General features: G+C 37.8%; 1 protein-coding gene across 1 annotated transcript; it reads left to right on the top strand.

Annotated features, from left to right (window-relative positions):
* Positions 1–44,125: 44,125 nt before the first annotated feature.
* Positions 44,126–123,876, top strand: SV2C (synaptic vesicle glycoprotein 2C; the record flags this gene model as incomplete). The annotated part of the gene is made up of 12 exons (XM_082074722.1): positions 44,126–44,709; positions 68,293–68,469; positions 80,766–80,917; positions 100,788–100,921; positions 101,084–101,173; positions 105,577–105,687; positions 107,362–107,450; positions 107,810–107,974; positions 110,592–110,725; positions 112,000–112,203; positions 113,175–113,334; positions 123,693–123,876. The coding sequence occupies 12 exons, from the start codon at positions 44,126–44,128 to the stop codon at positions 123,874–123,876; spliced, it is 2,184 nt and encodes a 727-aa protein (XP_081930848.1).
* Positions 123,877–144,179: the final 20,303 nt, after the last annotated feature.

Genomic DNA, 144,179 nt, shown 5'->3' with positions numbered 1-144,179 from the left:
TATTGCAATGGATTTTTTCTACAACTATGTAAACATCATTGCAATCCCATTCAGCAATTAACCCTGCACTGTGGCATTAATGTTTGTTTTAAGAGTAGCTGTGGATGACACACTATAACTAATAAAACTGAGTAGAATTAGAAAAAGTCTGTTCACTATGCCAGCAAAAGTGTAAGCTGGGAGCTAGGTTCATTACTTTGCTGTAAACTGCACATGATCTTAAAAAAGAGGAAAAGTCAGAATGATCTATGACCTACATTTAGCTTTAATTTTTTCCCAAATTCTTCGTGATACTGTTTGTTGATAAATGCAAGACAAATCAGAATAGTAGTCTTCAGAATTACATAACAACAAATGCTCAAACTACAAATACTATAAAGACAAAGACTGAATTTTCACTTGATATGCATATAGCATGGAGTTTCTAAATGTTCTGAAGTTAAAACAGTGACCTTTCATAATCCATCAAACATGGTGGTGCTATATCATTAGCAATGTGTGACAACAGAATGTAGTAGTTATGTTCACAGCTAGTAGAGCATCTTTAGGACTTTGCAACACAATCAGAACTCGGCCTCAAATCCTCTCACTTACACAGCCCATTCTTTGTGGTGTCTGGATGCCTCAGTCACTACTGTACCTACACTTCCTTAACCCGCTCAAGCAGGGAAGTGCTATAGTCTCCATTTTGGAGATATAAAGCAGATGATGAAGCAGATGAAGACTTACTCTTCAGGTGAGACAGAGAAATTTGTGGGCAGGGTAATCAATAATGCACCTCTGTAACTGGATGGCAGACTTCAGTTCTGTAATCAAATCTCTTGCAGCTTGCCCCTCACAGAAAACATCAGCCTCTCTTGCACAGAAATACTGCTCAAAGAGATGTTATACCACCCCTGGTGTTTGGGATTCTCAGGATCTTGAGTGTAACCTTTCCGGAAACCTGTAATGGTCAGTTTAAGGGCTGCTAATATTAAAGCCTGAGTTAGTGGAAAGAAATCTCCCTTGGCTGTCATAGCCATTGTCCGTTTGGCAAGCAATAAGCAGCAGAGAGATAGCTGCCACTGAGGTTGGTGAAACTCAGTATAACAAGGCACCTAGAAACATCAGAGATTAATATGGTTTACACATGAGACCTCAGTGACAGCTATTTATGTAACTGGATGTGTTAGAAATCAGTGTTCTCTGTGGAAGTTCAGCTGGCTCTGATTTTTTCTAAATTCTTCAAGATACACTTAAAAAAAAATTGTCCAGAAAGCATACATAATGATCTTTGTTATGAAAAAGGTATTTCATGGTTGTTTCCAAGTCTTCCCCTTTGGCTCCTTTTCTTTGAATTCAACTTTACTCCAAAAAGTGTAGAAAATATGCAGCAAAAATTAGATTTTTAACAGGAAAGAATCTTTCAAATATGCTTATTCATTTTAATTACATGAGTTTCTGTTTGTTAAGCTTTTGAATTCTATGGTATTTTGAAAGCCATTAGTGATCCTTTTTTTCAGTTTTGTTTCTCCTCTCTAAATAGGTTCTAAATAGGGTATGTTTAGAAAAAAAACCCCATCACTTTCACAAAACAAACAGTTGAGTTATTTTTGTCATTATTGAGCTAATGTTGTACTTACAATTATACTATTCCCACTACTTTACAATGCCTTACTAATTACAGTTAAAGTATAGCTTTTGCCTTTTGTGTTGGTATATTGATGGTTTCTTCATAACTCTGTAGCCTTCTGCCAGTAGTCCCAGCTGCTCCTTTAAACTTTTACTGTGCAAAGAACTCAAATTTTCTGTGAAATGTCAAGAAATGCAATTAACCTTGCTTTGACCTTTTTCTGTCTTCAGTGTACTGCTTTGGATTCTATGTATAACAAAGGGTTGGCTTTCACATTGTACAAACAAATTGAAATACTGAGAATAAGCCTCAACATAAATAGTATACATGTCAGGTTATGCTTTGACACATGTGTTTTTGTACATATTTTTGTGTGTAAAATATATTAATATGTATATTTGTGCATTTGTATGCATGTGTACATAATATAATGAATACGAAGATGGTGTGTATCACATACCTTAAAACTGAAAATATGTCAATAGTATATGTTATCAGAGGGAAGCATGCTCTGGAAATTTCTCCCCAAATGCACTGTGTTTGTTACTGTGTAAATCTTTTTTCAGTCAAAGACATTTCCTAAAAAGATCATTCAGTAACTGTTGCATTACAAAAGATAAGGGTATGCATAGTATGCAGTAGGTCAGCAGAAACCTCACTTTCGTGGTAGGGGTGGGAACTGGGTGCTGGGGACCTGAATGCACCCTCCCTTCTGGGGAGCTAGCTGCTTGGGCTCAGGGCCAACCTTGGCAGAACATCTGCCCAGTCTTATACAAGGGAAACAAACCACTGTGTGAGTAAAAGCTGTGAGAAGTCACAGTCTGTCACTCTTTGCTTGGGAGCTGCTCTTAAACACAGGACCTTGCCCTTGGTCTCCACTGTAGCTACCCTGCTCATGCCTGCCTGTGTGCTCCCATGACTCCAGCCTGGACCTGCTGACCTGTCTTATCTCTGTGGACTTGTCTGGTTGTCACTGAACTGCAGCTGGTCTTGTTTACTGTCTCCAGACCTGATCCTGTCACTGACTTGCTGACTCAACTTCCTGGCTTGACCTTGGATCTGCCCCATGGCTGTGGACTTGTCCGTGGATCAGGATTCTAAGCTGAACCTTGTTACTCTCACTGGACCTGTCCTGCTTGCCTTGTTAGGGTGCTGTGAGCCTGTGCTCCCTGTCACTGCCCCCATGTGCCTTAGTGTCATGTTTAGCTCTCAGTTGCCCTTGCTGAGCTTCCTGCTTCTGCTACTCCCTGACATCAGACATTTTTTTATTTTAATCCAGATCTAATCACAGACATAATTTGCCTTCATTTGGATTTGTGGGTGTTCAACTTGATGATCAGGTTCTTAGGAGCATTTCAAATCGAGGATCCAAATATGGGAAGTCAAATTTAGACCAAGTTCTAGCCCTTAACATATGTGAAGCTCCTTATGCAACTAAACTTTCTAATAATGTCATAATAGCGCATAAATCAGGTAGCTAGAGGCAGAAGTTATCAGATTTACACCTATTTTGCAAGTACAAAAGATATACGTGAACATCATTTTACCTATCAGTGACTTCACCCCCTGAAGGTTCAGTGATCCTTATTTTCTTGCAGTGGTTATCTCTACGTTCTCAGGCAATGAGCTCTTGAATGTGTACTCATTCATCACATGCCTGCCAACTTATTCAATGTTGGTCAAATCTCCTCCATCTTAGAGCCAGATAATTTCATTTAGGAGCACAGAGGTGCTATTTTTAGTGTCCCAGGAAACAACCTTCAGCATTAACTGAATTCTGGTATTTTCTAAATCTCTCTTCTCTGACATCATCCCATTTCCAAACATGTTACTGGAACAGAACAACCATTTGGATGATTATCTCTGAGTGCTTTCTGGAAGAAATGGTTGACCTGGAAGATTGTAAGAATGGAATTAATAGTGAGGACATTACGTGTAGAAAATACATATGATAAGTAGATGGAGTTGTAATAACTGAGGCAACTGGAGAATACTAGGTATGGTGTTGCTCCTAGCAACAAAATTCTTTATTTGGATGTTGTCATTATATATATCCAGAAAAATATCATTAAATGAAGAAAACTGAATCTTCTCTTTTTGTCTTCTCCTTCCTTAGGTGTTACTATATTCTATGTATATGATCTAAGGCAAAAATGAAATTAGTTTCATAATTTGTAAGCTGATAAATAGGAGACGGGATCAACTGCAGCTGCATATCTCTATAAAAACAGTGATTAATTTAAATCAAATCTTTGAGTTCTTTGTGAAACAGTGTAAGTCAGAAATATTTCATGATAATATTTCCTACATTATTCTTTTTGGTTCAAATTGTTAATGTTTTGCATTAGCATTTCAATGTTCTTTTTAAAAGTAGAGATCTACGTAAAATCCCAATGTTCCATTACAACTTCATCAGTTTTTGTTACAAAAGCCATGCCAACCTAAAGGTAAAATAAATTTTACTTCAGGTGGGCTTTTTATACAAGTTTTCCTACTCTGGGAACCAAGTATTCTTAATATTAAACATAATATCAGAGAAAGAGAACTAACTGAAGAGCTGCAAAGGACAACTGGAAATATTACTCAAGGCAAACATTAAATAAACTATATTGCCCAGAAATTGAACAATGTTAATACATTTGTTTTGAATATTATCACAGTATCACAGTATGTTTGGGATTGGAAGGGACCTCAAAAGATCATCTAGTCCAATCCCCCTGCTGGAGCAGGAACACCTAGGTGAGGTCGCACAGGAACATGTCCAGGCGGGTTTTGAATGTCTCCAGAGAAGGAGACTCCACAACTTCCCTGAACAGCCTGTTCCAGTGTGTGTCACCCTCACTGAGAAGAAGTTTCTTCTCAAATTTAAGTGGAACCTCTTGTGTTCCAGCTTGATCCCATTACCCCTTGTCGTATCATTGTTTGCCACCGAGAAGAGCCTGGCTCCATCCTCATGGCACTCACCCTTTATATGTTTATAAACATTAATAAGGTCCCCCCTTAGTCTCCTCTTCTCCAAACTAAAGAGACCCAGCTCCCTCAGCCTTTCTTCATAAGGGAGGTGCTCCACTCCCTTAATCATCTTCGTTGCCCTACGCTGGACCCTCTCCAGCAGTTCCCTGTCTTTCTTGAACTGAGGGGCCCAGAACTGGACACAATATTCCAGATGTGGTCTCACCAGGGTGGAGTAGAGGGGAAGGAGGACCTCTCTCGATCTACTAACCACCCCCCTTCTAATACACGCCAGGATGCCATTGGCCTTCCTGGCCACAAGGGCACAGTGCTGGCTCATGGTCATCCTGTTGTCCACCAGGACCCCCAGGTCCCTTTCCCCTACACTGCTCTCTAATATGTAATCTCCCAACCTATACTGGAACCTGGGGTTGTTCCTGCCCAGATGCAGGACTCTACACTTGCCCTTGTTAAATTTCATTAGGTTATTCCCCGCCCAACTCTCCAGCCTGTCCAGGTCCCGCTGGATGGCAGCACAGCCCTCCGGTGTGTCAGCCACTCCTCCCAGCTTAGTGTCATCAGCAAACTTGCTGATAGTACACTCAATTCCATCGTCCAAGTCATTAATGAATATATTGAATAATATTGGCCCCAGCACTGACCCCTGGGGCACTCCACTAGATACTGGCCTCCAACTAGACTCCGCACCATTGACTACCACTCTCTGGCTTCTCTCCCTAAGCCAGTTTGCAACCCACCTCACTACTCTATTGTCCAGACCACACCTCCTCAACTTAGCTGTGAGGATGCTGTGGGAGACTGTGTCAAAGGCTTTACTGAAGTCAAGGTAGACCACATCCACCGCTCTGCCATCATCCATCCACCTTGTTACATTCTCATAAAAGGCTATGAGGTTGGTCAAGCATGACCTACCCTTGGTAAAGCCATGCTGACTGCCCCTAATAACCCTCTTATCCTTGATATGCCTTGAGATGGCACCAAGGACAAGCTGTTCCATTACTTTCCCAGGGACAGAGGTGAGGCTGACCGGTCTATAATTACCCAGGTCCTCCTTCTTGCCCTTTTTGAAGACTGGAGTGACATTTGCTTTCCTCCAATCCTCGGGCACCTCTCCCGTTTCCCAAGACTTGGCAAAGATGATATTATAATAAAGTTTATTATCTGACACTGGAAAAGTCTTATTGAGAATTTTTAGATTTGTTTTGCAAATTATTTGATGGGGAATAGTTTCATAATTCAGATATGACAGGACATCATTACAGGAGGAAGAGTGAAAAATTAACATCCTTCAGAAACCTCAGTGTGAAGTATCTAGTTGTCTTCATGAGTTGTCAGTCACATGAATACTTACTTAGATCCTCATTTATGTGAATAACAGATCACTGGGAGAAATGGGTGTTTCAAGTCTGACTTCCAAAGATTACATCATAATTATAGGCTTGTGAATGTTTATGAATCTCCAGAATGGTATCTCTTTGTGTGTAGATGTTTGATATAGCTGACTCAGATAATTCTAGGATGGGGGGAAAAAAACTCAGAGTTCACACTTAGCTCTTGTTCAGCTGTGGCAAAATTTGCTTCATACCAGAGGACAGGGACATGGTTTAGTGACAGTGCTAGGTTAACATTTGGACTCAATGATCTTGAGGCTCTCTTCCAACTAAATTGATTTTATGATTCTCTGATATCTGAGTGTTTTGGATTTATGCTGATGACTCAGCTACTATTTTAGATAAACCATTAGAAGCCTCCTTATTCTTTGAATCAGAAGTAGCTTAATGGATGGACTCTACAGGAGCTCCTAACTTCACTCTATTTTTGAAATGTTTAATAAGATTATATTTGAAATGAGACAGTCTCTTGGAAGATGTTATTTGCACATAGCCACACGTACTCTTTAGCAGATTAGCAGCTTAATTCTTCTCCTGCCAAAATGCAAAATCTCTGCTAGTTTAAGTGACGTCAAGATTTGGCTCGCAATCCTTAAGCAGCTCAATAGTTGCCCTCCATCACACCACTCAGAGCCTGCTCATAACTCACTGCAAACTGATGTGCCCTTCTTCTGGCATATTGTAAAGTAATTAGACCCAGGGCTTACAACTGCATTTAGGATGTCTGCAAACTGGAGGTAACTTACAAAGCAAGGAGGATAGCATGATATCTCCTACTAGGAAGGACAAAATAGGATGTGATGATCCTTATTTACAATTTCACTGTAATTTCAGCTTTTGCTTATATGCATGAACATCAAATGCTCGTTTGACCACTAGAATTGATGTATGAATTGCACTATTGTGTACATTATTTACTGGATCTTCCAGCATCATGTGGAAACCAGTCATCTCTGAGCATCTGGGTGTTGTGCAAGAATATAAAAAGACAGCACCAATAACATAGGGATTTTGTATCTTGCTGCAAAATTTAGTACTGATTTTCACCCATTTGCTCCAGGTGTGTGTTTTTACTTCCCTTTGTATATAAATAACTGTATATAAATACTGTTAGTTGCAACATGTGGTAAAAGGCTTGTTTCAATGATTCACTTTACTCTTACGGATGCAAGTCCTAAACCAAATCTCATGTTCTTTTCTGTATCTTTTGACTACTGCAGTTTATTGGAGTACTTCCCTTATTTATTAATAGCCATAAAGTCTTTGCCTTTACTCTGGAGAATTTTCCTCCAATTCCAGGTGATGAGTACTCTTAAAATAACAAAATTTGGCCCATATGTTTTATTCCTTTGAAACGAATTGCCTTTTATAAAAGCAGCATTTAACAAATTTATATGCCACAGTAGATACACTAATCCTAGTTGTCCTTTTGTGCATCAGTGTGAGTCAGCTATTCCACTGGTGTCAAAGGTGATACTCCAGCTTAAAACAATAGCAAGAGGTAATTTTGCCTTTACTTTTTGGAGCAAATTAAGTTATGTGGTCCTTGGGGTGGCTCGAGAGCCCAATTGCAATGTGATTGTGGTACTCACTACCTTTGTGAACTCTTTTGCTTGTTTCACAAAGAGCTTTTTATTTTAAGTGGTAAAGTTTTTAACCTTATAAGCAAGTAGAATGTATTATTTTTCTAAATACTGTTTTTGACATCTTAAATCACTGCAATCCAATATATTCTTTCTTGATGATTTAGCACTGTTAGTGTTTGGTAAGAGGGGAGGGGAGGGGAGGGGAGGGGAGAGGGGAGGGGAGGAGAGAGGGGAGGGGAGGGGAGGGGAGGGGAGGGGAGGGGAGGGGAGGGGAGGGGAGGGGAGGGGAGGGGAGGGGAGGGGAGGGGAGGGGAGGGGAGGGGAGGGGAGGGGAGGGGAGTCCTATTTAACATCTTTATTGACGATTTAGATGAGGGGATTGAGACCATCATCAGCAAATTTGCTGATGACACCAAGTTGGGAGGGAGTGTCGACCTGCTGGAAGGCAGGAGGGCTCTGCAGAGGGATCTGGACAGACTGGAAAAATGGGCTGATTCCAATGGGATGAAGTTCAATAAGACCAAGTGCTGGGTGCTGCACTTTGGTCACAACAACCCCCTGCAGCGCTACAGGCTGGGCACAGAGTGGTTGGAGAGCAGTCAGACAGAAAGGGACCTGGGGGTACTAATTGACAGGAAGCTCAACATGAGCCATCAGTGTGCCCAGGTGGCCAAGAAGGCCAATGGTATCCTGTCCTGTATCAAAAATAGCGTGGTCAGCAGGACAAGGGAAGGGACCCTTCCCCTGTACTCTGCATTGGTGAGGCCACACCTGGAGTATTGTGTTCAGTTCCGGGCCCCTCTGTTCAGGAAAGACATTGAAGTGCTGGAGCAAGTCCAGAGAAGAGCAACAAGACTGGTGAAGGGACTTGAGCATAAGACCTATGGGGAGAGGCTGAGGGAGCTGGGGTTGTTTAGTCTAGAGAAGAGAAGGCTTAGAGGTGACCTCATCACTCTCTATAACTACCTGAAGGGAAGTTATAGCCAGGTGGGGATTGGTCTCTTCTCCCAGGCAGTTAGCAATAGGACAAGGGGCCATGGGCTTAAACTCTGCCAGGGGAAATTTAGGCTGGATATTAGAAAGAAATTCTTTACAGAGAGAGTGGTCAGGCATTGGAATGGCCTGCCCAGGGAGGTGGTGGACTCGCCGTCCCTGGAGGTTTTTAAACTCAGGTTGGACATGGCACTTAGTGCCATGATCTAATAAATGGACTAGAGTTGGACCAAGGGTTGGACTCGATGATCTCTAAGGTCTTTTCCAACCCAGTCGATTCTGTGATTCTGTGATTCTGTGAGGGGAGGGGAGGGGGGAGGGGAGGGGAGGGGAGGGGAGGGGAGGGGAGGGGAGGGGAGAGGAGAGGAGAGGAGAGGAGAGGAGAGGAGAGGAGAGGAGAGGAGAGGAGAGGAGAGGAGAGGAGAGGAGAGGAGAGGAGAGGAGAGGAGAGGAGAGGAGAGGAGAGGAGAGGAGAGGAGAGGAGAGGAGAGGAGAGGAGAGGAGAGGAGAGGAGAGGAGAGGAGAGGAGAGGAGAGGAGAGGAGAGGAGAGGAGAGGAGAGGAGAGGAGAGGAGAGGAGAGGAGAGGAGAGGAGAGGGGACGAAGAACTGATGAGTTCATGAAGCACTAAATAATCATCAAATAATTTGCCTTTTGAAACCGATAAGGCTGCCCAAATGAAAATATTTGCAGAAATGTGATCCCCAAAGAGCCTATTAGATATAGGTTTATTAAAGCTTCAAAATCTGTCAAGATGGCTCAGAAGATACAATAGAAAATAAGCTGGTCCAGGTTCTGAAGTCCTTCATGCTCAGTGTGTTGAAAAAATATGAAAAGACTTGTAGAGTTGCTGAGCTAATTAGAACGAGTCCAGGAAAATCAGATTCTTTCCATTACCTTATTCCAGAATGAGCAATGTCTGTGCAAACCACACTTGATGTATTTGGTAGTTTATTTTCTTCCACTTATAAAATATTTATTGTAGTCCACAGAGAATCATGCAATTTCACTCCTGTGTATTTTGTATAGACCTACTTCTTAACTCCTGTTATTGTTTTATCTTCAGAATGTGAGTTTCTTATGGCTTGATTCTGGTCTGTGATTGGATTATAAATGTCTTCAAAGAATGGAGCAATATATGTAATGAGAAGAATCCCAAGATCTTCTGTGGAATTTCTATTGATCTCAGGATTAATGTGTTTTCTCTTAGAAATTCAGTAGGAAAAATCACTTGCTTCACTTGCTTATTTGGGGGGAAAAAAAAAGAAATACTGAATAAATAACATGGTTCTAATGTAGCCCATTAAACTCCTATTTTTTTTCCCACATTATTTGTGAAACTAGCATAGCAACTCATATTTTGTGCATGTGATATATTCCAGCTTTATATTATAAACAATGCCTGCAAGCCCCTCCGGATGCTCATACAGGCCATAGGAAAGCTTCAGTCGAGTTGTGATTTACATTGCTTTTCATTATTCCTTAAATACATATGCAACATTCAACACTCTGGGGCATCATATGCATGATGGAAATACCCACAGGAAGACTGTGGATTCATGATTGAATGATCAGATTATTTACATGATTCGTTTACACATTTTAAAATATAAAAGATACTCTTGAGGATATTCTTGATTTAAAAGGTACTCCTGGCATAATTTCATTGTATCTTCATGCTGTTTATCTAGTCTCAGAGAATATACCTCAGAGAATGCAAGTGCAAGTACATAGCTATGAAAATATGGGTTCATTGCACAGGCTCTGGATATCTTAGCATGAGTTGTCAGGAGTATGAAAAGGCATGTTACAATTTTTATTTAAATGGAAACATGGCATAATCTATATGCCATATTATAGGTGAAAGAACTTTAAAACTGGCTTGCAACAGTCCGTTATGCCACAATGTAAATAGTGATTTGATTGTTTGTTTTTTAAAAAGCAGGTGTGTTGAAGACACTCGGTATGAAATTCTTCATGTAACACACTAACAAGGCAAGTTACATTACAGTCAGTTTGCTATTCTGCATCATACCACTGTGCACACAGAAGACATTGTTTTCACACTACACATGGAATTGTAGTTACCAAGTTCTAATTTCATCTGCCATTTTATTACTCAATAACTGACAATCACGACATATTTTGTATTTGTTGCAGCCCTCTTTCCCTTTTATGTCTTCGAATAACTCACCTTTCTCTGGGTTAAGTTCATATTTGAGTTCTTTGGTCAGTAGGTTTTCTTCCTAGTATCTGCATGCCATCCCCAGTATTGAGGACACTACAGACCAGTATAGACTGCTGTAGAATTATATATCCACTAGCACTGTGTAAACCTAAAAGAATAAGCCTCTCCATGTGACACATGACAGTATCAGAAATCACTTTAACAAGAGTGATCGATCACAGAAACAACATGATGTTTGAAAGAGAAGCAAATTTTAAATTACCTACTTAATATGCATGTATTAAGTCATCTCAAGTCCAATGCACTAGTACACGTACATTTATATATACACAAACAAATCTAAACAGTTGATAAAAATGGCTTCAGATAAGCTTTCATTGCCATGAAGGAGAACAGGATTTATCTTGTTGCAAATTTAGACCTTGATGCAGCAAAGATTTACAGCACTGAATAGGACTGTTTTATACAAAGAGTGTTCTCCAGGAGTTCAGCTGAACTTCGTGCTTAGTTAAGGTCATGCAGTGGTCCTTCCAGAAATAACACCTAAGTCCTTTATTACACTTAGAGATGGTGATATATGAATTACAAACAAATTACTGTACTAATTATGAGAACAGTTTTAGACACAGCACAACCATATTATTCCTTATGTCTAAAGATACAACATCTTAAATAAACAAGACTAGCAAAGAATAAGAAGGGAAGCAGTGGTCTGAGGAGATCATGTGTTCCAGATCAGTGCACCAGGTCAGCAGAAGACCTAAACTAGGATTTAGGAGATATGTGTTTAATGTTCTTTCCTGTTCAGGAAGCCACTCATTCCTCCTAATCAGATTTTGAAATCCAGACAGCATGGAGACAAAAGAAAAAAATGCTATGTTAAGAAGGAGATTTTTTTTTTTATTATCATGACCAAAAGTGTTCAGGTATTAATAGTCTTCCTGTTGGTAGAGTACTTAGATGATCATGTTGCTCCTGCTTACATTACGTGAAGATTTATTTAGTGATCCTTCACTTTTAATATTAGAAAAGGTAGAGGATCTTTTCATCAATGTCAACATTTACCTGTCATGGTTTTTTGTTCATTTATTTTTTGAGGCCACAAGAAAACACTGTCTGATACATATTATGTGTGTGAATCAGTACCACACAGGCTGATTCAAAAAGTGATTTACATTTGACAGCAAAGCAGTATCAGATTTTTTCCTTTCACTGTAGTAGTCTTTATATTTGTCTAATATTTCCGATTAGATGTGGCTAAACATCATGATACACAATCTTTTGGGTCAAATATCTCATGTATAACTAAAGAAAACTTTAAGAGAAACTGAAGAAAACGTATTTCTTCTTTTTATTTTAGACAAATTGTAGCTTTTTTTTAACAAAAGGAACATATCGTATGGTGTAAGACCCTGGTTCTATGAAGACTTTAACATTGGTTTCAAGGGAAATGCTATAAATCTTTTCTGGTTGTTATTTTCAGTCACGGTTCTATAGCCAGATATTACTGTATTTGTGTCCTGCAAAGGAAATATTGGAGAAACAAAGCTAATGTCTCACAGACAAACATTTAAGGTGCAAGTTAAAATAAATAATAACAACACCTAGACACAATCCTATGATATTTTATCACAGACATTGGTTTTGCCATGTACTTTTAAAAATAGTATGGAATAAACAATTTGGAAGGGTTGCAGGGTCTGCATTTTTCATTCCTTTACAAAGTAATGATACTAAGTCTTTTTCCACCTAGAAACAATGTCTTTGGTTTTTCCTGTTGGTGGAGGAATGCAATGTGTGTGTGGTCATGTTTCAAGATCATTTGCTAGCAAAAACACCTTGTGTTATTTCGTCTGTGATATCTGTAAATGAATATGTCCAGATGTGTCTTGTCTCTACAGAAAACTGACAGAGCAGCAGATGTCATGAGCTTAATTGAATGCATATAAAGATTAAATTTTGTGTCTGATACAAAAGAGTACTCTTGAGGGCAAATTTCAGGAAGGTCTAAGCCATCAGACCCAGGATCAGGGAAAACAGAGCTAGTATGTGTAAAACTCTTAAACCCGAGAGATATTATTTCCCTTTGAGTTGCCTGTATGCAGGCAATCAGCCTCAGGATGTATTACCTGGTGAGAGGAATGAGATCTGCTTCCTGCCAACCTGTGGTGGCGATGTTTTGTGGGAAAGAATTTTATCCTATGATACAAACACTCCTGGATGGAAAACAGAGCAAGGAGACACTATGCAGTTTTACTTAAATGATGCTCCAACATTCCTACAACAACCTCTCTGAGATGGTGCAATCTGTCCTATTTGCATGCTGCAGGTTCAGGATCGGCTTAACTCAGCCTGAGACAAGCGAGTTAGTCGCTGGTCTAACTGTAAACCCATCAATCTTTGGCATGCTTTCCTTTGTTTTCCAGGCTCATTCTGCAGTCAGATCTACCCACTAAACCATTTCACTGCAAAACCACACAAAGAATAAGGCTGATGCTAAGAAAGAGGCAGGGCATGCAGACAAGTGGAAGAACCATTCTCTGCAGTAGCAACACAGAGTTACTTCAGTTTAACCTGACCATGAAACTGTACAGTTTTTACTTCTGTGGATAAAATTCTTGCCTTTTTTCTCTTAGTCTGTCTGCCTTTTCTTCTACAAAATGTCTAAAAACCTATCCTGTGAACCTCCTTCTCTCTAATGGTGTAGGTGAGGAGGAAGGTGGCTGCTGTAGTGGCCATTTCTCTGTGGAATCTTAAGGTAAGGTTCAGAAAAGTCTTGAGTCCGTCTGCTGTACTTTCATCACACTGATTTATTTTTCTTAGCATTTCTTGTTCTATATATTCAAAACTTTATTGTGGTGTTGTTTTTTCTTTCAGAGTTAGTTGCTATGTTTGCTCAAGAACTCAGAAGTATGTCTTCTGTCCTAATCAACTGATTTCTGTAAAACACAGTGGGTTTGTTTTAAGATGCATTTTATATACAGAAATGTTCCTATTAGATAGTCAACAGTAAATGGGTGGAAAAAACACTTTGCCATCATTCTTGTTTCTGTAGCACAAATAGCCTTTTCTTTTGTTGCTGTAGGAAAATTCTGGGATCTTTGTTTTTCTTGTATATTGTATGTGGCAAGTTTAGTTTATTAACAAGGAGGTGCTGTTTTATCACACCAGGTGCAATTTTCTAATGCTAGGATTACTGAAAGGGACAGAAAAGTAATAGGTATTTCGTTTCTGCTTCTCTGCTTGTGTTTCACACTTGACAGCACTCCATGCATAGTTCATTCAGCTTTTCCCCTGGGTTGCAAATCAATACACCCGTTTCCTTTGCTGTTTGAGACTTTTGCTCAACAACAAAAGAAAAGAAAAGCATTTCAGAGTGTAGGAAAACATGCATATAAGCTCACAAATATTGACAGGAAGACTCAAAGGTACACAAGCTATCAGATATTACAACTCTCGTAGAAGCCACGCACTAGGCATGTGCAGAGTACAAGGCAGGAGTGGTAGTGGCATCTGCTCATTATCCAGTCTTCCTACTACAGGTATAATTCATTGTTTAACACATTTTTAAGAGGTGAATCCAAGCCTCATGTTTGTCAATAAATCTGGTGGAATATTTGCTGTTTTTTAAAAAAAGTTTTAATATGGGATCCTACCTACTCTCTTCACTTTCTCTCATATCTTCACTTTGGTGATACCACTGTGTTTGTCACATTACACACTTTGCCAGTGTAATTGCAGGTAAATGTATATAATCATAAAGGAGGAACTGTCTTAATGTTCTTTGTTTTACAGTGGCTAATAACACCTAGTGTAACAACAGTATCATATCACTTTCCAGCCTTGATGCCACTGCATTAAAAATCCTGTTGATAATGATAACAAACATAAGATCCTCCTACTGAAAAGACTTCACAAGATAATCTAGTTTATCTGTTTGTCCCAAAAGAAATCAATCATCTTTAAACACAGGTTTTTCTGATGGTTTCTTAAAAGCCATGGGTGATGGGGATTCCACCATCACTCAAGGCAACCTGTTCTAATGCTTCACTCTTCTCCTAAGTCAGGAGACTTTCCACTCAGGAAAGTCAATATCATTTGTGGGACTCCCTACACTACCTTCACTTCTTCTCACCCTGATCTTTACTTGCAGTCTTTGCGTGTGGAGTACAGGCAGCTTTTCACTGTTGCTGCAAAGCGCCCATGGCCCACACTCAGAGGGAAAAATTAAGGAGGAAGGATGCGATCTTCGGTGGTCATACGGCCTGTTGCAACCGGTTCTGGAAAAAGGTATTTCATAAGCTCTCCCGTCTTCGCCTCATAAACCACTGTCTTCTGAAATAAAGTGTCTTGCGTAGGTATCACTATTTTTATTTTTCCCTTCTACCGGGAAAAAGGGGCTTGTTTTCGCAGAGACTTCTCAGCCTTGCAGGCGGGGCGAGGGGTCTGAGGCGGGGGGGGGGGCAGTTCTGTGCTTCCTCCTCTCCGTCTCTGGCCGCTGCCTGCAGCGGGCATCGCCCTCGCCGCACTCCCAAACCTCAATTACTGCCGGTGGCGGCCGCCGCCCGTGCTGTGCCGTGCCGTGCCGTGCCTCCCGCCGCGCCTCGCCCGCCCGCCCGCTCCCCCTCTCTCTCCCGGCACTGCAGCAGAGGCTTCGCCGCAACGCGAAGCCCACACAGCCACTCGGGTCCGCCCCTCCTCTGGTCTGTCACGCTTGGCGGCTCCTCCGGGAGGCTCCTCGCTCCCTCCCGCAGCCCGACGCTGCGAGCAGGCGGCAGCGGAGGAAACCGGGAACGCCCCGCAGCCCAGCCGCGCCGAGGCTTCTCCGCCACCTGCCCCGCCGGTAAGTGATGCTCCGGGCAGTCGGGCAGCTGCTGCTGCTTCAGGGCAACTTTTCCTCCCGCTTTTTATTTTTTTCATGCTTTTGGCGGAGGACGCCTTCAACTTTTCCACGGGACTTATAGAGGGTTTGCTTGCCGGGGAAGACGGCGAGGAGAGCTCTCTTCGGGGTAGGTCGAGCGTTAGAGGAATCAGGGGGTTCCCTCGCATCTCGGCAGTGAGCGGGAGCCTGCTCGGCAGCTGCTCGTTTCCAGCTCTATCTGAAGCTCGCTCGCTCTTTTTCTCAGAGACCAGGTTCTATATATCTGAGGCGGTGTGAATGTGTAATCTTTGCTTTTGAAGTTGACTGGCATATGAAGGCTGGCAGAACTTTTGCACGCTAGGGGAGCAAAAACCAGGGGTGTTGAAGTTCGCAGAGACTCCAGATGTTTGAAGAAAACAAGCTTCCAAGATGTTCTAGGCATAAGGATGGCAAGGAAAATCAAAGCTGTGGGAAGAGTGTCAAGATTAGGGAATCGACCTCTTCTAAACTGCGTGTAGAAGGAACAGGCAGGGTTTCAGACCCTGCAACAGAAAAGAAAAAAAAAAAAGAAAAAAAAAAGAGAGAGAAAGAAAAAAAGAAAGAAAACGAACAATATAAGTGCTTTTGAAAACTATATTGTTTTTCTCACTGTAGGTTGCCTTCAAGGATCATAACTCACATTGATTACGTGGGGAGAATAGTTTAGCATTCATGATCCGTAAGGGGGAGGGGCAACCCTCTTTCTCAACAGCCTCAGGAAAGGACTTTTCCAAAACACGCTAAATTACAGCTTTCCTGGTGCTTTGGGGATTTTAATCCCGAGGTGCCTCCAGCAGTATATGGGACGGGAGTGTGGAGAAGTCACAGTGGGGAAAATTATGGTCCAAGTCCCATTGTCAGGAAGAGCCATGGGATGATGAGTTTTTCTGAGGAGACCCCAGCCTAATTTAAAGAGGTCAGAAGAGCCTGAGGGATGTAAAGAGGCAGAGGAGCTGGTATGGCAGTCCCGAGTGGAGGCAGGACACCCAAGGGACCTGAAGGCTGGGTGGCAATGAGGGGTAATTGAGCATGGAGGTCACTGACGAGTCTGGGGAGCCTAACCCTGTAAAGCACGGTGGGCAATGAGAGTGAGGGGTGAGGGTGGGAGCTGCATCATGCTGGCTGGGGCCACCATAGCACATCTGTGCAGAAAGGCCAAGGAGAAAAGGAAGAAATGAGGAAGAAGCACATAAAGATAGGCTGGGAGGAGGGAGATCGTCTCATTGAAAGATGCTGAGATCATCCAGAGGATCCTCTGTGATTGATAGTATCCTGCTCTCCTTCCCGTAAAGGGTTAGGAGGCTGATGAATGTATCTCTTCTGGAAGGGGGGTGGGGGGATGGATTGCAGAGGTTAGTACAACACAAGGGAAACCTACCCAGACAAACACAATTGGTACTGCTGGTACTTGGGCTGCATTGCACTGCAGTGCAGGGAGCTCACAGCAACTTCTGCCTTAGGAGAGAAAGGGAGATGCTGGATTGATCTGTAGAGGTGGCACAAACTGTGCCAAAAAATAATGCTTTGTGAGGCAACTGGAAGGAGAGAAGTATGGAGATTTGGAAGGAACTTCCTCATTAATTTGCAATTAACAATAAAGGATTTTAGGGGGAAAAAAACACAAAAACCAAAAAACCAATACTCAAACCAAATAAAGTTCTCCAATTAGAATAATTTTAAGTGGTATACTTCAGTTGGAAGTGGTTTTCTTCTGAGTTTTCAACGGGAAAGAACCTTATTTTTACTGTGCCATATGTCCTCCTGAATTACTCAAGTTTTACATGGATTTTCTTTTCATGAGTTGAGATTCTTATGGGAATGAAAACTACCATTGCACTGTTTCATGCAGTATTCATAGTTTTCCCTGTAATCAATTCAGTATTTTCTTAGAGAATAAGGCACCGTGGTAAACCGGAGATCCCATTCTTTCCTCCTCAGCCAGCCATTTTCTGCAATTTTATTGAATTTTACCTGCATTAAATCTTACAATTTCAGTGCCTATTTTGTATTACATTGTTTTATCTGTTTCCATAATGTGAGAATGGGAAGTATTGCTTTTCTGGATTGCCAAAAAAAAAAAAAAGGCAGAATCCACTAAAATATAGTCACTGTAAGTTCCAAGTGGACTTTTTTATATATTTGGGGAAAATCTTTGCATAAGCCAAATATTGACAAAAAATCTGTCAATTAAAAATATTGACACACATTGTGCCTCCAGACATCTTCAAAGGATACTCAAAGAAAAAGAAGAAACAATCTTTTAATGTCTGTATTCTTGAAGCTGTATTCTTATTGTTAATTCAATAAAGATGACCCTGAATATCAGTGGTACGGACTAGATATAGACTTTCTGTTATGGCAACTTCATGTAAAATCCCATGTCATTACATTGTGGAAAAACAGATTTGTATTTGGCCGAATGAGATCAAGCCAAGTGTTTTCTGATGATATACTTGAGAAATCAAATTCATTTTTAGTAATAGTAAACCAAAGGAGTTAGATTTTTTTTCTCAGAGCAACATGTGAGAAAGAGGTTTTCAATAAAGAAAGATCACATGAAGTCTTCAGTTATGTTTGCAATATATAGTGCTAGCGCAGATGACAATGTGAAATCTGTAATTGAGTTTATATATAACCGAGTGTATAAGCTTGTATAAGTTGCTTGCTGAAATGGCAGATTTCAAATTAATTTTTTAAATTATGTGTTCTAAAGCACAGAGGACAAATGTTTATCCACAGTGGTCCTTATAATCCCATTAAAATCAGTGTGAATTGTATTGTACATTTCAGTGAGAACCAGAATGAATCCAGCCATATAATGATTTGTATATTTTTAATGACAATGGTATTAATGAAGATATTTCACATTCTTGGTCATATAGAAGTTGGTTCATCCTCACAGGCAGATCGCTTGGGCTGTATGTTGCTGTGAATATTTGCAACCCATATGCATCACAGGATGCATATCAATGCTTGTTTAAACAAAAGCTCATCAATTAAATTAAATGTGTTTGCAAACCTGCGATAGGGAATGAACAGCTGCTGCCACCGCCTTCGTATTATGTAGTGCATAACGTTTTCCTCTTAAAACAGAATGGAATCCTTTTAAAAATTATTCTGAGGACTGGGTGTAGAGCTTGTTTTGTTTTAAGTGTTAGTAAGCAGTTAAATGGGAAAATTAATTGAAAGTGTGCTCAAAGTATGGACTCTGGGAAGAAAAGGGTAGTTAAATTTTTATTTTAAATTAGCAAACTGTTTCAGTTTTAAGTTAAATATGTAGTAAATATGTCACAAAACATGGTGGGCCTTTTTTCCGTAAAATGCTGGTTGATAGCTACAAAAATGAGCCTCACAGGCTTTTAATTTATCTGTGCTTTTGTGTATGGCTATGGGGTACTTCTAAAGACATTCTAAACATGCATAGCATCTATTGTCCGGTAAATATAAATGTTGCCAGTCTCCAATATGTTAATCAGGTTTGGTTTCAAATTACCATTTTTATGTCAGCAGGAGGTACATATGTGTGCATTCAATATAATCAAATGTAGATTTCTTTAACATGAATATTATTGACACTGTTGTCCTCTTATCAAAAAAAACAAACAGAGCAGGTAAAGCAACATTGAGTTAATCCTTTCCTTTTCTGTGGTTTGAATTCTCAGTCACTTTCCCACCCAGAGAGGCTAATAAAGGTTTAAATGCTGCAGACACAACAAACACATTGCTTAAAGTGTAATATAGTTTATTGATTAGGGTATTGTAATGTCCTTTCATTTTTAAGACTGAATACTTACCTCCGCTTGTCCGACTGCTAACAGTAAATACTTGCCGTGCATCAACGAAACATGAGAGACTTTCATGATGAGGTGGGCATTCCATCCAAATATTTCTAATTCAACTAAAAATACACCAAAAATATGAACAGCACATACTGTGTTATGTAGCTGTTTCAGCACACAAGGCATAGATCTATATTGATCTGAGACTCATAAAAACACAATGTTGCTGCAGCTTCGTGTTTCTTTGCCAGCAACAAGAATATTTTCAAGATAAAGCAGCATGCCTGTAGCTGGCGCTCTTCTCAGCGGGTCATTTTTGTGATCATGGCTGTGTGAGCCTTGTTTTAGGATTATAGTCCGTATCTCTCAATCACATCTAGATTTTTGACGGAAAATACAAGTTAGAGTGGATGCAGTTTGTAGCAGCATTAAAGCATCCTGCAGGATTTTTTTTCCTTCAATGATCATATGAGTTTTTGTATAGGAAAAAGCATTGGGAAATACATAATGGAAATTAATTATTTAGAAATACAGGTAACCATGGAACTGAGATGTGACTTTGCCCGTAGCATCTCATAGGGCCTCTGGGTCTTTAGGTGACACCATTTTCATAGCATCATAGAATCACAGAATTGTTTTGGTTGGAAGAGACCATCAGGATCATCACCACCAAGAAACCATCAGACCTAACTCTAGCACTAACCCATGTCCCTAAGAGCCTCGTCTAAACACCTTTTAAACACCTCCAGGATGGTGACTCCACCACTTCCCTGGGCAGCCTATAGAGCTAGAAGATAAACTTCCCTTTCTGTAAGAGTGGCAGTGCTGAGCCCATGAAGCTGGTTTTGTGAACTGGTTTCCCTTCTTTCCATCCTCTGACACCCTGCCCATGGCAGATTTTGCTTTTTTCTCCTGGCAATCCCAGCCATTGCTGCAGCCTTACAACTGAAGTGGTCCTCTGAGCTGCTCCTAAGCCTGAGAAATGAATGATTCCCTGAAGGAGCACTTTCAACTGAAAGTGACGACTATCTAACAGGTAGCTTTTTGTTGTTTCTCTTTTTTCTGTGTGCGTTTTTGAAATCCTGCCTCTTGGACAGCTGATGGTATGTCTCAAATTCTTGCTCTCTATAAAAATAAGACAGAATACATATTCATTTTCATTAAAAACCAGCACACCTTAAAATTCTATCACAAAATAGATTCAAGCACCAACAATAATAAAGATAAGATCAACAGTGTATTTTTCCATTTCCTGATCATGTTGAAAGCTCTGTGCAGTGCACTTGTGATATCTTTCTTGTACCGATATGAAGGCACCAGGTACTACTTGGCATTTTTCTTTCGAACTCTCAAGCTAACAAAGTAAATTGGTTGGTACAGACTATAGAAGATCTTATAGTGATGGCTTGTTAGCACTTTTTGAGGGGATTTATGGATCTGTGAATGACTGGGGTGCTTCTTCATATGTCATGTGTCCTGAAACAAAGAGTAAGACCAAATATTACTACGGTCTCCTATGAGTCTAAAAAGTACGTACTCTTGATTCTCATTTTTTTCTGGTTTGACCTGGTTTAATCAACAAGTTAAAAGAAGATAATTCTAAATGCAGAAGGTAAATTTACAAAATGTTAACATTTCACGTGTCTTGGCCTCCTACTTTTCATGCTCATATATAGCTGTGGAGTTGATGATGGCTTTTGCTTTTGGACAGTATTCTTGGTGTCAAGGTGTCACCTCTCATGAGAGCTCACTATCTTTCATCATGTGTAGCTGCTGCACTGACTGCTGCTGCCATCATGTTCATTATCCTTCTAACATTCTTTCTCAGCATGCGAGTAGCACCTTCCTTGCAAATAACTCAACTGTTATTTCCTCTCAGCTTTCTTAAACACATCAAGTTCTGGCAATAGGGAGAGTGTAAGACATGTAACTAACAAACTCATTATTGTGCCTGGAAATCTTGTAAGGGTCATCTGTTCAAGGAAAAGAAAAAAAAAGAAAAAAAAAAAAGCAGAAAAAAAATAGTATTAAGGCTTGCGACAGTTTCCGGTATGCAGATAGACTCTTTCTCTCCATATGCCATCTCATCACTAGCTGCAGTATACCATAGGCATAATGAAGACTTTTTTTTTTTTTTCATTTTAATAGCTAGTTTCTGATGCAGTCTGATGCTTCGAACAAATGGCAAACATGCTTGAGGTTATCCTACAGTGTGGACCGTGATGCAGATGGATTGCCCTCTGTTCAAAGCTAGCTAGTTTAAGATTTGCAAGAAGGTTTCTGTATGACACTGCTGCAATACAAGAGTAATGGAATAATTTGTGTCTGAAGGGACTCGAAGTAATTTCATCCAGTCCTCTTCTAAAAGCAGGGCCAACTTTTATAGTTCAGTTGGGTTGCTCAGGGCCTTGTCCAGTCAAGGTTTGAATGCCTCCAGCAATGGGAAGTGCAGAGATTCTCTGTGCAACCATTCCTGTGCTTCTCTGGCCCCATCACGGAGAATTTCTTCCTTATAACTAGGTGCTGGTGGTAAGAGGAGCAAAATTAGACATACTAATCTAGGAGAGGAATATTTACTGCAGTTAAAAGTCTTGCTAATGCAACCCAGGATGTGATTAATCTTTATAATCACAGGGAATACTGAGTGTATAGCAACATAAGTAAAAACGGGGTCCATCTGCCATAATACTGATGTTGGTACAGAGGCCTTGATTATGCTTCTACAAAACATTTCCCATTATCTCTCAGAAGAATGTTACTGTGCATAATTTTTGGAGTGTGGTAATCCATGAAAGATACTTTGAGACATGACTTCCTACAAACAACATGAAGGTAAGTGTCCCACTGAACTATCAAGTATTACGTAGGGGCTCAAGGGCCAGTTAACAAACATGTCCTCCGCAAGTGGCTTCACCTCATTTGTGAGAGGAGGGACACCATATCAAATTATTACCCTTCTACGTGCATATATATATTGACTAGTTTAGGTCCCAGTACACCCCAATTTAGTTCACGTGAGATGGATGGAACTGCCTTCAATGGGAATTTGGCTCAAAATCTGGCAGAGGTTTTCATGGAGAAAAGGGGTTTTATGTTGATCTTTTTTTTTTTCTCTGATAAATATTTTCTCTTTGATTTTAAATTATGTCAGCTACACTGACAAACTGACAAGCTTTTGACCAGAAAATGTGTATCCTCCTAAGATTCCATGTATCCAAATGTATCTAAAACTTGTATTTAAATAGAAACTCAGTGGTTAGCTGTGGCAGATAGTCTAATGTTAATTAGTGTGGAAAAACTCAGATGGTTGTGTTTGTCAGTACCATAAATTAAAAAAAAAATCACATTTTTATGTGTTTATGACTACCTTATAAAACCCTATAAAGGTTATGAAAGCATACCTTCAACTTTAAAGAGAAAAAACCCTATATTCACTGTATGTACCTTTTAATCCTTTTGTAGTTGTTTATTATGCCTAAAAGGAATGAAATTGCAAATGACCACAGGAAAAATTACTTTTAATGGAATTAAATGCTTTTTCCTATAAATTTTACATATTGCACATTATTTTGTATATAGCTGCTGTCACAGATTTCTCCCATGTACCTTGTAGTTTAGAAGGGTTGTGCACTCGCACAGATTTGAAGCAAAAGCAGGAGAGCATGATAAACTGAAGCTGCATATATGGTGGCAGTAATGTCACAAAAACTTATCATGATCTCATCTAGGCTCATTAAGAGTTTAGGAAGTATTGCTACTATTGATTGTATAATTTTACTATTTACATGTAAAATTCAGAAAAAGCTTTTCCTTATAGCATAACCTCTCTATGGAGTGAGTAGTCAGTAGATTAAAATTTTATATTATAGTATTCAGGTTTTATAAATGTTAGTATACCCAATGTAAGTGAGAAATATTATTTGTTTTTGTAAATGTATATGCACACTTTTTGTGTAAGGAACAGAAAAATATCAAACCAAATCACACTCTGACTTGAAAGATATGCACCTCCTGTATCTGTACAACATTTGGATTTCTAAATAAATTTATATGACTACATTTGCATATTGAGGGGTTAGTCCCTATGGGCAACAGCCAGTGTACACTTAAAATGCACTATTTGGTGTTCTAAACTATCTAATAGTTTCCTAAGTTTCACATATTTTATAGAGATTTCCAAGTTGGGTAGGCCAAGACTCATGCAGCAAAAATTCAGCCTGCTTATAGGGAAAACTGGTAAAACCTTGTATGTTAGTCATTGATAACTTCTTTGGTCCATTTAGCTGGAATACTAATTCCTTTCCAGTCTTATTCTTGCCTTTAAGTGAAGTCCTCAAAAGAAATACAGAAAAAATTGGACATGGAGAAATGAGGATGGTTTTCACAAAAAACACAAAAAGGTTTTACACATCATATAGGAACATCTAGCAGTTGTCTGATAAAATGAATTCGATATTGTTTAGGTTTTTTTCCTTCAAATAATATTGCATGCTCGGTTCACATCTAAACTTGGGAGGAGTCCAAGAATGTATTAATTGTCAAGGTCCTGAAAGTTTTGCCTATACATGGTCCTAAGAATCTGAGCCCTCTTCTACTCCATAGATGCACTGCTTAAATTTTGAATATCTAACCAGAAATATTCAGGCTCATATTTATAATCATAATTATCATAGCCTGATTTTCAGAGACTCTGGAATTTCTCTCACTAGAAGACATATTCTAGCTGAAAGCAGTAGATTCAGATCCCTGTATTAAAAAAAATAAGATATCCGTCCTTGTATACACTGAAGAATCAAACAATGTAAAACTCACAGATATTAAAATATAATAGCATCAGAGTGGCTCTGTGTATTTGCTTGGAAAAACTACAAGGCCACAAGAAAAATAAAAACCTTCTAGCCAACTGTCCAAACTCATTTTAGCAAATGGATGTGTAGAAAATGGATGTTAATTAGCTAAAACGAGTTCTTGTCAAAGACCATGATTTAATAGCTAAACTTGCTCCTACTTTAAGAACCTTAATAGCTAAAATAAAAAAGAAGAAAACAGAAACATCTCATATGGTATTGGCTCACCATTCTGTCACTGACCATGTTTGTCCATGGAGAAAGTAGTCATCCAAGGTGTGGCAATACTCATTAGCAGTCTAGAAGCAACCCTAACACTTTGGTACTGGATACCTTACTTCCTCAAGGCAGTTTTACCTGGAGTGCTGCGTAATTTGGAGTAGCTTCCTTTGTAGAAATACAGAGACTCCTGGAAAATTCTCTTTCAGTTCACATTTTTCAATACTTAAAACAGTGATGTGTTTTGTTTTGTTTGGTTTTTTTTTCTGATGTAAAACAACATTACAGTTTTGATTACAAAAATACTGAGAATTTCTTTGAGACATCTTTTAACTGAAATGACTAAGGACAAACTCAAGAGTAAGCCATTTCAAGGTGCTTTCTTTTATTGTGTCAAAGCCATTCTTTGCTAATTAATCATCTTTTATAATACTAGTGTTCTTCAATTTGTGAAAATTCAGTAAATGTCATTATTTCTCATAATTGGCTCACCCCCTTGCCTAGGAAGATGACAGAATTTCCTCCTGTGTGATGTTCACTCTCCCATATAACTTATAAATACTAGGTATCATCTACACAATACTTTGATAATCTTACCATTTGATATATGGTGAAGATCTTTGTACAGATCACAGATCACATCTTCGTAATACAGATGACCAACTCGGCACCTGGTGTTTCTGTTCCACCTTTACTCCTTCTTCCTTAGTTTTTAAGTTTCTGTTTCATTTCAGCTACAGCTTCCTGGCAGAAAACTGTTGAAAGTCACATAATTAGCTTTTATTTATTTATTTATTTATTTATTTATTTATTTATTTATTTATTTATTTATTTATTTATTTATTTATTTATTTTTATGCTCAGTAAATGCTTATCATTCCCTAGTGCTTAGTCCATGTACAGTCTTTCAGAATAAAGCAACTACAGTCTCCACCCGGCAAAGAAAGACACTGATATACTGACAATCTGGACGATGGTTGGAGCACACGGTGCACAAGGAGAGGCTGTGGGTTTGCTCAGCTTTGAAGGGAAGGTCAAAGGAAAATGGGAGGATCTAATTGCTGTCTTCCATCCTCTAATGAGTGATTAGAGAGATGGAATCAGGAAAAGGGAAAGGAAATTTCAGCCAGATAGAAGGAAGAAATCCTTCATTATGTGGGTGGCAAAGTACTAGAGTAGGTATACTAGAACGCTGTGGCATCTCTGTCCTTGGACATGCTCAAAACTTGCCTGGACATGGCCCCGGGCAGCCTGATCTAATTTTGAAGCTAGCCTGGCTTTCAGTAGGAAACTGGAGTAGAAGACCTCCAGAAGTTCTTTCACAACTTTGATATTCTATGATTCTACTGATATGAGGGACTACTGGTATAAAGACCATGTACTACTGAAAGTTAGTAAATCATGGAATTCAGTCTCCCTCTCCTGTGAGCCGTTCCACTACGCTCAGAGTAGTACCTGGTTAAGATCAGGAACTCTTTTTACAATTGCTTACAAATTTAGAAGGTATACACCTTAGAGTGAAGAATTTATAATCTGAGAAATAATTTGATTTCTCACAGCAAAATACTCCAACCTGTTAAACTGAATGCTGTAAAATCTCTCTTATTTGGCTAGAAATTCTTGTATTGGCACAGACTGAGTGGTAAAATCAAGATAATTACCTTGATAAAAAAATTGGTTTAGCTGATAAATGAGGTTATTTGTTCTCTTCTTAAAGGGCCAAATTGTAGAACTGCTGAATCATTTAATTATTTATTTATGGAGATGCAGCAGCTCATAGTGCTATGATTTGACTTATTGGTTACTTTTCCTATGGAACTGTACTAGTGAGTACACAGAGAGGAGTTGAGTAAAAGTTCTTGCAATGTATAGTTAAATACAGATATTCTGATGCTGAAATAATAAAATATTTTGAACAAATCTCATTGCATGGGCCAAGAAAACAAGAAAACTAATTTTTTAATTTTTTTTTATTTTTATTTTTTAACCAGCCTAAGCTGCTCTATGCTGGTGCTTGCTCACAAGATACAGAGTTTACTTGCAAATATCCAAGTTCACATCTCACACACATAGTTAATTTTTCCTTTGTCTTGGAAAGGCATAAGGGTTTTAGCATGCTGGGCTCCTGAGTTTTTTTCTGACTTGAAGGGACACAAGAGCTCTGACATAGTTTCCTTGATATTTTCTTATATAGTCTAACTTAAAAATAATCTGGTCAGATCCACTTTTAAATTTTCACCAATATTCACTTTTGCTAGCTCTATGGCCAGTATTGTACAGTAGCAGATTGTGAGAATTCAAACCCCAGAAATATTATTCCTGAAGAACATCTTGTGGATGTTGTCCCCTCCTCCTTGTTCTCCCCTGGGGCTGGGTGATTTACAGGAATGTTTTCCTGTATTTTTTGCACTTAGTTCCTATCCCAGAGGAGGGGAGTGGAATACATTGCTGTTCTTACAAATATTTATATATATCTGATCTAGTTTGTTGCAATAGGGTTGTTTATATGAATTATTTTACTTAAGGGCATAATTCTTGCAGAGTAACACCACTTAGCTGATAAAGTGAAAATCTTGTTGCAAATAAGTTTGGACAGTGTACGTCCTGGCCAGGAGACAGCTAGGAAATGGAACCGAATTACCCATTAAAACTTTTTCAGTCAAATGTTGATCATTCTTTGTTAAATGTGTAATGTGTTTTTAGGTCATTTATTTCTGGTTATTGGGTAAAAGTGTATTTTTTCCTAGTTGGGAGAAATTGTTTTATATTGTGCTTCCTCTATATAAAATAAATGGAAGCCATTATGTATGTCTGTGTTTCAATATCTAGTAACAGGAGTGAGCTACAGGTTCTGATACACTGCTTTCCTCCACTTCTGTGACTGGGAAAACTAATTTCTCTGAGCAGAAGTATCCTGTGATTGGCTGAACTCTATGCTAGCAATTTTCTTTAACTGTGGCTTTTATTATAATATTAAATTCTTTTTTTTGTTTGTTTTTTCATATTCTAAAACAGTGGAAGTAATAGTTCTGTGATGGCTTTGTTCTTTAATATTTCAGCAAAATGAGTTTTTAAGTAGGAAGATCTTTTAATTCAATAAAGCTTCCTGAGAAAGTGTATGGCACAACTAGAATAAAGTTGACACAAAGAGAACTGTTACTGTACCTTGTTAGGGCTCTGTAAACATATAAAGGTTTTTAAAAAAGATCTAATTAAATGTTAAAAATACAATTAAGAAAACCTGTTACCTGCTGGTTTAACAGTTCTATAGCAGCATAGAATGCAAGTGTTATATACTGTCCATGTGAACTGTACCACCGAAAGCTGTGAAGGGGTGAGGAGAGGAAGAGCACCTGCAGCAGACAGAAAAGATGTACTGATTCAAATTCCTGTGAAATTTTGGATTAAATTAAAACCTGCTTTTCCTTAACAGGAGTATTCCTTGCTCTAGGGGTGCAAGCATTGAACATTGCATCAGCTATACAATCTGAAATACAATTTTCAATGAAAGCTGATACACATGCATTCAGGGAACTAAGCACTTAATCACTGTGCTGTATATCCTGAGGCCACCACAATGTGATGCATTTAAAAAGCTAATTGTAAGCTATAATCGAGAACTAATTGGCTGATGAAGCAAGAATTTCTCTTCTAGAATTGCTTTACTTATTAAATTTAAACATTTATGACATCTCATTTTTTCTTTTTTTTTTTTTTTCCTAGAAGAGGAAAATTACTTTTAGAGCTTGGCTGCTGTGTTTTACTGGGACTTAATTTGTTGTTTATTTTGCTACTTTGGAGCTATGCCTTTACACACACACGAGTGAGTTGTTTATTCTTATAGTCTCTTCAGACTCCCCCAGGCACAGATTAGGCAAGAGACCTGCTTGGAGCATAAAACCATTTCTTTTATTAGTCAGCTGGTACTGGTAGTGTACAGATAATTTTCTGTTCTTGAATAAAAAATAATATCTGATATGAGATGTCCAGGGCCCCCTTTGTGGGTGGGGAGTCTTAGTATTTCTTTTGAATAAGAAAAGTGGCAATAATAGGCCAAGTCTGAAGAGGAAAAAAAAAAAAAGGAAATACATGCAAGTGCCCATTAGTAATGTGGAATATTTGGAGAGTTTGCTGCCCAAGCATGAGGGTAAATGAGAACCCAGTGGAGGAGCCTGCCAAGTTTAAAAAGTGGTCCCTCAACCTGCTTTGCAAGTGTGTGTAATTGAGGTGCCAATAAGGGGGACAGTCCACTTACGTATGGCATTCAGGAGGCATTATTGATGTGGCTTTTTTTCACTGGTGCACTAATACTAGCAATATCTTTACACAAAAAGCACATTTGAACATGGTACCAGAGGCCTTTGTACTCGATTGCCTGCTGAAGAGCCAGGATTGGGTTTAAGGGCAGTATCAGTAAAGACCCACGGTGCGAAATAGGGGTAATGATTATTCGTTGAAGACAGATATTCAAGGGACACAGCCAGGCTGGGATGGTACCTTATTGACCTTTCCAGTGTCAGAGAGCAAGAGAATTGTTGTGTTGGTGAAAACTTTAGAACAATTCTTATCTCTTGGGGAATGTATGGGTTTTAGGGTTTAAGCCACTCTGAGGTTAGACTTCAGGAAATTACCAGATACTTCTTATTTTGTAAAATACGTTATTGACTTTTTTTTTTTTGCTTTCCTTCCTGCCACATTAAATCCTTTAAATATCACCAATATTCCAACTTTTAAAACATGAAGATAACATGTAAAATTAAATAAGGCTGCTGTGTGTTTGATTTGTCAAATTATATGGGACCTTGGGGTTTAGAAGAAAGCCATTAATATGACTGTAGCTCCTATGTGTTACAGCCCACATAGTTATAATAAACAAGTACTTCTTTTATCAGGAAGATATACAATAAGAAGAAAGGATTTTTTCATTACTAAGCAACTACTGTTCATTTTTTGATCTGTGAAGAATAATTTTGACTTTTTTCCACATCTTTTATTCCAGTTCCTTTTCATGAAAACCGTCTAAAAGCGGTTTAAGAAAGGAAAGGAATTCATAAATTTGGTCTCAGCAGTTGGCAGCACTAGTATATGTTGTCTTCCCTTAAGAACCATGGGATTAACAGCTTTTCTTAGTGTGCTCCAAACCTAAGACTCAACCAGCTTAAGACTTTTGACAGACTATCCCTTCCAGAAAATGTCTAATTACTCCTGTCTTTATATACAATAGATACTGCTTTGATAGTGTTTCTAATATGCTATTTGAGTGGCAGCACAGGAAATCAAACCCATGGCCTCTGAGAACAGCCGTGTCACAAAGATCCTGGTTTTTTAGCCTTCTGTCCCTTCAAGGATTTATTTCAATTATTTTCTTGTTGCATGTTCACTCATGATGTAAAAAAATGCTGAATTGCTATAGATTCATAATCCCAGTTAATGTTAAAAGTTGTGCAGAATTTTGAGTTGTTTCTTCCATGGTTTTGGCATGTACTCCTAGTAAACTGCTGAAGATAATCACTCAGTAAAAAGTGATACATGTTCATTCCAAATCCCACTGGCTTCAGCATGAGCATTTTAATTAATTTTAATCTAGTCCCAGAAGATCATCCTTAGTGTCCCTTGCAAACAGCCTTTTCAGACTTGAAGAGTGTATTGCTGCTTCATGTGGTAGAAGAGAAAAATGAGATCACAAACAGGTAACAGGGACTTGATGCTTAAACTGGCAGTTCAGCACGTAAGTGCAGTGTGTGTTCCCCATGGCTTGCCAGAAAGGAGAACTAAGCCACGACTTGTTTGTAAACTAGACTTCCTACATATGCCAGAAGTGAGCTTTCTATTAGCCATGTTGATAACAGCTATGATCAGTGATTACTAATGAAAAATATTGCCACATTTTCCAATTTATGTCTTTCTCTGGCTGCTACTGGAGTTCTTCTAGACAGTAGTTTTGGTCACAACACACTTCATGGTTTTGGGTATATCATTCTGTATGCATAAAACATTTCTCGATCTTCTGGAGTTTAGAGAAGCCTACAGATTTCCCAGTGAAGCTAAGGAACCATGTGTAGAGAATTTCGGCCTGCTGGTAGTAGTCTCACTGCTTTTGGTGAGGCTTCTTAGTCCTAAGAGTAGTCTACAAGTCAGGCACATAGCCTCAGACTTTGTGCCCCAACAGACTTTGCCCTGACAACCCTCACCTGCATCTCTCACCCAGGCACCTTCTGCCTGCTGGTCCATGAGCTCCATTTAAGCTCAGGCATCGGTCTTCGTGAGAGCTGCCAGGAGCAACAACCATGAGGTGGCTCTAGGAGGGAAGAGATGGCAGCAGCCGAGGGGGAGTATGGTGCAGGCAGGGTAGTGCCTTTGCTAATGGAGCACAGTGTCCAGGCAGGATGCACAGAGATCAGGGGGGTGACAGCTTATTATCATCAGCCTGGTGGCCAGTTACATCCAAGATCAGTCGGGGAAATTCAGTCCAAGATGCAGGAAGAGCAGGGGACAGAAGACAGGTACCCTATGCTGTAGCTCAGGCACAGTTGAGATGCCCATGTCTGAACTTAAAGGGAGCTCAAGTCCATGATAAATGATATGAGTGCCTGGGGGGTGTCCCACGTGAGGCTGATCAGGGTGATCAAGGTGTGTTGAGGCACTTGGGGCCCTGACAGTCAAAACTGTGCACAAGAGAAAAAACAATTTCAAAGCAGGAAATTGCAGGCAGATGGTCAGCTTTAGTGCTAGGTGTTAAGCATTTTAAGAACCAGAAAAAGAATTAGGCTAAGAATAAGTGGGAAGACTGAGGATCTTGGAGGATTAGTGTACTGTGCCTATCCATAAAGCAATATTGAGAAAAAAGGCTGTCATGTGTCATTCTGTTTTACTATAAAATAGAAGTAGCTTCACATGGCAGAATTTATTTCTGAGATGTTTCAGCTCAGCACAACTTGTTGCTGTGCAGGGAACAGAACATTTTTCTGGTTGGCAAGTAGATTGTTTTCAAAATAAGCTGCAGGAAGCTTACTGAAAAAGAAAAAAAAAAAAGTTCACTAGCTCTTCTATCTTCATTTTCCTGCCTATTTTATGCTTTCAATGACAGAGCACTCCGTTCAGTTGTGCTATCCACCTCTACGTATTCAATCCAAGAGAAGAAAGCCACACTGAGGTAGTGCACAGATTGCATAATACACACTGAGATACAGATAAATCCCATTTTATCAGAGGTCAAGTTGCAAGATCTGAAAAGTAAGGGGCCACTGCCTTTTCAGTGCAGACTGTTCATCAGTCCATTATTTTAGTCTCTTTCTGCAGTCCCTTCTCACCTATGTTTTTGAATCTACAAAATAAAGGCTTATGAAGTTTAGTGAACCAGGTAGGGATATAAAATATAAGCTGCTAAAATATTAAATTTGTAACTTAATGGAAGTGATAGACCTACAGTCACTTGGATTTATTTACTTTAGGGCTGAAATTTTGGGGAGGTTAGAGCGCACATTATTTCCTTTCTTACCCATTTGAGGCCCAGGAGCCAATGAGTCAGCCTTAATTGTGAAAAAAAGTAATTTCCACTTGAAACCATTTAATTTTTCCCCAGGGAGAGGTAAGACTTTATGAATGTGCACAATCACTTTTTTGAATTCAGCCAAAGTAACACTCTGTTTGGATATCATGTTCCATAATCTTTAATAGTTGAGAAATGCCTGCAGCAGAGAGATATATTACAGTGATCACAGGCTTCCATTAAAAACAACATAGCTGACATGGTGCAGAAAACAGTCCTAGGAAAGCCCTAAAAGGAGCAGGATTAAATAGGTAAGATTGGTGTACATCATCTGGAATATACAGTATGCTGATTTTTCAGCCAAATAATTTAGAAATTCTTTATGGATGGCAGTGAAAAGCTAAGGCAGATGTAAAACCAAATCACATTCTTTGCAGGAAAGGCCCTATCAGTCTTGGTATCACTTGCACAAAATCTTTTGAGAAAAAATTAGATTTGCAGGCTAGTTTTAAAATACAATAAACTGTTCATTATCCTTCTTTGTCCTTTTTTCCCCCCACATATACCTGCCCTTTTAGATCAATAACAAGAATCTTTCTTATTAGGATTAATATAAGTCTGATGCTCCCAGCAGCATGTGAGAATTAAAATAAAAAATGGTACGAGAAAGGCAAAGGAGATGCCAAGATGTTTTAAGAAGGATCATCAACTTCTAATTATTTTGGAGTGAAAAATAAAGTAAAACTCTATAAAGCTTCTAAATACTTAAATATACAGGAGTTTTTTATATATATTTATAAGTCTACTTTAAAACCACTGAAAATACATTTTGCCAAGGTATCTGGTATCTCTGTATTATCAGACTGTTTTTATTATAGCTCTCTATGAATGTTCTTCCTGTCATTCTTGATCATAGCTGAGTTCCTATATTGATGAATTTCCATGTCACAAACTCTGAAAATCATTGTTACTTCTTATGTACCTTATTCTGCATCATGATCTATACTTCTGTAGGTAGTCAGATTTCTATTTTGACTTCGGTGTTTTTTCTCTCAGAAGGAGCAAGTTTATGGAAAAACACAAAGAAAAAAAAAATCTACAATTCGGAAAGCAGTGTGTTGGAATTAGCAAATATTAAGACCTATTTTGATATCTGCTTATGTCAAGTTGGGCAAGTGATCTAACTTTTCTGTGTTTCAGTTGCCACTATTTCAAAGTAAGAAAGAGAAAATGATTAAATAGCCTGCCTGTGATTAAAAAGTTTATCTAAGGGATTTGTCTAAAACCAAATTTTTGTGCTTTTTAACATTTATATTCTAAAGCACTTGTTATATATTCATAGAATCATAGAATGGTTTGAGTTGAAAGGGACCTTAAGGGTAATCTAGTTCCAACCCTCCTGCCATGGGCAGGGACACCTTTCACTGGACCACGTTGCTCAAAGCCCCATCCAGCCTGCCCTTGAACACTCCCAGGAATGAAGCATCCACAGCTTCTCTGGGCAGCCTGTGCCAGTGCCTCATGGTGAAGAATTTCTTCCTTACATCTCATCTAAATCTACCATCTTTCTGTTTAAACCCATTACCCCTTGTCTTATCACTACATGCTCTTGTTAAATGTCCCTTTCCAGCTTTCTTGTTGGTCTCTTTTTGGTAGTGGAAGGCTGCTGTAAGGTGTCCCTGGAGCCTTCTGTTCTCCAGGCTAAACAACCCAAACTCTCTCAGCCTGTCCTGATAGTAGAGGTGCTCCAGCCGTCTAATCATCTTTGTAGCTATCCTCTGGACTGGCTTCAACAGAACCATATCCTTCTTATGTTGGGGGCCCCAGAGCTGGATGCAGTACTCTAGGTGGGGTCTCACCCTGAGACTGGAGTAGAGGAGGAGAATCACCTCCCTTGACGTGCTGGCCGTGCTTCTTTTGATGCAGCCCAGGATATGGTTGGCTTTCTGAGCTACAAGTTCACATTGCCGGGTCATGTCGAGCTCCTCATCAACCAGCACCCCCAAGTCTTTCTTCTTAGGACTGCTCTCAATCCATTCTCTGTTCAGCCTGTGTTTGTGCTTGGGATTGCCCTGATCTGGGACCTTGCACTTATAAATATCTCAAGGCCTTACAAATATCTCAAGGGTGGATGTCAAGAGGATGGGACCAGACTCTTTCAGTGGTGCCCCCTGACAGGATGAGGTGCAACAGGCACAGACTGAAGCACAGGGGGTTCCATCCGAATATGAGGGAAAAATTCTTTACTTTGAGGGTGACAGAGCACTGGAACAGGCTGTAGCAGATCCACTATAATGCCACCTGTCGCTGCCCTCTTTTGTATTTCCTGTATACCCTAATTCATTTGCAACAAGAAACATAGAGGTTATGTGCCATCTAGTTTTGCTTTTCAAAAACTGCTAAAATAGCAGGCATGTTCACCAAAGTGACTTTTATTGTGTGTTTCAAAATTACTAGAAATCAGACATTTTAGACTAGAGCAAAATCATAAAAAATTTGCCATTTTTATGGCACAAGACAGGGGTGTGACAAATATCCAATCCATGTTTAGTTACTGCTCAGATCTAACATCTTCGCCAATTGCTTCTCCAGGATCTAATTTGTTTGAAATCAGAAGGCTGTTTTCCTTTTCTTATGTGGGCAATGGTTGTTTAACCAGTTTTGGCTAACCATTTAGGCATTGTTAACTTGTGGTTTGTACATGCCACCTCTCCCCCAGAATCCACTGAGGTGTCCTTTACTCTGTCTCTAGTTTTCCAGACTGAATTCTGAACTTCTTCAGTAATTCTGTGAAAGATATATTTGTACACTGTCATAGTCAGCACTTGACACTTCATTTTCATTTATAAAAATGAGGTCTTCATTTAATAAGAGACAACTGAATTAAAAAAAAACAACAAAGTATTAGAATGATAGAATGATTTAGGTGGGGAAGGACCTCTGGAGGTCATCTAGGTTCACACCTGGACACAGAGTCTTGTCCAATTGAGTTTTGAATACCTCCAAGGCTGGGGACCCCAGAGCTCCTTTGTGCAAATATTCCAGCTTCATTGTGAAGAATTTATTCTTTAGAACTGTGTGGAATTTCCCTTGCTGCAGCTTGCAGCTTTTCCTCTTTTCTTTTTGTTCTTTACCTGTGAAAACAGCTTGATCCCATTGTCTTTATAATCCCTCATTAAGTAATGGAAGACAGTGATTAGATTCCTCCTTAAGCTCTCTTCTCTGGAGGCTGAGCAAACACAGCTCCCTTTCCTTGTGTATCAGGCATCCTAGGCCTCTAACCATCCTGGTGATCCCCTCCCCCTTCAGTTTGTCATTGTCTTTTTTAGATTGTGCTGATGCTGAGGGGGGTGAAATAGGATGTGATAGTCTAGGTGTGACTAGACAAGCAAAGGGGAAAAACTTTCATGCAGCTGGCAGTGCTCTGGCTAGTGCAACCCATGACATGACCCACCTGTCATGGGGAAAGGGGACTCTGCAGGCTCACGTTCAGCCTGTTGTTCACCTAGACCCTCAGGTCCATTTCTGCAGACTTAATGCAGTGACTTAAGCTAACCTCTGTAAATATTGATTTAATTCAGGGAATACATACCCCATCTTAAATTCGCATTTTTATGTAACCAGCTTAATGAGATATAGCAATAACATGCATCTATATTAAAATAGTTATCAGAGAACACTTTATTTGTTCATTTCCTTCACTAATTTCTACGTCTAGTGGGTTAACAAACTCCAAACAAACCATTCTCTGCTACCAAAAACAAATGTTTCTTTTTTGATTGAACCTGTGAATTCCTACCATCCAAAGTTAGTTATTACTGATGATTTGTTTATAGAGAATAATTTCATTATATATATGCATACGTACACATAACATATATTAATATATAATTATATGTATATATTTATAAAGATATACATAACTATACTTTTTTATTTTTTTTTTAGCTAGACTCACTGATGTATCTCATGTTCTCTACCCAGACTCATTTCATTGTACTATACACCTGGAATTATTCCTCCCCCCCCACACTATTTAGGTCAAATTTAAGAATGTTCAGTTTCTTCTCAAATTCCCACAGCTGAAGCAGTCACTCACCAGAAAAGCTTAATATGTCATTCTTGTTTTTATTTTTTATCTATTTTCATGAGATATTTTGGCAAGGATGCTGGATGAATGCTAATGAGGAAACCGTCACAGAAAGCACTATATATAGTTGGTAACTTTTTGCTCAGGAGAGGCAATGAAAACATCTTTCACTGAAGGAGGAGCAGCTTAATGTGAGTGCTTGGGGTTCTCAGAACTAGCATCAGTTTGAGGTCAAGCTTGTGAAATAGAGAAATAAAATTGAAGTAGCAGATTTAGATGCCGATGTGCTGAAAAAGTAGCAAAATAAAATAGATAGGAAATGGGAACTATGAAATTCCATAAATGGATTTTGTTTTCCAAGTTTTTATATCCTATTACAAACAATGAAAAGTAGCAGATGTTAAAGATAAAAGAGAAAGAATATGTGCTTTGACTGAATAGCAAAATGCCTAGAAGGCAGGGTGAGTTTATAAACAGCGTGTTAAAGTATCTTTTAACATTATGCTAAGAAACCACTAGTCTCTTACCAAGGTTTATTGGCTGCAATAGCTGACTCCCCATGAGGAGTACAATATAAACCAGCAGCAGAGAATGAAGGAGCTGGCAGATCATACTAGCTCAGAACTGAGAAGAGTCTTGGGATTCCAGTTCTGCAGGGCCAGGGATGATGTGCCCCAGCAGAAAGCCAGCAGCATGGAAACCTGATTTTTTTCAACATTTTTTTCCCAGTGGGAGCAGAGACTGTGACCCTTTTATTTTCTCCTGAAATGTAAAGAACACATGCCTGTTTTATTCCAGGAAGAAAGAAAAGGTGCTTAATTCCAACTTGTAATACAGCTTGCCTTACAGGATGCCCTTCAATCTTCCTGTCTTTTCCCTAAGCTCCAGTGCTGTTCTGTGGCATCTGTCAATCTAGTTTTTGCATGGCTGCTGTTTCATAGTACCTGCACACCACAGATTTGTAGAGTGATTCCAGAAACAGCTACATGAGGGGTTGAGGCCCATTCTGTTGCATTTGCAGATTTTATTCCCTGGAGACTTTCTACAATGCATTATTTTATTATTTTCCTTCTAGGGTAGGACTCCTAGGCTATTGTTCTTAGAACTTCACTTTAGCCTCAGTGCTTTCAAAACAAATTTTTGTAGATATCTGTCCATTTATCTAGACATCTATTTTCTGTCTTTTCCATTGTGAGGGGAATTATATTTCTGTCATCTTTCCACACTGGGCTATTCTTGACAGCTGGCAGGCCTTTGCTTTCAGGGGAGACTCTTGTCTGCTTTCTGTGCAGCAAACATCACCATGACAGATACAAGAAAGAAAGTGCTGGTTGATGTGGTTTTGGTGTGTGTGTGTTTTGTTTTGTTTTGTTTGTTTGTTTGTTTTTCTAATTGCAATACTGAGCAATGAAAACTTGCTTGTCCACCTGCTTTGTGCTATTCCCTCACTATTGAAATGCAGGATAATTGTTTTCACTGTGGTTCTGACAACTGACAAATACAAAACATAGTGGATGCACATAACCTGATGAAGAAAGTAAATTTTCAGGAGAAGTAGGTATGAGAAGGGGGATAGTTCTTGGCTTCTGTGGGAAATAAAATTTTCCTTTGCTGTGGCAGTCTGAAAAGTGCAGAAATATGTTTAAATATGTTTGGTTAAAATGGAAGTTTTAGAAATAATGAAATTGCAGCTTCCTTGAGATTTGGGTAGTCATTGCAGGCAGTGCGGGTTCAGTATGAAATCTTGTTAACCTTCACTGAAGAGACTTGGCTTATGTCATCCAGTCTGACTGAAATTTGCCCTTGCTTGATTCTTGTAAATACTTACTGAAAAGTTGATTCATTTTAGTAACCACCACTCCACACATATCCTGGAAATGCTCTTTTAAGGAGTCCACAGGAAGCATGGAAGATTGCTCAAAGTGCAAATTAAAACCACAATTTTGGAAAAGCATTCTGATGGTACTACCTTGCCTTTAATGAGAATGAATTTTTCAGTGTTTGGATGTGAAAACAAATAGCATCATCAAGTAGCCAGACAGTGATCGGACTGATTGCAAAACCAACAAAAGCAATTAAAACTCTGGTGTTTAAGTACAAGAAGGCAAAGCAAGTAATTAACATTAGATTTTTAAAAAACAAACCTTAGCAGTAATTTTATTTGTATGTGTTATTCTCTGAGTTATTAGTTTACTGTGTAAAAAATCAAAAGAAATTTCAAAGTACGTCCTATTTTTTTTCAATCACCTTTTCCTAGAAAAGTAAGCTTTTATTAAAAAAAAAAAAAAAATCAAAGGAGAGGATCACTCCTCTGTAGAGTCTTTACAGTTTTGCTGTTATAATTTAATTAATAGGTACAACTATTTCCATTTTGTAACACTGGGTAGCCCTAGTGTTGCAGGGGGGCATTGAGATGAATCTACTTCTTCTAAGGAATTAGGTGGGTTAGTAAGTATTACAACCAGAGAGTAGAGAGCATCTTTCCTTGCTCTCAATAATACAGCTATTTTGTAGGTCAAAAGAAAGCATGAAAAGAGCTTAATAAAAGAGGGTAGACCAAAGATGAATCCTCGGTCTAGATTCTGACCTTAGGTGGAAATGTGTTTCAGAGGATTTTAGAAGCCTGAGTGTATTTAATGATAACCAGCTGAATTAGACATATCTATGTCACTGTTTAAAGGGATGATGGTGCTCATAAAACTTACAGGCATTGTCGCACCCTCCTTCAGGATATTCTTTGGAAGATACTTAGAGCATAGAACTAATACAGGAAGGAGTAATATAGTGCAAATATAACACGAAGAATGGCCCATGTCCTAACTTTGTACCTATCATTTTCTGCTCTGGCTCCCTTGGTTAAAGGAGAATTTATTTTTGCAATATTATTGAATTTTTAACACAGATATTCAGTTAAGATTTCCTAATTTTCACTGGACAGATTTTTTCCTTTTCCATGTTACATATGCATCTGGTCTGATTTCTTTGTGCCATTAACTTTTTGGGTTTGTATTGATTTAAACAGAGCTTTTGCGAATCCTGTTTCTATATTTATATACCAGCTGTGAGGAAGAATTAGGCATGTGATCAAAAGCACTGTAAGAAAAAAAATTAGTAGAGGGTTTTTTGGGTGTGTTTGTTTGTTTGTTTGTTTTGTTACTTCAAGGACCCAATATAGTATTTTTGGTAAATCATTGATGTACAGAGAAAAAAAATGAACACACTTTTAGTCAAAAATGTCTCTTTAATTTTGCTGATGAAGGTTATCAAATTTCAAGCAAAAACAAATTAGAAGTATCTCCTCTGGTTTTATTCTAATCAGGTAAATAGTTAAACCGTTTAAAAGAAGCTGAGCAGATAGAGCATATAGTTCACAGAGAGAAACAGTTATCTCTGCTGGTTAAATGAGGAATGAAAGGAATAAAACAGGAAGGGAGAGATCGGGGTGTATCATGAAGCCCTCGTCTCTGCTGAGCTCATGATCTTTGATGTGTACTAGACTAATGAATTTCCAGGCTTACCTTGGGTAAATGTTTTGTGGCTTCACGAAGGTTGAATAGTGAAAAGTACTGGTACAGGACAAGTCGTGAGAATGCCATCTGAACTGGAAGAGGGTTGGGGACCACCAGTGTTGGTGGCACTGCAGCCTTACAGTGATTTACACAACTTTGGCAACTGCAGCCCAAAACAAAAGAGCACAGCCTGGGTGAGTGGTCTTGCTGGCATGAGAAAAAGAAAATCTGCTTACACTACAGAAGTTTATCTTCTTATCCACTAACATTAACCCAAAAGAATCTCACTCTCACCAGCTCTTGTGCTGGTTCCTATTTGTTATAAAGACCCCTATAAATAAATATGTATAACACCACTATAAATAAATACTTCTTATTAAGATATCTATTTTTTATCAAGGCACACTGGAGCAAGTTCTACCCTTGATCAATAAAAGTACAACCTTCTAGATCAGTTTTGTGCATCAAGAGATGGGGAGAAGGTTTGCAGGTATCCCAGTAAACTGAAGGGTGGGTTGTACTTCTACATATGGCTTAGGTCTTTGGTGACTTGTAGAACTACATTGTTTGTATTATTTGAACTATACCATGCAAAAATTGTTGGAGAACTTTAGTAACTTTTGAATACCATTGTTCTTTGCCATGACGCAACAATGCATAATTATTTTCTATTTTTTCTTACTTTTTTTTTTAAATAACTGAGACCACATGCAAAAAAAAAAAAAATCTTCTTTGTGAGTTTATATAGCTCAGGTGTTTATATTTCACCTGGAAAAAAACAATTGACACATCAGAGTAGTATAATTTGAGGTAGCTAGGATCTAACAGAAGATTGTATCTTCAGATGAAGACTAACTTGGAGCAACAGATCAACTCAGAAGAAACAAAATAGTTGTATCTGTTCAAAGTCATTGATAATAAAAAATAAAGGCAAGAAAACAGAAATCAAACCAGAGTCAAAATGTCTGGTAAAACGTGCATTTAAAAAGGCATGATCTTAAATAAGAAGTGGTTTTAAGTATTTTCTTTTTCTTTGAAAAGCAGTTACAGAATAAAAAGGAAAGCAGGAAAGATGCTGTATTAGGTCCCCAAGTGTATCTGAAATGCCATAGCTCCATTTGAGTGTGACTTCCTGGTCTATTCTGAAAAATTTATTATCTGAAGATATGCATATAGTTAATATCATGTGACATTAGTCTTTGGTGAGTCCTCCCATGACTTGTGTTAAACAAAGATGTAAGTCACAAAGAATGAATTTTCTGACTTCTCAGAGACTGGGGACCTCATTCATTTAGTTTGTAACGTCCAACCTTTATTTTAGATGTAGCACAATATATGATGTGGTAACTATACTGAAATTTGTGAATATAATAGAATGGAAAAAGAATAAACATTAGAGCCAACAAATAATTTTAATTTTTTGTGCATGCACCTGTGAGTGTTTTGGAAACAATTACTTGTAGGTATTTCTTGAAACAGTGTTTTTGTTTCGGGTGAAATCACTATTTTCTTGAGAAAATATTATTTTTAGTTTCTGGTGTATTTTTAAAAAATTATTATTAAAGCAATTGAATGGAAACGTGGTGTTCAATGAAAGTGGGCAGGCTTGTTGAGTAAGACAGTTGGAACAAACAAGAGTATACAGCTAGAATCTCATCAGTCCTTTAGCTGTTGTATGCTACTCAGGTAGTCATTAATCCTCATTCTTTCAGACTTTCCAGTTGCTTACTTGTTGTCAATCAGTTGAACATAATTAAAAGGGAGGGGAGCTATCATGCATGGCCTGTGAATAATTCCTCTTTGTACTTATCATCCTTAAGACAGGGATTTCAGTTCATTGAGAAAGAAAAGCTGTTTAAAAGAACAGTGTTCAAACTAGGTGCGCTGCTTGGAAACCTAGGCAAGATAAAGAGAAATTTCTGATTTCATCCTTAGTACATATTCTGCCAAAGACAGAAATTTGACTTGATCTATATGCAGGTTTTTGCTGGCAAAGTTATGCTGTTAATGAGTTTGAACAGGTGTAATTTCTTATTGACATACCTGGTCTACCATAAACTGCACTGTAAGCTAAGTTGCTTTTGCAAATTTGTGCTGTTAGAGTCTTTTGGACTCATAAGGTAGGTGTACTATAGGTGTGCAAATAATGTTTTTGCCGCGTTGGCATTTACACTTTACTTTCATTCAGTATTCCTAAACTCCCACAGTCTTCCCTCCATAGCCACACCCTAGGGTAAAATTGAATTTTACAATAGTAATACCACTAAAAATTTTTAAAAGAAGATTGTACTCACTGGGGAAAAAACAATAAAAACAACCAACCAACCAACCAAACCAACCAGCCGAAAACCAACAACAACATACAAAACAACAAAAAAATCCTCAGTAATCTAAGAATTAGAGGAATTCAGAGTTTAGGTTTAATAGGGTGCACACAAACTCTAAAATAATAAAAAATGGTAAAATCTAGGAATATTTCATAATTATTAACCCTCAGAATAGTACCTGTTATGAGTTCATGAAGTTCTTGAAAGTATTTGATGAAGGCTACAGCAGACCCAGTGAATATTTTTATGCATTATATGTTCAATAACGATAGGAGATACTGTACTCTACACACAGGTAACAGTAGGGATTAGATGCCTAAATAACTTCTGAGGAGTGCCTTGAAAACTGAAAAGCTGTAATTAGAGAAACTGCCTTAGCATAAAAGATTCACCAGGATGACCTACTTAGAAGGATCACCGCGTACCTAAAATCAGGCTACAGTTTTCAGTCATAAATATTACATCATGGGTCTTTTAAGTCTGCATTTCTCTTCCAGTAAATGCTTCAGTTTGCATTGAATAGTTGAATAGTTCCATCATATCTGGTTTCTTTAAGAAACATTCAGACTAAAATAAAGACATTTTCTACTATGGGTAAATTTCTATAGTCATGATAAAAAAAAAGCTGGGGAATTATCTTTTAGATTCTTAAGCTGTATTGCCTGCATGCCTGTATGATTTGAGAGTAGGTTTTCTTTTATCAGAAGTACATCATGTCCTTTGTTTCTCTGATCCAGTTTGTAATTCTTTCTGTCCCTCAAAACATTATCAGTCTTAAAATTGATGTCTGGAATGGAGTTCTGGGGACAGTGTTCACAACTGAATAAGTGAAGGACAGCTTCTCAAAGCACTGCCCAGGTCTTCTTCCATGGAGCTTGGTGGACAATTCATAATAGTTTAGCAAGGGGAATAGGATTTGCTTCAGAAATTTCCAGCCATTTATTCTTACTCCTGCATTACATCTCACTGCCTCCTTAGCTGTGCTACCACAGCTTTTTCTGAGGTTATGCTGGAAAATAGATCATTAAAATGATCATGGTTAAAAATAACCTTTTCCCCAATCTAGAAGCAGGCAGTGTTTTCTTGGAAGCACAGCTACAGAAATTTTAGTCTGTTTTCTTCCAGAGGTGAGGCTTCTGCAGTCCTGTTGCAGTGTCCAGATTCACCCTCTCTTAACTTTAGACACATGAGTAATGGTGCAATTTTGTAATTGATTTCAGCTGTCTAACTATGGATTGTTGCCAAAGAAGGTTCCTGCTTTTCTTCTTTCCCTCTGCTTGCACACCGCTGCCATTTCTTTCTACTACCCCTAGTGATTGTGCAGATGTATGATGAGCAAATTAGCTTGCTCATATGCCTGAAAGCTGCCCATAAAAGAGAATGGTTAGTCTTCAATCAAACAAGCAAGCTGTTCTTGACTCATTGTGTCAGCATTTGTGATCCTGGGGCCACATAAAGGAAGAGATGGAAAGGTACAGCAGGGGAGCAGGAAGACTGGGATGAAACATCTTCGTGCTTTCATGCAGCCAGATTGGTGTAAACTCATGCTGGACCAACACACCCTAGGGTGAATTAGCTGATACACAGTTGCTCCCTGCAAAATTTATGTATGTGGGAGGCTGGACACGGGACATATATTTAATGGTAAACTCATTGAGAGAGAAGCTAATATTTGTAGTCTTTCATTGCATTACAGTGAGCTGAAATGAGGAAGGACACTGGAGACACAGTCAATAAAATGCACAGTGCGTGGGACTGCTTGTTTTTTTTCAGAATAAAATTTGGTATTAATTGCAAGACTAGAGTGTAAGAAATTTCATTGTGAAAAACAATAGAGATATTAGATTTCTCTTCACGGTATTTTCCTGGTAATCTGGTGTATTTGTGTCTCTCAAGAAAATCCAAGTTTGTGTATTTGAAGCCCTGAACTGTGGTGTCCAGTGCCTAGATGAAGATTGTTATCATATCGTATCATATCATATCATATCATATCATATCATATCATATCATATCATATCATATCATATCAATCATATCAGTGTGAAGAAGCAAATAAGAAAGAACGAAGTATAAACTTGTTTTTCTTTCATATTTTGCAGGTTGAATATTAGAGCTTCGCGTGTACTTGTCTTTTTTCTATTGACGTCCAACGCGCAACAGATATTGTAAACGGTATTCAGCAAGTCCCTCTGCAGCCTAACAGGAATCCTTCTTTGATACAAGATGGAGGAAACATACAAAGACAGGACTTCATTAATGAAAGGGGCAAAAGATATTGCCAAAGAGGTGAAGAGGCAAGCAGTGAAAAAAGTTAATAAAGCTGTTGACAAAGCTCAGGATGGCTACACACAGAGGTCCTACAACCGATTCCAGGATGAGGAAGATGATGATGATTACTATGTCCAAGGAGGAAATTATGGTGTAGAAGCTAATGATGATGAAGGATCAAGTGAAGCAACTGAAGGGCATGATGAAGATGATGAAATTTATGAAGGAGAATATCAGGGAATCCCCAACATGGGGCAGGGCAAGGATGGCATGGTGGCCTTAGGTCAGCCTATACGTGATGAATATAAAGATCGTCATGAACTGGAAACAGAGAGAAAAGCTGATGAAGAAGAGCTAGCACAGCAATATGAACTGATAATACAAGAATGTGGCCATGGTCGCTTCCAGTGGGCCCTCTTCTTTGTGTTGGGAATGGCTCTAATGGCTGATGGAGTTGAAGTTTTTGTAGTTGGATTTGTGTTGCCCAGTGCTGAAACAGACATGTGTATTCCCAATTCTGGATCAGGATGGCTTGGTAAGTAAAGCCTCTGCTCTGTCTTTGTGTTATTACAAGTGTTGCTTACAGTATGCCTAAAAAGTATTTGTCGACACCAATTTTCATATAAAAATATGTTTATATTAAAGATAAATAAGCAAGGCACAAAGTGCATTAACAGGTAATATGAATTTAATGAATATTGTAATTTTATTTTTTAGATAACTGTTGTCTTTTTTCAGTCAGTAAGTATAAATTAATCACTAAAGCAGAAGAGTGCAGAGTAAAACTCTCAGAACAGAGACATACATTTTATTCTCACATACAAGAGTAGACACCAAGATGAACTAATTTAAAAAAACAAACCAAGCCAAACCAAATCATAGGTGGAGTGTTGGTGTTTTGCTAGGTTTATACACATGTAATAAAGACTGGATGACAAAACTGTCCAGCAATATTGTCATATGGCATGGGAGCCTTCCCAAGGGTGAGGTGGAATACAATCTGTGAAATGCAGGAAATCCAGGGAAAATGCTGTCTAGCCTTTTCCCTCCTTTTTTTCTTTTATTCCTTTTATCCTTTACTCCTTTTATCCCAACAACTGTTCTCTGGCTTTCCAAAATGTAAAATGTTTATTTTGAGTTGTGAGGGACACGAGTCAGCAGGACAAATGGCCAAAGATGTGCTCAGGGTATGTCTTTTGTGTCCGTTCAGCTAATGGGGATGGGTGGTATCTCATCCTGTTGCCTCTTCCCTCTGCAGTGTGGCAAACAGACAGGCTGAGCCAGCCCTTTGTGACTTGGTGTGCAAGCAGGTCTGTGCTTGTCCTCCCTTGGTATGTCAGGGTACAGTGAACAAAGCAAGGCTCTCATGGGGCGGGGCTGTGGAGAAAGGTTGTAGAAATGGTTCTCAAAGGAAGAGGAGACATATGGGAGCTTGGGATATGGGAGAAAATTGAGTATATGTGTATGAACAACGGGCTTGGGCCTGAAGGACCTGAGCTATTACAGTAAAGAAGGGCTTATTATAAAATATTTAGGAACCTTTGTCTTCTAGCAGACGTACTGTTTGTTCTATACAGTGCATGGTTCTGCTGCAACGGTCTCATTTTAACTTTACCTCCATTTCCTGATCTTTATTTCTTTGCTCACTGCCATTTAGAAGGATCCTAAGGTATCAACCACATGAAAATTAGATTCAGAATTTTAAATAGCACAAAGCTATGTGTGTTATTTAAATAATACAGAAGCTTTCTCAGCAGGCCACTAAGCCCATGTCAGGTAGGATTCCTGACATATCGATACTAGCAGTTCGGCTCTGCAGGTTTTGTTGAGTGGATTGTAGTTACCCTCATTCAAATCTCTATGCATCCCCCTGTGTCAGAGGATCATAACTGAAAACAGGAGCTGAGTTCTCAGACGGCTGGTCTTATGCGGTATGCCTTGCCTTTTGATCATTTGTTCTTAGAGATGAACTACTCTGCCTATTTGTATAGTGCAGTGATTAAACTTCTAAAAAAAAATTTAAATTATTTAAATTATTTTTATGTTTAAAGAGGCTGCATGAAATAATCTGTTTGGTACAACTTGTTTACACAAATTTACGAACATTATATTTGTAGTGCTTGGACTTGTGAGTTTTCAGATCTACTTCTTACCGAAAGAAGGTGCATAAACACGTCTATTTATAGCCATTTTGGAGCTCTGTAAATAATTCAAAGAGTAGAGAGAAAGAAGAGAATCCAAAACAAGCCAAAAAGGTATCTCTCAATTAATGTTACTGTGTCAGTCCAGATAGCAACACAGAATACATTTTATAAATGTGATTTTACTTTTAATGTGTTTTTGTTAGCCAGTATTTTGCAGTTATGGACATCTTTAAACTCTACTAATCAATTTTTTTAAGTCTTCTTTGTTGCTGGAACAAAAAAAAAAAGTCGATCTCAACTTCATTTTTTAATCACTGACAACCCTGTTTGTTTTACCACATGCGCCCTCGCAACAAACTGGATGTTCAAAGTTGTTTTTGTTCTCCAGGATGATAATAATATAAAAGCAGCCACCAAATCTCTCTGCAAATAGTTCATACGAGGTTAAGGTAAAGAACAAGGCTTACACATTGAGTAGCTAGCTGATCCACATATGCAATTCTTTCCACTTACATTAAATGTTAAACTGGGAAATGGATCTTTTAATAATTAAGACATTCTGAACACATTGTTCCTCCTTGCTTCTCTGGTTGTCAAGTTACAAGTGTGGAGAACATGGCTGTAATGTTTTTTCTTTGTTACATCTGCTATACAGAATTGAAATTTGGAGGCAAATATTTTCTAACAATAGTGTTTAATTTCAAGAGTTGCTGTAAGCATTATGGAGGTGTGTGGAATTGGGAGTGGGGGGTATTGTCCCCAAAGTAGCAGGTGGATATGAGGATTAAAAGCCTGTTTTTACGGTCTTACTCACATCAAGAAAAGGCTTGAGGATTTCCCTGTCACTAGACTTTTATGATGCTGTCTTGAAATATACTGAAATGATTCCATTAATATTTAGCTAAAACTCAGTACAGATTCTCTTAAATACCTCATAGTTATATATGTGTAAGTGAATACATATGGGTTCGTGCAAATGTAATAGCAGTTTTGGACCATCAATTTTAAATCATTGTAACTAGGCTCAAACACATCTTTATTAATCAAAATAAGAACCATTACAGTCAACACATTTTTTGCCAATAAGAAACAATTTTGTTTATTCCTGTAGCATAAAAATCCATGCTTCAGGAAAAGCTTTGGCAAGTGATTTTTGCATCTTGTGTTTTCCTTGCAAAAAGTTGTCAAGATGCTTGAAGAAGTGGTAGTCAGTTGGCAAGAGGCCAGGTGAACATGGCAGAGGAGGCAAAAGCCCAATTCATTCAAATTTTGAAGTACTGGTTGTGCGGCACGTGGTCAGGCATTGTTGTGAAGAACCAGGCCCTTTCTGTTGGCCAATGCCAGCAGCAGGCATTGCAGTTTTTGGTGCATCTCATCAATTTGCTGAGCAGACTTCTCAGACGGAATGGTTTTGCTGGGATTCAGAAAGCTGTAGTGAATCTGACTGGCAGCAGACCACCAAACAGTGACCATGACCTGCTTTTGGTGCAAGTTTGGCTTGGGAAGTGCTTTGGAGGTTCTTCTCAGTCCAACCACTGAACTGTTTGCGGCTGGTTGTCATATAAAATCCACTTTTTGTCACATGCCACAATTGTTCATTGTCATTGCATAGAATAAGAGAAGACAACACTTCAAAGCAATTATTTTCTTGATTTTCAGTCAGCTGATGAGGCACCTATTTATCGAGCTTTTTCACCTTCCCAATTAGCTTCAAATGCCAAACGGCCATAGAATGATGGCTGTAGAATAGTCAATGTTGTGTTCTTCAGCAATTTCTCACATAGTTGTAAGAGGATCAGTTGTGATGACTGCTCTCAACTGGTCATTGTCAACTTCTGATGGCTGGCCACTACATTCCTCATCTTCAAGGCTCTTGCCTCCTTTGAGAAACTTCTTGCACCACCACTGCACTGTAGGCTCGTTAGCAGTTCACGGGCCAAATACATGTTGATGCTATGAGTTGTTTCTGCTGCTTTATGACCAATTTTGAACTTGAATAAGAAAATCACTCGGATTTGCTTTTTGTCCAACATAATTTCCGTAGTCTATAATAGGTATAAAATAAACAGCAAGTAAAAGTCAGTAACAAAAATATGAAGCAAGAAAAGCTCATTATAATGATGTATAACATAACCACATTTATTTAAGAATGTATTTCAATATTAAATGGTAAATTTCAACAATGCAAAAAAACTCAATTCCTTTTGCAGCAACCCAATATAAATGGAAGGCTCAGGTGTGCAAGCAATCTATTCTCATGCCTAAAATATAGAAGTTGTAATGAATATTCCTATATTTTCCTTTTGTAATAATATATCACTAGCCTCTATGTTGTGGTATTAACAAACAAATAATTCTATGCTATAAGATTAATATGCAAAATTAGGAAAAAACAGAGATAAGCAGTTTCTTTCCAAGTGTGTATTGAAGGCATTGTAAACACATGATGGTTTTATCAATAATTTCACAAAAACTATATTGCTTGCCCATTGCTATTAGAAATATATCGTAGGCTACAATCTGTCAGTACACTGATGAAAATATTGCTTATAATCAGTGTAGATATACAGACTTTGCAGACAGCATAACCTGAATTCCAGTAATACAAAATAATCATCAGGACAGTGAATGCCTAGTGAAAGCATTTTTATATGATCATAACTAAGCCCTCACAGCCATGCATTTCAATTATTTTGCCATTGTGATTTCACATCATAATTACATCCTAACTGGGGTCTTGCAGACACGCATAATTTTTTTTCATGTTTATAATTCCATAATCCAGAGGGCTTTAATGTTGTTAGAATACTGAAGTCATGGGACCAGTGCTTGGAGTTATAAGGTGGAACTGGTACACCTACATAATATTTATTTTCTAGGAAATTTTCTAGACTGTTAAGAAACATACTAAGAACATGTTAATTTGTCATTGAGAAAGCATGTATTGACTCTGTTGTAGAAACTACTTTCTCATACATCATGCTGTGGTAGTTTACTAGGGAACATGAAATAATTAAAAGCATGTGACAATATTCATAGAAGCTCACTATTGCATTTTTCTTCCATTTACTTGCACGAGGTCAGTTTTCCAAATTCTCTCCCTATTGACCATTATATGAGCTTAGGATCATTGTTCATTGGTCAGCAGCAGCATTTCAGAGCCCACAAAGTTACGTGGTAAAAGTGCTGATCTGAATCATGAACTACTATCTCATTGCCTTCTGAGTCACGTAACAAAATATGTTTCTTCATCTCCAAGTAGCTGATTTATAAAATATAGGGAAGCTGACTTCCTTAAGCTCTTCCAAGATTATAGTGACATGTCACTTAGCATGAGGGAAAGGTCTCCTTTCCCTGCTGTACAACCTGGCTGTACCTGTCAGACCCTGTAAGCATACGGATCGATGCAGAACCTCTTGAGTTCTGGCTCTGCTGAGACATGACTTTACCTTCATGAGGCAGGCTGTAGGCTCAGGCCTGAAAATGTTGTTTTAATTCTTCTCGTGCCTCCATCTTGTGCCTTTGGTTTTACATGCAGCTCAGATTGGACTGATTTTAGGTTAATTCTCTGGGCTCTGATTTGGGTGAACTTTTCTACATAACTTTGTTTCTAAGTCTTTGCATGCAGATTGTTCTTCAATTTTATAGATCGTTTTTCCTATAAAATTGAAATTATGGCCTTTTTTTTCCTTAGAATCTCTGCATCTGAAATCATGAAATATTCTTTGTGACTGTTTATCACAGGACAATAACAAACCATGGCAGATACTCTCGGTTAAACCCCTGCCCTCCTCACTAAATAAAGGTAATAAGAGGAAAAGGGAGAAGGACAAGTTGAAAAATTTAAAATGCTTTACTAATACTACTAATAATCAGAGTAAATAATGAAAAATATACAAAACCAGTCTTGAATTTCCTGGGGTAGCACAGCACTGTCTGGTGGAGCTGGCCCAGATGCTGCAAGGCAGGCACCCAGAAGTCCTGGGCTGGACTCCGCAGTAAACTAGAACTGGATTCAGGGATACACGGTCTGGAACCAGGCCTTGGATTGCAGGGACGACAGGCAGGCTCCTCTTCAGATGCCAGCCATGGACCAAGAACATGAGACCCTCATGATCTCCTACTTTTATACTGTATATGACATGGATGGGATGGAATACCTACTTGGTCAATTTTGGTCACCTGTTCTGTCCACCCCTCCTTGCAAGTACACCTCTCTCACTTACAGGATATACAAAATTTATTAGTAAACCTGGGCCTCTTCTGCATACCATTGTTATCGTTATCAGCTCCAAAGTAAACAGTGTCTGGAAAACACACAGCCAACTTCAGAGAAGTGCAGTTAATTAGAAGAACTTAGCTGAAATGAAAATACCCTAAAAAGAGAATTGGTCTTGTTTTAACTGAAATCAGGACATCTTTTCCCCAAGCTAGGCAACAGTAGCCTTTCCCAGCTATATTTGTTCAGGACGCCATGTCGCTGCTGACCTCACTGGTTCTCCCATGGCATCTGTAAGGGCTCACCTTCATGTACAAGTTTCTTGACAACTGCACTGCAGTCATCACTGCTAGCAGTGGATAGAGGCTCACTCCTGCTTGACTGGTACATGATGCCAGTCTTCATAGCCCCAGTTGGTACTTTTCTCACACAGATACCTCCATCCTTTTTTTGTGCTTTATCACCTTAGCACTAGAAAAAGAATACAAAAAGGTCCCAAGATTACATTATTTTCTTCTTTAAACCTTTTTTTATGTTCATTCATGCCAACAAAACCTGACAACTGGATAGTCACTTGTATGCTCTGACTGCCATCCTTTCCAGAGGACAGTGGTTCCTCATTGCTTTCTCATGTTCTTCCTGGTCTGTTCTGAGTCCCTAGATCATTTGCTGTATGAAGTTTAGACTGAATGATCTCGTGAGCATGAATAGTCTTTACTTATTCTGTGTTACTATTCTGTTAAGCAGTGTATTATCCAAGTCCTTCATAAGGCCTCGTAGTACAGTAACAAAACCAGCAATAATCCTTATATCTAAAAGATACTCCTATTGATTAGCCATACAGACAGTTTCTTCTATCTAATAGATTCAAGTATCATGGTAAATCACTGTACTGGTAAGCAGGTATTGTAAATATGAATAGCAACAAAGAGCTTTCTTTGGAAATGAAAGGTTTTTCTGAAACCTCATGTTTAGTGTCAAATAATGCCTTGAGGTAAGAGTTTTCTCTGATATTATCAGAATATAATAATCACATTTTGTATAACATTTGTATGAAGAAGAGTATCAGAGACATTAGCTATGTCTCTGGGGCTGAAGTCTGGGACAACAGGCATGTGCCTACCACTTCTGCATTGATTTCCCAATTTACATATTAGCTGGTTTAATGCAATGCTTCCTACACCCGCTCTCTCTTAAAACCTACTAAATGTAACCCAGCATACTTCCAACCCAGACAGTCCTTGCTCTTCCATGGGAAGAAGTGCTCCCCAGAGGCTCAGTAGTTGATGCAAAGTGCTTAAAAACTGCTAAGAACACCAGATGATTACTAACTTTTTCCCCCCATAGTTTAAAAACTACTGGCTTGCCAGATCTTTCCTACTTAATTTCATTCAGATTTTGCACTGATCTTTTGCAACCTCTTTTTATTCAACAACAAACACATTCCATGAATCTTATCAATAACAAATGCAAGTCCTTCCCTTGGGACAGAATGACTCAAATCACCGGTACAGGCTAGGCACTGACCTGCCAGGTAGCAAACAGCTCTGCAGAAGAGGATCAGGGCTCCTAGTAAGGAACAAGTAGAACCTGGATCAGCAATGCTTTGCAGCAAAGAAAGCTTACCGCTTTCAGGGCTGCATTGGCAAAAGTGGCCAGTAAGTAGAGGAGGGTGACTCTTTTCCTTTGTCTACACTAGTGAGGCCACATCTGGGATTCTCTGTCCTGTTGTGGAACCAGCCAAGGAGATTAACAAATTAGCCCTAGTCCAGTAAAGGACAGGCAAGGTGATTGGAGGGCTGGAATACATGGCCTATAAAAAGGAGCAAAAAGCACTGGGCTTGTTTAGCTTGGAGAAAGGAGACCGAAGAGGGGATTTGCCTGTACTGTTTGGTGACATAATTGAGGAGGGCTACAGAAAAGGTGGAGTAAACTTTTTCTCAGAGGAGTGCAAGTGGTCAGAAGTTGTAACAAGGGAAGTTCTGGTATAACTAAGAAAGTTCAGGATGAGGTTGGAAACCAGAAGGAGACATTGTACAGAGGAATTGGGATCTTTTGGAGGTTTTCAAAAGTTGACTGTAAAAGGCCAGGAGCAATGTGATCTAGCTCTGAAGGTAACTCTGCTTTTAGCAGGAATTCAGACTAAAGGTCTCCAAAGGTGCCTCCCAATCCAAATTTTTCTGAGTCCACAAATTTAAAAATGGCTGCCTATACATACATAACACTTCCACCTTGTTTGCTGTAACTAAAAGAGGTGTTGCAGGTGTTACACTTGACTAAACCTGAACTTACGGGTTGTACACAGACTTGCTGGTTTTAACTCAAATTAGGGTGTATATTTGCTTGGGCAAGATCAAATGGCTTGAGTTATTTGTTTTTTTTTTTTCCTGAGACTGTATGTATTTTCTTTGGATCTGGCAGAAATCTGGCAGCATGTGACAAAATGTCAGTGAATAAAGGACTACAGGACCTGAGTCTGAGAGGACCATTTTGTAAATATTCAGGCATCTGCATGCCTAGTTGTGATTCTCTAATGTGTCTCGGCACCTCACTACATCACTAGACACATGCCACACATCCTTAGAGGCATAAATATGTGGACAAATCTGGAATTAAATTGTTGTTCTCATACTGTGGTTTCTCCTTTGCACATTTGGATAAGTTTTCTTCATGTAATTTATTGCTTAAGCAACTTCCATTTTAAAGAGATTTCCCTCATTTTGGAAGTTCACATTAGAAGTAACTTAAGCAAAAATTTATGTTCAGTTTTCTTTCATATTCAGTACTTGTGATATTTCTTTGTTTTCCCACCTATTAAGTAGCTATAAATTCTCTGTGGAGGCCAGATACCTAGAGACATCATGATTTGGAGGGGAGGAGGAGCTTTCTTGGAATTGCTAATCTTTTTTGAGAACTATGATTTAATACTCAAGCTAAGGATTTTATCTTTGCTAATTGTTGGTTAAATAAACATTTTATCATGAATTCTTTTTGCCGGTTGTAAATAATAGTACTTCTAAAGCTTGAAAAAAGGCCATGAAAAATAAATGTATTGATCTTAATGATCAATTAATATTACTCCTATTTGTGATTTCGTTAAAACTGTTTTTAACCAGCCTTGTTTATGTTAGGTTATGTTACACTTATGACTTCACTGAAATTCTGTCCTCAGGGACAAGTCCAAAATTCAGTGACTGAAAACCATGGAAGTGTAATACTGAGTAGCCGATTTTCTGGTTTGCATTTCTTCTTAGAATTCAGACATGTAAGATTTTCTTCCAAAAAAATCTGCTTCAAGCATTATGGTTGTCTCTAGTCAATTCCAGTAATACTTAGTTTTGACACCACGGTTCTTCCACATACTATCATATAGAAGACAAGAACAGTAAACCATATATTTGACACCTCTTTACTTGTAAATTTTAGTCCTGAATTTTAAGGAATAATTTCAAAATTCCTGAATTTTTGTAGATTGTCACAAAACGATCCTCACATGGCAGTGAGTAAATTCCTTCCTGCTGCTGTAAGTAGGCATGTATATATGGCATTGCTCTATTCCATTGTTAAATATGATTGTAAGTCATTAGATACAGGTGAGATTTATGGCATGTTACCACATAGAATACAGTACGAGAAAATTAGAGTCTGCTGGATATATTCCAGTTATTAGCAGGGTACCAGACTTGTGGTGACATAATAGATCACAATTGATCTAAAATAAAGGAAAAGCAGGTTTTGTTACTCTATATTTTACTGTTATCTGCAGCTAGTAGTTGTGCTTCCATAGAACTGAAACTTCCAAGGGAAGATCCATATTTTTATTACAGACAGCACACTGAAGTTCTTTTTTTAAAAATTATTTTAGGCTTCAGGAATAGCGAAAGAAGTTCAGAACTAATTTCTTTTAGTGTGGGCTCTTGGCCATGGTGTAAATGTTATTGAAGAGAGCACAGATGTCAAAATGCTAGGTCCTTATATATGGGTTTGAAAATCACAGTATTCACAAGAAATGCATCTAGGTTAAGAATACTTACTGAAAGTATAGCAGTCCTTTAAGTGTGAGGAATCTCATTGAAATAACAGAGAAAGTCCATTGCACTTACAGTTATTAGTAGTAATAAATCTTTAGCAGTGGTAGAAAGATCTAGAAAAAGAGCTGCAGTCATTGAAATGTGCACTAAATATTCCAGATAAAGGTGAAAACTGGCCTGTAGGATTAATGTCTTATTTCTTTAGAAGGATATGCCAGAAATATAAATGCCATCATGCATGCTGTTCACCTTTGGCACAGTTCAGTTCCCTTACAATGACATTATTAAAGTACTCCTATTGCAGTGCTTTCTCTGCTTGCCTTCCAAACACAATTATTTGAGGGAGAAAAATTAAGAGGCAGATCCTTATCTGTTCTAAGCAGCTACATTATGTGGACCAGTGGAGATGGTTATGTATGTTTTTCTTTTACAAGGGGAAAAAAAGGGATAGTGGAGAGAGTATGCGTGTAATTTTTGTCTGTTATGAGTTGGACTAAGCTCGTATCACACAGAATATCATGAGCTTGTCACAAGATAGGAACTGGGAGCACAGATTGGAACCATCAGTGAAATGCAGTGTGTTCAGTCCTCTGCCCTGTTGCAAGCTCCCATTATAAGCCAGTATTTAAGAGGCTCACAGCTGCCTTTCTTTTCTGAGGATGATGTTGTACCCAAACCACCTTGTTGAAGCTGGTGCTAACAGGGAGCTCAATAGCACCGTGTCAAATGTTTTTCCTCTTTCACGCTGTTCCTGCATGCAGCTTTACTGAGGACTACAAGCTATCAGACAACATTAAATTATATGTTCACTCTTTGTTTTAAGAAATTCACCATTTAGCCTGGGGTTAAAGATAATGTTTTGCTGGCTCAATACCCAGTTTCAGTCATGTAGTTTCGACCCGAGTAACACATTCAATCCACACCAACATGAGATGGCTGTCTTGCAGTTCGTAACTGAGAGTCTTGGTGCTCGTACGCATTTTCAGTACAGCCAAATCCTGTTTTAACCAGCTCATCTTTTGAGAGCTCTATTAAGTAAAACAATACTTCTATATTACTGTATTTATTTTTTAATTTATTAGTTAAATGGACACAACTACATGTGTGTACCTTGGAATATCAGAGATCAATCACTGTATGTATGGACACTTTGTGAGCAAGACATTTGTTGCCAGGATGTAACATTTCTTCAATGTTTAAGCAATGCAGCCTTCAGCTGAATTCGAGGAGTACAGCCTGCAACAGGGATAACATGTACTTGTGAGGATTGCGTGTGTAGTCAGTAAGATGCTTGTACATTTAACCAGTTACAAACATGCATTACTGCCATGTGCAATATGCCTGTAACATTTATTTGCACATAAAAATAAGTGAAATCATTATGGGTTTGCAGTTATCTTCAAAACTCTATCTCAAAGATTGATTGTGTCTCGAGCAGTTAAAAATCACTGGGCTGCTTTTTTACGCACTGCAGCTGATTTTCTGGCTCTGCGTATCCCATCACAGATCAATGATTTAATTTACAGTCTTACAAAAGTGGCCAAAAGAAGGAAATGCCTCCCAAGGGAAAAGCCTGAGGGCCACAATGATTTTACACATTTAATTTGGCTGTCACCTCTACTTTTTCCTCCCTCTCTCAACTGCCATGGGATCTCTGGCTGATGATTTATCACTTCTTAAATCAATGTGTCAAACTAATTTTTTAACCAAACCAAACATTTTAAATATGATAATGCACTCTCCACTAAGTCCTTGTTTGACTAATTTTGCAATGCAGTTGTGATCTGCAAGATTTCATTTATAGAATTGTTGATCTTCATTATTGATGTATTTGTAGCTCTGAATTTTGCATCTTGCATCAAAAGTTGAGCTATGAAATGAAAGAGAGGATGTATGAGCTCATGGGCAAGAAGAAGAAATATTTTCACGGAGAAATGAGTATTGAAATCATGTTAATGAACTTCATTAAGACGTGGAAAAAACACAATTTAATGACTCTTTGTCACAGCTGAGTAAATTTCTTCCTATGCATTTTATCCATGGATTTAATCAATCAAGGATTTTAGAACCTTTCAAGGTTTGACTTTTTTAATACTATCAGTATTTCTAGGAATTGGAGTCAAACTGTATATTGTGATAGATATGTTTTGAAATAGTTACTTATTCCAGATATTTGACTTGTTTATGGGAATGGTAGTGCTGAAAAGTACAGAACACAATTTTTTAATCTACGGTGGCTGCATTTTACTGTGGATGTACTCCTTTCCCTGTGATGGGTACATCTATTCCCACTGTACACACCTGGTTCCCTTGTTTGAAGTATCCATTTGGTATTGTTTCAAATGTATGGAATATCACTACTATCATATCTGATGCAGAATCAAAGTGACAATATTATACAAGTATAAATACTTAAATGAAGGAATGATATTGAGTTACTGCAAGAATAGATACAAGACTAAGACATAAATAACATTTTCAAATTATTTATGCAAAAACTTGTTTAACAGCTATAGTGACAGCCAGCACTTTGTCCAGGACAGTGATATTTACCAACATTCATAAAAGTTTATTTTTCATTTAGTCCTACCCATTTTTCAATACTTAGTCAGCCCTCTACAGAATGGGAAGTCTTGGTAGGATGGGATGATATAAATGTAAGCCTTTGCAGTTTCACATACTACAACAAACTAACAGGCCACAGGAGTCTGGAGGGAATTAATCACAGATTTACTATGTGACTGGAACTGTAAGCGATTTAGGAAAGTTCTGTTCATAATTTTTTTCATTGCAGAATCTAAGATTTTACATCCAGGCCAATTCTACTTACTACTCAGACTTCTTGATGGGCAAGAGAATAAACTATTCTTCTTTCCTACCACTAACTGTAAAATGTTGTTCCTTAGTTCTCTTAAACCAATGACCCTTTTATCTGACATCTACCAGTCTTGGTTCGAGCTAGTGGAAACAAAACCAAGAGTTTTTGATGACACATGACATATGACAAGTTATTCTAGCTTCTTTTAACAAGTAAGCTTTCTTAGGATAAACATGTGATGGACAAGCGTAAATATTTTCCTAATCTGCTAGAACTCAGGGTGATTTTCAAGGTTGGTTCTGAAGTTGCCACTAGCAAGTCTTGCTAAACAGAGATCATGAACTGATAGATACAGTAATCTAAACAATTTTCCATTTAGACATTATAACAGTGCCTCCTGGCACTATTGTGAATACATAATTAAAAAGCCTGTTTAGCATCTGCATACACCTGCAGGTGTATTGACACCATACAGAGGATTATTCTGATCCATTATTCTTCATTATGACATTGGATTAGTTAATATATTTCACTGACTCTAAATGGGAAATCAGAAAGAAGATGTGGGACCATTAGCAAAGGGAATTTCCTTTTTCACTTTACTGTTCTGTGCTAGGTGAGATAGACCAGGTCTCTGGCACTTGGGGAGATGCGTGTGAGTTTCAGACTGTTATTGATTTTGGTGATGTACTCCTGATGATGTTAGTCAATGTCTTTTTTTGAAAGTAATGGAAGGTCTTTGGTTTTGGTTTTTGAGTTTTATTCCCCCACTCCCCAAAATAAAAAAATAAAATAAAATTCAAAAATCCTCCCATTTATGAGGAAATAAGCTAGCACAGTGCTGGAATATAGTTACAGTAAGGAGAGTTAATGGCTGATAAAGCACCGAATGAATAACCAATCGTTAGCTTTAACATTGTACAGACACCTTCTCTAGAAGCACAGTTTTATTAATTGGTTCTTAGTGTCACATGCTTTGATTTGCTGAGTTGGAGGCATCTGTTATTAATGTATTGATGTAGGTGTATATACTTCAGGCTTTTTGGTTTAATTCAGCACTAAAAGTCAGTGATATTCACGGACTCTGCTTTGAGTCAGAAGCAGGACTGGGCAGAGAATAAATTAACATTCAGGCAATAAACCATGTAGCTAAAATGAATGGTTTTGGTATGAAATGAGATGATTAATGTAGATGACTGCATGGGCGATTTAAAGCTTTAGTGAAATATATGTTTTTGCTTTGAAATTTAATTAATCCTAACATATTGTACAGAGCTGTGCACTGGTTGATCGTATGCAACATTTATAATCATTCTGATTCTTACTATTTCCATGGAAGTGCATTTCAAATTGCAAAGTCAGAGCAATTTCTAGCATGACAGGGTCAATTCAGAGCTGGGCAAAGAGAGCATTGAATTTAGCATTGAGATCTGCAAGGAGAAAAGTCCAGAGGAATCTCTGCAGTTGCAGTGGAAGAAAACAGGAATTAGGGGTATTACGACAGCTTAACTTGGTGTGTTTTATCCGGAGCTTGTCTGTTAGGATTTTCTCACTAATACCAGAGGGAACTGTTGGATCAAAAGAGAAGATAGCATGAAAGTAATATGTTCAGTGATAGCACCTAGGGAATCTGTCAACAGCTTCACATCATCACCTGGGATTAACTGAGTTTTTGATAAAGTCTCTGCTCTATATATTGCATATTGGTAACAACCATCTTGCAATAATGTTGTCCATATAGGAAGAAAAATACCACATATTGGTTGGTTCTTAGAGCTCCATGTTCCTAAATTTGAATGCTGATAGATTATTTGTGTTGTGAGTACCAAGGAAGCAGTGCTTTGGTCTTTTTCACTATAATGCATTGTTGATTTAGCTAGCTAAGCAATAGCAGTATGAAATCACAGCATGGTGCTGCTTGCTGCAATAATGACTACCAGTATTCAGTCTGTAAATGATTCTAATGAAGAGAAAGGAATAAGTCTTATCAATTTCTTTTATTCTGAGAAAACTGTTACAGAATAGCATCTGGTAGAAGATTGCATTTTTTAAAAAAGACTTAGTTATTGACATGGTAACATTCTTAAAGGGGAAGTGATGATGACAATGTACTGCAAAGATACTGGTTTACCATATTCTCTATTTTGCTGCCTTATCAGAAAATACAGCTGTGAAAAAAATGCCCCAAGTGATCTATTACCTGTCACAATCTCTGCAGTTACCGGGCTTCTTCTATGCGTTTATTAATTTATCTAATTTGGATCTGAGGAAAAGCAGAAGTTATTCCTTTTGTTATTTCAACATTTTAATTAAAATAATATCTGACTACACAGGAAAGTAATCTGTTAAGATAATTATTTCATTATTAAAAAACCATGTATCAGCACACCTGCTTGTGTAAATTTCAGATATATTGCAAGGTGAATCTCCCTAGAACTGTAAGGAGAATTAATAGCATCCAGAGACTTAGAGTAAGAAAATACTTTGTTTTTCAAAACTAGCAGATAATGTAAAGGTTCAGATGTAGATCATCTTGTTCTGCACTTAATGCATAAACCAGAATTAGTCTCATTAGCCCAATGAGAGGAATGATGGAGGCACAATGCCATTTTTTTCCTGTTGGAATTCAATTTAGTCTTACAAACACTTCATGTTGTAAACTCACACCTGACATACAGGAAACAAATCAAAAGTAGAAATGTTAGGTACATAAATTCAATTTAAGCATGCCAGAGGAAACAAAAAAAAACGTGAATGATTGGTGCAGGACCCTTTGACTTTCAGATGAATAGTATTTCTGGTACAGCACTGGAAAAGCTTTGATCAAACCTTTCCACCTGCGGGCTTTCATCTCTAGAATATCCCTCAGGGTGGGCACACACTGGATTAGATTAATGATTTGGAAATACATGCAAATTGTTTTCCTGGAAGAGACAGATCTGTTTGTCTGTTTGTTTTAATTTCATGGACAGTACAGAACTGTTCCTACTTCTCCTTCTCCTGCCCCCAAACAAAAAAACCTGTCTTTGTGGGTCATCTTTGACCTTTGTAAGAGCATAGCTGGGTGACAAGTTTGGGTAGCCATGCTCTGAGACCATTTTCACTTCAGTCTCTATAGCAAATCAAGAAAATATGTTGTGGGTATTTACCGGTCTAAAATTTTAAGAGTTTATATTGTCAATTTTTATCTTACACTAGGTGCCTTCTGCTTTCTGAGTATGCCTGAAGTCCTGTTCACCTATTTTCAGTTGTCTTCCAGTTACCTTGGAGATTCCATAGTGGGCTTCAACATCTATCTCCCTTTTCAAGTTAGTTTCTCCAGAAAAATTGGACTAAATCTGGGAATAAATATGGAAAAAACTGTGAGAGTAGGGTTTGTTTTTTTTTTAAATTTAATATTTTGTACATTTTTTAGACTTTGTTTTGTATTTGTGAGGCTTCTCTTTAGAAGTACAGCACTAGGCTACCTCATGACAGTTTTCCTTTTTTTAAATCAAACATCAGACTGCCTGTCACACTATTACAAACCTGTCCTGTTTGAGTTATCTGTGTTGCTGATCACGTTTTTTTCCCTATTATCTTAAAGACTGCAAATAGGTTTTCATGCAGAACTATTGAGTTACTTGCTCTTCCATTTTCCTATCTACTGTGGTCAACTGAGTGTGATCTTCTTTAGCTTGGCTTTGCTTTCAGTTCCATTTTCCTGACTTTCATGGTTGAGTTCCTCTGTCAAATATTGCAGTTCATCAGTATTGTCTGAGAACAGGTTCATTTTGTCTGAGAACCAGATACAGTTAACTTGATTTCTATTCATGTGAAGTTTCTGGGTTGGTATCAGATTGAATGTCTCCAGATGTTTTGTAGGAATTTTTGAAAGTGGTGTAAGGAGGCACTTGTTTTCTTTTTCATTTGTTGTTGTTGGTGAAACAGAGGAACTATTTGTTGTATGGGTTTTATTTGACTGACTTGAGCTATGGATTATATACTATGTATTTTTGGTAGCCTTCATATCAGAGCATTTTCTTGCATTGTTTTCTTGTGTAAATACTAGAGAAATAGACCACTAGAAATTAATAAATATTTTAAAGTCTTGTTTTGCATTGAAAAAAAAATATTCTTCTTTCATTCATGAAAACATTAACGTTTCTGTACTGCTCAGCATGTTTCAGAAGAGTAGATGAGGTTGACTTTTTTTTTTTTCACAGATCTTACTGGAATTCAGTATTTTCCTCCCTCTAAATGAGTGTGAATTTATATATTTAATTATTATGGAGACAAAGTTGTCCCTTTTTTACTGACTGTGGAGGATATTCAGAATTTCTTGTGCACTAAGCAGCTAAAAAACCATGGACTTGTCACTTTGGAACTGTTACTATTAGAGAACTAAGCATACAGGTTACTCAGCAGCAAGTCACGCTTGAAGGTCCAAGCATCGCTTCAGTGTGATAGACACTGTACGGACTTTTATGTTGAGACCAAAGAGCTTTGGCATTCATTTTGAAACAGCTTTATACCTTTCATGTATTTAAACAGACAAACCCCACTGCCATCATTGCTGAAAGTAATTCTAGTAATGTAATAGTAAGTAAAACGTGACTGTTTGTAAATATATGCTAAGTACAAGAGCCAAAAGCTTCAACATGAATGTGTAATTAAGAATCTACACTAAAGAGTATGAAATTGCAGATTGAAGTCTGCCTGCAGCTGTCCTGAAAGGGAATGAAGGAGGAGTGGATTAATCTGAAGAGTAGTAATAGAGAGCCTGATATGCTGTGGCACTTGGGGATTTGCATACATTGCATATTATTAGGTAAGAGCAATCATTTAACATCTGAAGTTAAAACAAAATGGTTGCTGTAGGAAAGAGGTAGCATCTGGTTAAAGGAAATCTATGGCTTGAGAAATCTTGAACTTGCAAAACCTCAAGACAAAATTTAATTTTAGTTAATATGATGGCTGGCTCATATATTTGTTGGAAAGCAATACCCATCATATTTTTCAGATAGATTAAAATTAATATTTTGTTCTTTTAGCCATCTAGATCTATACCTCAAATTTTACCTTTCCATAAATATTAATATATAGCTTGTTGTTCCACTACTTTCTCCTCTTTAGAGAAGGGGATAAATAGTTGTTATGGAGAAATATTAGTTTGTGGCAGTTCTTGTGTAAGAATGTTGGAGTGTTAGTACATCTGAGGAGGTGAATGACATAACAAATAAGAAATTAAGATCTAATATTCTGACTACACAGATGGTTTTAGACATCCAGAGACAGTGGCTTATAGAATGGATTTCTTCTGCCAGTTCTAGAGTTATTGCAGCTTTCTTATATTTGTCATCTTAATGGAAAAGTGTTAGCTTTAATTACCTCCTATTATGAAAAATTAATTAGACATTATGTTTCACTGAAGTTAGTTGCTGCATGGGTTGCTTTCTTTTCAAAGCATTTTCTGATGAAAGAAACTAATGACAGATGCTAATTAAGTATAGTTCTGGAAGATTATAATTTGAATATCCTGTGTATAGGAGTCAAAGTAAAGATGTATATGGATATTATTACTCATTGTGCTACTTAGAGGCATTGTAGTTTTTTGCTATGAATTGCTATATTCTAAACAATAGCACACACAAAGATCTTAGTACAAGTAAATAAAACACTGACTAAAGTACAGTGGAATTCTTATGAGAGGTTTTTTTTTTTTTCCTCTTGGACCATATTTATAATCTCATTTTCCAAAATATAAATAATATTTTAATTTTGTTTACAGTGGGCTTTGTTTGTTTATTAATAAGAGTACTTTTTGAAGTGCATTCCTCACTCGGACAAGTGGCCTAAACCACACAACAGGAAAAAATCAAATTCAGGCTAGTTTTATATCTACCTTATAATATGTGTGTTAAAGCAAAAGGTGACCATCATTGGGTCCCATAACTCAAGTCTCTGTGTCGCAAAGAAGTCTGTCTTTCATTGTTTTGTTTGTTTGTTTGTTTGTTTGTTTCTCCCAGTGAAGTGTATGCTTACAGATTGATTCCTCAGAAAGGTTTGGCTATTATTTAGATACTAGGCTATGAATTGCAATGAACAGTGGAAAGTAATGAAGTTATGGCAGCACAGAAGAGTAAAATACTGGAACCTCAGTGACTGATCATGCATGTATTCTTATCCCATTGCTTAAATTGCCTGTAAGTAGCATTTGGATACTGAGGGCATTATTGGTTGGCTGCTTTGTAATATTAAGCTTTTGTTCACAACCCGAAAGATGCTGTGTGCTCATCCTTTCAAAAAACTATCTAGCCACGTGATAGCCAAAGTGTGTGCATGGTGTAAACCAATTCCAAACTCAGGTCCCGTCATCTGAGGAGGATAAAGGCACCTGTTTTGTATATTTGCACAACGGGAAAAATCATTGAAATATGTAGAATTTCTGATATGGAAAGAAAATACAGGTTGTTAAAACTTGGTAAAAGAACAATAGAAAAAACCACTCATTTTAGCATGGCATGAGTTTCTTTTCAGCTGCCACTTGCCTCTTCTTAGTGCCTTTCCACCTAATGAAAGAGTTTGAGATTATACTTTACTTTGTGGAGAAAATCAAAGTCTTACATTGCAGATATGATTCGTAGTCTTTGTATCATAGAATAAACTGTAATTTTAAGAAGTGTGTTTCTGGAATCATGCTGGATGTCAAATTAGTGTGTATCTTGTGCTGCATAACCCAGCTTCATTAGAAGCACCAGTGTGTTGTACCAGCAAGAAAAAGAAAAGCAGCCAGTTTTGTGAAGAGTAGTAGCTGCTCCTAAAGGGAGTATCAACTTCAGGATGACATATTAGATTAAAATCTATATACGTACATGTACACTCACACAATTATTATATTGATGACCAGTGTTTAAAGGTAATGAGAAAATGGAGCAAGTTCTGATCAATGGCAGGATATTTAATTTTTACGTATGTAATGTTATGAAAATGTCATATGTGATTTATGAAATGTTTACCAAAAAATATAGTGGTTTTCCCTATAAGATTTATGTTCTGACCAGTGACATGACATGATAAATGAAAGCTACAAAGGTTGAAAAGGAAGGGATGGTGAAAGGTAAAATGATAATCTGATGTCATTGGTTACTTGCATTATTAGGTGGTTGATCAGCTATTTTGACTGTTCATAGTTAGAGTTCTGCTTTGCAATATGTCGCTTTTATGGCTTATTGTGAATATTGCTGGGGGGAAAAAGATCTTAAAGAATTACTTGAAAGCTGAGAGGAGTGGGTCCACCTTTATGGACTGCAGGCAATGTTATGCTCTGTATAATGACAGACAGAAAAAAGAAGAAAGACAGGAAAATACACTAAAACCGGTATCATTGGTATCTGCAGTAGGCTCAGGATAGAAAGGATACAGATCTTTGATGGGGGAGAGGGATTGCGGAGAATCTGCAAAGCAATTAGGAGAAAAATCAAAGTTAATATGATGGGAAAGAATGTGCTAATGGTGTAGCTTAGAGAGCAGCTTGTTTACGGCAGTTTATTGATAGGAGGATAAGTTATTTTTAGCAGCATCTCTTGAATGTTCTTTGGGAGAAATACATGGGTATAAGAGAGGCCAAAGCACAGTACAAAGACCAAAGGACTTGACATCAAAAAGAAAGGTTAACATTTTTAAATTCTCAAGACTTGGAAACATTTATTTTATAATTCATAGTGTTTTGATATTTCTGTACATGACAGGGAAATTAGTTACTTGGTAAAATCAAAATTATTTGCATAAAATATTTCAAAAATATTTATGTAAAGAAATATGAAAATATTTGACTGGCCTTCTCTGAGTATTTCTAATATTAGAGTGCCAATAGGGAAATGCTAACAGTCGTTAGGTATGAAAGAATGTAAGGAATTTCATTTTAAGAGTTAAAATCAGCCATTTTATTTGCCTTTTTGAAATCAGTCTTCTGGCAATGCAGCTATTGAACTATTCTTGCTCAGTTCTTTCAACTAATATTGACAAGCAAATGCCAACTCTGATGGGTGGAGTCTCTAAACTGCTTATGAGTACTTACGGTATGGTAACCTTGTCCACAAGAGACATCTTAAAACAGCTGAGAAAATATGCCAAGCCACTCACCATGATTTATCTCTTTAGACCCAGAAAATGTATGAGCCACGTGTGCATTCTTGGAAACAGCTCAATCACTGGAGTAAAAATTTTTCATGGGAATGAAGGAGCTATCTGTTAAAATTCTGTTGCTAAACGACTCTAAACCAAAGGAATACTGTAGCAGCTGTGTCCTTCTCAGGCTAAGAGGAAAGAGAACAAAGTTGTCTTAGGAATTCTGCAAATTTTGGATTTACCTGCATTCTTCATCAGTATCCTTTGGTGAAAGACTAAAACCCCAGTAATAGTTAGAAAATAAAAGCTTGTTGGTCTTGCTTAGGTAAAGAGACAGTGCTCCTCTGACGAGCAGCAATGAATCTGTCATTCTGTCCTCAGGGACTCATGGAGAAGGCAAACAGTCTAGAAATATCCTGTTCTCATTTTATGTTGACTAAAAAGGCAGCTGCAGAAAAGACTGTTTTGCTGGTATTGGTCACAATCAGTGGCTTGTTTCCTCTGCTTCAGATTGACCACCTTGAGGACTGACATATTTTTTTGGTCCAGATAACTGAAGCATGTGGAATTCATTATTTGAAACATAAGGTTGTTACAGCCCACTTTCTTTTCAATAAGAAGTTGAAATAGGAATGGACCAACAAGAATTATCAGCTCTGTGTACTTCTTCTGTATGCAAGGTGTATAAATACATAATATGTGGTTTTACATTGGACCTGGTAGAAGCACTGCTCTTTGGTTTCAGAAGATGCCTGAATCATGCAGCAAATAAAAAATACAGAAGATATAAATTTGGTCTGTGTTTTTAAGTATTATGTGTGTTTCTTTTGTGATATATTGTGACTGTTCCATGCTCATTCATATTTCTGAATTACTGTGCCTCACTACTTCTCAAAAGAATAAAATTTTCAATATGTTTTCTTGACTTAATGGGGTGCATGAATATTTTACTGGTTATGTTTCAAAGAGTTTTTCCTATGTGATTTTACAAATCTTTCATAGTAAAGGACAGCTTAAATTGTAAAATTTCAGAGACAACATCTGATGGTGTTTACTCTGTAGGGACGCTGAATTTAGAAACAACTGGTGGATACTGATCTTCTTCATACTATTGTTTCCTATTCAATATTTGAAAAATAAATAATATCATTTTTAGTAAAAATTTCTAAAATGTAAGAAAGCCTTCAGGGGTTGTGGTCCAACATCTGTATATCACTGAATCATTCAATGTGAAAATACACACAGGTGTATGGTTGTGATCAATGTAATAGAAACTCATCTAACTAAAACATAACTCTGCATCTTGCTAGTATATCTTTAACACAATGTGTGTTCTGTCAAGTGTTTTAAAACAATGTCTCATAAGGAAACAGCAGTGGAAACTATTTGTACAAAACATGAGGGGGAACAGGGACATTTTGGGGTCCATGGGACCCTGCAAATGTCAGCGCTTCAGATGTTAAGGTATGGAAATTCCAAGTTCCAAGCATGGAAATACTGAGGAGTCACTGGTACATTAATGTGCAGTTAACCAAGCCAAGGCACTTAAGTGTTCATTTTTAAAGGTTTCTTTCCCTTCCAATTACCTTCTGCAGGGCAGAGGTGATTATTTTGGATGCCAGAATTTTACACAACAGCAATTAAAGCCCAGCAGAATTGCCAGGGGATTTATCACTTCTTGTGGCTGATTGAAAAGAGACATAGGAGAAGAATTGCTAGTATTTTAGCTGCTTCCAACTACTCTATGTTTAATTCCTACTCCGTAGTAGATGTGTAACTGCTGGGTAAAACCCCATGTGTCAAGCTCAATAAGAAAATAGGTGGAAAAAGAATAATACAACTATCAAATAAAATACAAATCTAATTGGTTCTGTTCAGAGCTTGGGAACTGCTTTTGTTTCTGACAGTCTGCTCAATGTGTTGTGCATCTTTGCCAAGTGTCCCGCAGAGGGTTTGTCCCTGGAAGGGAATTAATGTACGAAATGCTGAGATGTGAATGGTCAGAGTGCTAAATATTTCAACTTATTTTTCTGTGGGAAAGTACTTCACTTTGAAAACATCATCACCTTTAAAAGAAAATCACCGCCAAATATTTTTCCCTATCTCATTTAGTGTGTATAGCTAAACTGTAATGTATCTGTCCAAAACTCTTTGGGGAAAAAAAAGAAACCCCAAAGGTTGGGGGTTGGGACAGTACCTTTTTAAATAAAGCAGTATGCTGAAGTAGGAGGGAGGAAAAGAAAAAAAAAAAAAAAAAAAAGAAAAATCAGGCTGGACGTCTTTGATTCTATAGATCTCAAATGGAAAATGTCTATTTTGCAATAAGCTTCCTTTAGACTTACACGTCTCAGTCCCAATGATTAATCCCCTACAGGACTGCTTATATTCTAGAAACATGCAGACAATTTGTTTCTGTAGGGAAAGTTTTAGTTTTCCCAGTATTTAACATGCATGCAGCTTATTACTGAGGAAATAGTGACATTCTTTCTCCCATTCAGTCTTATTTGCCTGTATTTAAAATGTTTTAGCTAAAGGCACCTTGTTTAATAATTATATGAAGCTTCAGTGTGTCTGATAACATGACATGGACATAGTAGGAAATCTGTTCTCCCTAGATACATTTGCAAAGCTATGCATATAATTTCTGTTCATTCAGAAACAAGACATTAATTTCTATACTGGTTGTTTTGTAAATATAGAAGATCAACTATTTTTGGTGTGGTCTGTTTTGGTCAGTTATGTAGCTCATGAAACAATATCTTTTTTTTTTTCTTTTTTTTTTTTTTGTGTATTGCAGGTAGCATAGTGTACCTTGGGATGATGGTGGGGGCATTCTTCTGGGGAGGCTTGGCAGACAAGGTGGGAAGGAGACAGTCACTCCTGATATGCATGTCTGTCAATGGATTCTTTGCCTTCCTTTCATCATTTGTCCAGGGCTATGGCTTCTTCCTCTTCTGTCGCTTGTTTTCTGGATTTGGGTAAGCTCCTCTGGTTTTGTTTGTTTCCACAGTTCTGTGTGTTAATAAAATATTCTTGTTTGCAAAAGTACATTATTTAATGTAGAAATACAGTCTGTGTCAGGGTGAGAGAATTAAACAAGGTAACTACTACACTCCTAAATAGCAAACTGAAGGAGAAGAATAATGATTTCAGGGGAAAGACACAAACTGCAAACTGTAAGATTGAGTTCTGTTCTTATTTTGCAATGGACTTGTTTTGTGAACTTAATCAACTTACTTAACTCTTTTATGCCTCAGCTTCTCTATGTATTGCTATTGTTTGTTCAGTCAGCAAAATAATACCTTCCTCACTGGTGTACTGTAATATTTTAGTAATATTTGTAAAGTTTCTAATGTCTTTGTGTGCATAATGTTTCTTCTACTGCCACTGCAGTAAGACTTTGAAATTTAAAATAGGGCCCTAGAATGTGCCAAATGTTTTTGCTTTCTCCAGAAAAATGATGGGTTTGAACCTGTTTGCTTTACTTTTCATTTAAATTACTTCTCAGTTGTTGGAAAAGTTTAAGATATTGGTGATGGTCAATTAAGATTATCATTTTAAATTTACAGGAGCAGAGATTGAGATACACAAGTAAATTGCTATGAGAGCTTCTACCTTTACTACATCTTTGGATCATCAAGAGTTCTGTTCTGTAGAGCAGTTAGTTTAGCACTGTTAGTAATTGCTTGATTCACATAAAAACTCCCAATTATATTTCAATTTCAGGCCACAATCAGTCTTTAGGATGCTATACGGGCAGGAGCTGGTGAGAGCACTGTGTGTTAAAGCCATGCACTCCTTGGATGGTTTGTAGGCTGTAGTTTATATAGCCAGGGTGCACCACTACTGTTGTGTGATGTTTGTGGTTTTAGAAATCCCTTGAACTAGTCTGAAGGAGGGTAAGGCCAGACAAAAATTAAATTTCCATAGCACTAAGTACAATTAAACTGATTTAGGAAGGGGGATGGAAGGGCAAAGGGGAAGATGAAGGAGATGTGAGGAGTCCTTGTGCTAGAAGAATCTCCTTATTCTGTCATCATATTATCAGATAAGACTCTAAATAGATGAAGAGGAAATGGCAGCTGTTCTAATGTGTAAAAAATCGTAGAAAAACAAAACAAAACAATCCCATCCAGCTTCTTTACATGTTTTTCATTTCATAGATCACTATCAGTGCAGGTTCTGTCCTGACTCTCCATAGAGAAACATCAGTCATGTTACATGGCATTTTCACTCTTCCATGAGAACACAGTCCAGAAGCTTGTATTCCTGCTTAGTCTGCACATTTCATGGGGCAGTACTGGACCTTTGTACCACAAAGGCTTGTCCTTTGGCAGATGGGTTTGTAACACTGTTGGCTTTCACCTAGATTGTCCTTCTTGGTGCATATGGTAAAATATGTGTTTGTCATTCCTCCTGTCAAACTTGCCTACAGGATCTCCTCTTCACTTGTAGCAGTAGCTTTTTCAATAACTTACACTACCTGTAGCTTTACTCATGATACATGTATGTCTTAGATCAGGAGACATGTTCTGTTGTGTACCCAGCCTATGATTAATGGTCTTTGAAGGAACAGGCCCTTCACATCCATATCTTATACCTCCATGTGGATTCCCCTTGTCTCCAAAGTCGTCCTACCTCATCTTTGAGAGCTGTATGAACAGATGATAAATAATTTGTCATCATGTACTACATTAAAACAAACAAACAAACACTAAAACAACACATAAAACCAAAACCAACCAACCAATCAAACCCAACCAACCAACCAACCAACAACAAAACAGGACAGCATGAGCTGCAGAGTCCTTCCTCGGAGCAATTACTGCAGGGAAAAATTCTTGGCTGGCTCAGCATTTGTTGTTTTCTTCAAAGACCAGTTTTCTTTTTTTTCTCCAGAATAACTTCCTTCAGCTGGTATCAGAGTGACATACCAAAAGTCATGGGTTTCTAGAACTGGATTTGTGCTTCATACCCTCAAAACAAGGGAAAGCTCTTCCTCCTTCTATTCTCACCAATTGCCTGATATTTGGAGCCCTTCTTTTTAATCTGCTCACCACTCTCAGAGAAGACTTACTTTTCACTTAAGAGTGATATGCAAGATGGTATTTGTGTCACATCTGTCTTTCCTCTGTTTTTTGATGCCATTTGGGATATGATCTTATGCTGAGAGAAGCTGTAATAAAAACACATCATATGTCAAGCATTGAGAAAGAAGGGAAAGACTAAAACTTTCCAACGGCAGAGGCAGTGAAGTAAAATCTTTCCACTTTTAAATGGCTGGGCACAAATACACCCACTGTTAGAACATACACCTTACAGGTCTTTGTTTCCAGATATTTTGCATCAGCTGCTGTGCAAAAAAGGTTGTTCTTTTTGTATTGCTCACTGAGGAACTCTGAGACATTTGCACCAGCTTTAAAGTGATTTCGTCTTGCAGTATGACAAAAATTTTAAGTGTTTTAATTAAAACTTGAGCATTTATTGTTCTCTTTGCTACATCCCACACCTTGCTCAAATGAAAAAGTTGTGTCAGTTGAATGAGAATAGACATTCAACTTAATTTCTCTTTATAACCTCTCCTCCTTTTAGAGGTCCTGTCTGTGGACAGCAGATGTCAGTTCCCCTTTCTTAGTGAAAGACACTGAATATATGTCTCTGTTGCCAAGGGAGGAACAAATTACATTGTTCCAGTAATTTTGTGTGAATCAAAGAGCCCAAATATGAAATATGAATAATTTAAAGCAGAGAACTGAATTATATGTTTTAAAAGCAAAATAGAATTGCTACTCAGATGGGAGAAGAGCTTTCTGAAAAGGCATAGAGTTATCTGGATTATTCCATATAATTAAAAGTCAATAAAATACTAAGAAGTATTCAAAAGTTATAAAATCATTTAGGTGTATAGAGTTTAAACGGATCTGTTATCTTCCAGAAAATGTAAAATAGATCAAGAGGCATGAAGAATAAAAATAGTGTCTGATAGAAGATTTTATTTATAAAAGATGCTCTAAAATAGATTATCCTCAGATTATCTTGCACTCAAAACACTATAAATATTTTTAACATGCTGTTGGGTAAAGGACATTGAGGGACATGAAAGTCTGAAAGGTGAAGCTGAGGTAGTGAAAAGAATAAAGAAATGTTGGACAGCCTGCAAAATCATTTAGTTTTACAGAAAAGGATATCATAACTATGATGCTTCCATTGATTAATCCAAAATCAAAACTCATAAAAAAATTGAATTCAAAAACCTGCTAGAGGTCTAAAAGGGTTTTAGACATGGCTTCCTACAAAGTAAAAAGACCTAGACAAGAAACTGGGAGCTGTATTCATCATTATCCATTGGGGAAATGTGCAAAGATTAATAATCAAAAAGCACCTTGTTAGATCTGCCTTTGAAATTGTAAAAGGAAGGTTTCACTAATATGAGAACACAACTCATAATATTGCTGTTAACTTGAATGGAACTGGAGTTGTTGCTTATTCAACACTGCCACTATGAAGTATTTTTCTCAGGTACAGTATTTTGTCTGACCTCTATTACAAAACAATGTATGTAATCTAAGCTGTTAGTTTACTGGTTTTGATACTTCTAGATGCAGATATTTTAAGTACAACAACTGAATTTAGAACAAAGTGCTTAAAAGTAAATTATATATTCGTATTATCCCAGCAAATTTCATTTGGGTTGCTTTGAAATTACCAAGGACAATACAATTTGAGAAACTGTATCTTGCTTCTCCAGTCCAAATATTATTTCTAAAAGTAATGAAAGTTCCCCTGCAGTAAAAAGATCGTTGAAATAAATATTCTGAGATGAACTACGGTTTATAAATTCTTCAGATAATCTGATGTGTTTGCTCCCAGATGAAAGTGATTATTTTTTCTGAGCAAAGTAAAAAAGGTTAACTAAGTGTGCCATATTTTGCAAACCAGGCAATATGTCTAGACTACAGAGATTTCATTTTATTTGCCCAAACTGACAGGTTGACCAAATTTCTTCAAATCCACAGAAATATTTGGAAATACAGCTTACATCTTGTTAACTTATGTAAGTAAAAGATATAAAGAAGCCTTTTTCCTGTCTGTTGTGCCCCTTGAATAAGAGTCTTGAAATGTACTATCATATAGTGAGAGTTTCTTTTCCAGAAGAAGTTAGATTACACTTCATTAAATCTGAATCTCACCTTCAGACATTTTTCTTAACCCTTCCTTAGAAAATATCTCTAAAGCTACCGGCAGTACTCCTTCCACATTACTGGGATCTACAAGAGTACTGGTGTCAATGTAGTAGCACTAAACATATCACTGTGCCATATGCAGAGAAAGGAGTTGGACTCGATGATCCTTGTGGATCCTTCCAACTCAGGACATTCTGTGATTCTGTGATTTAGATATTTTCTCAAATTCTTCACAGTCTTGTGAGGAATCAACAGTTAGCAGAAGTAAAAAACTGTGGATGAAATTTCTTGTAATTAGCAGTTTTGAGGTGATTGCCTGTGCAAATCCACCCAAGACAACTTTAACCACCACTTTTGTACGTTAGGTGTAGTGGCAGGAAACTCTTCATGTTGTATATCCCCTGTCTCTTAATGGCCAAGACAGGAAGGACCTACAAGCAATCCATATGCGTAACAACTGTAAAAATGTTCCAGCAGAGACATGGACCACGTGGACACAGGAAAGGTGACTGACCTACACAAGCAGTTGTCTTCAGGAACTTAAGTTCTAGACCAACAGGCTAGTTTTACAATTTTGTGTCATTAGTATCTGGTATGCTGTACTTACTTTTTACCTCTTCATACCCACTCGCTCCAGTTCTTTCTCATAAAATACCTCATGTCCTCTCATCCTTAAAGGGTTGTAATCTTACTGCCTCAAATTACTCTCCAACTCCTATCTGTCTCCCACCCATGGCTATCAGTGTTTTTACACTGCGAGCTAATGAATAGCTCTGCAGGTGACTGGCTTCAAAGCTGATAGTGTATGCCAAAATGGTAGATATGTTTCTCAGTCAAAGGGAGGAAGCAGCTGGCAAGGCCCGAGCTTTCCAAATATTTTTGATTCAGTGCTTTTAGCTGCAGCTGTGGATAAAGGTTGACTAATGTAAACCTGGGATAGCTGGGAGAGAACTAGTCTGTCCTAAGACTGTTAGGAGAAGAGGACAATTCTTACGAGGAAAGGAAGATTATGCAAAAGTGAGAGAAAGACTAGAAGAGGGAAACAAGTAAATAAGGTAGAGAGACTACATGTCGAAAACAATCAAAAAAGAAGGTAAAAATTTGAAAAGAGAAATGAAAAGGAAGAAGATCTGCAAAAGAAAGCATTCAGAAACAATGATTTTGTGATTACCAATACTGTCAGATTTGAAAGCAGTTTATCTGACATATCTAGCTGAACAAGTAGTGCAGCTAAAGCCTTTGCAATTACTTGCTTGAATTTGACATCAAATCTGACTTGATTTTTTTTAACTGTGTTGAGTAAATTTGGGGAATGAATTATTTACTCATCAGTTCAGCTTCTATCAGAACTGACAGTACTGCAGAGTTTAGTAAATAATCTTAGGAGCCTTTATCACAGGGATGCTCATGCTATTAATAGCATACAGGCCGTGTGTGTACCTCAAAGACAACTTTGCCGGTATGCATAGTCTGAAGAGGAACTTGCAATTAAACATGGGTAATATGATCAACAATGCTTATAGCATGCTGCAGTTTTGTAGGCCTTTATCTAGCAGTTCTGAAGGTGAACCAGTCAATTTGGCTGCTCTCTCTTTGTTATTTTGCCAGTCTAATGGCAGTTCATTCAGGTTCCTCAGGGCTATGTCCGGTTGAGCTATCAATATATCTTAGGATGGAGATTCCACAACTTCTGTCAGCTCCTGTCCCAATATTGGACCAGCAGTACGGTAAAAAAATATTTTCTTCTATTTGTTTGGGACAGACTTTCTGTCTGTCCTCACTCAGATATTTTTCCAGTCTAACAGCAGTTCTGAAAGGAAAACCACTAAGATAAGATTTGATTTTGTTTTATTTTATTTTATTTTATTTTATTTTATTTTATTTTATTTTATTTTATTTTATTTTATTTTATTTTATTTTATTTTATTTTATTTTATTCTATTTTATTCTATTTTATTTTATTCTATTTTAATGAGGCTTGTGGTAGCAGGAGTAAAGAACTGTTAACAAGATGAAGGAAGAGTAGATGCAATTGAACAGAAGAACAAAGGATGGTGGACCGTATCCAAATCTTAGGAGCAAAATAGCAAATCTGTGTTTTGAGCTCTATCACCTAACAAATGACAGATAACAAGGTAACATCTGCAAACACCATCTCACACAGACACTATGTTTTTAGTTTGGGGCTCGTTTGAAAAAGAGCAAGATGATATTCAGAAGAACACCATCCTGCCTTTCGCATTTTTACATTTAGTATTCTGCAAGGAGTTTTTTCCTAATTATCTCAATTCTTTGTATGGTTTTGCAATTCAGGCCCCTTTGGCTAGTGAATCTACAAATAAACAAATGCTTCTATCTGAAGCCAGAGGTTTCTGAATGCCTCACTGAAGTGTTTTCATCCCAGCTGTCATGCTGTGCAGTTGCCAGATTCTGTTGTGACATATCACAGCTCTGAAGGTAGATTAGCAGACATTTATCATGTTTGTTTGTGACAAATAAAATGCAGATGTACCTTAGTTCATTGTTTGTTTCACTAAATCCTACTCTCCAAGGGTGCACCATCTAAATCTCCTTTTGATTTCTCTCTCCCCATAATTTCATAGAACAAACATGAACAGAGAGCGTACAGAAATAACATTATAAAAGCATAGCTTTCAGTTTGGATGATTTCCTGAGGTCAGAAATTAAAGTTTCTTTTGCCAAAAAGTGGGATTAGATCAGTTGCTTATTTCCAAATTTCTGAATTATTATTTCTGAATTTCTGCTTATTTCTTTATTGTTATTTCACCCTAAATAACTGTTACTCTTTTAAGATCTATAATGAATTTTTTAAATGCATAAGGAGCAACTCTCCTCTGTGAATCAATAGAAGAAGCACTACATTTCTTTTCTTTTTTCCTGAAGTAACAGAACTGAGTAAATGCGACCTACCACCCATACGCATGCTGGGTGGAAGCTCAACTGCACAGGAGATACACAGCTGCCGGGCATAGCTACCAGACAGGGCTGGACTCTGTGTGTATGAGTCTGCCCATGGTCAAAAGCAGATAGACAAACGTAGCTAAGAACTAAAAATGTAGCTAGAAAGATTTTTGGGAACATAATCCTAAAAAAATAGAGTAAGAAGTAAGAAGTAAAATAAGACTTTGGGGGCAGAATGTATACATTCTGTATAATCAGGATGGCATCAAATAACATGTTCAGTCATTAATTTTTGCTCCAAACAGAAGTAGCCCATAAGGCTCCAGAACTGACTCATCTTCTGCATCAAAAAGAGTAACAATATGCTGATGAGTTGGTATTTACTTCCAATTGACTGATGTTTTTCTGAGAAAATACAAAAAATTATGCATTCTGATCTTGCTCTGCCGACTTCTGATGGGGTTTATTACAGAAGATGAAATATAACTGAAAAAAGGTCATGACTGACATTTGTCATTCTTTTGACTGATATTTATACCATTCTTTCCACATTTGCAGCAGTATGTGCAGTAGAAAAAGGCTCCTACTGTTTATTAAGTCCTGGTCTTGCATATATTCCTACATTATTATTAAAAAAAAAATAAGACTGAAAGAATACACTCTGTTGCTTTAGGTGCAGAGACTGGTCCTTATAGAGTGGGAGAGTTTATTTTGTGGTCTTGAGCCAGGTTAAACAGTCTTGCCTCCTGCTGATATTAGACTGTTTCTAATTACAGAATGAATGTGTTATTCTAGAGACAGTTAGCACTCATTATTCTCAACCCAGAGCTTCAGACCAGAGTTTTTATAATATTAATAAAAAAGTTTAGGACTCTACACAGTTTTCTAGTGGAAAAGCCCTGTGTAGTTAATTTACACATACTCACAATAGATTTGCACCTCTTAGATACTTTTTGTGACTCTTCAGGAAGCACTGCATGAACTTCTCTCCATGGTCTGTGGATAGCAAGTTTATGTCCACTGCTTTGACTATGATGACTTGAAGAAACAACATACATTAATAACTGATAAGATACTGATAAGATCTTCAGTTTGCTTGAATAATTTTTATTTAAGAAAGCTAAAATCCTTCCTATCTTTTAGAATACACATTCTCCTCAAGTCAGCATGGTTTTCACAGTCTTTTTCACCTGCACATGAGGAAAATGGGAAGAATGTAGTTTCATGTATCAATTTTTTTCTACAAATGAGGTTGAGCCATATAATTTTTAAACACATTAAGGGCAAACAGCAGATTGTATCAAACTAATTAATTGCAAGAAGGATACTTAATACTGTATCCTGTGGGAAAAGTGTTTGCATTTCCCATAAAACAAAAGATGAAGTCTTCCTACATCAAAATCAATGGCAAGCCTGCTTTTGGTTTTATTAGGATTTCTCTCCTATGCACACCACCATCCATTCCACACAATGTTGATGGGATACCAAAGAAACAGTCTGCTTACAAACTCATAATAGAAAAATGTTGAGGATCAAATTCTGTTCCTTCCATGTAAATATGGAAGGGCCCAACTGGAGTCACTGAATTATTAAGGGCTTACATGGGTGTAAGTGAAGGTGGGATCTAGCATAGATTTTATTTTTTTGCTACAGAAAGCACATTCTTCCTTGCAGCTATTGGGTGATATGGTGGGTTATTTTTAATATGAATATTTAATGAATTCATAATGTGCAATAGCTGCCGAAGTATATGAAAGACTCTCAGAAGAGACTGATGGAAGAAGTCAGATTTGCTCCGATCTTCTCTTGCCCGAGTCTTTGAGAAGTAGTTTATGCTTGTGCTAGCCACATGCAGTATACCAGCTACCACATCAGTTCTATAACATTAAATGGCTGTGGTACCAAGCACAGATTAAAATTTCTGCAAGAATCAAACAGAAGTGTATTTGCTTCTTAAAAACATTCTCCGGGTTCACACAGTTTTTAAGGAGTTTCATCAGTGTTGTTTGTTGTGGTAACACCTGAAGCCCTTCCTGCTCTCCCTTTCTGCTGCCACTTGGTCTGGATTTGGGAGCAAGTTTTAGGGAGCGGAGTCATGGCTAGTGCCACCCTCAGATTGTCTGGCATAAGAGCAAATTAACAGTCTTCTGCAGTGGGATGCTTCTGCATCTCATTCCTCTCTCTCCTCCAATTCAGCTGTTAATTAGCCTCTGTAAGAGTTTCGTAATAGTTTGGTTTTGTGTTTTGTTTGTTTGTTTGTGTGATTGTAATAGTTTTGAGTTAATGATGTAGGAAGAGATTTTTTACGTACCAGTGTAGACAAAATTTGTAGCAGTATCACCCAGCACTTAGATGAGACCAAAAAGAAGAGTTGCACCAGCACAGAAGTTTTCCATTCACATGGTTAAGATGCAAAAAATACACACCACAGTTACTATACAGTTGCTACGAAACAGACACCTGAACTCTAAATAGCAGCTGTTGTCTGTGTGATGAAAATACATCCTTTATTTCTCCTTCAGGAGCTTTAGACAGTAGACAAATTATTGTCACTGTTTAATCAATAGGAACACAATGTCTGGACTCTTAAGCTTTTCATAGCCTATTGGTGTACACTGGAAATGTCAGCTTAATCATATCAGATGAAACAGAAAAACTGTTTTCTTTTTTTCAAAGCCGATTAATTTTTTCTGTCTATTTGCATACCCTAAAAAAATATTGGTTTACTCATTCCAAAATTCCTCTCACATGCCTAAAAAGTCTATTTGTTAGGAAAATTGCTTTTTTATATTGGTTAGTACAGACAATGCTTCTTCTGTAGCCTTGGAGTATCTTTAGGAAACAGCATATGAGGCAACACACGGGGATCAATTTTAAATGCTAAAGCAACATCAATGTCCTGTCCTCCATGGTACAATGCGTTCATGCTGACAGGTACGAGATGCCTTTTTTTCTCTCTTTGGCCAGGATCTCTGTACATTTTATGGCATTAAGATAGGGTATGTTCTGTCCACTTTAAGTGTCCACCCATTTCCCACACCACCATCCCACGAACATTTGTATGACCTACAGATGCATGACACACTCCACACACTGGGAACTCTCCACAAGCCACATTTAATTGGCAGTCCAGACGAGGAGATTTTAGGGAGATTTCAAGAAGATTGTATGTGAAGTCTTGAATTTCATGAGCATAAGAACAGTGTTTGCCTAAAATGAACCCTTTACAGAGAGTGTTTTCAAGTACTTTGCAATAGGAAAACTATTAAAGTGTTAAATGTGACTTATTATTGATTGTGCTCTATAACACAGATGGTTTCAGGCTACATTTACTACCATAGTAACTGCATTATAAAGCAAAGAGGAGATTTTGCACTGCATGAGAAACATATGAAATGAATAAAATTGTAAATTTAGAAGAACAGGTTGGGTAATAGAACAGGAAAATTACCAAATACATATTTACCTACTATTCTGTATATTTTTCTTAATGGACAGAAGCAACCAGCAAAAAAAGCACTGACTTACCAAAGTCCTCATCATCACTTTCCACCTTAGGCAGGAAAAAGAAAGACCTTGTTTCTGGAAGTAAATTTTCAACATTAGAAAAGGAACTCTAATTAGATCCATGAATACCATATCCAGGGAATATTGTGGGAATGCAATCCAAAGCTGTGCCTGAGTCCTGGAGGGTGAGAAATCGTAGTTTTTAACCACTTACACTTTGGGAACTGGAGAGCCTAGAGTCGGTAGCACCACTGAGGAAGCAGGGCTTCCCCATCACAGCAAAATGAGCTGTTATCACACCCTTGGCCATGCCCCTTCCACAGGAGAACATTTGAGGACTGTCTCTTCTGCTGCCTGTGGACAGGACAGTTCATTAGCAAAGTCTTCTAGTGTTTTTACCCATGAGAAGAAACGAGATGTAGCCCTTGTTAGCTGTATATCTAATGAGAATTCATGAAGTTATGAACCTTTGCAGAACTGGCAGATAGTGTACGAACTAGCAGGCTCCACTATTCATTGTGAAGCTAAGAGCTGGCCAGAGATACTTCATGAAGAGCTGTCTAGAAGGAACTGACAAAACATCGGATTCCCAAACAAGTTTACCAGCTCAGTCCAATATTTCATCACTGTACCTGAAGATCTCTTAAAATAAACCGTATTACTATAGCACTGGATTTTCTTAGAAATGCTGTATTCATTATTTATTTACTTATTTACTTACTTATTTATTCATTTTAAAGAGACCTGTTTCAAGCTTCTTTCTTTTAGCTCCCAGTTGGACAGTCATTGAGATGACAGCAAAAATACTTTAAATAATAAATACTTTAAATAAATGCTTTAAATATGTAATCTAGTATGTGGGAGTATCTCTTCAAGCTTCATAGGTATTTTCTGCAGCAGGAAAAATAAAATCCACAAGGACTTCTCCTGTTGTGGAGTATTTGACAGCTCGCATTGGTAGTAAAAAGTTAAAGAGCAGTTAAAGATGATCCAGAAACTGACACTGAAAATGGCACATATTTTGAGTTATACTAAGTTTTGTAAAACCAAGTTGAACATTTTTGTGTGTGTGTGTGTCTAGCTTACCTTCAGACAGCATTTATTTTTACCATATGAAAACCTGTGAATATTATAAGAATATATGGGCTTTCATTTAAAAGTTAATGCTTAGCAAATTATGTAGTGCAACTGATTAGAAGGTCTTTTAAAATATACATGAAATAAAATATATTCATTGCATGGTGGACATTTAATCAGTTCTGATTGTTTAACGTTTGGGAGGTAAGTCTAAGAGAAATATCTGTTACTATCTATTACTTGTTGGGAAAATGACTAATATCTTCAGCAATGTATTTTGACACTTGTCAGTAGACTGCCATGATTACAGGATTTTTGAAATGGTCAAAGTAAATGCTTTGTGCTGGTTTTTGTTCAAGCAACCAGCATCTTGACAATTCCCTTGAGTCATTGAATGCAACAAGTTGTACACAGAGCTTTCAAGGAAATCTGACAAAAATTACAAATTGGTGAAAGTTTCCTCAAATGTTCCCCAATGCAAGCTCCTTGTAGTTTGAGTTTTCAATTAATGCAGTTATGGGCTTGTTCAAACTTCAAATAGCTGTTGCTCTCTCACTTAATCCATGATCTGTATCTCCTTTTAGGATTGGTGGAGCAGTGCCAACAGTCTTCTCCTACTTTTCAGAAGTGCTTGCTCGGGAGAAACGAGGCGAACACCTGAGTTGGCTCTGCATGTTTTGGATGATTGGTGGCATCTATGCTTCTGCAATGGCTTGGGCAATAATTCCTCATTATGGTAGGAAAAACATCTCCTTGTGATTTGTAGCCCATCTAGTATTAAAGTAAAGCTCTTGAAGTACAGTTTAAAGAGAGGACTCTGTGTCTGTTCTCAAAATATTGACCCTGCTGTTAAGAAAAAATCATTTCCTTCTGGTGGAAGTAAGAATAGATTTTACCCTAAATAACAAATAATATATTAAAAGGGGCAAAATTTAGTCAATACTCACACTTAGATTCTTTATATTACTGGAAACTTGGACACATGAAAATATAATTGCTGTTATTGTTTAATTTTGAGAAAATAGGTGATGTGGACACTTGCATCAGAGAAAATAACTTTTTAAATGCCATATGTCAAATTGGTGTTTCCTTTTTTGTTTGTTTGATACAGAGATAAAATGTCAATTGTATATTCTTGAGAAAGAAGAGTAAGGAGTACCCTCATGTTTGCAGTATTAGTTCTGAATATAAAGGTGTGCAGAATATTTCATCCTTAGTATATATTTTAATGGTGTAGAAATAGAGAAGTTGAACAGAGTGCACTTAAATGCTGTAGGAGTGAATGAGGGCAAATGAGATGGAAAGCTTGCGATGGCTGAAGTTATACAAACATGCAATATAAGCCACTTTGTGAAAAAGCTCTTTACCACCTTGACATCATTAAACAGTGTATGGAGGTACAGATTAAACTCTTAGTCTCTTGTTCTTGCCTTTTAGAAGAGTTAAGTACTCCTGAGTCTCCAGGTTTGCTGAGACTGCTCAGGGGTTCTTAAAAATCAGCCTCTGCAAGCACTTCTCCCTGGCACTCTTCAAGAAAAGAAAAGCAATGTTGTGAGTTAGCTGGCATCCAAAGCAGCTTTCTTTAGCCAAGCAATGAGGTTTATCACAGTTGGATTGTGAAAGAAAGGACAACTTCATAAGGCTTGCCCAAAGTGATTGGAACATTTAACAAGTGGTAATGCCCAGAAATAAATTACAATTATGCAGAATAATCCAATATCTAGACTGTTGCATTAAAGTTCATTTCAGAGTCCAGTACATGCAACCTGAACCTATGTCTTCAACCTTATTTTTGGTTTTGAATTGCTGGAATCAAAGTGAGGAATTTTTGCTGACAATGCACAATGTGGATAATTAATTTTTTTTCCAATTAGTAAATTGCTTTGGATGCCAAGTACTTTTGACCTTCCTATGTATTTTTAGTTTCTTTATCTTTCAGTGGGAAATACAAACATTATGAAAGACTGATTCACATACGTTATCTAATGTAATTGTAGTTTTTAGAAATAAAACAGTAGCCTTTACTGAGGTGCTTTTAAAACATCTCATGGCAGTATATCTCAATAAACAATAACACACTTACTCATACCAAAGCATTGTCACAAGGGGGAATAGTTTTGTTCTTTCTCTAGCAGTGGAAGTGTATCAGCAACAAAAAGCTGTGCCACACTGATTTTTTTGCGTGTCCTTCTGAAAAAAATATTTATGAAATAATTTAAGACCAAAAAAAAAATAAATTAAAAAGACAGTATTCTTCAATGTTAGCCATATAAATCACTCTCCTTGTAGTTTACTAAGAAAAGTCATAGCAGCCAAAAGGTTGTTATCATTCACATCTTCACTAAGCAGGAAGAAAAACATGCTTATAACCAAACCAGCCTACCACTTCTAAGCCTCATTTGTATACTGCATAGGGATTTCTAAGTTCTCTGCTTCTCATATGAGCAGTAAACAGTTGATTTTTCCCAGCTGAACTGAGAAGTTACTCAATGACAGTGAATGAAGTTGCAACTGTTGAAAAGCAATAAACTTCCATTAAGCACAGTGGAGTCATTCTTAAATTAATAGAAAAATGCCAGGCCAATAGAGCAGAATAATTTTGTAGATTTTTTCCTCCCTTTTTTACATGTATATTCCTTTTATTTGTACTGCCTCTTATATAACCCACTTTTAAAAGTCCTAGTTCTACAGCTGCTATACATTATCTAGCCCAAGGCAGCCAATGAAGCTATACAAGTTTACCAGTTGAACATGTAGCTCTATCTTTTTGTGAGAAAACAAAGATGGTGTTCTTTACATGTAACAGCTTATCTCTGTTTCTGTTTAAGCAAGCACAGGAGTGTCTGAAACCTGAGTGATACTCTGAAACACAAAATAAAGGGAAGCTAACAGTTACCTTGGCATCAACGTGTTAAGAAAGGAGCCAGTGTGATGTAGTTCTTCAGTGACCGCATACAGAAAAGCTAATATTATCTGGAAGACAAGTGTGTCTGTCTCGAAGCTTCTTGAAGTCTATAGCTGTTGGTTTTGTTTAAAAATTGAAAATGGATGTAGTCGTGTTCAGGGTCTCTGAAAGAGAAGTTCAGATCATGGAGAAGCTATTCGAAGGACCATCCGCAGAGAAATGCTTCCAATTGCTGCCAATTAACAAAGTCCCAGATTAGGCTGCTACAAATAAATTGCTTTATGCACTACCTAGGTCAAGATTGATAGGAAGGATAATTACCATTTTATAAATCATTTTGCAAGTGCAACTTTAAATTTAGCATAATGTGTCAAGGTAGACTAGTTCAAAGGCTGTCAGATGCATCAAATGTGTATTACAATATTCATTAAAAGGTTCATTTTTCAAATAATGAAGAATCTCGAGAGTGAGAAATTACATTTCATTCTAAAATCCAGATAGTGATATATTACCATTTTGTTGCACCAAGTTTATGTGTTAGTTTGGTGATAGGAACCAAAAAGAATCATGCAAGTTGTTTGAGCTATTTTATCCCTTTAATAAAAACAAACAAACAACAACAACAGAAACAAACATAAAACCACAAACCAAACACATCCACAAAACACAAAAAACCCACAACAAAATAAAGCTGTAAGATTATCAGTTCTACAGCAACAACAACAAAAGCTGCATGACATACACATGCAGTATTTTAAAAATCAGTCTGTTTTTTTATTGTGCTGTATCTCCAAACTAAAAAACAAGGGTAGCTGCATAAAGATTTCATTATATTTAACCTATCAGCTTTGGTATTCTGTGTAGTTTTCTGTTCTGCTTATGTGATGTATACAAGCCTTTTCTGGCTTCATAAACTACAAAAAAAAAAAAACCTTTTTAAATTTGAAACATTCCCTAAAGATTTTCGTTTAGTGATGAACAAATACTCGCCTAATTGATTTGTAAATCTTATTCCTGAACAAGAAGGGGAATACATGGCTGAAAAGAAATTAGATTGCAAGGCAGAGAACTGGAGGTGCTGGGGAGTATGACGAGGAGGTTGCAGCTGTCAAGGCTGCTATAGCATAAGCTGCAACGGAACTCTGAAGCTTTCAGAGGCAGAGACATTAATTCCTTATATATCCAACAAATTCCAGCTAAATTAGACTAGATCATTCACTAAAAGACTACAAAATTAATAATACAGAATCAAGGAAACAAGAAACATACTACTTTCCAACACACTCAATACAAAAAGCAGGTTTAAGTCTTTATCTAAACATTTTATTCAGACTGGTGTACTCATAGTACATAACAGATCTTCATCTAAACTGTTCCCTTTTCATCAGTAGCATCTTCTTTCCACTTAACTGAGGACTATCTACTTGTATTCTTGAAAGGGGTATTTAGCACCATTCAGAGAATACAAACTTGAAGAAGAAAGAAGTGGAATAAGAAATGTAAGGAAAGAGCATTCAATTTCAGAATAGAAGATTTCTTGCTAAGCAATAATATGTCTGTCTAGGTATAAGTAGGAAAGTGTAAAGATGCTTGCTGTTTAAGCAGATTTTTCCATTGCATCTGCAAACAACTGGTATTTCATCCTGTGATTGGAAGAGGACAAGTTACAAGTGATAATTCTGCCCCAGTCATTAGGATTTACTAAAGAAAGCCCTTCCTTTTTCAGAATTTTTTTGAAGATAATAACTTTTTTACAATAACACTGAACTTAAAAGTGCATATATAGAAGTGTTCAAAGAATGGACCCAAACCTGACTTGCAAAACACTGTACTTAAAAGATAATGGCAACTTCTGTCTTAAAAATGTTTAATTATGTCTCTGACTGTAAATTTTGTAAATTCTTTTCCTGGTTTGAAAAATATATTTGCTCCTACTTCTCTCTGAAGATCTTCACCTTTTACTCTTCCTCTGCCAATATCCCCAAATGAGTGTAAATGACAGAAACTGGGATTTAGTTGAAACAGGAAAGAAGTTTAAAATATAGATAAAGTACTAACATAAACTCTCAAATGTAATTACAGAATCTCCATTACTGGAGGTTTATAAGGGCAAATTAAACCACAGCATTTCCTCAGTAATTTAGGACCACACTACAATCACCAAATTTATTACCGGACACCTGTTGCCCATTCTTAATTCTACTTTCCATAAGTCTCTTCCTAGGCACAGGGGGCCATAAATTATTTCTATTTCTAAATGAGTGTAATTGTGGTTAGAGTGGACAAATCTGTTTTTATTTTGAGTAAGTGGCTTGCAAAGTGGCCTGAAAAACATTTCTTAGTTTACCGTATAAGATTGTTGAGGCAAAGCAGATCAATTTCCCTGAAGAAATTCATTGGCAATCAAACAGGTCTATTTATCACCTTCTTGGTATGTGGCTCAAGAGCAGTTTTGATAGTACTTTCTGTAGTCACATTGGCTTTGTTCTTGTGTCAGTCTGTTGGAGATAAAAAAGACAAACTCACCTTCAAAACTACAATAAATTCCCCTTCTGTATGAAACCATTGTGAACTATACTGTAATAAAATACGCAAGGAGGTAAGCAGAGCTGCTGTGAAAATGAGGAGATACAGAGGTATTGGCTCATTGTGCAACTCATAGCATGTACAGCACCAGGCAGTGTTAATGGAAGAGTTAATCTTGGCCTGCAGCAGACTAAACAAAGAATGCAATGGACTAAAACTGTTCAGTGGCAATGAAGTGAAAAAAAACCCAAAACTTGAACCTCACTTATTCTATTTTTGTTGTTGTTGGGCTAAAAGGTTTGGCAGCTGCATTATTGGCATAAAAAATCCTGTGCCAATGTTACGCATTATCAGTGGGGTTACAGGACATGGTGACTACTTGATTAGCAATACATACAAGCAGAAGGATCTTAGGAGCCATCCATCTTCCACAACTTTTGATGAACAGAACTGGCTCCTTTTGAGTGGTAGGAGCTGCAAGAATGGATGTACAGAGATCTCAGTCTAATCTGCAGTTCTCCTCCCATTACAAGGAGACAAGAGTTTATTGCATCAGCTAAGTGGAGTCAAAAGATTGCACCCCTCTCTTGTTGTAATTATTCCAAGATTAATGCTGTGAAACAGTTGTTCTCCAGTATATAAATGTTATATGTTATATGTTTTAGACAATATAAGGGAAAAGTGAGGCTTTTTCTGTTTGTCAGCATTTTATTTTTTTTTTGTAGAAATTAAAAGATTAATGAGTGTCTTTGTTACTAAGATGAAGGACTAGAAGACAGATTTTTTTGGTCACAGCTGTTTGGGTTCCTTATTCAAAGTTGGAACATGCTGAAATAGGATGCCATCGCTGATTTGGACATGCAAGAGGTGCATCAGTGACATATTTTCTGATCTTGTAGAAGGCAAATAAGAGAAAAGCATCATTAGCTGCAGAAGGAAAAGGAATAAACTGCTTATTGATGATAAGACTAATATAATGAGCTGAAATTCCTGTGAAGAGGAGGTAGTATAGATAACTAAAAAGACTTTCTAATGGTGTGTTAGTTAAGCATCTGAATAAAATTGCTATGGAAGCAGTGAAATCTCAGTGACTCTAAGTCTTTAAGAAAAGATTACGTTAAAAAGTTTTGAGATATTGTAGGGGCCATCATTAATTCTGATTTGGAGCAAGTGGATGCACCAGATGCCCCCTCAAGGTCCTATTCACCCTTGTTCTCAGAGAACTATCAAACAGATGGTGTTGCTCCTGAGAGTGCTGGGATATGCCAGAAAAGAGCAAATTAAGAAAATTAAATTAGGAGAGAACTTCTGAAATTGGGGGTGGGGGGAGGAAGGGGAGATGGTAGAGAACAGCATTGGATATTCCCATCACATGTAGGAGAAGGTATTCTAGCTGGTAGCTCCAAAGGGAAGACAGAATAATAATAAATAACCCTGCACTGGTAGAAAGATAAATGAAAAAATCTGTCCTTCTCTAATACTGAAAATTCTGGATTCTCAATTTTAAAAATATTATTTTTCTCAAAACTTTTCCTACCACACTGCTTTTTTTTGGTGGTTAAAAACAAGTCCAAATCATGGCAGCAGATGTTTTGGAAAAAGCTGAGTCCCATTTTCTATTACACAGTAGCTTCTGTGCTTTGCGGAAGATCTTTAAATTCTCTTAGTAGTCCAGATCAGAAATGCCAAAGAAGATGGCCTGGGGAAGAGCTACATGTCTTTTCTCAGTTTATAATAGTCTGTGAATGCACTAATAAATCTGTGGAATTTTAAATCAATATATTTTTTATTTCTTTTTGTTTGATTGCGTGGTTTGGTTTGATTTGGTTTTGTTTGTTGGGTTTTTGTTTGGTTTTGTTTTGTTTTGTTTTGAACTTGGAGGAAACATTTTATCCAAATTTTAAAACCAAGAGCAGCTCTGCAGTTTTGCCTTCTCCATACAATTGTCTTTCTGATACGTCTTCTGTCTTCAGAATCCATGAATCTATGGATACTTTAACCAATAAAAATTACTGTTTGAGATTTAAAGGAAGTTGGAGCTTCGTTAATGTTGCATCTGCGTTTGCTATGAGACTGTGTTGTGTTGAACAAATGGAATAGATCAGATGTAAAGGCATCTAATACATAATGCAACATCTGTTGATCTGTTCTGCATTCCACTAAGAGGCAAAATGATCCTCAGTGTGCTGTGCTTCCCCCCACACTTTGGGCCCTTTCATTAGTCTGGTATCCTGCAGGCTGAAGCCATATACATACTTTTGAATTCTGAGTTAATTAAAGTGGGCATGAGGCAGTTTTAATGTTAACTTGAGTTATAAACTCCTGCTCATGAATTGTTCTTAATTTGAAACAATCCTGTGAAATTAGATTATATTAGAATGCATATACTTTTAAAAAGTCTTCGTCTTTAGGAACAACAGGAATGACAGAACACAGCAGAATTTAGAAGAGTTGCTTATGCAAATCCAGCTAAGAAAGCAAAACAAATCACTTTATCAGTTTGCTATTTTCTGTATACCAACACAGGGTTTGATATGGTCATTTAAATTATATTCACAAATGTTAAAAGCTTAAGTAGCTTTTAGCATATCTAGTTAATGAGCACTAAAGATGTTCATTAGCGAGCTTCAAATATAACCTTCTTCTGGGCTCTTTAGGGTGACTGTGAAAAAGAAATTGGTTTATTGAGAGATTCAGTGGAAAAACTAAGAAGTTGGTTTGTGAGCAGAGAAGAAATAAGACCCACTTTCTTGGGAGTTTCTGTCAATGTCCCTGTGGTTCTGGCTAACTGCTTTCTCTCCAGCCTTCTGCTATATCCCTTACAAGTTACCATGTCAGTACTTTTAGTTTCTCCTTGCTTTTTCCAGATCCTTTCTGCAATAGGCTCCAGAGCTGCTGTTTTTGCAACAAGAAAAACACATTTTCCCACAACCTCACCGTGGTCCCTGCTGTATTACAGCTCTTCTCTGATCTGGATGCTGCCAGAGAGGAGGCAGCACATTTTGACATGGGTTGGATCGATGCCAGAGTCGATGGATGGCATGGCCACGGTGCGGCCCCAGCCCCCAGGCTGGCTGCAGCATCCCTGAGAGACTGCTGGCTTCTCCTACCTTTTCCTTCATCCTCTGATGGGTTCTCTCCCTTCTGTCTGGGTAGTGCATTTCATAACAATTTGGGGAACATGATTATCTCTCAGACTATTTCTGCCTGTCAGATTTGATTGAAGTAGGTCGATGACTAAGGGATGCTGACAGAGGTACTCACAGACAGGCGAACAGACTGTTGCCGTAACATCACTGTCCACTGCCATAAACATAATTTTCCACAGAAACCATAGTAATAGTAATTCATTCTTATAGCAGTACAATGATGGCAACTCCTTACCCTTAGTTTTAATGAAAACTCAGTTTCACACAATGAATAGACCTTGAGTATAAATTAAGAAAAATTCCATACAAGTTCATGAAGCTGCCTTAGAAGTCTGGCCAGTGGCCATCGGAAATGTCTGCAGTGGCAGGCATAACCCTTGCTTTTCACTTCTAGAAACAAACAAGATGCTAATCTGATGAGATTTTTCTTAGGTCAATTTTTTAATGTTGAAAAGGCAAAATTTTTTTGTTGTTTTTGACTAGTCTGTAATAGGTGAAAAATTAAGGTCATTTCTACAGATGGGCAAAAGAGGAGGTGGCTGGTCTTACAGTATGACTATTTAGATACATAAATAATTAATTTTCTCTGGAACACAGTGTGGGATTACAAATTTGTCGACCATAGTTTCATATTCTTTGTCTGGCTTATAAAATGGTCTGCTCTGAATGTATTAGTGGTTGTCCTTTTACTAAGTTTCTTTTAACTTCAACTATATATATAATGTATAATATATATAATTATATATGTATATATTTTCTGTATGGCTTGGATATACAACTGGAATATAATTTTTTTTTTCTATTTGCAGTCCAGTTGCCTTTAATATAAAATTAACATAAACAATTGCAGAATGGCATTGGGTTTCTTTTTCAGGAAGTTTATTTATACTTTTCTTCTGAGAAAAATATTAAATGTTATTTTTGAGAATTACGCCTACTTCAGTGAAAATACTTCCATCAAGATATATTCAATTATGCATGGGTATCTGAGTATAGCATCTAAATCTATGCTTTCTGCTCATATTTATAATGGAGGGACCTGTACAAATACATGCAAAAAACTGATCTGCCTCCCCTACAGTGTTTTTGCAGTTATTATTCCCAACATAGTTGTATTTTTACGCTTTCCAAAGATGCAAGTAGCAAACAGTATAAAACAGGCAAAGAGAAAGAGCAAGATTTGGTAGCTCTGAGCTTAGATTTCAGTTCCTGATTTCCTCAGCTTTGATGCTGGCCAAGGCGAGGAGATGCTGCTTTCTACAACTCCCTGTTCCTCTCTTGCTGTTGAGTCTGTATTATATTGTTTCATTTCTAGTACAGAGGCTATTTGTTCTGGGGCATTGAAAGTTTTGGCCCTCACCCTAGTGGTTTCCTGAAGGTAACATTGCCACATAATAAAAAAGTGTGAAATCACAGCTAAAGAGATCAAGGTAAGGCTTCCAGATTGTTTTATTTTCCCATGGGAATCTTAGGTAATTCAATTCTGATATAAATATCTGATTCCTTCATGTTATCTGGATATTCTAGACTTTGTAAGGAAATAATGAAGCTTTATAAAAGGAAAAAATTAATATAATGCTCTGTTTCTTTAATATATTGCATTTTCTTTGTTACCTTTGATAATTACTTTTCAAGCACTGTGACTGCCTCTCTGTAGGAAAAATCCTCCCCCTTGGATAGCTATGACAGATTGTAACTGAGGATCATTAGTAATTGATTTGTGAGTGCAAATAATACTTGTGTTGAAAGTGCCTGACCAAAGTTTGAATTCAGGACTTCTGACACATGATTCACAGTATGAATAGAGAGGCTACATGTATTCAGCTGACTGGGTTTCTTTAATTGACCTTTGTTGGGTTAGAAGATAATTCTTAGAATACATATTTGGTCTAATTATCTGATGACATAGGCTATCTGTTATTCTGTCTATCTCTTAAGATATTGCTTCTTTTTTTAGAAAACAGAAGTAGATTAAATAGCAAAAAAGAAAATCAGACTTAAATTACAGCACTGAAATTATAATTTAAAATATTTTTTCTTGCAAAAACTTTCAAATGAATAAAATATAATAAAGTTAAATTTTGAAAGAGTTTCTTGAATTGCATAATGTCCTGTTGTTGCACTGCAGCAGTATGTGAATGGTAAAATGCACATCACTGGTAAAAGACACATCTCTGTATTCTTCAGAAAATGTTCCAGCATTTCAATGATTGTTTTGTTTGTAAAAGTTAGGCTAGATAGATAAGGCCTATTTTCTTTTCGTAAACCTCAGTGTTTGTTGTGCCTTTTTTCCCATTGACTTTTCTGATTAATTGCTTCTCTTGTCTTCTTCACTGTGAGCCCATCGTTTAAATATCCTTAGTCCAGATGCACATAAATTGCTGGAAGTACCAGACCAGGACAGGAACACTCAACATTTTCCATTAGCTTCCACATTTAACATCTGCTCTTAGTAGAGTCTACCACAACTTGTCATGCCAAATAAAATGCCTAGTTTTATGACATTTTTTACAAGCCCTCAGCAAAATAATTGTAAGGTTTTAATTATGCTTTTGGTGAGATTGCACATGTAGACCTAGTACATGTTTGAACCCATTACGATTTCACTCTCAATTTGTGAGCACACAGCTGTGGGTAGGCAGTGGTGGGCACTACACAAAAATATGTAGAGATCATTGTGTTTTGCATATTGGTAGGACAACAGTCTAATCAGATTTTGTTGCAGATAAGTGTTTTCTTTCAGATTTCATAATGAATACTGCACAGGGCATTTGGCAATTCTACACTCTAGTTATAAAAGCAGATTTTGTGTGTTGTTGATGATTTGCTCTTATTGTACTCTTTCGGACTGTCCAAATAGATGTTTCAAACTTCATACACAAACCATTTTTCAATTTTTAATTAGGTGTAGTAACATAAAGTAGTCAAAACCACTAAGTACATGTAGGAGACCAGAGGTAGAAATCTTAACAAGAAATGAAAAATAAGGTCATAAAAACAAAATCTGAAGCACATTCTAGTGACATTTGATTGCAGGGTCTCAACATTGTCACTGACTGTGATATTTTTAAGCTCTAACAACAGCATCTTTTAACATGTGCTGTCCCACACTTCTTTTGACGTCAGTTGCATCCACTTGATCTATCATCTCTGGAAAACATGACATGGCCTTTTCATCTTAGACTGACAAACCTGTAAGTTATGATGTTTTCAGAGTCATGGCTACCAGATTTTACCTCTTTGTTTCGTGAATTGTGAAGTGCTTTCACTGAACAGCTGCACAGAACCAGACCCAAGTGAGGACTTTACAGAGCTGCACAAGTACAGTAATCTCTGGGGCAACTGACTCTGTCAGCTGAAGGCAGATCAATTATGTGTCACAGTGCTTGTAATGAGACTTTTGGTGGTATCACCTAAATATTAACCCTTAGTGTCCTGTTCTGCAGGGTGGTTGTTTTTTTGTTAGTTTCTAGTTTCTTTCCAGTTCTTCAGTCTACACTCTGCTTTGAACTATAGCATAAACTCAGTGTTATAATTGAATAGAACTTCCTTGTATTGGAAAGCTATATTTTATTTTTTATGTTCACTTTTTAATCTGGTTGTTAAGCTCAGAAAATTCTTAGGCCATTCTTTGATTTAGTTTTCTTTCCAGGTACTGCCAACTACTGCTGGGGTTTTCAACACCAGGAATTTAATAAAATGCTTCTAGGCTATATGCCCATAAAAATAATTAAGACAAAGAAATCCTTCATCTGTAGGTGTGAGCTAGCCACATAGGACTCTATATATCCACTTGAAAAATTTCTATTAGTCCCCAAATTCAGGAAGGTCACAAACCACTGACCTATTGCATACCAGCATTACTTTTGATGTTTTCTGCTTTTCTAACTCCATAGTATTACAAGGGTATTGGGAAGATTTCAAGTGTATGTATAAAAGAATCTTACATCCAAGCACTTACAGCAAGCATTGGTTTCCGCAAGACTGAAGAGGGTGTCATGTGAGTCTTAATATCTCTGCTTACAAGTGTGTTTAGATCTAGATCCGATCTTTAAGAGAAATGATAAAATTTTCCAAATCAAATTTAGATACGGAAATATTAAGAAAAAGCAGTCAGTTATAGGGAAATTAAGCATCTGAGGTTTTGATTACAAATCACAGTTCTTTTCAAGTTTTGCATCTGAACCTTGGATGAAATTTGACCTGTGTACATTAATTTCAACTTTTTCTGGAAAAGGATCATGAGTATACATTCTAGTCTGGAATACGTTTATTTACTTACTTAATATCTTCAGTTGCAACATGGTGTTTCTCATTTTAAACTTCAGAAATAGGCAATTAACTTAAGTTTTAAGAGAGTTCTTGTACTGATTTGGATTTATAAAGTATGTGGTAAAGAGGAAGAAAGCTGTTTTGAAGGCAGATGAGGAGAATGTTGTAGAAACACTGATATAAGATCTAAGCAGGAAATCACAGGTTTGCCCTGGAAAAGTTTCAAAAACTATGTTCATTACCCAGGAACTGTAATGAGTGAGGATATGCCCACTTTCCAAGGAGTATAATGATATTTGCATTCAGAATAAAGCCACATAGAGTTTATTCAGGTTTGATTCCTGGCAACCAGCATCTGAAGTCTGGCAAAATGATTCAGGACAGAGATGAAGCCCATAATGGTGACAGAAGTCAAGACATTGCGATTTGATGTTGGAGTACTTTGAGATTTTGTTTACAGCCCAATAGGATAATTGCTTATGGTTTGTGATCCTGCATGGTGATGGCCAAGTGAAGACATTTACGTCAACATGACATCTTAGCAAGGTGCATTTCTATTGTTTCTTCCTGTTTTGTGAATGGAAAATTCTAAGTGGCCAAAGTTAAACGAACAGAAGTAGAGGATTGCAGGGTTGTCTACACTCCTCGTCAGTGGAATCCTTTGTTCCTTTCCTGTAAGCCAAACACTTTGCTCTTAGTCGTCCCCCCGTCGTCGTCCCCCTTTTTTTTTTAATGCAGTATCATGTCAATGGGAGCAATGCGTAGTTTAAATAGGGGGATCAATCTAGGAAAGCGTCAGAAAGTTCAGTGTTGATGTGGCCTCACCTTGAGCACTGTGTGCTGTTCTGGGCCCCACAATTTAAGAAGGATGTGGAGGTGCCTGAGTGTGTTCAGAGGAGGGCAACAAAAGGTGGAAGGGCTAGAAGGTATGTCCTATGAGGAGCTAAGGACTTCGATATTATCTGTGTTGGAGAGAAGGAGGCTCTATATATACATATTTTAGGGCCGAATGAAAGTCAGACTTTAGACAGACCATTGCAATCCACACATGCAATGACTTCCAAGCTTCTCCTGTCTTGTTTCACGCAGCATTGTTAGGTATTCTGACTTTAAACTACTTTTAATGACTTTTCTATCAGGCCTATCACAGATATGTTAACATTTCCATAGCAAGGAAACAAACCTAACAGCTCTGTATGCTGTGCAGAGTGTATGTACAAGTAAGTGAAAGTCTGACATATAATTACTAAACCTCAAATTTTGGGCATGTATCATAGCATATCATTGTCTGAAGTATGGGTATGCACAAACTTCCTCCTCAATTAAAAGTAAAGCTGGGAAGTACTACAACAAGTATTAGAAACATTTTAAAAGTGGATTTTTGATGTCATCATTCAGATGTAATACAGCTGGAGACCTTACCCAGACAACAACACCATGCACTGGATAGAGGAATTGTGTACAATGTTATTAGAAAGCAAATTATTTTCGGAGCAAGGTCATCCCTATTGCAGCTGTCCTGGGGCATGGCAGTTATAATGTTACTGGAGTAATGAGAAACCTGATAATTCGAGTTTTCAGATGAAGATCAATGGCAAGTGATGAGTGTCAGGGGTTGACAACCCCTCTCTCTGCAGGAGAGGAAATGTGTCTTTAGAAAAATGTCTTGTTCCTTTTAGTCACAGTTTTAAGTGTCAGCACACAAACTCTGGGTTTAACATATTTGTAAAATATATCTGTCTAACACTATTACCTTCTTTTATTGATGGCTCATGGCTCCCAGGGACTAATAGCATCAGCTAGAGAGTCAGCTAGATGCAAATGAGAGTTAGAGAGGCTTCTACAGGCGCTTTTGTTAAGAAACCTCCATCATGGCCTGCCACACTTCAGCTATTTTATTTCAAGATTACTTCTGCAAAATATAACAGCACCTGACCTGCTGAGCCAGCTGGTTTGTAAGGTATCTGACTATCTATATAGGCTAAAAATATCACTGCCTTTCCCATGTGATATTAATAATCTAATCACAGGAAAGGCAAGAGTTCTACTTTGTGTCACCAGAATTTCATGTTAATATAATTACAGACTAATTCTGAACAAGGTGTTTCTCTATTTGTTGGAAACAATGTATTTCACCTAGTATCATAAAAACTACTAGCAGAGTTTCCTCATTTATAAAACTTCCCTGAAGACTTTTTTCTTCTGTTTCAATGATATTTACTGTTATTCTAGCCAGTACCACTAAAATATATGTGCTCAAATCCTACATGTCACTCACAGTTAAACTTGATAAAGACAGGACAGACTATGAATGCAATAATAATGTATTTCAGTGCTGTCAGCTGCGAAATATTTCCAGTCCTCTTTATAATTTTGATTTTGCTTAGATTTGGGAAATACCCAACGAAATGTCAACATGTCGTAGCAGAACTCTTCCTGCAGAAATTTTTAAACAAGTATTATTTGTCTTAAGTGCGATAACAGTGCCACCACGCGGCAGTTTGCAGCAATCACACATGTTCTGGAAATTTTTCAAACACAAAACATTAAAAAGTGAGACTAGAAAGCTGAGTTCTGACCAAACATTATGTTTTAAAGCAGAAATAAATAAAGTAATATAATCATATAAAGGATTTTTCAGAAGAATCTATACAGTATATGAATTCTTACTCATATCTTGGCTATGCTTCTCCTCTGCCCCTAATTGTAGGGATAGTCTTGCCATTATAATACTACTGGTTTTTCATTGTCAACATCGCACTTCAGTGGATTTGTACAGAACCATCATGTTCCCTTTCAATCCTCATTTTTGAAAGTTAAGGAAATCATCCCCATTAGTCTGCTCTGTACTCACCTAGCCACTGTAAAATATGATCCTTGTTCTTGAAGATACCTGCTGTTTCTCATGCAATGTATATTTATAAAATTCAGTATAATATGGTTGGTTTTGCCTCTATATTTATTCCAAAAGTCTACAAGAATAATAATATTTTCTTTCATTTGGAGCAATAACTTTTTTTTTTCTTTTTTCTTTTTTTTTTTTTGGTAATATCCTTTTTGTTTATTAATACTATGGAGCAGATAAAACACTGTGTTGGGAGGGAAGATTTTGTTGACATTGACTTCAACATATAAATTGGTGATTAGATATAGATTAACATCTGGGTACATTTTGCTTTTGCTCTGCTGCATGTTGCTGTGTTTCTGTAATCAGTAATTGGCATCCATGTCTCTCTGATTCACTTGATCTTTTCTAGCACTCAGTAGAGTGAGGGGTTGTTATTCGGCACAAAGGTTGCTGCAGCAGGTATGGATTCAGTCATTGCAGACTTTACATTGCTCTACAGCAAGTCATTCCCAAGATGCATTTGGACCAAGTGTTTTAGCAATTCATAAAACATTGGGACTTGCCACCATTTTCAAGATTAATGACTCTGGAATACAGCACAACCAGGAAGCAAGGGTGAAGTTTACCTCTAGGTCACTGTGCAGTGCTCTGAACGCAGCCATGCAGAGCTTCTCTGTCTTTGCTATTGTATCATAAATCAAGGAAAGGAGAAGCAAATTGAATTACAGCCAAGAACACACTCCCATTTGATTTCAAGACTTACGTACAGTAGGAATGAAAGCCACTTTGTGAGCTAAATTCAGAGTTACACTAATGGCTCCATTTTCCAGATTAGCTCATGACCTAGGGAAATGGGATGCATTAACCATAGGAATAAATCTAAACTTGCTCTACATTTAAAATATATATTTGTTTTGCTGTTCCAGTGCTGGTGCTGGAATAGACAGGTGAGCAGTCTCAAGGAAGCTGTATTGCAGCTGGCTTTTGTTTCTACTATTTGCTTCTTATAATCCTGACATTATCCTGTATTCAGCAGATGTGTTAAATCACAAGAAAATTGCAGCAGCTAATATGATACATAGAGAATAAGACTGAATAAGAGGAATAAAACTGTACCAAATATTTCACTTGACAAGCTCCTTACCTATTTTGAGGATTAAAAAGCGTGTTTTGCAGGTTGTTAGGATGACAGCAGGATGAACGGTACACCCATTGCTTTTAATTTTGTAGTGTGGTTCACTTACACTAAGAAATGACATGTTAAAATAAATTATCATAAGCATTTTCCAGGACAGGCTACAGAGCACAAGATGATGCTGTCGTTTTATAACAAGTATAAAAGCAGGTTGATTTCATTTACTGCAGAATTGCCCTTTGTGCAGCTCAGTCTTATGAAACATAAACCAGAGTGATGAAAGGCAGATTGTCTAAATATACTAGTGGCTCTATGTATTTCTGAGCCAGATACTGATGACAACAAGAGCCAGTACCCTTACCATGGTGTTCTGAGAAATGAAAACCCCTGTCTTTTGTCACCTTTATCATGGCACTAGAAGATGCATGGCTGCCCAGAGAGTCACATCAGCCCACTGCTCTGACCAATATCAGCTTAACTGAAAGGAAATAGTTTTGTGAGTCCTGTATCAGGTGTTCTTGTACTATAGTTTAAAATATATAACAAAGAATATTATTCTAATTATTCTAATAGAATGTGTACACAATACCTCCAACACAGGAATGGTTTCTAATTGCCTCATTAACTCACCATAAACTTTCGTTTTTCATTTCTTTTGCTTCCCAATTTAGATGTAAATTATGCTCATATTATTTAAGATCTGAAATTCTGTAAGGATAAAAGGTAACATGTTCTAAAAATCCATAAAAAGTAAATTTTTAATATACTGTAACGTCCTTTTTTACTGTAGTGTGGGTTTGTGTTTTTGTTGTGTTATTGGGGTTTTTCTTCGTTTGTTTTGTTTTTCTTTTATCTTAGCTTTTCATCCCAAGTTCTACTTTGGAATAAAATTTAACATTACATTTTAGACAGCCTGGTTTTTTTCATTGGAGGGTGCTTTGGAGGGGGAAGGTATGTTTATCTGGAGCCTTATTTAAAAAAAACTAACATGTCATTCTAAAGTCAATGACAATGCTGTCACTGATTTTACTTCTGTCTTCCTGGGGTAAAGATGGCAGGGCTAAATGAGACTGTAGAACAAAGTGACACATTTCAGAAACACAACATCTTGTCAGAGAACAGAAAAAAAGTTTCCCAAATCTGGAGATCAAATATTTCAGCAAGTTGTTGATAAAGGGCAAAAATAAATCATTGGTTGACTGTATTTTTCATATAGTAACATGTTAGTACTTTAATATGAGAAAGGATTTTTTTTCCAATAACGTACTTGTGATCCATACTACAAGATCTTTAAGTTCCAAAATACACTATGTATTTAGCAGGTAAATATCTCATTTGAAAAACTATTTAACAGGCCACTTTGTACCATCTTGTACTAGTTGCTTACTGACATCCAGACAGATTTAATTTACTATGTCTTTTATCTAGGAAAATCAGTTAGCAAAGAAATATATCAGATTAATCTGGCGTCAGCTCTTTCATTAGCCATGATTCCATTTTCTTCCAGTAACTGCTTCTGTCATTTATTGTTATTCTTATCTTACATTCACTTTTTAATAAGTTATCCTCGAAAACTTTACTTGAGAAATTCTCCTGTATTGAAGCCAGACTAAAAGCCAAGATAGATACCCAAATAATGTATTTCCTAAGAGAAAATGTTAGGTTTCTTACAATTCTAGCATTTCAGTAGTCCAATTTTAATATACCAAAAAATCAGATACTATGTTAAAAAGCTGCAGTTTTGCATATAGGTATTCCAGTATTTCTTTTTGCATTTTTCTCTGTATGTTTTTACAATAGTTTCTACAGTATGTTATTAGTCAGCACTCAAATATATCTCAAGATCAGTTTTTCAGATGAGAGCAGACAGTTGACAGCTGGTCATGAGTGGTGTTCCCCAGAGCTCAGTGTTGGGGCCAGTTCTGTTTAATCTCTTTATCAATGATCTGGATGAGGGGATTGAGTACACCCTCAGTAAGTTTGTAGATGACACCAAGTTGGGTGGAAGTGTTGACCTGCTGGAGGGTAGGAAGGCTCTACAGAGGGATCTGGACCAGCTGGATCAATGGGCTGAGGCCAGTTGTATGAGGTTCAACAAGGCCAAATACCAGGTCCTGCACTTGGGTCACAATAATCTCATGCAGTGCTACAAGCTTGGGGAAGAGTGGCTGGAAAACTGCCTGGTAGAAAAGGACCTATGGGTGTGGGTCAACAGCCAGCTGAACGTGAGTCAGCACTTAGAGAACTGGGTAATCACCAGCTGCATGAAGTTTAACAAGGGAAAATGACAGATTTTGCACCTGGGACGCGGCAGCCCTGACTGTACGTACAGCATGGGGAGCGAGAGGCTGAAGAGCAGCTCCGTAGAGAGCGATCTGGGTTTTCTGGTTGTTGGCAAGTTGAACATGAGCCAACAGTGTGCCCTGGCAGTCAAGAGAGCCAACTGCGTCCTGGGTGCATCCAGCACAGCATTGCCAGTCGGGCAGGGAGGTGATTGTCCCGCTCTGCTCTGCACTGGTGCGGCCTCACCTGGAGCACTGTGTGCAGGTCTGGGCAACACAGCATAAAAAGGATATAAAGCTACTGGAGAGTGGAAACCTACTGGAGGGCTACAAAGTTGAGAAGGATTTGGAGGGGAAGCCATATGAGGAGCAGCTAAAGTCACTTCGTTCGTTCAGCCTGGAGGAGAAGATACTAAGGGAGACCTCATCACAGCTACAGCTTCCTCACAAGGGGAGGAAGGGGGGCAGGCACTGATCTCTTCAGCTACCAATGACAGGACCCAAGGGAATGGCAGGAAGATGTGCCAGGGGAGGTTTAGGTTGGACATTAGGAAAAGAGTCTTCACCCGGAGGGTGGTGGAGCACTGGAATGGGCTCCTCAGGGAGGTAGTCATGGCCCCAAGCCTGACAGTATTCAAGAAGCAATTGAATGCCCTCAGACACATGGTGTGCATTTTGGACTTGTCCTTTGCAGGAACAGAAGCTGGACTCGATGATCCTTGTGAGTCCCTTCCAATTCAGGATATTCTATGATTCGATGAGCAGAGTGCCCAGGTGGCCAAAAAGGCCAACAGCATCCTGGTGTGCATGAAGAATAGTGTGGCCAGAAGGACTACAAAAGTGACCTTCCCCCTGTAGTGGTGGCACCAGTGAGGCTGCACCTCAAATATTGTGTTCAGTTTTGGCCCCTCACTACAAAAAAGCCATTGAGCACAAGTCTTATGAGGAGCATCTGAGGGAACTGTGGCTGTTTAGCCTGAAGAAAAGGAGGCTGAGGGGAGACCTTATAATTCTTTACAACTAACTGAAAGGCGGTTTTAGCATGAAGGGTCTTGGTCTCTCCACCCAAGTAGTAAGTGATAGGATGTGAGGAAATGGTCTCAAATGGCACCAGGGGAGGTTCAGATTGGATAGTAGGAAAAATTTTTTCATGGAAAAGATTGTCAGACATTGGAATAGGGTGCACAGCAATGTGGCTGAATCACTATCCCTGGAGATGTTTACAGGCACGTAGATGAGGTTTTTAGGGACATGTTTTCATGCCAGTGTTAGGTTAATGGTTGGACTCTATGATCTTTAGGATCCGTTCAAATCAAAATGATTCTATGATTCTATGATTATTTGTGAAATCATCAATATTTGTGGAAATAGAAAAAATTAATCAAGCTCCATTTAAATACAGGTACTGTTTTGCACCTCCGAGAAGCTGTAGACTTCCTTGTACAATGCCCCTTATTTCTCTTCATTTTCTGAATTCCTTCTTTCGTAGGATGGAGTTTCAGCATGGGCTCTGCCTACCAGTTCCACAGTTGGCGAGTATTTGTGATCGTCTGTGCGCTGCCGTGCGTCTCTTCTGTAGTAGCCCTCACCTTTATGCCAGAAAGCCCACGGTTCTTGCTGGAGGTATAACTTTCCAAATGGTTTTTAGATTCCTCTCAATTTTTTTTTCTGTGTTTATAATACATCATTAAGTCTGCTTAAAAGGCATTTAGGTTCTTCAATGACTACAGTGCATATCTTAACCTGACTGTATATTTTGTTTAAATGTTTCAATCACACGTTTAGGTTGGAAAACATGATGAAGCCTGGATGATACTCAAGCAAATTCATGACACAAACATGCGAGCTCGTGGTCAGCCTGAGAAGGTCTTCACAGTGAGTATTATGTTTAAAGCTCACAGCTTAGCACAACAGAGAGCTTGCTGACTGGCAAGGTCTGGAGTGCTTAAGCAATCAATATTAATACTCTGCATGACAAAAATCAATCATTTGCAGTCTAAATATCTCAGCGTAAGAACTTAATTCCTACTGAAATTGTTATATATACAGCAGATGTGAAGATATCAGCCCTTGGCTAGCATATTCTTGAGTACATGAACACCTGGTGTTATAATTTTCTCTGGTGTACCAAGATACTTAATAGATTCCATCTTTGTTTTATTTACTAAGTTTACTTCACCCTTAATAATAACAGTAATCACATAGTAGAGGTCCAAATTAGTTGGTTGCTGTCTTTGAAGCTTTTGAAATGATTTTTTTTTTCCATTTCTATCAGCTAAAATAATAATTTTTTAAAAATTCTGTGAAACGGTAATATCAGATATTTAATTTTCAGAAATATCCAACTGCATCTTGTTGACTTGCAGGCCATATTCAAAAAATGGATAGGTTGTTTCTATTTGGTGGAGAAACTAGCAGTTCAGATGTGGAGCTTTTTTTATGGTATCTTCCTTATTTGTAAAGAAAATACGCAAGTTTTTCATCCTGGATACAATAGGACCAAACAGCCGAAGGCATTTTCTTGCTTTGATATCCAGTCTGCCTTTCCAGTTTGTGCTGTGGGAGTGCTGGCACTCTGCTTTCTCTCAGAGCCGCATGTGGGATGTTTTCCTCATCCAGAGGCTTTCTTCTTACTTTAATGTACATATAACTCAATTAAGAAATCCTCTTAAAGGTTCTGCATTTGGAGGCAGTCTCTAGGGAGGAACCATCTGACCATATAACTTTATGCCATTGAGACTTGTTGTTTGTTGCTTTGGCTGCAGTTTCTGTTGCCTCCATTTATTTTTTTTTCCACAAAGAGCCTCTAGAACACCTATATGTAGTCTGAAAGAAGGCTGGTTAGCATATCTATTATGTTGAATCCACATTTATTGATACATGGTTGACCTACCTCTAATCCCACCTAGCCTAATAATTTATTTTCTGATTTAATTGATGAGTAAAGAGATTTGCCTGACATCATACAGCTAGTGTGTGGTTTCACAATTGGATCTTGAAGATCTGAGCTGCTTTCAGATGGAGCATGCCTGCCCCTGGTCACTTTTTGTTTTTTCTTCTGCCAGCATTGTTATTCATTGACTGATTGAACAGTCAGCCATAGCACAGACCCTGTCACCATACAGTGCTAGTTTAGGCATGAGGAAGAAGGCAGAAATGTGCTGGGAAAACAGGTGAGAGGAAGCATCATCTACAGTCTCACATCAGATTGACATAATCATTATCATGTCCTCAGCAGCCACGGAGAAGGAAACAAAACATGTACTTCTTGTTTCTTGTGATCTAAAAAGTCTTCCTCTTATGGTTGTCAAAATGTTATGCTGAACCATTTTAAACTGAAAGGTTTATTTATAGATATTTTTGTTAATTGGTCAGCCATGAATAAGGCATAAATAAGGAAAAATAGCACTCTCTTGGGATTTTGGCGAGTTTCTGCAATGAACATTGGGAAAGGTGAGCTGCTGATATCAAGGAGTTGAAGGATTAAAAACACTGTACTGTATGTCAAGGTTACATATTAACAGAAGTCCCTAATTTTACCTTGCATTAGCACTACTAGAAAATGCACTGTCTCTTCATTGAAAAACATTAGCACTTCATCTTATAAAACCCAGAAAGCAAAGAGCTTATGTGTTATCTGTTTGGGACATCCTTTTAGTCTCTCTCTCCTTTTTTTTTTTTTTTTTTTTAATTCTAGGTTAGTCCTGGATATTGTGATGTTTTGTCTCAGTAATTTATACACACAGTTCTCCCAAGCCCTATTCCTTCATCCAGTACCATTCTCTTACTTATGCATTACTATTTTCCTTTACTTCATGCCACTAGTTACAACAGAAAACTTTGATAGTATGTTTTCTAGATCTTCTAGCTGATGCAACTTAATCTCTATTGCTGCTATAGTTCTAGTGTTTTTTTCTTTTATATATTTTCCTAATTATATTGATGTCATCTTTTCCTAGAAATCTTTTTCACAAGTCACTTTCGTTCTTGTTATTCACTTTATTGAGGATTTCATCTTCAAACCTTTAGAACACAGAAGGAATCAACAGATGAACAGTTGGTTTTAGAGTCAGAAACTCTAAAATGGATGTATTCTAGTTACTGACCATGGAATTTGAGGAGGTGGTGACTCCTAATGCTTTTGAAAACCTCTCCTGAGAGCAGTGACAGTAACAGAACTGGTAACACGTTGATTTTAATAGTATCTTCTGTTAATGGGACTATCCAAGTTAATAGGTTTTTTCAAGCTTAGTTACCTTGCTGGGTCCTTAAAATGCACTTTCATTAGATAAGTTCATTTCAATGTTTAAGTAAAAAAACCCAACTTTGTATCCCTTAAACAAAAATCCTTTCCACTCCTTCATTGCTACATATCAATTGATAATTTCTCTGCAAATGTTTTCCTTTGCAGCTTGTCTTGATTTTGTAAAATTTAAAACAATGCCTATTTCTAGCAATTATTTTTAATCAGAAGTGCCGTTTTCATTGAAAAAGGAATTCTTTATTGTGTTTTCTTTCATTCTTCATATACTGACAGGTGAATTTGCATGGTTCAGTGGACCACTGTCTTGATTCAGTAGGACTTTCTTATGTTAAAAAACATCAAGGCCAGGTGCTTTTTGTCCCAAGTCACACACAATGGTCCTAGGATATACATATGTTTCCTTGAACCTCCACAGTTCCAAACAAGTCAGGTGGCCAGGGCAGTGAAACTGTTGCCCTTGAGCCTACAAGAGTTGTACTGACTTACATAGTGTGATTCAAAAGGCATGCTATTTGTGCCTGGTGGTGTGACATTTGAGGATATCTGTGTATATGAGATCTTAAATAATCTCGGAGGACTCAACTCAGTCTTTGGTAGAAAATGCTTCATAAAAGTAGTTTAAGAAAATGGAATGATGCAGACAGGATTATTGCTACTAGAAGAAGCATGGCAAGAAGGGTACAGGCTTTTGATACAGTCATGGTTTAGCAAGACACTGAGCTACAGTATTTCAGAAATGAAAGTCACTACAGAAACCACTTAGTGGGCTTTTCTTTGTTTTTGTTCATGAGATGAGACTGCTGGTGCATCTTAAACAGTCTACATCTGTAAAAGCAGTGGGCTGAAAACCAGAGCTTTAACATCAATACTGCTATTCCCTGATGTCCTGTAATCCACTATGATACAATATGTCTGAGGATGTTGGTGTCCTAATTCTGTTAAAAAGAAACACAAACTATTGCTACCTGCAGAAAGTGCAGCCAACCATTGAAAACGCGGTCTGTTGTTCCCTTCCTCTTTCCGTTCTCTTTCTATTTGTGTTCTATTTAGATAAACTGTGGGTGCATACACTGATTTTGTGATATTGGTATGAACCTGGGACCAGAGTGGAAGCTGAAACCAAAAACATACAATGGTATATATTTATCAGGTCCTGTGGCTGAGAAGACCATATAACACACTCTTGTTCTACTACACAAGACAATGAAAATGAAAATTAGCATATAATGCTAGTTTAATAATACTAGTAATACTAGTAATACTAGTAATGGTAATGGTAATAGTAGTAGTAGTAATAATAGTAATAATAATAATAATACATCACATTCTCTGTCACTAGTAATTCAGTATTTTTCCTTGATATCTGTTTATCTCATTCCACTTTAGATCGAGTAGATGATTGCACATAACAGCAATAACATGCATGGTTCCAAATCATTTCACCTAACTTTTCCTCTCTTCATTAAAAAGGATAGTTAAAGTCAACATCCAAAAGCCAAAGAGAGTTCTCTGTCTTGCACTACAGGAAATAAGACCAAAAGAAAAATATTATTCAGCTATTAATTCGTGACATTTCACATACTTCTGTTTTCATTACTGTGTCTTTAAGCAACAGACTTTCAACAATGTGATAGCAAGTCAGAAACCAGTTGATAGCAAACTCTGGACATGCTTAACTGGGGGTTTCTAATAATGTTTTATCCTTTCTGACATTAGAGGTATGCACAGCAACACTCTAGCAAAATCTGACAGTAACAGCCTGTTTAAGTCAGAGGAAGTGGATTTCCTGCATGCTTTGAAGGTAGAACTTTTCCAAAACAGTTGCATCCATAAGGCATGATAGTGTACTACTATTCCTTTATATAGTATTTCCAAAACATTCCAAGTGTAGACACAGGTTTAGTATCTGCTTGTTTTTAGTTTATGGAATTTACTAAAACTTTCCAATACTCCTTGACAGGCAGTTAATGATTCAAGAAAATGCAAATATTTGCTGTTCTGTTTTTATTTCTAGGTTAACAGAATCAAAACTCCAAAGCAGATAGATGAGCTCATAGAAATAGAGAGTGATACAGGAACCTGGTACAGGAGGTGTATTGTTAGAATTCGCACAGAGCTATATGGTGTAAGTAACAACATATCTGTTCATTCTTTAATTACCTTTCTTATTTTTGATCAGCCTTCCAAAATAGGATGGGTTGATTGAGCTGGTGACAAATGCAATGCTACTTTTTCTGTACAATGAGGAGGCTGGGGACCCAGTTAGTGTTCTGGTTTCCTGACCCAGAAGAGGGGCAGGTGAATCAGAGAGGATGGTCCCAGCTTCTGAGGAGGAAAAAACTGCATTGGTTTTCACACAAATGCTGGCAAGTAGTTACCCAGCCACAATACAATATGCACTGGGAATGCAAATATATGCATTATATGCACATACCTATGGGAAGAGATGACACATGATGAGATGAAAAAATTATCTCTTGAGGCAGCCATATTACTTACAAATGGTAAAGTAATGAATGAAGGGTGTAAATGAGTAATAATAAAACCTTTATGAGGCTTTGTATCTGCATGTATTTTTAATAATGTAAAATGTTTTACAAGAGCATGACTTCAGACCTGTTTCAGAGAGTTCAATAGAAGCTCACTGGTCTGTGTTCCATGTCCTTTTCTTCTTTTTTGTAAAATCAAAATTATGCAGAACCATTTAAACTTGTAATAAAGATACAGAAAAGCCTCATTAATTAAAGAAAAAAAAAACACACAGACACTACAAATGTCAAAAAATAACTTTTGACAGCTGTTAGAAATCTGCCAGAAAGGAAGTGAGAAGAAAACTTCTCTGACAAGATCTCAGGTTTGTTTGAGATAGTGAAATGAACCTGCCTAGAGATTACGAAAATTTGTGCTGATCAGAGGAGAAGTGAATAAATGGACATGGTCTATGCTGGTGGATAAAGAATCTGAGCCATCAATGTGTGCTTACAGCCCAGAAGGCCATCCATATTCTAGGCTGCATAAAAAGAAGCATGGTGATTCTGCTCCTGTACTCAGCTCTTGTGGGATACAGGATCTTGTGAGACACCTGGAGCTCTGCATCTAGCTCTGGGGTCCCCAGTACAGGAAAGACATGGGCCTGTTAGAGTGGGTCCAGAGGAGGCCACAAGAATGATCAGAGGGCTAGAACACTTCTCCTATGAAGAAAGACTGAGAGAGCTGGGGTTGTTCAGGCTGGAGAAGAGAAGGCTCCAGAGACACCTTATTGCAGCCTTTCAATATATAAAGGAGAGGTAAAAGAAAGTTGGAGAGAATCTTTTTACCAAGGCCTGTAGTGAAAGAAGTGACAATGGTTTTAAACTGAAGGAGGATAGATTTAGATTGAACATTACGAAGAAATCTTTTATGATGAGGGTGGTGAGACACTGGATCAGGTTGCCCAGAGGCTATGAATGCCCTGTCCCTGGTAGTGTTTGAGGTCACATTGGATGAGCAACCTGGTCTAGTGTAAGATGTCCCTGCCCGTCACAAGAAGGTTGGATTAGGTGATTTTTAAAGATCTCTTCCAATCCAAACCATTCTGTGATTCTATGAAAAAAAGCTGGAAAAACACAGAAAGAGAACAAACTGGCTATAGCTGAAGATTAACATTCTTGTATGAGAAGTACAGGTATGACCTGTCAAAGAGCTGATCAGCTCTCCTGATATCCTAAAAAAGCAAGCAAATCAGAATCAAAAAGCTCTATAATTTAAGAAAATAGTTCAAATATGATTTAAAATAAATGTATTTCCTAATGATTTACAGATTTGGTTGACGTTTATGAGGTGCTTCAACTATCCAGTGAAGGATAATACAATCAAACTTACTGCTGTATGGTTCACCCTGTCTTTTGGGTAAGAGCGGTTGAGATGTTAAACCATTTTTGACAGACTTGACAGACAGATCATATGCATGCAAATCTCTGCCACTATGATTATCTTTTTTATTTGGAAACGTTTTATTCAGTATCTTTGCACAAAACATTGTATTTATCGGTTAGTTTGGTCTTGCTTGCAAGCCTGACTCATCAAGATTACAGAAAACTGTAATCTTCTAGGGGCGACATCTTTCAATATTTTCGTTTTATAGAGGATTTTATTATGATGGAGCAAGTGCTCCATCACAGAAGTGACCAAAAGAGCTGCTCATCCTCATCTAGCACAGATTTCCAAATAAGTGAGATTGGTGACTGAGATTTTTCTGTTTTCCACAGCTACTATGGTTTATCTGTCTGGTTTCCTGATGTCATTAAACACCTGCAATCAGATGACTATGCGTCACGAGTGAAACATTTCCGCAATGAGGAGGTTTCCCATTTTGTCTTCAACTTCACATTGGAAAATCAGATTCACAGCAATGGAGAATACATCAACGACAGGTTTAGAGACCTCCTAACATTCTGATTTTGCTGGAATAAACAAACACATAGTTTTAAAGCATGTTCTAATAATCTAATATTTTGTCCATTAGCTAGTAATATATGGTTTTGATACTTTTTAATGGAAATTTATTTCAGTTCTTTATTTCTTATGACTTGAGGAACATGGGGAGAAGTGAACCTGTACATGACCTAGTGTGTCTTGTGTGAAGATTTCCCATGCAACTCAGCTTCCTTGCCCCCCCGAAAAACAGATCAAAAAGCATAAGTTAATGCTACTTCCTTTCACAGTGTGATTCAAAGGTTTTCAGACTCAAGGCATGTGGCTTGTTGTAGGGAGGTGGGGAAGGACATACTTTCATCTCTGTTGTTGGTTCTTTTCTTATATCGATGAAAGATGCTTCGGTGAAAATGCTGTGCATTGAGAGGTTAGGATCTTAGCACAGGAAAATAAAAGCTAAATGTTGCCGTAAATCAACAAATAGTATGAACAGCTCAAAACCAGGAATCAACACATTGGCAATGCCTTTCATGTTTTTTAACTGAATCCAAACATATTAATGCTGTATCTGAACTTGACAGGTAACAAGATAACTTAGGGAGAAATTAAACAGAGCTGGTTTAGGTGTCTGGTTTCTTTTAAGAAATATGCAGAACAACCATGTTAATGGTCTTGTGGAGGTCATGGTGCTAAGTAACTATTATTTCCATAGGAAAATTTGTATCTAAGTGCATAAAATTAATTATTTTGGTAATATTGGGGTTTAAAATTATTTTCATAAGGGTTTTTTGTTATTTTAATAAAAGTTTTTACACAGTTAAGATTTATGCATTACAGACAAAAACAAGGAGTTATGTCATTTTTAAACTAGTCATAGCTTCCCAGTTCTGCTTCTTACCAGGAGGCAGATATTCTCCTAAGAACAAAGAACCATTTACTGCTAGTAACCAACAGAATTCTGTCAGCTGAAGTCTTCTCAATTTGACCTGAAAATTCTTGTAGAACTCTAAATCTAGCATTAATGTATTATACTCTAAACCACTAATTTACTCTTTGAAACGTGCAAATTAAATAGACTTGTGACAGATATTTGAGGTTCACAAAGCATTTTCCACGGAAGTATGACCTCAATTGATATTTTTCCTCCACAAACATTTCAGTACTCCACTCACACTTAAGCTCAGTGTTTTCTTCATGTTCTTTCTTAACTAGAAGATCCAGAAATACTTGACGTTTTATTTAATTACATTTCTGTTGGGTTTTAATTCAAATCATCGCAACACCAATTTTAATATAGTCAAAATATATTTCCTGTCCAAAGGTAAAAAGTGCACCAGAAGAATGTAGCACACATACTCTATAATTTCTGTTCCAACTAACTAATTTAATGGCTAAATTCTCTCTATTCTCTTCTGGAATTAAGCAACATTTTTAAATGGAAAGTGCTATATGAAAAATGTTAATGAGTTGACACAGAATTCCAGTCTTATTTTAATTGGAGTCTGTGGCAAATGAGAAATTATATAGTAACTAAAAACCAATGTGTTAAAACACCATTCTTCTGACCAATACACAAGGCAATTCATTAGGTAATAGGTCTTTTCCTGTGAATACAATTACCCTTCCCTTCCCTTCCCTTCCCTTCCCTTCCCTTCCCTTCCCTTCCCTTCCCTTCCCTTCCCTTCCCTTCCCTTCCCTTCCCTTCCCTTCCCTTCCCTTCCCTTCCCTTCCCTTCCCTTCCCTTCCCTTCCTGGAACAGGTTGCCCAAAGGGGTGGTAGATACCCCATCCCTGGAAACATTCAAGGCCAGGCTGGACGGGGCTCTGAGCTCGGAACTAGCTGAGGATGTCCCTGGTCATTGCAGGGGGATTGGACTAGGTGACCTTTGATAGTCCCTTCCAACTCAAACTGTTCTGTGATTTTATGTTCAGAAATAAGAAAAGCTACTGACAGTTTTTTTATGCCTGTTATGAAAACAGTAATTACAATTTCATTCAAAGACACAGGAGTAACAGACACATACTTACAGTTAGACATCTATATATCTAACTGCTAACATAATTCTTGTGTTCACACTAAACCATTTTGTGAAACCCTTTTTAAACACTTGGATTGGTATGTTTTGGATTTGAGCCTGACACAGAGCCCAGTGTGTTCATCTGGAGAAATAAAGGTTCTTTGAAAAATTCTTTCTTTCTAGCTTGTTGATACCAGCAGGTGATTGATTGTGCCAAGAGACTGAGTTTCTGGAGCCTGGCCTCCCAATTTCTGACTGTAATGTCAAATTGCAATAGTGATTTTGCAAGGCTTTTCTATGGATGTCATGACGTTGGTTTTAGTTGATGATCAAGAACAAGTAATAACTGAAATACTGTCAAAGAAATTATATTACTGGCTGTGGCAGGAAGTTATGTAGAGATATTTGTCTTATTAATGCTTTTTCTGAATGATAGTGTTCTAGAATCACCTAATTGTTAATTGTGACTGAAGAATGCCTTTAAGGAATCACTTTTTCTAGGGCTGAGATTTTTTAGACCTGTGATGCTACATCAGCTTCACCTGTTGCTCTTTCTAACCTATGAAGGCAGACTGACAAAAAATATTTGTATTGGGCAGGTTTATTATGATGAAGTTTAAATCAGTGACCTTTGAAGATTCCCTTTTTAAGAATTGTGTGTTTGAAGACATTACTTCACTGAACACATACTTCAGGAACTGTACTTTTGTGAATACCACCTTCTACAACACAGGTAATAAAAGTAAAAAAAACTCTGAACATCCATGGTTCAGCTGCATGTTCTCATCTTACACTTATAATTTCTGGATTTCTAATAAGGCATACAAGAATCTCTCTTATAGACCGTTAAAGTTATAAAGAACAACAGACCTCAGTGATGTTATAGCAGAAAAGTGAAAGGATCATACCCACACACACATGAGGCTGCAGGCCTAATATTGACTCAAATAGTCAACATGACTTTGATTTTAATAATCTCTAAAGAGATTCAGTCTGAAGAGGAGAAAGTATATTTACTGCTTTACTGTTAACTTTAACTAGTGCATTTTTATTTAGTCTAAATGAGACTAGTTAAATTCTTTGTTCATTGTACTTGCTGTGTCATGAGAATCTGAGTGTGGGATTCAAACTACCTAATTTGTAATCATTCCTTGTCCCCAAAGTATTCTAGCAAAAACAGGCATGCATATCTTTTTTTTTTCTTTTTTTTCTTTTTTTTTTTTTTTTTAGTTTAATAAAACATAACTGAAAGTAGAACATGGCCAACTAAGTTTGTTGGAAAGATGGGGTGCTTCTTATTGCTTTCCTCTAGCACCAGCAATCATAATATTAATAGTAAGAGAGTTAGGATTCAGAGGAAGCAATGCCTATCTTTCTTTGTCTGAAAGGAAGATATTCTTGATTCAGGGTTATAAGGCTGACAGGAACAGAAAGAAAGTGGAAGTATAACAAGAGATCTCTAAAATGGTATTCAAAGAAGAATGTCCTCAATGTTTGCATGTAGTAACTCATCCATGTTCAAGCTGAAGACCAAGATACCTTCTTGGAAATGAAAATTAGTTTAAACTGAATTCTGTAGGAGTATTTACCTTTGAAAGAAGTCAAACCAAAGTGGGTATGATCGACAGTCTCATCTGAAAGGATGTCTGGTGTGGAAATAGAAGGCCTCATACCAAGCAAGACCAAGTGATAGAAAATTGCAGATACCCAGTGCTTTTTATGCAAGACCAGCTAGTGCTGAAAAAACCTAACCAAATACAGTCCAATTAGAGCTGATATATATTTATATAATGTGCCTGATTGCAAGCCTTACTTTCTCTTTTCCATGAGCTTTGAAAATTTTTCTATTAAGATAAAAATGTATCAAAATAGCAATAACTAATCCCATTTTACGAAGCAGTGAAAGCCATGATTTGTCATTAAAGTTGCCTTAACTTGCAATGTTTTTAATCAAAAGCTGCACATGGAGATGGCTGTTAGCTGAAATGTTTCTTCTTCTTTCCACAGATCTCGAGCAATATAAATTTGTTGACAGTGAATTGATAAATTGCACGTTTTTCCATATCAGAACAGGATGTCAGATTTCTTTCGATGATGACTACAGTGCCTACTGGATCTACTTTGTTAATTTCCTTGGAACGCTTGCAGTCTTACCAGGGAATATTGTGTCTGCTCTCCTGATGGATAGAATTGGACGGTTAACGATGCTAGGTAGGGGCTTAGCTTTAAAATGCAGAAAAACATAAAAACCTAAAGCTTTCCCAATAAAGTAACGTGTTTTCTTTTTAAAGGATTTGGTTCAGAAAGGTGCAAAACATTCTTCTGCAGATACGTCATTTATGCAGTATCTGAAGTGCAGTTTTAAAAAGCCTCGGATTCAGAAATCCTAGGCAAAAATGATTCTGCTATGCCACATTATAAGTCATTGCTGTTTTACACTGATACTGCAAGACCAATACATATTTAGGCATTTGGGATGAGATTTTGGAGAGTGCTGACCATTGGCTTGTCTTTGCTCCAGCTGAAAAGAAAGTGAGATGTATAGAAATGACCCTCAAGTAGTGGAGCATCTCCTCAGAAGATTCAGCAGTCCTTTCCCTGTTATCTGTTTTGCAAAGTGACATAGTTGAAAACTATTTCCTCTGGATTATCTGCAATGACAAATCTGTTTTCAATTTGCTTAAATAACTATGTGGTAGTTCATTGTGGTCATTTTCTAGGAGAATATCTAAGAGAATATAAATGCAATTCCCACTCACTGTTTTTATTGCTACAATATATGAATAAGATTCATGCAATTGCAGAAGAGGATGAACAAGGAAGAATGTGGGTAGTTTTCCCCTAGCAGCTTGTTTTGGGAGTTCAGAGAGGGTTCCAGCATGATACTTCATGATATATCCCAGTATTTGAGGAGTTAGGTGTTTGTTACTGGGGGGGGGGGGGGGGGGGGGGGGGGCGTGGTTTGGTTCTTTTTGTTTGTGTACTTGTTTGTTTTTTTAATAAGCCACTTACAATTGTCTACCTGGCCAGTCTTACCAGCCAAGAAGGTCTCTCTAGTTTTTAATGCAAATATATGGGTCAGTTATTTATCTACACTGTATGAACAGAAAAAATCGACAAAGCAAAGAGCATTCTTTAAGTACAGCTCCAATTAGTGTTCATTTCAACTGTCTCATACCTAGGTGGTTCTATGGTTCTGTCTGGCATCAGCTGTTTTTTCCTGTGGTTTGGGACCAGTGAATCCATGATGATAGGTATGCTATGCCTCTACAATGGCCTCACCATCTCAGCGTGGAACTCTCTAGATGTCATTACTGTGGAGCTGTATCCTACAGACAGAAGGTACGTGCAGATACACGTCCCCTAGCCTCACTGACACTATATGTACCAGCAGAAATGGTAAACAGAAATGATTCAGTATGAGCTTTACAGTAGTAGCGATATTTTGAGCGGGCTCAACAAATATTTTTTTATGAATGGTAAAGGGAAAAAAGATACTTTTTGAGCTATTTGGTATGTATTTTGCATCAATTATCACTTAATCAGGAACATATAACTTATGTATTTTCATATGAAAAAGAATGTCTAACTCCTAATCTCATTGAAAACACAGCTAATGACTAGTAATTCTGAAAACAGTAATGGAATATTTCTGGGTTTCCCCTAGTGCAACTGGCTATGAAGGCAGTAGTTGGTTCAAAATAGCAATATAACTGCATTTGTCTATTTGCTGTGAAATGGTGGGGATGATAATAAAAATCACTGTCTGGATCTGAACAGCATTTTCTGAAGTAGACTGTGAACTTGAACCATGCTGAGCTGTTAGTCAGTCTGCTAAAAACACATGTGCAGGGTCACCAGGACTGTACATACTCAGAACGGATTCAAAAATGTCTCAGGCACTGCTCCTGACTCTTCAGGGCTCTCACAGAAAAGATCAGGACAATTTTCATCTTGCAAGCATTGCTGCTAGACAACTATGTGGGGGTTTTTTGTGGGGTTTTTTTTTGAGATACAGGATACTTTTTAATATTGATCTTATGTCACTTAATGAACTGAAGGAAGAACACTCAAGTCATACTCTGTTGTATGTTGAGTGTAAAAATGTGAAAGCCATATTTTCTTCAATAGACTAGGATATTTCTTGTCCCTCCTTCCCTTAAATAAATTTGATCTAAAATTACCCAGATTCCAATGTGTCCTTTATCCTGTCACAGCGCTATTCATTATGTCATTCACTAGAATTTTCAAATATGGTGAAAAGGATTTCTAGTTTATAAATGCATGATGCCTTGTTGTCAAGTGTAAGTTTTCAGACAGAGGTGAACTGACTTCATTATTGTTCATCAGGAGAGGAAGACTCTAGACTGGCTTCTCTGTTTTCTTTACACTGGCATTTAAAAAAAACGTATTCTTACTCACACGAGAAATTGATGTCCGTTCTTGTGGTTGTGTCCAATAACCTCACCACGGAGTTATGAATCCAAAGCAGTAAGCTTTAGTATTAAGTACTACTGTTTTTATTACACCTCAGGAAATTGCTGTTTGGGCAAGAATGATTCCATCAGCAAAACTCTATTATATGATTCTAATAAATATTCTCTGGAAATGGCTGTCTTTTGGTATTCCTGAATGTAGCAGCCACAAATATTTTCTTAAAATTAAGTAAAGAAAAACAATAGAAAAAGCCATGGAGGTTAATGGAAGCAAAAATAGTTTCTGCTAGTTTTGGGGTTGTAGTAAATTCTTCCCAGTTTTTCTTTTCTAAAAAGCTTATATGTGCAATAATAGTTATCTCAATTCCACCTCAGAAATTTACTTGCAGCTGAGTTGTTGGAGTGTTTTGCAAAAACTCAGATAGAAAACTTGTCACTTTATACTATCAGTATAAAAAGTCTGATAGGCTAAATATGTCTGTGTCAGGAAAGACATTGCTGAAATATACTGTAGATGAGATTTTTTTTTTCCAAAGTTGATGGAAACATCACTGCCTGTTTTTTCAGAGCTGGGTTATAATGAAATGGACTACGCTAGAAGTCACTTCCTAGACATTTGTTTTTTAGACTGGGACATGGCTTCTTCATGTTTCATAGAACTATTTGAAAATTAATACCTGCAGAGACTCAATTTGTATCCCACACTTTTTTATCTGATTTTTTTTTTTTTTAGTCTAGAGCAGTTACAATTTAGCACCTACAGCTGACCATGTGTGACTGTCCTGTCTTTCCTCCTAAGACTCCTCTGATCTCCATGGCCTGTCATGACTTGCCACAGTTTACCAGGAATTTCCAGGTTCTGCAGGAGACTGTAGGGCTGAACAGCCTTTCCAGGCATATATGGTACAGGAAGCTGCCTGATCTGTTTTTGCATACAAGGTCCTTCAAACTTAAGATGATCTCTTCTTTCATTTTAAAGCTGCATTCAGAGTGAATCTGGTCCTGAAAACAGCTCCCAGTTTTTCCTCGAAAGGCAATCTAGGCACAACTTTCCCCTCTTTGTCACTATTTTACCATTCCAATATGCACCTTTTTCTTATTCCCAACCAGGTAAGTGACCACAAACCAGCAACAAAGTGCAGCTGGAGGTTGGGCTGGAAGAAAAATGTATGGAAAGAGGCCAGTTAATGCTACCACACACAAGAGACCAGGCTGCACAGCCCCTCCTTTTCCTCCTGCGTGATTCCTCTTGGAGACCAGCCAGTTGCCAAGCCGCTGGGGCTGTGCCAGTGTCATGCAGAGTAATACGAAAGGTGTTTCATAAATCGTACTGCAGGTTATTTAGGGATCATACTGGCTTTTTGCCAGGTAGGGGTGTTGTAAGCAATTTGGAAATGTGCAGCATATATGATATACAAGACACATTTCAGTTTTATCTTCATCAGCTGCCCACAGGGCAGAGTTAAATTTGCTTCAGAATCTTAACAGATTTGGATTCTGCATGTAATCGCATTCATCTACCTATTTACATTTTAATTTACTAATTCCTGGGTTTGAAGTAATTCAGCAGTTTGTCCTAAATTCTTGATGAGTATTTTCAAATTATGTGCCATTATAGCATAGCTTTTGCCTGCATATTCTTAATACTTAATACAATCTCAGCTGATTTGTACAGCTGCTAAGATAAGAGATGTGAGGGACCATATAGATGTCAGGGACCATATAGATTTCAAAAGGTTCACAAAGTTGTGTTAAAAGGTGAAGCTATGCTACCAGTCCTAGCCATAGGTAGGTTTCTGTCTTCCAGATGACACATACAGTGGTGAGGAATAATTGTTTAATTAATTGGGTTTTTTTCGCTTTCAAATACACAGATTTTAAAGGACACTCACGATGGCTAGCTATCAATTAGCTAGTTTCCAATAAACGACTAAATTAAACCAGCTCCATAATGTAAAGAACTTGTATTAACTCATGATTTGTCTTGTCCGTTCTCTTGTCTCTTGTCTTATCTTCCTGATGGCTTGTGGTATCCTGAACTGCTCAGCAGTCAGCAGGTCCTGACAAGTCTTTGAGTGGTCTTGAGAGCCAAACCAAACTATTCCATAGCTGTGGAAGCTCTGCTCTGAAGGAGAGAATGGTTTTGGGTGCTTCTAGTTTGCTTTTTTCCTCTTTTAGAAACTTTGCATATTTTCCAAACACTGCTTTGAAAGGAGGTGATGTAGAAATTAAGGCAAGCATATTTTAGAAGAGGTCATGGGCTGAAAGTACGACTTCCACTGCAGTAAAATGTCCTCAGCACTTCACCAACACAAACCTGAAGGTGCTAAATTGAGCACCCAGAAAATATCAAATGTATATTTAATGACTGCTTAATTCACTTTAAGTGACTTGCTAGCACCATATAGGAGTTCTGTGGCAGGGTCAGGGCTTATATCCTTTCTCTGGATAGCACTTAAGTACCTTAACCACAAGACTCTGCTTTTTCATCTTACAGTCACTTACCTTATTCCCATTGCACCTTCCAACTTTGACAGCAGATGAGGGAAACCAAGTTTTCTTCACTACGTTTATGTTTTACCCCTCAAGCTCTTTTTGTTCTGTTCATCAGCAGAGTGAAATGGAAAAAAATATTGTGTTATGAGGTAATTATGGCTTGTACTGTAATGTGTGTACCCAAGGGGCTTGCAATAACATTGCACAGTTTCCTAGCTCTGCCTGTAGTGTAAATATGAATAGAAGAAAGCTAAAATTCTCTGAAGAAGTAACAGGAGATTTTAATGACTTTGAAATGCAATCGTTACTTTCATATAAATGATAAATATCCTCTTATGAACTAACTTGGGAAGTGCCAACTTTATAAGCCAAGATTCTTGTCAAGGAGTGGATACAACACATAAGCCAAAACTAAACAGAAAATGGAATAAAAATAGTTCATCTCATGCACAGTAAATCAAGGTCAGATTGCATCAGATAACCAACAATTCATCAGGTTTACTACAGCTGCCAGACATCTGGGTTTGAATCTTGGCCAGGAATATTTAGAATTCAAGGTGTGCTGTAGAAGTGAAGTCATCCTGTTTTGCCTATTTTTAATATCTCAGCAATAAGTTCATAAGGGTTTGGTCATAATTAAGAAATAAGTAACTTATCTTCAGTTCATTATATTTATATCTTTCTGTTCTTCTTGAGCCTTGCAAATCTATCCTCAGAGTAACAAAAACATCATTCACACAATATCTTAAGTCTGACTTTTTATTGTTGTGGCTGTCAGAGGAAGAGTTTTCTGTTTTTTTGAGTCATAACAGCAGCCATCAACTTAGACTTCCTGACACCTATTTTCTACTGCCACCCTGTGGATGTTGTTCAAAAGCATTTTGCTGAAATTCCATGTTTATGTTTTTAAGGCATGACACACCGAACCTATGCAATGCCTTAGGCATCCAAGGCAGGAAGGCAGATTCCACAGCTTTACTTGCACACTAAGTGATGTAATTGGCCAGGCTGTTACATGCATCTGTGTACTTATTTTTAAAAAGATCTTAAAAGGTCTGGTTTCTGCAGTACATACAGAAACTCTGTTTCTGCCTTTGCCTATCATCAACACCCAGAGAAGTTATATTCAGAGGTTTTTGTAAAGTGTTGGACAGGTTTAGCACTAACTCTAGCAAGAAGGTTGTCAAATATCAGTGCTACACATCCAGCAGCACTCCAGTGCACGACAATGAAGTTTTCAGGTGTTCTGACTGTCAGAAATTGAGATGTGGGCCTGAAGTAGTTTATATAGGAATATAAGCACCTGGTGCAAGAGGGACCATATGTGGCAACCAGGAAACAAGCTCCTTTAATCTAAAGACTTGGATAATCCCTCTATTTTTAACTCTTTGGACTCTTGCCATTTTTTATGTGGGGCTTGGATGAAAGGGATCTAACTGTTTTTCTTTGTCACAGCTTTCCTAGCAACAGAAGAAAAGTACTTAGGGGAAAATTCCTTTTCCCTAACATCCAGCTTTCTCTCAGATCTGATAACTTTATAGGACTTCTGCATTTTTCTCCTATCAATACTAAAATCTGTAACTTTTTTTTTTCTTTTTTTTTTTTTTAAGGCAATCCCAAATTGATTCACCAGCATTATCCTACTGATGTGCCTTAAGGATTTATTGATGTTCTCTAGCTGGACAAGGGATTCTTGCTACCAGATTCCCTTGACCAGTAATAAGAATTGCTCACGAAGTCAGAAAGACATTTTTGTTCTAGTGCTTCACCCAGTAACTGATGAACATAATGGAAATTGGTGTATATATTAATGGCCTTATGCCTTTGGGTTTTTTCACTTCATTAATGATGCTGAGAAGGAACATCAAATATCTTTGATCATTTGCAGACTTTCCGTACACTCTAGCACTTTCCTGAAACACTGTAGCAAAGACTGCAAGAGAAAACTATGCTCATACATGTGTGTGAATCGCAGTATGTTATTACCTGCTATTTTTTCTCCCCTGGATTCAGTGGAATTAATTACAAAGATATGAATTAATACAGATCTTAGCTTATTTAAAAGAACAAGTCTGAATTTGCTATCCCTACAGCTCAACAATTTGGTCAATGACTTCATTCTGACTATTAGCACACAATGAATTCACATTCAAACGAAGTATTAAAATTGAAGGATATGAAGGCAGAAAGTTGAACAGTGACAATGCTTTTTAGGTACAGGTTGTAACAGCTTAAGCCTATAAAAATCTTAGTGGTCCTGCCGAGGATGTGCATATTTTAGGCAAAAGGACGTGCCTGAAAACTGCTTAAGAATCAAGAGATTGAACTTCTGCTGTGTTGTTCATTTTATATCATCAGGACAGCTAAAGGCTGTAAAAATGGGCTTACTTTGTTTTACTCTTCTTTGTTGATAATTTGATAACATTAATGGGATCAGTGTAATAATGACCCCTTTCAATTGGGAAAATTGAATAAGTCCATTTTATAAAGGAGAAACAGTGTTTCAGTACCAAAGAAATACCTAATTTTGCTCAGATATAAGATATATTGTATTACAAAATTACTTTAAACCTTAGTAGAACAGTATTGGATACATAATCTATAACAGAACTAGATCACAGTGGCAGCCCTGAAGGTGCTATCTGTAGACCCCAGCACATGAAAACAAATGGTCCAAATTGCTCAGAAAATTATGTTCAGACCCCTGTTATATCTAGTTAATATAAGCAAATAACATCTGTGAAACAGCTTAACTTTATAAGGCATTATAAAACACTGAATATCAGTAAAGCATCCCCATATGTTTTGTGCTATTGCCTTTCCAAAGATTTCCTGGCTGTATCTATCTGAATTTACTTTAGCTAGATCTATGTATTCTTTAGGGAATTCTGATATCTCTCTGAATATATTGAGGCTGTTGATGACTAAGTATCTGTTTTCCCTATGTGAATGCTCATTTTTCATGTTCCCGTTATTTGGAGGCAAGTTTGGTTTTACATCAGTACTGGCAGTCAAAGATACTGTGTTTACCTATGCAGACACTGATCACAACCAGTCACCACCATAACTTTATAAATACTTTCTGTGCATAAACGAGGCCAAAATTACAACAGTTCTGCGACTTTTCTTCTCCTTCTTCCCCTGACTCATTCAAAATACCTGCAGCCTGTTATTATCCTGTCACATAAACTCTGTTTTCCAGATTGGCTGTGTTGTCTTTAACATGTTCCTACCAGTTTATGAAAAAGTCTGTTTTACCACAGTCTTTCCTCTTCATGGTCCTCCACCCTATCTGCACTTTTGTTCACCCCAGAAGATGTGGGAGTCTGGAGCTCCTTCCCTCTCGGGAGATTCTCGCTGTTCCAGTCAGCTTCCTCCAGATATATTCTTATGCTCTACTCTATCTGCCCTTGTGTTACAGACGTTTCTATGGTAGAAATTTTATTTTCTTCTCATAACCTTTGAAAAATTACTCCAGTAGGGTGGCTCTTTGCTTCTTCCTTCAGTGTATCCCCCCAGTCTTCCTTTGGACTGTTTCCTCCAAAAGTCTTCCTTAAAATGGGCGAATTTTAACTTTCTCATTCCTCCTCTGAGGAGGGCATTTTCAAGGAGCTGCTGCAAATGTTTCTCTGTCAGAAAGCTTCACAAGCAACACTTCTGAAGTTTCCACATCTGCTCTCAGCATTGTGCTCTCAGGCAGCCCTCACTGTTGGACAGCAGAGCATGTCATTTTGGAGATGGTTATCTCCAGGACGTTTAGCTTTTCTTGGCACAAAGTATTATGTAAAAGTACTGCAGATTTTATGAAATTAAAATAAAACAAAACAACGAAATGACCAAACAAAATGTAAGGGCTTGGAACATTCAGGATGTGCACCTGTGTCTCTTCTGCTTATTTTTTCAGTAGTAGTTTCTGTTCTGCCATCAGAATGTCCTGTATCTTCTTCCTTAGATATCGCTGATACTTATTGTCATGCGATACCTGGATGGTTGCCATGTTTTGCACAGGGAGGAATTATTATAACTTCCGGCAAAATAATAATTACTTTGTTAAATCTCGGCTATTCTAAAAAGACAGAAACATTGCTGTCAACTGTGAGAGACATATAGCCAAACTAATAATAACTGTATTATGATTATAATCACGCAGCAAAAGAATTTAACTTGTGTCTCATCATGGAGTCAGAAAAGGCGTGTAGTACACAGAGACCGCACTGGAACGAAGTGTCAACTGTTCTGATCTTACTTTCATAATATTTTAGTCAAAGAGGTTGGAGTTTGGTCTGCAACCACGGAGTATTTAACATTAACAGAAAAAAAAAAAAAAAAACAACTTTTGGAGGTATATAAACTAGCCTGTCTTAATTAACTTAACTAATTAACATAATTAACTAACCTGTCTTAATTCTGTTCCGCAAACATCCTTTTAACTAATTAAAGGATTTGACTGTCAAAGTACCATTACTTAAAATTAGCACATATCTGAATCTTGTTCAGGTTCTGGAGTTTACTCTGCAGGTCAACTAGAGTTCTGCTTCTTAGAGCAAACTAGAATGATTTAGAAATACGTGAGAAGGATCTGGACCTGCCTTCATCATTCCTTTGCTGCAGGTCCTCATATATAACAGGACTGGCATAATTCTGAAGCACACCATGTCAGATAGGGCATGAACAAGGATGAAACTCCCGGTATCCTGGTCAACTACACTAGACAGAAGTTTTTACCTCTCACCCCGTATAAGCCTTGGATGTAGGACACCAAAGAGCCTGATTGCTCAACACTGCTGAGATCTAGAGGCCAGGTTTGCAGAACAGCAAAAGAGATGAGCTAGTGACACTCTGGGCTGTGGCCATTTCCATCAGTTGCTTCTCCTTTGATACCATAGTTTGCCATCAGCAAAATAAGAAAATTGTTCTATGAAGAACATCAGGAGTTTATATCCGTGCTCTCAGCTGGGATCAATTCTGCTTACTTCAAGTTGATTCTCTGGGTTGCTCATTAGGAGCTCCAGTAGAAATTTTTCATCCTTCCCAGGAATTCAGGCTACATCTGAGTACAGGGCTTCTCCCTTTCCTTCCCATTTACTTCAATACAACAACTAGGGCTCTTCTCAGTCACTCAGGCCATTAACATTTTTGTTAATCCATGCTGTTTAGACCGGGGGCTTTTTCCTTCTCATGGAAGTATTTCACATTAACAATAAACATTTTGTTCTGAAAGAAAGTTTCTAACCTCCTGATTCTTCTTATTTTATCCCAGTGACCTCGACATAGTCCTTCCCTCTTTTGCTTCTAAGAGATTTGAGAAATGTTAGAGAATCTGTTATTGTACTGATATCTTTTGTAGGACAAGGTTATTCCTGCAACTATGAATTACAGACTCATATCAAAACACAAATTATTAAAGTGATGCCAGTTCGCATAACGCACCTATGCATGGGTTACCAAACATCCAAAATACTTAATTCAGACTACTAAAATCACACCACTGCAATGCAAAAACCCCTCTGAGTCACCCAGGTCATACTTTCTGTCGATAACTTATTTATCTTCCCTTTTTTCCCAAAATTTCTGTCCTGGTTCTGGCTGGGATGGAGCTAATTTTCCTCCTAGTAGCTGGTATAGTGATGTGTTTTGGATTTAGAGTGAGAAGGATGTTGATAATACACTGATGGCTTGGTTGTTGCCAAGTGATGTTTATACCAAGCCAAGGATTTCCCGGCTGAAGGCTGTGGATGTGCAGGAGGCTGGGAGGGGTCACAGCCAGGACAGCTGACCCCAGCTGAGCACAGGATGTTCCATAACATATGATGTCAGGCTCAGTATATAAATTAGGAAAAAAGTTAATCAGAGGATCACTGCTCACAGACAGGTTGGGCATTGATTAGTGGGTGATGAGCACTTGCACTGTGTATCACTGGTTTTGTATATTCTAATATTATCTTTGTTGTTTCCTCTCTTTTTGCTGTCTTATTGAATGGTCTTCGTTTGTTGTTGTTGTTGTCATCATTTTTTTAGGTTTTGTGGGGAATTTTTGTGGTTTGGTTTTTGTTTTGTTTTGTTGGGGTTTGTTGTTGTTGTTTTATTTTCCAATTGGCCTCTTAGTCCCACAGTGGGAGAATGAGCAAGTGGCTGTGTGGTACTTAGTTGCCAGCTGGTATTAAACCACAACAGTTTCTCAGATTTCTCTTCTGCACCAACCAGAGTTTTTTTAAAGTATCTTTAGCTCTAAGAGATAAACTTTAATTATTATTGGAGATCTCGTTAGCCATTTGAAAAAGCACTGGATCCACATGTGTACTACCTGTAAGAAATCCATTTCTATCCAGTATCTGAAGATGATCATCCTTTATTCTGGTGACTTCTTTCCCAAATAACCAAGTAGCTCTCAAAAGATTTCCCACCTCCTGAGTCCCAGTCCAGCATTTTAAGTGTTACTGAATTTCTGTTTGCAAGTCCTTAGTTCTACTATAGAGGTCTAAAGTTATCTATTCAGTCATTCATTTCACATTTTGGTTCCTGAGGCAGTCAAATGAATTTGCCTCAATAAAATGCTGTAGCAGCTGAGCTTTGATTTTTTTTTTCTTTTTTTTTTCTTTTTTTTTCTTTTTTTTTTTTTTTTTTTAAATAAAGACAAGGACAGAATTCTTTTTTGCATAGATTCATTCAATGTAGGATATTGAGGCTATAGTGATTTATTTCCACTGAGGATTTGTCTCTCTCTCTCTTTGACCCATTTTTTAAACTTTCTTGTGTTTTCTCTTCTAGGGCAACAGGTTTTGGATTTTTGAATGCACTATGCAAAGCAGCAGCTGTACTTGGAAACTTAATATTCGGTTCTCTTGTTGGTATCACCAAAGCAATCCCTATTCTCCTTGCTTCTACTGTTCTAGTATGTGGAGGTCTGGTAGGACTTCGGCTTCCTGACACAAGAACCCAGGTGTTGATGTAACTGGAAAAAGCCATTTACTATTTATTTCCTTCTTTGTACAAATGTCAACTCTCCTGACTGATGGTGCAAAGGCTTCAGATTCTCAACACTTAGTAGAGTGCTCAGATGTCAAAAATCAAACTCAAAAGATACTTTGGAGTGGCAGAGATTTAGGAACTTCTCTATGAAAGTTTTAAATTTCACTTTTGTTTGCTTGTATACATTGCTACTCAAAACCACAACTTCAAACTGCTAAGCTACCTCTTAAAACACTTTCAGTGGCATGTCCAGGAAGGTTAAAACCATACTGATAATTATATATGTAAAATGCAAGCAGTCATATTATTCAAAACTACATGCTAAATTTGGCCGTGGCATTGTGAGCTTTTGTAACAGTACAGACATGCAAGTCAATTACTTAGCAGTATTGGTGCAGAGAATGTTAATCTTAACATAATAATGCATGCAGCATTAATCAAGAAACTCTGCAGACCACATCAGTACTGAGAATACTGACCTTTGGCAGATGCGCTTAGATGGTAAAAACTTGTGGCAATGCCTCTTTCCTGGGAAACATTTTTAGGTAGATTGAATCTTAAGATTACTAACTATACCCTATATTTGCTGAGGAGAAGGTAACAGCTATTACAGGGAGATAGAAAGCCCATATGGGTGGGCAGCAAAGAGAATAAAGAAATAAGTATTTTTACTCTTTGGTGCTGACACTCTGTAAAAAAAATGTTTTATTCTCATCTGGAGCATCTGGAATATCTTTGCCATTTTAAAACAGTGAATTTTTCTTAATGCAGGGCTGAATTAATGCAAATGTTTATGCTGTTGCAAGTAAGAATAAAGCAAGAATCAGGACAGTATACTATGTGAAAAATAAAATACTTCCAGAAAAGTTTGGTTTATATTTATGTTTGTAATACATTTTTCTTTGTCACAGAATGGTTATAAACACATGTGGCTGTAGAATGCCACCTAGTAGATTTAGTCAGGTCAAAACTTCAATATAAGGTATAATGTAATTAAAACATCTCAAAAGTGGTTTGGTTTCTTTTTGTTTTTTAATAATATCAAAACAAAGAAAAGCAATAATCAAAATCTATTTCATTATTCTCACAGTTGATACATTATTTAACTATTGTTCTCAGATTTTTAACAGTTCCAGGGATGTCTCACCATTTAAGACTTTCAAAATATCTCTCTGAAAGCCATTAAGAATGAAGCCATGCCAAGGCTGCAGGGAGTGGTAATGTCTTTATTAGACCAAGTGCAAGGATGGAGAGTAAATGGTAGTAAATATATTTCTTCTAAGCCATATGCTGTGGACTGTTCTGGATTACAGTAAAGAGTTCCTCACCAGTCCTACTGTTGTGCAAAAGGCTATGGGATGTCTTTAAAATGTTAGCATTAAAAATTAAACAGAAATACACCTATAAAATTAGCAGACAAAAGGGGCAGATACTTTGATGACAGAAACTGGCATTGCTTTCAGTGGAATTAAGACAGCTTGTATCAGCTGATGAGCTGTCCGAAGTTTCAAGTTTCAAAGAAAAAATTTGGTATAAAACATAAGGGAAAATTTATCAGTATTTTTTCCTAATTATGTCTGACAACATTTATTAAGTGATTGAATCATTGCCAAAGAAATTGTGATTTCAGATAAGGTCATTATGTAGTAGGATAGGTTTTTTTCATTAATTTTTCTCTTGCTCATATATGTGAACTTAGCTTGGGTAGTAATATCTATCACTACATTCTGTGTCAGTCATTATCTTAGTGGTACTGAAAGAGTCAGTAAAAGTACACATAAGAAGACAATTTATGAAATTTAAAGTTCATTGTTTAGTTTATCAATTCTAGAAGTTACATTTTTCAGTTATTAACAAATGCCTGTGCTACACATTGCAGCACCAAAATGTTAGCCCAAGATGCGGTTTGCTACTATTTACAAATGAGATAAGTGACCGAATTCCATGAGTATGGAAAACTAGTGGGGATTTTTTTGATGTTGGTAATTTAAATATGATATAGTTAGAAAAAAAATTTAGGAAGTGTGTTTATTTTGTGATATAAGCAGTCAAGATATTTGAGATGAAATATTTTATATTTAAATCTGACTTAAACATGACTTTTAAATTTCTAAACTATGTTTAAAAAGTTTTTAAAAAAAGAAAAAAAAAAGACAAATAATTATTTTTCAGCAAGTTCCAAGTTAAGAGCAAAATGCTGGCCTTAGTTTTGCATCTGTGGCTTTTGTCATAGGCTTAATATTATTTCAAGGCTCTTTTCTCCAATAATATCTGAGCCCTGTTTCTCTGTGCTATTCATTAGTAGCTTGTGTCCACCTCCTTATATGTACTGCACAACTTATTTTGAAATCTGAAGCCTCTGTATATGTTTGGAGTAAACATAAACAGCAATGGTAATATTTTACATTGTCTTGCTATGCACTATCCACTTAAAAGTAGTATATTCTGTCCATCTCTGTATGTAATTCTGAAGAACATCCAGATCCAACACTTCACACCACCTGGCCAGTGTGGAAGAAATGGGCAACAGAAAAATAAGGTTCAACTTTTGCAGGCTATGGTTCAAGGCTAACACACTAAAATCTCATCACATGTAAAATTATGTGGATTTTAATGCTGGTTCTTATCCTAAATAATGTCATTAAATCTGGATGAAGTGGAATATAGAAACAACAGGAATTGGTAAAGACAAACAAAATTCCCAGCAGGAATTGCACTTCCTTTCTGCATCTACTCATATCTAACACAGAGAGTCACTTAGTGGCCGGTTTAGATATCTTATACACCACAAGGAACACAACTTGTTAACATGTGTGTATCAGAGCTATCAAACTGATATAATCAATACTGCTTGTTTGTCTGTTTGGGTCACTGAACTGACTGACCACTTATCAGAAACTCTTTTCAGTCTAAATTGAAGCAGGATTTAGGGTCTAGTGTCATTCAGTAAAGCTGAAAGGCTCATCCCAATGGCAGCAACGACAAGAAGTACAATAAACCCTGAAGACAGAGAAGACCAACAACTATTAGAATAGTATTAACAATGATGGTCAACTATTGTAAAATTTAAAATTTGCCAAAGAAATTTTATTTGAATTAGTTTTACTCATTACAGGTTGTCTGATAGTAGAGCTTGACTTAGCAGACTCCTGTTTCTTGAAAGAATCTTATCCATGGTGTTTGCACATTTTAACCAGATTTGCTATGTTCATGTTAGACCCTTCTTGGTTGGAAGCATACACTACAACATGTCATATGCATTGCATTGATTGCTGAGTGTGGACTCCTAAGCAAGGGAGTCAGGCCTAGGTGTTCAAGATTTCTGGAGCGTTGAAGGGAATGGCTAATGAATGATGTATTAGGAAGTCTTCTTCCTCTATGCTTCGTTTTAGCCAGTGCCCTTCCAGAAATGTATATAACAAAACTGTGACACAGGTGGAAAAATATTAGCTCTCCTTCCTGATGGCTCCAGTAGTCTACTCTTTGTTCATCAACTTAGGAAAGTGGGGCAGAGTAAGTCTGCTAACTCAAGCTCTGCTCTGTTTCTCTTTGTGCCATTCCATTCGTGACATCCCAAATTGCTTTTCTCACCAGAGGGCCAGTGTTAAAACCCACTGCTTGTGCTTTCACTTGCTTCTGACTTATATTCAGTAGTAAGGTTTGTCACATATTTTTCTTAATTTGGCCATGCCTTTTTAAACCAAGATGGAAAGCGAATTCAAAAGTTCTGCAGAGAATCTCACTCTTTTAGGCAGCCAGACTCCACATTTCCTACATATCCAGAAGGTTGAACTGATGCAAGTAGGGGTCTCCTCTCGGAATGGCCCTTGTTGGGGTCCCTCTGCTCTGGGTACAGGTATGTGGGAATCTTATTGTCTGTGTACCTAGCTCAGCTCCGTTTTGAGGAAATGTTATTCTCTATTCTTGTTTTCTTCTTCTACCACTATGGAGCCTTTTCTTTGTGCAACTGCTTTTGAGGCACAACTGATGATTCACATTCTTAGCAACATAATATAGTACTCAACGCCCCATATAGACAGTTTCTGTGTGCTGGGCTTCCCCACTGTGAGTTTTGAAACAATCTTCATTAGTCAGAGAAAGATGTTTACATCCAGTCAAACCTCTTTACCTAAACAAGATGATATCATGCTAATACAACCTACAAGCCATATTTCCTGTTTAATAACCTGGAAATGCAATTGAAATTTCCATCACAATGTTAAAAATGAATCCTTGCACTCATGGGGTCAAAGACTCAAGAAGTGGAAATGCTCCACTTCCTGTGGAGTCCTGAAAGAAAACACATGTTGGGTAATCATATTCCAGAAGAAAACATATCGAAGAGACTGCTTTTCCTCTGCATTTCCTGCCTTCTTGTTCATTAAACTCACTGTAAAATATTAAGTATTTGCCTGAATTAATTCTTTGTAATAATGCTAGTTCAGCAAATGCATCATAAAAAGACAGACTTTTGCCTGCAGTATGGAAGAAAGACAGGGATCAGAGAGTGATGTAGAATTAGAAGAGACATGATAGCCACAAAATCAGTTCAGAACCTGAATTACACAGAAAGCACCAATTTGTAATGCTATTTGCGGATGTCCCTTATCTTCACTTGCCCTCATCCAGTCTACAACCAGTCCCAGAGGCTGAAATCAGCCTCATTTGCTTTCTTCTAACGTTGATAATTTCAACCCAGTTATGCAAAATATTTTTTGATCCATTATCTACTTTTTTTTTTTTTGTTGCAATGATGAATACCCTACTTCTTCCTGCAAAGTAAAGATCATTCAATATTAATTTCTGCTCTAGATGTGTAGTGTTATATCAAATTTCATCCTCATTCAGGACTTTTCTTTGATGCAGCGGTTTAGCATAGCAGAAACAGGAAAAAAAGACAAAATGGTCCCAATTGCTTAACTTTTCTTTTTCAATAGCAGGCTAAATTATTTCCAAAGAGTTTGGCCTGTAATAAGTAGGCATGCTTTCTAGCCCTCGGACTACATCCTGTCCAACTAAAAAATAATAAAGCAGTAACTATTGGCAGGCTTCTCCTACAACATACACAAACACTATGTTTACTAGGACCAAAAGGCTTAGGAAAAGAATGGGGAAAAACACAGGTGTAATATTTTTTTGAGGTTGCAGTTTTAATCATCTTCCATGTTTGACAAAGGTCTAGAACATATTGCTCACTTCTGACCAGTACAGAGTCCAATAACTAAAGGTTGGAGATTATTTAACAAAGGCATTTGGATGAAGATGACCCGACACAAAAGTATTGTCCTTTCCCCCCAGGGTATTAATGAATGCACATTTTAATGTCACATAACAAGAAGATTTGTAGAGATTTTGCCCCCACTCTGGCCATCAACACTTCTGAGCTGTAACCAGACACATCAGTCTGCAAGAAAGACAGAGAAATTGCTGGCAGGCTGGTTTTCATCACTCTCTCCACAGCTAGACACCTAAGCTCATTTCTCTGGGATTCTAAGGATCTGCTTTTTTGCTCAGCCTCTTACTTTCTAATTTTGGACATCTACCACCTGCCACTCAGTTTTCACCAGTAATCTTGACCAAGTAGGTTGAAGCTACTTACTTACTTGGGCAGCACCCATAACTCATCCCAAGCACAGTACTCTAAGAGTCTGATGTGTTCTTTCAGTTTCATCTGCTGTCTAGAGCTAGATTTGACACCTAGCATTTCTCTCTGATAATACTGCATCTTTTCTAATCTGTAATATATGTTTTCTATCCTCTTAATGTCTGCTTTGTAAATATATGCCTGTCCCCCACTGGCTCTTTAAAAAAATACATTTGTGGATCTTGTGTAGGCCTGTCTCACCCAGATAAAAGGTGATCCTTCACAAGAAGAGGGCGAGGATCAGATAGGATCAAACTGAATGCAAACCATGAAGAGAAGGATTTCAAGACCTAGGCTTCAATTTTATTTTTGTCAGCTGTTTTCCTTAAATCCTAGCCTGCAGTGATATAATACTGTACACTGTAAAGAAGTACTACATGGTTAGAGGTGAACACATATAGAGACATGTGTGGGTAAGTAATACACACATATACACACACACACCCCTTCTTATAACACAGGTGTATATAAGACTTACGAACCATATTCTTATCTCATTCTTTATGTCACTGTTACTTTCTGCACTATGCATTATTAATTGAACACAAAAAACATCCTGCTCCAGTTCTTATGCAGAACTCTTTACTTATTAATGTGCAAAATTGTTGGGATGACAAGAGTCATCTTAGCTGGCCATTAGCTTTCAATCACTGGAAGGGAACTCCTGAAATGGTCTGAAAAATCAGCTCTGACTTAGTTGTAGCCTTCACTCTGCCACACTGTGCCAAACAGCAAAACAGCACATCATGCAAAGGCACTGGTCATATTCCAGTGACTAGGAGACAAAGCACTCTCAGATACATAAAATCCTAAAAGCTATTAATTTTGTCTTATTCAATTAGAAGTCCTTCAAAATATTTCATGGGGATCTCAGCAGTTTTACTGCTGTGTATGTACATATGTATATATGAGAAAATGTCTGTGTCTTCCTGTATTGTATGTTTTTCACTGTTTCTGTATACATAGCTGCTGTTGTTCTAGTAATGTGCCTAAACAATTGTTTGCTGCTGTTCTTATCAGCATTCTTTGACCAGCCTGAAACAGAGCCATTGCCAGGATGTCTGTTAATGATTAACACCCATGAAGATCTTCTAAAGTAATTAGTGCTGTATAAAGTAATTGTGTCTATAATTCAAGCAAGTCCAGGGTGAAAATAGCAGCACATGCACACAGAGCAGTGAGGGTGGAGGGAGTTCTTTCAAAAGCTCTGGCATCTACTACGTTTCTTCTTCCCTCTTTGCAGGATGTTCGCACTTTGCAGTGTGCTTCCTCTGGTGGGTGGCATGCACACATGCTACAGGCGAAGAAAGCAGTAGAAGAAAGGGTATATTCTTTCCACAAAACTTAAGAATGTGTATTTGCTATGGAAATGTCAACTCTATACTAAGATAATTACAAACAATCACACCAACCAACCAACCCACCCAAGCAGCTTGCAATTTATTTTTTTTTTAATTATTTTTTCCCCATGTGTTCCATGAGTTGATATACTGACTATCAATTTATACCAAACCTTTGGGAGAAGACTATGAAAGGGTAGCAATGCTCACTTGATAGTACTTTTGGAAAGTAGTGGGTCTTTCTAAAAGGAAGACATACTCACTGAGTGAGACTACAGCATATAGTTTCTAACTGTGATCACAAATTGACAGTCTTAAGTAGAAAATTGCCATTCAGATTCAAAGTAGCAGTAGATAATACTACATTCTATGAAGAAATTTTTAAACAGGGATTAAAAACAATGGCTTAGAAGGAAAAAGATAATATTAAAATCTGGAGAGTGATCTTACAAAAAACAACCTCCCACCACCTTTTTTAGACAAACCCTGTTTTTTTTTCCCTGTTTCTTTATTCCACAGATCCCTTCTGACATGGTGACTGATTTCATTAGCACTTCACTAGTGAAATAAAAGGTTTTACTGACATTAGCAACAAAAATGAGAGCAGGCATAAAATTAGCACTGTAGGAAAGCTAGCTCATTTACAAAGAGTTAAAGAAAAATGCACCAAGCTGCTAGTGGCTGCTCTTATTATCTTTCGTAGTGGTTTAGGATTCTACAAAATGTTATATGAAACTAGTATTGTGTGGGTAAGCTGATTCCTGTTTAAATCAGTGGAGCAATTTGCAGGATCAGGATATTAGCTCTCTAGTTCAACAATATTAAATACGTGGTTGTGTATACTGTCACACTGGAATTGCTCTTGTGAGAAAAAGGTGCTCATTTAGCCCTTCTTTTTGATGTTAATTTTAGACTGGCTATTTCCTATGAATGCAATGTTCCGCAAGCAGTAAAAGGGATTTTAATAGTATCCCATATTGCAAGTCTAATTAATAAACTGACAGGTTATTTTAGCCATTTTCTACAGAATATTGTGTTAAAAATCCTAATGAAAGCTTTCCAAAAATTTGCTGTATTACCTTCAGCTGCGTAACATTGTGACAGTAGAATTGTATCTGGTGCTTGGTCTCAAACACCAGTGACAGTGTACTGTACATAATTAGATTTTTTTTTTTTTTAAGTGGACAGTTTCCTTTGCAATGTAATGACATAGGTGCAGAAGTCAAGTATCAAGGATGAAGTACTAACAGTAGGGCTCTTTGCCTTCACTGTAATTTATTGGTGTTTTCAGGTTACTGATTTTCTTAAAAACTTGTTAGCGTCTTCTAATATTGATCAACAAAAGGGAAACAAATATTCTTTCCTGTTTTTTTGTGAGCTATTTTCTGTTCCAGATTTCTCCTACTAAACTTCTACTCAGATTGCCAACTGGTCTGAGTCAACTGGGAGCACATTTTCTTCAAACTGCCTTTAGTGTACAAAAGTACACGTGTATTAGTGTGCATGTGTTGTTGAGAAAATCATAACCATTCTGACAGTCTGCATTTCTTAATGCAAGGAAACATGTACATATCATATATACAGTAATGAGCTACTTTGAAGTCAAATTCCCGTTTATACGTATTTACTTCCAGATCTGCTAATCTACAACAAGATCTTGGCAATGGTCCTGACCTCTCTGTTCCTTTCTTTCTTTGTTTTCTTTACTGCTGTGTGTGATCTCCTGTAAAGCGGGCTACAGTCATCACTATCGTATATATGTGTTTGCATGTGTGTGCCTTGATAAATTCTCTGTTTTGGAGTTCTGAATTTTTCATTTCAAGTCCAGCTGGTACTATTGTGAAATCATCTTTCCAGTATGCTCCTCTGTGTCAGATTGCCAACTTCCAAAATGTTTGACCAAGTGTTTTGATTAAGTCCCCTGAGGAAAACTGTCTGTATACTTGTCAAAGGGCATGCTTTGTGTAGGAGGACTGTGTAAAGTATAAATCTATAAAATGTGGAAGTGTTTATAAATTTATCTGCCAAATATTTATCATCCTTGTAACAAATGCAAAGCTATTTAGTGTATATCAGATTAATAAAGGGGCATTTTTTTTCTCCATTATATTCAAATAAATATTTGTTCTCTGCAACGAATACACATCAGGTGTGATGATAGCCAGAACATCATTCTTCACTACACACAAGATACGGAAAACTGTGGGTTTACCTTAATGATTTCTTTTACAAGGTCTCTCACCTTTGGTGCCTGTAATAGAGGTGCATCATATATTAAAAACACACACGGTAAAAGTTAATAAAATTAAAGAAATGTAAGTGACCATAAAAAACCCACAAAACCAAATAAACACAAACGAACAAGACTAAAACCAACCAAAAAACAAAACAAACCAAACCAAAACAAAACAAAAAACCCCAAACAAACAAAAAAGAACACCGCAGGGGAAAAGTTACTACTGTTGCAAGAGACAAAGTTCTTTAGTTAACCATCTGGAATTCATATTTTTATGGTATATAATTGCACAAAATACACATCTATCCTTTCACTACATAACTGCACTGCAGGTGTATTTTGTCACCCAAAAGGTCTAACCTATGTGAGAAGCATATTGCTCCAGGACATAATGATCTGTGCATCCAAAAGGCCAACAGGAATATATAATAAACTACGGTTCCATAAAAACTTGGTATTCAACAGAAAACACAAAACCCCCCAAACATGAAGCAGGACTACAAAACCATTAGTTCTTTACTGCTTTTGTGCACTATGGACCTCCAAAAATCTTCAACAGATCAAATGTGGTATCTTCAAAATAACAAAAAGTTGCTGAGTTATTTACGTTCTGCAGACTCAATGACTGGATTGGAAATACATTCCCAAATATAGGTTATTACAAACTAAATTATGGACTAAACAAAACACATGAGCCTCTTGAGCTGTGTCACCAATAGGGAAAATTTGAACTACATGTGAGCAACAGCCAAGGACATGTATGATTTTGTGACTGTCCTTTGGCAACTGGAGTTTTTTGTGTTATGGCACCGAAAACATTCTCCTTTTCAAAGTACAACCAATAGAAGTGTTAATCTGTATTTTAAATCTCCTTGGAAGTACAACCTCAATTACCTGCATTTGAAGGAAACTTGTAGTATAACTACACTGTTCTTGTCCTCTAGTGAAGATGAAGCTTTCATGCTTGTGTCTCCTAGTCTCATTCTAGGAAGAAATCAGCCTCTTTTGTGCAAAAGATAACAATCCAAAAGGGAGTGTGGGAGAAGATTTGCACATATTCTTCATAGCTGCCTTTCAGAAACCACCTAATCTCTAGAAAACCTTCAGCAGTAAGGAATCTTGTGTTGGAGTTCATCATCCTGCAAAAAGGACACTTCAGCTTGTAGGACTGCATGCCTCCAAAGAATTTTCCAAACATGTGTGTATGTACTCCCGACTGGCACAGTTATGCCAGCAAATAGATGATGCTTAATTCAGAACAGTGTATGTCTATATACTGGGTGAGACTAGACAAGTATGTAGAGACTGTGGATGCAAATATAGGAGGAGGAGGCATTTTATGGCATCCAGCACTGTTTATATCTGAGACCAAATGTCAAAATAGGTCATGTGCATCCTCCATATGCTCTGCTTTCTGCTATTGGGAAGAATATAAGGCTGTTGTCAGAGGGTGTAGGGAGGCAAGTAGGAAAGCTAAGGCCTCCTTAGAATTAAACCTGGCGTGAGGGGTCAAGGACATCAGAAAGAGCTTTTTCAAATACGTGGCAGATAAAACTAACACCAGAGGCAATGTAGGCCCACTGATGAATGAGGTGGGTGCCCTGGTGACAGAAGATACAGGGAAGGCAGAGTTACTGAACACCGTCTTTGTCTCTGTCTACTCTGCCGGAGGCTGTCCTGAGGAGCCCCGTACTGCTGAGACTCCAGAGGAAGGCAGGACAATGGAGGAGTTTGTCTCAGTTGATGAGGACTGGGTTAGGGAGCAGTTAGGCAATCTGGACATCCATAAATCCATGGGTCCAGATGGCATGCACCTGTGGGTGCTGAGGGAGCTGGCTGACATCATTGCTGGACCACTCTCCATCATCTTTGCCAGGTCTTGGGAAATGGGAGAGGTGCCTGAGGACTGGAGGAAAGCAAATGTCACTCCAGTCTTCAAAAAGGGTAAGAAGGAGGACCCTGGTAACTATAGACCAGTCAGCCTCACCTCCATCCCTGGGAAACTGATGGAACAACTTATCCTTGGTGCCATCTCAAGGCATATCAAGGATAAGAGGGTCATTAGGGGCAGTCAACATGGCTTCACCAAGGGGAAGTCATGCTTGATCAACCTCGTTGACTTTTATGAGGACATAACAAGGTGGATAGATGATGGCAGGGTGGTGTATGTGGTCTACCTTGACTTCAGTAAGGCATTTGATGCAGTCTCCCACAGCATCCTCACAGCTAAACTGAGGAAGTGCGGTCTGGACAATCGGGTAGTGAGGTGGACTGCGAACTGGCTGAAGGAAAGAAGCCAGAGAGTCGTGGTCAATGGGGCAGAGTCTAGTTGGAGGCCTGTATCTAATGGAGTGCCTCAAGGGTCAGTACTTGGGCCAGTATTATTCAACATATTCATCAATTATTTGGACGAGGGAATAGAATATACTATCTGCAAGTTTGCTGATGACACCAAGCTGGAAGGAGTGGCTGACATGCCAGAAGGCTGTGCTGCCATTCAGTGAGACCTAGGCAGGCTGGAGAGTTGGGCGGGGAGAAATTTAATGAAATATAACAAGGGCAAGTGCAGAGTTTTGCATCTGGGTAGCTTCCATTATAACCTGGGGAATGACCTATTAGAGAGCAGTGTAAGGGAAAGGGACCTGGGGGTCCTGGTGGACAGCTGGATGACCATGAGCCAGTACTGTGCCCTTGTGGCCAAGAGGGCCAATCCTGGGGTGTATTAGAAAGGGGGTAGTTAGCAGGTCGAGAGATGTTCTCCTCTTCCTCTACTCTGCCCTGGTGAGACCGCATCTGGAATATTGTGTCCAGTTCTGGGCCTCTCAGTTCCAGAAGGACAGGGAACTGCTGGAGAGACTCCAGCGCAGGGCAACAAAGATGATTAAGGGAGTGAAGCATCTCCCTTATGAGGAAAGGCTGAGGTAGCTGGGTCTCTTTAGCTTGGAGGAGACTGAGGGGTGACCTTATTAATGTTTACTAATATATAAAGGGTGAGTGTCACGAGGATGGAGCCAGGCTCTTCTCGGTGACAACCAATGGTAGCATAAGGGGTAATGGGTACAAACTGGAACACAAGAGGTTCCACTTAAATTTGAGAAGAAACTTCTTCACAGTGAGGGTGACAGACACTGGAACAGGCTGCCCAGGGGGGTTGTGGAGTCTCCTTCTCTGGAGACGTTCAAGACCCACCTAGGCACATTCCTGTGTAACCTCATCCGGGTGTTCCTGCTCTGGCAGGGGGATTGGACTAGATGATCTCTTGAGGTCCCTTCCAATCCCTGACATTCTGTGATTCTGTGTGATTATTTGACCCATTGTAACTGTAAGGTTATACACACAATATATTAGTCTGATGTGAGATAGGTGCCTAACTTGAACTGCTCCCCATCCCTTTTAGTCATCTCTGGAGCTTTCTTATAATTCCTTACATTGACAGCAGAGAGAAGAAACATTGGCTTAAAGTTGCCTGTAGACTTTCCTAAAAATGTTAAGCTGGACTGAAAATCTTACCATTCTGGTGGCATCATAGGTAAACTTTCACTGCCAATTTTTGAAGAAATCATACAGATGCTTTTCACCTAATGTTACTCCTAGCTCTCCGAGTGGACCTAGATGATCTGATTAGGACTGTAGTAATGATTTTGTATTACTGTAGCAGACTAAAGTTGCATGTACAAAACAGCTTCAGAACACACAAAAACCAGATTATGGAGGGACTTTTTGGGAGGAGAGGACAGAGCTTGAAGTTAGGCCCTGATAACATCGGTTGATGATTTACGCAAACATCTGTCAGCTGTGATATGTGTTTGACTACACCAGGGTACATTGCCATCTTCAAGATTCTGTATGACTTCTCAGAAAGCCAAGTGCTATCCCTACATTTATACCTAGAGGTGGAAGCTGCAGCCACTGCCATCAGTGGTAATGCCTGAATAAACCACATTGGGAAATGCCTGCACTAACCAATCCAGGGAGAGTTTTCAGCTTTGAAAATGAGAAGAAAAACCAGTGTCAGCCTTCTCAGTCCTTGAGTAGCTTCTGTTACCCTTCAGGAAATCCAAGACTGTGGCAATTCTAGCCACAGTATGGGAAATTTTCAAAATATTCCTCAAAAATACTGTCCAATGCTGGAAAAATAAAATAGATACCCAAAAATCATAAACTACAAGAGTGAAATGTGAAATGCCTGCTCTAACCATTTAAAATGTTGGTTGGCTATCCAGATAGTTTAGCAGAATTCTGATCAGATGCAGGCAATTGGGATTTAATTTCAATTCTCCCACAGGCAAAACGCACTTTAATTAAACAAATGTCATTATAACACACAGAGCTGGATTATTGCAGAACAGCAGTGATTTTGTCAGTTGTTACAAGAGCTCTGAATTGTGCATTTTACAACAGGTTGTATGATAACACATTTAATTGTGTTGTGTGTCCATGCAGACTGCAAACCACCTAACCCTGGGACTCTCAGGGGGTTCCTGACTTGAAACAAAAGCATCCTTCACTTCACAGTCAGACTGGACTTTACAGAGACTAGGAATGGGAAATCAGATAAAACTGAGAGCAATTCACCTTCTCCAGCATCCTGGAAGTGAAGTCATTAGCGAACTCTTATATTTGCTACATCATTTAGCGTTGAGCAGCTGTCCTTGCACATTCCTCCAAGGACTCCCTTGCAAATCCCAGATTCTGCCTACAATGACTGTTGCTGCACTGGTCATAGACTATCTGAAAAGCAATCCTCCTGGTATGTAGGATTACATAGCAGTTAGCATTTTTTGCTAGGGTTATATTCCATACAGCAGGTCTGGGCCCTTGGTGAACTGCTGTCTCTGAATCTGTTCCCCCTTCCTATTCTGTCTATAAGGAGTTACAGAAATGACTGCTTTGTTACTGTCCAGTAAAATTATATAGAAAATAAGTTCAGGCTCCTTGAGAAAAATTACTCAGCAGATAAATTCTCAGTATGTAGGAGGAGTTTGACATTGTCCTTTTAATCTTTAGCTAAAATCAGAGCTTTTGAAATGTGAATAAAATTGTGAATCTGTTCAGGACACACACACACACACACAAAAAGGGGGGGGGGAAAAAAAGGTCACTACCTATTAGTAAAGATGTTGGAGTAGGACCAAGAAACAGTAAGATATTACTGCATTCTTGAGTTACTGCAGTATCAGCATTACACTGCTAGTATGAACTCTAACCAGTCTTTTGTAGGGCTGCCAGACTGTGTTTGGGGAGATAAAATACACATAAAATATGTAATTTCTAAAGACTGGATTACATGGGCATACGGAGCCCATTTCCCAGGAAAAAACTCTGGACTTTGCCTGGCAAAAGCATCTCAGAACTATTGACTGATCATAAACCAAAAGAAAAATAAGTGTATAAGAACACACACCTGTTTAAAAAGTCATCTGTAATTAAATATGTGACTTTGCATTGTAATTGTTACCTGAATACTGAAACCAAGGAAAAATATCTGTTCACTATGACACAGGACCCTCCCTATGTGGAAACATTAGTGCTGGCCATGTCAGGGAAGCCTATTTTACTGCCAGTAATCTGGTTACAAGAAATAAACAGGTCGCTGTTGAAACAGTGCAATTACCAATATGACCTACAGGTGGAGTAGGAAAAATATAATAACTAATGGAAAGGATCAGGAAAGACCTTATTAAAATAAAGCTTGCACAGCTGTTCAGTTGTCATTGCCCAGCATCAGGCTGAGATCCCTTGCTTGTGGATAAACCCACTGCCCAGGCACCGTGCACCTCATGAGATGGGAAATCAAACTGTCCTGAGCAAAAGACTGGCTCGTCTCTGCCATGAGTTTTGGTGGGACAAGTCTCAAGTAGAGTGTGGCTTCATGCCTTTTCGCGAGCCATGCATTCATGAACCAGCGTCAGGATCCCAGCAATCCCCAACCTACACAGGCTTCTGTTTCTTTTTTACCTGGAGTTTCACATACTGATTTTAATGCTACAGTGGCAACTAATTTGGGATCTGCTTGTCTGAGGAATACCCTTTTCCTTTAGAAAAACAATAAACCAGGAGCATAATTCAAACTTATGCCGTTTTGATTTAAATAAAAGGAGGCTGCTGACACTGTGTTCCCTATGAAGAGTCCTGTGTGCTAGAATTAAATCTTCTGGCCGAGCCTCACAGAGCCTGAATTTGTCAGTCTTTTAGACAAGTTCTTCCATTTTTTACACTAATGTGCATAATGAGAAACTTTTCAAAAGGCTGGAGCTGTGCCAGTGGAAAAGTGGTGGAAATAAGAAGACCAGAATTAGTCTAGCGGAAATGCATAGGAGTTCAGCCTGTGTTTTATCTGTGGGCAACTGTAGCAAGCAAGAAATAGTTGTAAGGTTGCTTTAGCTATCAGTTGGTATGCTGTAAATGTAAAGCTTGAGAGTAATAAATAAAAAATACATTAATGAGTGAATAATGCATAGACTTTCAGTGGAGTGGAAACATTGATAAGCAAATGCAATCAGAAAGGAGCACACAGATGCTCTATTACAAAACAAACAGACAAACACCAAAACCAAAACCAAATCACAAAGCATAAGAAAAACCCCTCCCTCCACCTCCCCCCGAAAAATAGAAACACTGCCACAGTGGATAGCTTGTGGATAACACGTGAGGAAACACTCAGGATTTTAATTTTGCTACATCCAACCTGACAAAGAATACTTTTTTGCTGAATCTGTGATCTGCAGCCGGGCACAGATGTTCCCTGCTTTCAAACAGTTCTGAATTCATTTTTATGGTCATTCATTATGTCTAGACAAGGAGGGTCACTCCTCTCCGAAGTACTCTGTTAAATGAATAAATATTTATTCCAATAGACAAATGGAAAACGCTCTTTTCTGTGAGAGTTCTTGCAGAAAGATTTCCACCTCTGTTTTGCTAAACTCTTGCCACTTTTGCAGGGACCAGGGCATCTGTCCAAGACAATTTGAACATATACTTTTTTTTTTTTTTAAACCTGTTCAAGCAGAGTAACTGGTTTCTTAGGTACCTTGGCAGACAGGATTTAACCAAGTCTTGCTAGGACGGGAGAAGTGGAGAGGCCCGTCACCTGATAGGAAAGGACACACAAATGTACACCTTAGAAATTCACCTTAGGTAAGGCTGGGAGGTATAACATGAAGCGATTAGACGTAGGCACAGTAAGATGTGATATAACCCAGTATTCTCACCCCGCTGCTGCTTTTCTCTTTCAACATAGGACACATCCCTTTCTTTTGCACTTATGCAGCTCTTTGGGAACAGAGCTGGCTTCTGAAAAAAAATCATAGCTTTTGGGCATGGAAGAGGAAGGTTAAGTCAGCTCAGTCCAATGACTGAGGCAATGGTATGGTCCTATAGAAAGCCCAAAGAGCACAAAATCATCAGCACGAGTGGTACTTCTCTGGTTGGTAACATGCAATTCAGGACTGAGGAAGAATCACTGCAGAGTCACAGTATTGCTGTTAATGCTTCGATTCGCAGCACTAACTTAGAAATCATGAGGTTTTACTGACAAAAATGCTGGAGGATATATGGCTTTTGATATTTTTAGGTCTGTATTTGCAGGTTTTCCCTCCATGCTATGATATACTTTTTTACTTTTAAAAACTCAGTTTTCAGTTTCAGGATAAGTAACAACTTCTTTTTTCTTTTTTCTTTTTCATTTTTTTAATTTTTTTTAAGTTTTATTTTGATTTATGCTCAACAGAGCTCAGTTAGGTATATTTCCAATTACCTTGGCTCACTCGAGCAGCTGTTATAAAATCTGAGGAACGTGTTCCTCTAGACATTGAGTTTCGGTATTCAGTGGTGCCTCCAAATGTATGCCGGAACAGTTCATAAGTTACAATCACTTCCTCAATGGGAAGGAACTGTTGCTGCAGAGAGAGAAAAACACTTCTGTTCTGGGTCTCCATTTTATTCACCTTTTCAGTTCACCATTCACAGCATTTTGGATTTGTGAAATCTCACATTTCTTCAGGATGCTTTGACTGTCATAGCTTTTGTCTAGTTTGAGCTTAATACACTTTTTAAATTAGGTTGTCTGCTGTGACCACAGGCTCTCACACATTGGAAGGGAAGAGCTGAAAAGGCAATCAGGGAAGTGGAGTGCTGGACGCCACCACCACCTCCTCTCTCTAGGCGCACAAGGCAGGGAGCAGAGAGAACCGATGTCCCTCACTTACTTTTCCTGAACAGGGGAGTTACAGCCTCCCCACTGATGCTAGCTGTGTTTTTTCAGGGATCCCTGTGGCCCATTATGTGATGACATATTTGTTTACTTACCTCACCACAATAAATAATGCATAAGATGAATATCGTGCTGCAATGCAGGCTGTAATCCAGCCCGGTTCCCAGTGCTGAACCCCACAGTTGATCCACTTCCCTGCAGAGGTGGCATTTGCAAGACCTGGGGCAGACCTCAGTGCTGCTGCAGCATCACAGGCAGCTGCGTTGGGGGGGCACTTCCCGATTTTATGTTTTCTAATGTTGCCTTAAGTGCCTCTTGACCTCTGTGTTGGATTCATAAGCACAGTAGTCATGGCCTTTTCACTGCAATTTATGCAAAATATTTAATCTGCGTTCACCTGATGTTCCCACTGCAATCCTTGTCAGCATACAGGGAGACCAGTTCTGCCACTGTGGCCCAAATGAGTGGCCACCTCAGGGCTGAAGTGGCCCTTCCACCATGCTGAGGCACCCATAGTCCACCCCACTGGTCAGGCAAAATCTGCTGGCTGCACAGGGAGTGTAAAGGATGGCCAGGCGTTTTTGGTTAAGCACACTCCATTCAGTCTGCACAAGTGTACACGTGGCAAGTCCAGCTTCAGCTTGTCAGCCTTTAATTAGCTGCATGAAGCAAACAATCAAAAAGGTCCTTGCAGTAACCAGGTCCTTGCCTGAAGTTAATCTCCTTCCATATTGTGCTGTACAGATTCAGGAGCAGCTCCCTCGTCCTGCTTATTGGAGTGATCTGTCCAGCCCAAGCTTTCTCTCTTGTGAAAATAAAAAGGATATGGTCTTGCTCTGCAATACCTAATAGGAAAACAAAACAAAACAAAACAAAAAACAAACAAACACAACAACAACAACAAAATCCTATCTTTTAAATTAGCTAATGTAGTTTTTCTTTCTGCAGGACAAATACAACCAGCCAAAGCATATGATTTGCCAATAAAATAAAGGCATTATCACAGAAAAAGTGACACTAAAGCTACTATTTACAACAAAAAGCCTAGTGTCTCTAATTACCTGCATGTACTTGCGTCACTGCTACATAAGCCAGCCAAGAATTTCAAATATCAATATCCTTCACCATATAAAATCCCTTTGTACCCAACAGCACTGTCAGGAAACATGAAGTAGCAGAGGCCTCTGCAGTTATTTTGATCCAAGTGCAGGCAATGAGAAGTAGGAAGGGTACATTTTATTTCTCCTTTCTCTCAGTTTTCTGTCAGCTGGTTTTCCTGTTAGGTCTGGAGCAGTCCATAGCTACCAGTGAAAATACAGTCGGTGTATTTAAATACAGACTGTTCACCCTGAGCTTGCTTCCACATTCTCTCCCTACGGGGGCAGGTTGTTTTACACACAGGCAGGTGTGCAGGCTGGAGCTGGACTGTTAGCAAGAATGCAGTGGGAAACACGTTATCCACAGCACGATGTCCTTGATAGTACGGTGCTGACATTGATCTTACGCTACATTAAAGGACCCAAAGTGCGACCAGGAAATGTCCACATTCAAACATTTACACTAGATAGCTGGCTACACTGATTTCTTAAGTGCCTACTTCTTAGTAACTATAAAAGTGGAGTGCTTGAGTACTTAAAAGAGAATATGGTCCACAGCCTTGGATCTGGTGTAGGATAACTAAAATTCTGTGGTTGATGTCACATCATTTACTGCAATCAGCTTTCCTTTAAGATGGTGGAAAAATGCATGGTGTCCTGCCTTTCTTGCAGAGAAATTTTCTGGCCAGCCGAGTGGGTGCTGGATGCAGCTGCCTTGACACTTTGTAAGGGAAGATAGAGGAAGGAGAGGAGGAAGGTGCAGAGGAGCTGCTTCCCCACCTGATGTTTGGCACCCATCAGCTTGCAGGGGCAGGCTGCCACCCCTCCACCTGGTTCCTGCCAGAAGTGTCTAAATCTTCATGCCATAAACAACTGACAGAGTTTGCCTTTCAAGTTGGAAAACCAGGGATTAACAAATCTAACGCAAAAGGTTGTGTGCAGACCCACATGGCTGCTGCTTGTTACTCCAATATTCTTTTACCAGTCTCATCTCCCACTGAGAGCATTTTGTTCCTGTGGTGCCTGTTGCTCTGCAAGCATTACAGAGATTATTGCTGCCAAAAACCCGCTCTCACTTCTCCCCACACCAGCCTTTCATTTCTCCCCCCAGACTGCCCCTTGCTTTGTGCTGGCACTCACATTCAAGAGGCAGCTGGCTGAAAGTGATGGGGGAACCGCTGGCCTAAGAAATAACTCCACTGAAAGAAAAAGTTAGTCTTTCATCTGAATCAATTAGCTGAGTGCCCATGCAGTGACAAAAATGCTCGTGCCAGCTCAGGGCAAGAGGAGCCATGTGGCAGGGGAGGGCAAGGATATATTGAAGGTAGAGTCTGAGAGATAAGGATGAACATTTTCTCAGCAGTGGTGTCAGTGTAAGTGCATGGTGACACCACAACTGCACACACCTTCATCTTTCCAACCACAGCGAGTGAGGAAGCAAGGAGACATACCAGAGACTGGCGCCATCTCACAGACACCTTACAGGGCTTTGCCAGACAGTTCCTCCAGGACAGAAACCGCTGTGGCAGGCTGAGGGCTTTTCAAGACACAACGGTTGTCATTTAAAATGTGATGCAGCTCTGTCAAAAATAAGCTTTTTAGGGGCACTCAATTTTAGTCAGAAAAAATATGTTAAAGAAAACTTTGAAGTGTTTGATTTTGACTAAAGAATAAGGGAAATGGAAAAAGTGTTCTTCAATATTTTCTTAACTCAGTCTAAGTATAACAGTATAAAAGGCAGTAAAAATGGTCATGTA

This window comes from Streptopelia decaocto (assembly GCF_964273445.1).
Source record: "Streptopelia decaocto genome assembly, chromosome: Z".
Taxonomy (NCBI): domain Eukaryota; kingdom Metazoa; phylum Chordata; class Aves; order Columbiformes; family Columbidae; genus Streptopelia; species Streptopelia decaocto.
The sequence above is the reverse complement of the archived record's forward strand: the minus strand, read 5'-3'. Positions and strand labels throughout refer to the sequence as shown.